The sequence below is a fragment of the Pantherophis guttatus genome, chromosome 1, assembly GCF_059756535.1.
Source record: "Pantherophis guttatus breed Tessera chromosome 1, ASM5975653v1, whole genome shotgun sequence".
NCBI lineage: Eukaryota > Metazoa > Chordata > Lepidosauria > Squamata > Colubridae > Pantherophis > Pantherophis guttatus.
In genome coordinates, this window is record NC_142063.1 from 63,247,490 (window position 1) to 63,391,668 (window position 144,179).

Below are 144,179 nucleotides of genomic sequence, written 5' to 3' on the forward strand. Positions count from 1 at the left end.
ATGATGAGTACAAATGAAAAAAAAAATCATCAAAAAACCCCCAAAAGAAAAACAGCTTCCTTCATTTTACAAAAATATTTTAGGAAAAGCTCTACTTTTAAGAGCCCTCATCTGTCCACTGTTTCTTTTTAAAAATGTTTAAATTGCCAGCCAAATTGAAAAAGTATCTCAATTTCTAAACACACAAGAAACTTGTTAGGTGGGCTGGGAGGAAGGATATTGTGGCAGTGATTTACCATCATGAAAAGACAAAACAAATAAATAGAACATGTTTGAGTTATAATTGTATTTCTTTGTATCCTCCATGGATACCTTAGGAAAAAAAAACAATTGTATCTCCAATGTTCTTTGGTGTATTATGACTTTTGTTGGGACTGAAAATTACTTGAAGCTTCTGTTTTATTATGCTGTCATGCTAGATTCCCTCATGAACAAGAGTTTTGTTTTACATGGCTGTTTATTGGTTACTGACTCTGATTCAGAACTGAACAAAATGCCTTTTGTAATACTATAACATGTTTGTGAATATGGCTCCTTTAGGTGTCACTTCCTGAAATAATAAAATTGAGATGAGTACCACTAAGGCTGCAGTGCATTTGCATAGAAATAATCTGAGAAATTTATTAAACTTCTTTGCAGAATAGAGATGATGCAGCCACAGCTATGTATTTGTGCAATATTATTGGTTTTAGTTGGGATTTAGTCCAAGCCATATGAGTGCAGAAGCATAACTTTTGATATGTACTTCCTACCCTTGCTAAAATACTGTAATGTAACAGTATACAACGTTGGGAATATAAAACCCAGCAGAGATAAGGTTAAAACTAGAGCAGGATCCTTTCAGCTTAGGTTTGAAAAAAAAAGCACAAGTCTTTGAATAGTTGCTACTATGACAGATTGAATTTTATCATAGATTTTATCTGTTATTATTTTATTCTACAATTTTTAATTGTATATTTACTGTGTGTTTTTATTTGTTCTGTCTCTGGTCTATGGCTGTAATAAATTGAATTGACATTTAAATTTTGAAGCCAATAAGTATTCTGAGTAAGTAGAATCTGTTGTATTACTAAAATTTGATCTTACCATATTTCAAAACAAGCAAGTAAATAATGTTGGAAGAAATGTCCATCTGGGTTCAGTTCCAAGTGGGGAGAAAGACACTGGAAATATGGAGACTGCTTGGAAGGATGGTTTTTATGGTGAACAGGACCACATGGATTTGAAGTCCTGGGTAGCTGACCACATGGAAGAGAGAGAGATATTTATACTGTCTCTTGGGCCCTGCCTTAGAGCTTCCTGTTCCTGTGAAGAAATGTTTTCTGATTGGTTGTCAGACTCCCATGAGGCTATGCAGGGGTAACTTTGTAGGTTATCTTGAGTCCCAGGCTTGGTTGAATCTTGCTGGGTGATATAATCTTCCCAGGTGCCATGTGGTAGATGGGTAGAAGGCTAATCCTATTATGTCCTGAGGGTGAAGGTCTTGTGTGTTGTAGATAAGCTGGCCCAGCCTTTTGTCTTGTAGACAGGATGGCCCAGTCTTTCTGGGGCTATTAACAAATGTGGGGGCTGCTTTCCAAGAGCATGTATCTCCTTTTCTCATCCAGGGAGGTATAATATTCTGCCTTTTTTAATACTTCCTAGAATATTTCATTCTTCTAGGAGAGGGGTGGGTGCTAACTTCCTACAATAATATTAAGATAGCCTTGCCTCATCTGCAGGTAGTTCTCCACTTATGACAATGGAGCCCCAAATTCTGTTGCTAATCAAGGCAGCTGTCAAGTGAGTTGTGCCTCATTTTACAACCTTTTTTGCCACAGTTGTTAAATGAATCATTGCATTTAAGTGAATCATGTGCTCATTAAATGAATCTGTTTTCCCCCATTGACTTTGCTTGTTGAAAACTGGCTGGGAAGGTTACAAATGATGAACACATGACTCCGGGACAATGCAGCTATCATGCCAGTTGCCAAGCACCCAAGCTATGATCACATGACCATAAAGATGATGCAATGGTTTTTTTTCAGTGCAGTTGTTAACTTCAAATGGTCACTAAATGGATGGTTATATGTTGATGACTACCTGTATTCTAAATATCAGTAAATCTAGCAAAAAAGAAAAAGTCTCTTGTAATACCGAAATGCCATGCCTTTGAATAAAAGCAAACAACAAAATGGTTAAAGTTGTTCAGCGTGTACAATAATTCTATTTTTGTAATTGTACAAATGATAAGTTAGTAAAGTCAACTCTCTATAAAATCTTGGAAATAATCCTCTTTTTCTCATTACTCAATATTAGTTACATTTTAAGATGTAACATGTAGGCAATATATGAAAAATAATCTTAATTCCTATCTAAATCGTTCTTTATAAGACATATTACTTAGCTTATTAGCTCTTATCTACAAATTACTACATTTTCACTATACGGTAATCTTAAAATGAAAATGTTCCTTTTAATGCTTACAGAAAATACTATCAGTATATAATAACAGTGACACTAATATAAATGGATTATACAAGGTTTCCAAATATTCATATCTTAGTAACATCTGGAGTTGAACTTGATCCCTAGTAAATATGGCAATGTTTTTCAAACTTGGAAACTTTTAAGATGTGTGGACTTCCATTCCCAGAATTCTCCATCCAGCAAGTCTACAGACTTAAAGGTGTTACATAGCATGACCGTGTTCTTAGTTAACCCTATATAGGTAATCCTCAATTTTCGCTGGCAGAGCGCTCGGGGCGCCGCAGGCACCCCCGACACAAATGATGTCAAGCTGGCCATGCCCACCCCAGCCCCCCAAAGTTAAACAGAACACTGATGCGGCCCTCAATGAAATCGAGTTTGACACCCCTGGTCTAAAGCTATAGAGAGTTATCACATTGTTATAGTTTATTGGATGACTACTATATTTAAAAGGATATTCCCCTACATATCTATACTTGCAGAATAGATATCTATAGAATCAGTTTAGTTAGAATCTATAGAATCTAACTAAACTGATTTGCAGAAAGTAAAGTCTTTGAGGTATGGCAGATTTTAGCTGACCCGATTTGGAATCCTAACCATAAATGTGTTCCTTGGAAGTTGAAATTGCTCTAATGTGCAAGCAAGCATTTGTTTTAAAGTTTCCCCAGTCTTTTAACATATTTTACCTCTGTACATCACTTTTATCCTGTCTTGCAGAGGTTCAGTTTCCTCTGCAAGTTGATTTTTACTCCTTTTTAGAATAGTAGCATTTAATGGTGTTTTAATTTTCTCCCGTCATTCATTATATTCATTATGAACTATTATGACCTTCTGAATTATTTCTAGATGTTATTTTTTCTTCGTTTCACTACCTTCATGTGAAATATTTTGTTCTTCAGTTAATTGATTATTTAATAATTTATTTCATATCTCAAAGCCAAGAATACTATTTTCACAAGTTACATTTTTATGAATAAAACATAGATCAGATACGTGAGAATAGAAAAACTACAGCCTCAGTAAGCAGCAAGCATTTGAGAACTGAGCGGGTCTGCATTTCTACTATCACCATTTCCCCGAAAATAAGACATCCCCTGATAATAAGTCCAATCGGACTTTGGAGCGCATAGCAATAAGGCCAAGCACTTATTTCAGGGTTCAAAAAAATATAAGACAGGGTCTTATTTTCGGGGAAACACGGTAGTAAACAATATTTTGAGACTGTAATGTCAAAATTTATTTGACATGCCAAGTAGTGAATGATTAACAAGATCACCAACTGCCTTTAATTTTACTATTGTTGGTTTACATAAGCTTTGTATGTTACACAAACCCGGAACAGCAACTATTATCAGTACCAATCAGAATTTGAAATCGTGCTTAATTGTTAACGGAAATATAAACTAAAAAGTTTTATTTACAGTGAGTGACTTACAAGTACAGGTAGTCCTCGACTTACAACAATTCATTTAGCGACTATTCAAAATTACAACAGCCCTGAAAAAAAGTGACTTATGACCGCTATTCAACTTACAAGCATTGCAGCTTCCTCATGGTGACATGATCAAAATTCAGCTGTCTGGCAACTGATTCGTATTTATGACAGCTGCTGTGTCCCAGGGTCATGTGATCATTTTTTGCGGCCTTCTTACAAGCAGAGTCAATGGGGAAGCCAGATTCACTCAACTGTGTTACTAACTTAACAACTGCAGTGATTCAATTTAATAAGTGTGGCAAGATAAGTCGTAAAATGGGGCAAAATTCACTTAACAAATGTTTCACATAACAACATAAATGTTGGGCTCAACGAGGACTACACTTGTATAAAAAAAAGTCAGGTATTTTTTATTCTTATGCCAGCTGTCCTTTCTTTTCACCTACAATTAAAATTGCCCAACTTCCCCCATTAGAGAAGAATCTTGCTAATCCAGTTACCGGACAGAGTAAGGAACTGCTCCATTTGCAACTCTTTGAAGAGCTTTCTCACCACCTACTCATTACAACACACGCTCCATAGGGAAGGAGTAGTAATTCAAGTAGCCTTGCAGTAGTAGAACTCCAATCTTCACACACCCTTATATTGTTAAGTAAATTAAAGATACATAATGAGACACAAAGCCAGAACTGTAGCATACTCCTACAATTTGAATATGATAATATGCCAAAAGATTCACAAACAATCTAGTGCTCCTCAGGTGGGGCGGACTACAACTTCCCTAATTCCCAGACCTTTGATCACAGACTGGAAATCACATAAATAAGACTACCTGAAGGGGACCCGTTTGAGGACAGCTGTTCCACTTCTTCCCTCCCTTTATTAACCCACCCTACCTTCACTTCCCCTTCCACTTCCCTTCTTGTTCCCAGGGACATTCCCACTCGCGAGGAGAACCAACCACCCGCAACAACTCCGCGGGCATTGCTAACTCATCCCACACCTTCTCCTCACCGCTTCCTCCTCCAGGTCGGTGCCCAAACCTGAACTTAAGCTCTCGAGGTGATCACATGGGACAAGCCAGAAGAAGGGAGGGCAGAGCTAGGAAGGTTTCGCGGCTGCCTCTTTCCATTGGCTCCGCGCAGGCACGTGGCGCTTCTCTTCCCACCGCTGGCTCACAGCTGGGTAGCCCCGCTCGCTGGCGGGGAAAGAGCTGTGAGAGCCGCTCCGGTTAAAGTGCCTTAAAGGAGCGTGGAAGAGGAGGAGGAGGAGGAGGAGGAGGAGGAAGAAGAAGAAGGCGGCAAAGAGTTTTTTCCCCCGCTTGGGCTCATGGGTCTGATTGATTAATTACTGTTTTGCTGGCCGAACCCTTTGCGTGCAGGGTCGTCGTTTTGCTTGGAGCCATAGAAGGCAAGAGTCCGGAGCGGGGCGGCGGGAAGGTAGGTCTCGCTGAAGGTAGTTGCGATGTACGGGGGTTTATTTTATTTTTTTTTCCCCAAAGCGCCAGGGGACTCGGCAATCTCTTCCCCCTTTCTTTCTGCTCTTTTTTTTCCCCGCGCAAGTCGCCCTGAAGTTGGGAGGTTGATTCAGAAAGAACGCAGGCGAGGCTAGTCGAAGAGAATAAGGTGGGTGAGACGTGCCCCGCGCTCCTTCTGCGACTTCTCCGGAGCTCTCTCCGGGGCTGGTTCTCTCGTGGGAGTGGAGACCGATCGCGGGCTGTCGACGCGCGGAGAAAGGGAGGGGAATGTCTTGCGTCTGAAGCCTGGCGCGAAAGCTCGCCCCGTCCAGCCCGCCCGGTTCGCTGAAAGAGATTTGGGATGGCGCGGTGAATATTTTGCCCAATTCTGCCAAGAAGGAGAGCTCTGCACGGGATCCTCTGGAGGAGAGAGAGAGAGAGAGAGAGAGAGATCTAATCGTTTTTCCGAGTTTGCTTATTGTGCTGGTGCATATTATAGATACGCATCGGAATCTGAATACATTTTGCGTTGGGGGAGGAAAAAAAAGTTCATTGGGCTGGCTTACATTCATTAAACAGCTTTCAAGTGATCGGAGAGATGTTCGGTTCCGTACTGCGTAAAATATGAGTTGCATGGCGATGGAGGGGAAGGTAAAAAAAAAAAAAACAAACCCCTCCAGAATTGAAGCTGGAATCGCCTCCATTTTCCTAAGCGCTCGGGGCAAAGTCGGCGAGGCTGCCTTCGGGAAGACTAACTAAACAGAGCGAGCGGCTTCATCTCCGGATTGGAAAACGGGGCAGCTCACGCCCTGAACGCGCCTCTTGGCACTTCGCCTCTTCTCCTTCCCTTCCGACTTCATTTATGCAGAGCGCTGCTGAAATGAGCAGTTTGGCCACGCCAGCTTCATTCAATTGAATGGGAGAAGTTGCATTCCCTTCTGTCTTGTCCGCATGGTTTCTGTCTCTTGCTCTCTTTCCTCCTTCTCCAAAAATCTATTAGTCAGTTTGCTTGATGCTGGACTTGTGGGGTTTAAAAGCCTGTATAGTGGGAAGTGGTCCAAGCGTTCTTATGCAGTCCAGAAATGGATGCTCCTTACACCCACTCGCTCCTCTAGTGGCTAGATTTTTCATTATTGTAATCCTTTACTTTAAGAGATCAAAACACACTTAACTTGATGTAAGCAGTGGAATTTGTTTTGAGGTAATAATGAGGATGGCGTAGAAATCCATTAGTACTTCTAGTACTCCGAAGCCTATGCTTCAATTCTTCGAATGACTGAAATTCTAATTAGTGCTAGGTGATATAGTCTAATGTGTGTTAACTATAAATGTCCATTTTTTGATAACCATCATGGCACAGTTAACAGTCAAGAAGATTAATTTGGCCATAGATTGGACTTCAATACTTTTTCAAAGATTTTAAAATAAAAGCATATATGTTGAAAAGCAGAAAGGCTCTGGTAGTTTTTCTATCAAAACAGAATTTATCATCATGAATCAGTCTTAAGTGTTCAGTTTTTTACAATTTAATTCTTTTACTTCCCTCAGTAACAGGTTCCTGTTATTTCATATTTTTTTATTCAGATGCATGTTTCTTAAAATTTCCCCAAGAATTCTAGTTGAAGTGCAAGAATAATCCTGGGAACATTTCCTGACATCTTTGCTTTAGTATAAAGATTGAACCTCCCTAAAATAATGTGTGTATGTGTATACACACACACATACTTATCAAAGCCTAGTCAGCAACTATAAAAGTAATTTATTTTAATAATATTAAATATATATTTAGATAGAACTTTAGAATACTTAAGATCAACGGACATACGAGAGTTGCAGTGGATATCTTGAAGTTAACAGTAAAAATCATACCCAATAATTTCGATCCATCAATAAAAGGATAACAGATTTAAAGTCTTGAATTTTTTAATGATTTTCTTTTCTTGTCTGACAACTTTCAGATCTATTGCTTTCAGCAATTGATTGCCATTTGATATACCATAATTATCAATTGCTATCATTTTTTTCTATTTTTTTGTGTTTTGTTTTCCACTGCTTAAACAGGCAAATCAGTTTTGTACCCTAATCTATTCCACCCTTATGGTTCTATCTCATATTTCTTAAGTTAGCACCTTAGCTGGGAAACCATTTTTAAAAGAAAGGCTACTATTATTTTTTTAACTTACAAGTTTCTTAAGAAAAAAAAACAAGCACACATTTTAGGAAGGTAGAAGTTGCCTCTGAAAGATCAAAAAAGTTCCAGTTAAAGTACAGGAAAAGGCCTCTTTTCAATGGACTCAATTGTTAACACAATTGGAATTTAGCCTAAACTGTGCAAACCTTTTGCAGGAAAACTTTGTATTTTCCTATTCTCGGGCAATGTTTATTTTAATACAAAAGAAAACCAATCGTTGGTTGAAAGCCTATGGCCTATTATTTCGACGTCAATATTATTTAGTAATTTTAGGAGTCGTAAAGAATATCTATGAATATCTCATGATGTAAACTTTGTGAGTTGCATCCAGTTAGTATTATATCAGTAGGTGTAGGGATAATTTACATTTCCTCATACTATCCAAACCCTGCTGGGGAATCATCCAGAGCACATCTGGGAAATAAAGGAAGGGAAAAGTCCTGCTGCATGGACAGACATCTTTTCCGAATGGTTGGATTTTAGTCTGTGTTTGGTTCTTCAGATAAAATAGTTTGAGTAGTGGAATGTAACTATTGATTTTTCATGTGACTGAGAAACATTTGAATGTTTAAAATATAAGTGAATGCCTAGAAGGCTGTATGCATAAGGTATAGTTGACATTTTTAAAGTGATTTGAATAATGGTGCATTTTCCTTGATCAGTCGTATTCTGAACCTTTAGGAATGCTGTGAGTTTATTCTAGGTAATGTCTGTTCAAGCACAAAAGTTGCATCACTCTTTCTGTTGTGTCTTGTTTATCTTTATCCTCCATTAAAACCAATCCTAACATTGTTGGAAATGTTTTATTGTTGCTTTTATAGAATATTTTTTTTTAAAAAAAGTTTATTTACTTGCATTTCAGTTAATCTGCCTTCTGAAACTAGCCATTTGGCAATATTATTACAGTTTGGCATTACAACTATGCCATGTTCCATATTCAATTCCAAAAATATGTTTTTGAGTGTATGATAATGTGAAGCCAATACCTGTCATAACACTTTTTTAAATAATTACATAACAAGTCTGAAGCAATGCATAGGCCTCTGAAGTCCCATGAGCTGAGCTAACCAAATCAGCACTATAAAATCGCTTGCAGGTACACTATGAGGCAGAGGTATTTGTTACAGTCAATTGATAAGCAACTCTCACACACACACAGAGGGAGAGAAGGAGAGAGAGAGACTTTTTAAAATGTTAACCACCCTAGGGCAAGAACAATAGAAGCACTATTGGGAGGTAGCGAAGAGAAGAATAACATGAACCTGTTTTTAAATATATTTTGTTGTATTCTCCTGGCATGTTTCTCCTTTGTAGTTAGAAAGTCCTAGAGTTCTATACAATTCTAATCTTGAGCATTTCAAGGGTAGGAGCAAACAGGAGCTCCTATAGCTTCCTCCAGTTTTAGTTGGTTCCTGGAATGAATTTAGAGCAGTTCCCCCTCCCCCCCATCCTCTCCCTCCGTCCCTCTAGCTATCTTTCTGTATGTGTGTGAAATATAGTATCATACATACTATATTTCTGGACAGATCAATTTTCCTTTTGAAGTGTTCGATTTGGGAACTGTTTTGTTGCTTGGAAGGAATTATTTGTATGGCGTAGTCTTGTAATGCTTTTTGTGTTAATACGTCTCAAAGCAGTTTACAATATATTAGCCACAACTATAAAAACAAATTGTTTGCCTCTGGAATTTTATGTTGTCAGTTAGTCTGGATTAGTATGTTGTACAAACTTGGCCAAAAACCTTTTATCAAGTTGTACATTTCAACAGCTTTTTTTTTTTGAGAATTTTTTTTTTATTTTAAAACAGCTTTTTTTTATTAGAGAAACTATTTTAATTCATATAAATCATAACATTTAGAGTAAACTGGTATCTTAACAGAGTTTATAACTCTCACTTAATATTATCTAATTTAATTTAACTTGAATATTATTGATAGTAGGTTTATGCTTATAGTAAATCTGCAAATTTATGCAATTTGATCAGAAAAAGAAAAAAGTATTTTTGGATATAAAGCAGTCACCAGTTAAACAGGACAAAATCAGAATAATTTGTGATGTCAGAAGCTCCAACATGATTTATACTGCAGCAGGATAGATGAACACATGATTTCCTGTCCTCAAAGGATTGCAAGGAATGTTAATTACTTTTAATTTCCTTGATTTATAAAATCTCATGGTATTCAGTCACTGTCTCAATATTGCCATCGTGCACTTGAGCAAAAAGAAAAAAAGATTTGTACAGTATTTAATTTGACATTAGCAAATAACTAATTTTTAAATGAAGTCAGGTACTTGATTTGTGCAAGATACAAATTTTTAAATCTTTATTTTGATGTTTTTGTTAACTTTTCTTTTACAGTATGGAATGCCTTCATTCTGAGTTATAGGGGAAAAAACCTTATTGAATGTGCTAATATCTTAGACAGCCAGTAATGTAGAGTCTCTATTCATACCACATGATGGTTACTTTTTAATATTTTTAAAAAATAAAAATATTTTAAAAAAATAAAAATATTTAATTTTCTATGGGATTTCTGATGTGATGCAGGGTCATAGTATACATCATGAATGTAATTGTATTTCAAATTCTTACTTTGCTCTATACTATCAATCTTTTTGTCCATTACCCCGGCTTCATGTAGATGCTAAAAAGGAGTGGAGAAAACACTGAAACCTATGGTGCCACAAAGCAGGGGCCATAGAATGGACCTCTTAGTCCCAATCAAGAGTGATTGAAACTAGCCTCAGAAGAAGGATGTTAACCAGCATAGAACCATGTCTCCCCACCCCCAGCTTCCAAAGCCAAGACAAAAGGATATGGTAAGCAAAAGCTACCAAGAGGTGAAGAAGAACTAGGATGGATGTGTTACCTCCATCCATCCAACTCTTCTCAGAGGTAATTCAAAAGCATCACCAATGCTGTTTTTATCCCATATTCCTGAGTGGAAGGGGTCCAGATAATAGTGTCATCAAAGATCCATTAGAGCAGGGGTCTCCAATCCCTGGCTGTGGCCTTTTTGTAACCAGGCCACAGAAACAGTGGGCAAGTCCACGTGCGTGAAGTACTACTAGCATGAGCAGCAGGCAAGCACGCATGAAGTGCCATTCATGCGAGCAGAGGGTGCACTTGCCTGCAGCTCGCACACATGGAACTGTGCACCAACCTGCCACTCTCACATACCCTCCTCCCCGCATGCCAAGCAGCCAAGCTGGGAAGGTTAGGGACTGCTGCTCTAGAACTGTAGAACAACTACTTTTTATATCACTTCTAGAAAGGGGAGATGAGTGACTGGATGAAAATTATCCAGAACAGTGGAATCCAGAAATGACTTCTTGAGAAGACGGCACACCAATACCTCTTTAAATAGTGCTAGAAATGCCTCCTCCCTCAAGATCAATTGATCATTACTAGGACCCACCCACATACCACTTCCTAGGTAACCGTCACTCTGTCCATATTTCCTTGGGTCCAACAGGACCAAAATGTTCCCAGATAACTGGGTAAGTTCTGCTTTTCAGACACCCTTGAAGGACCTGCAGCATGCTTAGTCTCCAACTAAGAACAGATCTGAGCTATTTTATCTGTTAGATGAATTTAATTGTTGCTCTAGGGTTATTGAAATAAGTACTTTGAAGTTTAAGATACATATTTGACTATACAGTATTCAGTTTTATTTTTCCTTAAAATCAAGAATTCTAGCACTGTATGCATTCATCTAAAGTCCAAGGATCAATAAGTTCAATTCCCAGTAAAGGGTTTGAACCCATAGAATAATATCTGGCTACCCAAATCTGAGAATTCCCAATTCATGCAGTGCTGTCTGGTGGTATAACCCAAAATACTTGTGTAAAATAGAAAAAAACCCATCCCTCCTCAAGAGTGGGGTGCTGGATATCGTATAAAACCCTATATACAAGAAATAACGCAATATTCATATCTCCTTGCTCTGGGGCTATAAGGGAAGGTGGGCTGTATACATCTCATGGATAAAGTTTTAAAGAAATGAATAATATACTTTATAGAAATATAGTGGTAATAGAACCTAGTGCGATTTGAAGCTTTGCAGTAATCAACTGCAAAAAAATTGTCCTGTAATCTGCAACTCCTACACTGCAAAAACATATGATCTACACAACTCGACCAGGGCAAAGCAATAGACACAATGTACATAGACTTCTATAAAGCCTTTGATTCAGTGATACATGACAAACTATTTCTAAAACTAAAATCTTATGGCATTTCCAGATCCCTGCATAAGTGGATAGCTGCTTTCCTGTCAAACAGGCAACAAGTAGTCAAAATAGGGAGCACCCTATCAAACCATGAACCTGTTAACAGCGGTGTCCCCAAAGGCAGCATTTTAGGACAAACACTCTTTATACTTTACATAAATGACCTTTGCAATCATATTATAAGCAACTGCTTTCTCTTTGCTGATGATGTAAAACTATTCAACACCACTGACAATGCTGCTGCCCTACAAAAAGACCTTGATTATGTGTCAGAATGGTCAAACAATTGGCAACTCCAAATCTCAACCAACAAATGGTCTGTCTTACACATTGGTAAAAAAAATCAGAACACCAAATACAAACTGGGCGGATATGACCTCGTAGACAACCCTCACTCTGTCAAGTACCTTGGAGTACTCATCTCTAATGATCTAAGTGCCAGAGCCCACTGTAATAACATTGCCAAAAAGGCATTAAGAGTTGGTAACCTAATCTTGCATAGCTTCTTCTCTGGTAATATTGTACTGCTAAATAGAGCATACAAAACATTTGCTAAACCAATTCTTGAATACAGTTCATCTGTCTGGAATCCGCAGTGTATATCAGACATTAATACAATTGAGCAAGTCCAGAGATATTTCACAAGAAGAGTCCTCCACTACTCTGCTCGCAACAGAATACCTTATGCCACCAGACTTGAAATTTTGGGCTTAGACAACTTAGAACTATGCTGCCTTCGGTCTGACCTGAGTGTAGTACACAAAATTATCTGCTACAACGTCCTACCTGTCAATGACTACTTCAGCTTCAACTGCAACAATACATGAGTGCACAATAGATACAAACTTAAGGTAAACCGCTCCAAACTTAATTGCAGAAAATACGACTTCAGCAACAGAGAGGTCAATGCCTGGAATGCACTACCTGACTCTGTGGTTTCATCCCCAAACCCCCATAACTTTAACTTATACTGTCTACTGTTGACCTCACCCTATTCCTAAGAGGTCTGTAAGGGGCGTGCATAAGCACAACAATGTGCCTACCGTCCCTATCCTACTGTCCCCATTTATTTGTATCCAGTTCCTGTATTCATAATCATGTTTATACTTATATCTGTTATACATGCTTGACAAATAAATAAAATAAAATAAATAAAATAAAACTACTCAAAGTTTCAAGCTTTCACGAGTGTAACTATGGGACTATAAATATGTCAGGCTATTTACTTTTAAATATAAGCTGGTTTTAAGTTCATTGGTGTGATATAGTTCAGTCATTATGATGTTTTTAGAGGTTGATGGTCTGGGCTTTTTGACCAGTTATGATACTGTTGGCCTACTTTAGTCAGGGCTTTAATGTTAATTTTTGTAGGGCAATGATTTGCTAGCTCAGAACTGAAGTTTCAACGTTCACCAGGCCAGAATGGTTATATCGGGATAATTGGAATTGTGACCCATTCATTTATTTTCTAAAGCTAACCAGTTGCTTGTATCTTTGGGCAACTTAGTAGGGATTTAAACATTTGGCCTAGCATGATGTCTGAATATAGTCAAAGGTAGCAGAAACTTTTAACATGCAAACACATGTTCTGTTTTGAGAATCCTGGAAACCAAACAGCATTAATTATCTAGCAGTTCTCTAAAGTTTCACTGTAATATAAGCATAATAATTAAACATTATTGCTTTGTGTTTATGTTTTACTTTGTTCCTATCCAGACTTCTTTTACGGCTCTCACATATTTGCTATTATCTTTTCATGTGGTAGTATATGAAATGAACTATTTGAGTTGCTAAAAATATTCTCCTTTTTGCTTCTGCAGTAATTAGAATTATGATTCAAGGAATAGAAAACAGCCAGCAAGCCATCAAATGGCATTAATATATGTATATATTTGTATATAGATTCACACGTGCACTTTTCCATAATGGAAATTATTGTTACACATTCCGTAACTGCATATTTGGAATGTGCTTCTCACATTCAAAACTTAAACTTAAACACAAACTTAAAAAAATAGATTTGTTTCTTTATTCCCAATTTAGATAATAAAAATATTGCCATAAGGCATGTTTAGGAAAGGAGGAATGCTAAAGTTGTATTACAAAGGTTCAGGTACAATTCATCAGGTGTGTAATACAGCCAATTCTACACTAAGATAAAATTATTTCTTGTTTTAAAATTCCTGTGTTGGGTTTTTGTCTCATCTGAGTTGAAAGGTGGTAGTGTTAGCTTTATGCATGTTGGATCAGCTTGGCTGCTTTTTTGTTCATTTTGTCAAGGTTTATCTTTTAATGAGAAGTAAATGGCAGTTCAATCCTTGGTTCTGAAAGACAGGACTTACTATTATGTAATCAAACCTTTTGACTTATGTTCTTTAATAACACCCATTCACCTTCACGTTGCTTCAACCTATAATTGTTACCTTTTCAGGAATGTTGTTAATAATTTCATACTCCAAACTAAGCTTTCTAATAATCCTAGTTATTTGTGAAGAAATGCTTTTGAGCACAAATATTCTTAAAGAGTAACTGTGGTCTCAAATTTATTTTTATAATTTTTAAAAATACCCTTTGTAACTTTTCAAGCTAAGAAAAGAATCATTTTGTACTGGCAAATGAATTGTATATACTACAGAATCACTATAGTTCTCTTGTATCGTGAACTTCAATAGACCTATGTACTTTTAAATAAACTGAAATTTTCTAGGATTGACATGTAAAACATCCTTTCTTTAGAGCAAGCATGTCCATCTCTCAGCCTGTAGGCTACATGCGCCCCTGGGCAGCAAGTACTGCAACCCCACAAGATCATAATTTTTAACATTAATTTATGATTTAAATACATTAACTATGTATGTGTATGTATGTGTAACTATGTACATTAACTATGTGTGCAGCCCAAAATATTTCCTCTTCATTCAGTGGGGCCCAGGCAAGCCAATGCATTAGAGACTTTATTGTAATAGAATGGAAGCCTTTACCTTCTGCAAGTGCTTAAATTTAGAATAGTGCATTTCTTTCTTCTAGAATGCTAGCACATTCTTAAATCAATATGTGAATCCAGAGATGATATGAAGGTTTTGAAATTCTTTTGGGGACTGGCAGAATCCTTTAGCCTTTCTTTTGGACAATCTAAGTGTTAATTCGAAAAGGCTCTAATAAGTTAAAAAAAAATACTTGCTGCCAACATTATCTTTAAAAAAAAACAAGTTGAACTGATGTTGCATTATTTCCTGGAACATTTTTTTTTATAATATCATCAAATGAACTAGTCGTGGAGAGGAGAGATGGGGGGAATACAAAGATGTTAATTTATGTTTCATCTGAGAGCATGCTTATAGTTTAATGTTTCACCACATGAGGTAAGAAAAACCTAGTATATAATTATTCACAAGATTCTACTTAATTTAATAGCCTACTTTAAGAATAAAACAAAGAACGGAATGGATTCCTCAGTCTTATGGTTTTTTTTTTTCAACAACAACAACTAAGCTGTGTATGTGAAAACAAAAAGAAGAAGTTGCACCAATATTTGGTTCCAATATGTGGAGTATACTTCCTCATCAAAGGAAACCTGTCATTTGGTTCCAATATGTGGAGTATACTTCCTCATCAAAGGAAACCTGTCAAGAAAAACTTGACAATGTTTATTACCGTAATGCAATTGTTTTCCTTCTTTTCTTTCTGCTTAGCTTTCACTGTACAGTTTGCCTTTTGGAAATGGAAAGGAGAGCTGATAGAGAAAACATTCCCTCTTATCAGTTCATATTATACTCAATAATATTAAGAATTATTTTCTGATTTACCTATTGTGCAATATTTTTCTGCAGAAGTAGCTGATCTACAGCAGCCTGCCTCATTTTTCATTTTAACACTTATGTGTGTTAAGATGGGATAGCCAGAAATTGTTTTATTTTTGCAACTGCCTACTATTTAGAATTTGACAGGTGCCTTATATATTGCTTCTAAATAAATATAATTTAATTAGAATGTGACTGTTTTCTGAGACTGAATTTCTGGGCTTAAGTCAGATGAAGTTACCCTTACTGAGAGTAATGGAGAACTGTATAGCAACTTGAATTAGTTTTTCAATCAAGTGGGATACTGAACGTATTTTGAATTGCTTTGCCATTAAGAACTCATTTTCAAAATAAAAAGAAAGATTTGTGTGCATTAACAGGGTTTAGTGATACTGAAAATATACAGTTATTGCATACAGGTATGGCAGTCAGAAAACTGAGAACTTAATGTGCTGTACTGCACAGTTGTTAGAGTATTACATCTGCATCTATTTCTCTTTTTGCAGTTCACACATCCTTCTTTAGAAAACAGAATTATTTAACATGTTGTCTATTTGTTGTTTCAGCTTTAGTGTTTAATTGGTTTTTAAAAACAAGCCTATATTGTATTTAGAGCCGTCTAAGCTGAATGTGAGGAAGCTATATGTCACAGTAGCTGCATCTGATATCTCCATGAAATGTCACAGTGTCTGTATCTGACATCTCCATGAAATGTCACAGTTGGCACATTATTTATGTATTAACCGGATAACTTCCCTGCCGCAATCCAGTGTCTCTCAGTGCCTTGCATAAAGCATAATACCATAATAAAGATCAGTGTAATTTAACAACAAAACAACCCAAAACACATAAGAATACCTTTATAGCTTCAGACAACTCCCAATGAGCAAAGATGTTGAGATTCTTTAATTTTTTATTTGATTCTGTAAACCATTAGATTTCTTCTTTTTTTCCTCTCTCACAGACATATACACAACCAGTACTAGACACCAGTTGGATGTCTTCCAAAGTATGACCTCACTTTAATTCACATGAAGCTTTGGACAATAAAGTATATGTTCCCTAAAGATTCTTTTCAAAATCTATTGTTGCGCACTGAGAAATTGACAATGATTTTTCTGCCTTCTATGGAATTGCTTCTAGATTTCTGTGCCTACTCATTTAACATATATACATCTAGAAGTAAGATAAAAAAGGAATTGAAAACAAAACTTATTTCTTTGCAGTTAGCAAGTCATGTAATGCTTCTGCTCTTCTTTTAGGCATTTGGGAAACATCTTATAGTGGTTATTGTGTTCATGCTCTTATTCAAGATCAGTTGCACATGAGTATTTATTCAAAATCCATATTTTACTTCAGCAGTGTGCAGCCTTTGTGGCTTAGTGGCCCAGCTGGAAGTGGAGAAAGGTAAACTGGGCCACGGGAATGGTGGCCTGGTGTGTGTGCGCAAGCAATTCTTGCACAAGCAGCAGGCCAATGGACAAGCACCCAGTTCAACTTGCACAAGCGGCGGGCCGACATGTACAAATGCCTGCCACCCCACCGCTCATGCAAGTTGAGCTGCACGCACATGTGTGTACACTCCAGCCAGCCACTCACATGGCCCAATTCTGAATAGTCCATGGCCCAGTAGTGGGCAGTGGCCTGGGGGTTGGGTACTCCTGTTATACTTGATGAAAGTAATTATTTGTCATTATGAATAGCCATTATAGTTAGTTCTCAAATTATGACTACTCATTCGGTGACTGTTTAGAATATAGCAGTGATGAATCAGGGATCGCATGATTGATCTGTGAAGTTGAAGCTGTCACAGTCTCCCCACAATCACCTGGTTCTGATCTGGGGTGCTCACAGTGACATTGTAATCACTGTGCTTGTTATTACAATGTCACAGTGAATTTCAATCACATGATTGCCATTTATACCATTGCAACCTTCCTTGTCAGCTTCCCACAAGCAAAGTCAATAAAAGGGTTGACAAGAAGGAAGGTCACAAGACTGCCTCCTGTAAGTCTGTCGCAGAGATCTCATACACTATAGTGTGGACCTGCCCTCAGTACCCCCCACCTGCACTCCATAGTGTACATCCATCCAGCAGCACTCATATAGTATTGCAGCAACCCCTTCACTTGCTCACTTCCCTCCCCAGCCAACCCATTCTTCCCACCAGCCTGTGTGCCTACAGCACCCTCCCATCCCCACCCCCAGCTCCTTAACCTGAGACTTCTGCCTCTTACCATTTAATAATGTGTGTTACAATGGCAGCCAGGACTGCAGGGATTGTCAATTCTAAGTGATGCATTCATATGACATTGTGCTTTATGATCGCATCACTTAGTGACAGCAATCCATGGTCCCAACTGCTGTTGTAACCTGAAGATTATTGTAAACCAATCAAATCTTAGCTTAAAAAAAAAGTGGTATCAAATTTTCTTAGGTCAATTGGCTTCTTGTTTGTTGCAGTTTGCATTCTGAAAGGACCATTTTGAAAAGAGTTTAAGAAGTCAGAGCAAAAGCTGCTTCTGGTAATAAAGCAAGGTGATGGCTTCATGCTTCTAATATTTACTTAATGAATTATGCTCATGTGCTAATATGTCATCATTTATTAATCTTTCTCAATTATTTGTATGAACTATTACTTATGACCTGCTGAATTCAGCTTCTGTGTCATGTATGTGACTTGAGAAATAGCTGGATGCATTGTATCCACATGAAATCATATTCATTACTCATCAAAATATGCTGTAAGCAAAATACGTCTATCTCATGACTGATGCAACAGAATGACTAAATATTCTGAAAACAATTTGTAAGTTAACAGCGGCTAAATCTAAGTATTGTAAGGTTAGGCTTTCATTCCAACTTGATCTTCTTTAGAAAAATGTATTAAAAGCACTGTAGATAAAAGACATTCCGAGCCCTTTATTTAAAAATGAATAAGTTTAATGTCAGTTGATTGCTGTCACTATAAATTCATAGAACGAAATAAGAATATTTTTTTCCTATGCTCATTGGGTTTCTTTATAAACAGTTTCCTACCCTCAACCTTCAAAATAAGGAGATGCTTAAATTCTGAGTTGCAGTTGGGTTTTTTTTCCCCCATGTTTGGCTTCCTGCCATTTCTAGAAACTGAGATATTGGTGTTCTATCTCAGTTTCATGCTTGGGTTGTTGGGAGAAAGCCAAGTAAATGCCATGGCTGTGATGCTTTAGTGGTACCTCACATAGCAGTAATAGAAAAGGTACTTGTTCGTTATTCATTCTGCAGTGAAGAAACTTTCACACCATAGGAATAATATCTGTAATATAAAATGGTCTTTTATTACATGTGAACAAAATTATTCCCTTTTTTGCACATGTTCATTTTAAATAATGGAATGATTTATTGATGACTCTATAAGCCCTATTTTCAGTAACTTTACAGTTATTTCTTTAACTTCTTTCTGGATTTTGCTTGCCATTTATGTCCTGATCCTCTTAGTTTGTCTTGAAATACTTTTATCTGAAACTGAGCTTGAATGTGGCTAGATAGATTCCAAATCTAGACAGCTATTAAAAAAACCCTGCTTCTATCTTTACTCTTGTTACTTCTTTAAATGTATTGGGCTTACAAAACACCCATAAAGGAATAAATAAAAATCCTGATACATGAAAAAAACGCATTTTATTATAGTGTCAGATGATTATCATGAGCCTCATGAAGCAGCTAAAATTACTTTGGCTGTTTATTCCTTACTGCATTGTGTGAAAGAAGTAGTCTAGCTTTCAAAGTAGAGATGGGTATGCATACTTGTTTCAATATTCTTATAGTTGTGTTGCACATTTCATGATATGAATTACATTTCATAAAGTTTCATTGTAGAAGAGTCAAGGTTATATCTGGCCACTATTGACTATCTTAACGAGAGAGATTTCTCATGCCTGAAATAAAATCTGCAAGCAATGTGGAATCTTATTTGCTACATAATTCAATTTCTGATAAATGTAGAATAGTTTTTCTTTAAAGCAAAAATCTTAACACTGTTAATAGTTATTATTGAAACTGCTTTGGAAACTGCTCTTATTGCGCTATGTTTTCCCTTACAAAAATTATTAAAGTTTACTGCAATGTTTTTTCCCACACAAAAATATTAAAGTTTACTGCAAAAGTTATGATGGCCTACTTTGTATGTAATATTAATATAAAATTGAACAATTGACATCTTTCACTAATTGAAAACTAATTTTGCTAAAGCTGTCAACCCAACTACTTATTTTTATTTGTATGTTTGTTTGTTAAATTTACTTCAAGATCAGTTCAGAATATTACCAATTTCATGCTAATGTAGCCACACCTTGAAAGTACATGTCTAGTTTCTTTTTCAGGCTTTCAAAAGGAAAAGTAAGAAACAGGTTGTCTACTGAGACAATCCTGATTTTCTGCCTTCATATTCTACAGCAATGTAAAACAAACCTTTAAATTGCCTTTTCACCAGGAGTTTTGGAGAACTCCAATTCTTTTTTTTTTTTTTTACAATGTTCTTCATGATGAGGAATAAATCTGTAGTTGTCACCTATTGCTAATTCAGTAGAAAGATGCTGCAAATTGGAAATTGGTGACACATATGGCACAAATTCCCTGCCCCTCACAAGACATACAGTAATTACTAGGATTTACTTTGGGGTTTTGTTGTATGAACTGGCTGTTGTAGTTTAGAAATCATGGTTTATGATTTAATTTGACATATGAACTTAATCAGTTATTCAGTTTAGTTAGCAAGCAATGATTAAACTAAATAGCAATATTTGGGGCTTATCCAGCACACTCTGTATTGGCCCTGTTTGCGCTTAAAACATGCTTGTTGCATATCTGCATTGCACTCTGCTTTTTAAAAAAAAAATGTACTATATTTTTCAGAGTATAAGATGCATTGGAGTATAAGACGCAGCTTAGTTTTGGGGGAGGAAAATAGGGGGAAAAAATCTGCCTACCAGGTATTCATCTGGCTAGTGTCCTTAGTCTGGTCAGCTTCAGCACATTAGTTTGCTGGATTTTATCCCCTGCTTGGGGATAAAAAACAGCTTCTGAAGCACAACTGATCTTTGGAAAGAGAAGCAATGAGAAAAGCAGGCAAACCACGGAGATTGCTTCATTCGCTAGTGCCTCATTAGGGCGGAAAAAAAAACTTCACAGTTGAGAGTCAGAGGGAGCAGGCAAAGCACAGAAGATCGCATCACTGAAAAAAAGCTTCTAAAGCACAGCTGAGAGTCGGAGGGCAAAGCACGGAGATGCTTCACTCGCTAGTGCCTCATTAGGCTGAAAAAAAAGCTTTGAAAAAGCTACATTCAGAGTATAAGATGCTCCCAAATTTTCAGCCTCTTTTAGGAGGGAAAAATGTGTCTGAAAAATACGGTATTTAGTAAATTTATATGGCCATTTAACTCACTGGACATGACTCTGGGCAGATGTACAACTAGCAACAATTAAAACAACTATACTGCTGTGTAATTGAAACTATAATGTTCCTTTGAATTGCCTTGTTATCAAACTTTGCAAAACCAACAATGAACTGGCATCTTTGTGACTTTAACATATTGAGAATGTTTATATAAGACAAGAAATTAGTATGTAAATAGGTTTTTGTATGTGAAATACTGATGGAGCTGCTGATGAAACATTTTCCAAGGTTTTAATGGTTCACCTTGCACTGTGAATACTTTTATTTCCTGTTTAAATTCAAAACCATGGATTACAACAACTTTCCCTACATTGTGTTAATGACCTTTCTTTCATAATAATACAAGAGTATCACAATAAATAGTATTTCACCTTTTCCTGTATTTTGTAAGACCAGCTACCCTGTTTTCCCCAAAATAAGATATCCCCTGATAATAAAGCCAATCAGGCTTTTGAGCGCATGGCAATAATGCCAAGCGCTTATTTCAGGGTTTAAAAAAATATAAGACAGGGTCTTATTTTGGAGAAACACAGTAGTTTAAAAATGCAGTTTTATACAGTGGTGAATTATTGCTCTGTATTATGAAAGCTGCAATCTTTGAAACTCTCTTAGCAAATCTATTGTGGCATGTAGGTAAAATAATGGACTATGATCCAGGAGAGTCAGGTTTCAATCCAGCCACTCAGAAATCTTTGTATAAATCAGCATTTTTCAAATATGGCAGCTATAAAATACGTGCACTTGAACTCTATGCTGGCTGGGAAATTCCAAATCTTAAAAGTCCACACATCTTAAAGTTCATAAAACACTAGGATAAACAGTATCTCTCAGCCCTCTACTCTATAGGATGGTTGTTGTGGGAAAATAGGAACGCTATATGTATATAGCTGCCCTTTTGTAGTGCCTGGAAACTGTAGTGATCTAGATGGGGGACAGCAGGCTTCAGCTGAATCCTGGGAAGATAGAGTGGCTATGGGTGCATGGAGTCTCAGGATCTGGAGTTTATCTTTCACTACTTCAGAAAGACCCAGTGTGCAACTTGGGGGGTCCTTCTGGACTCACAACTCCTCCTCAGAGATCAAGTGGCAGTCATGGCTAGGAGGATCTTTGTGGAAATTTGGATTGTAGCCAGTTGCATCCTTTCTTGCATCCTGAAGCCCAGTCATTCATCTTTTACCTTGGTCATCTTCCAGTTGGATTATTGCAGTGTGTCTTATAAAGCTACCTTTGAAGAGTATTTAAAGCTACAACTGGTACAGAATGCTACGGTATGGACAGTATTGGCCACCTCTAGGATGGTACATGTAGCGCCACTGTTATGTGAGCTGCATTGGTTGCCAGTTTGCTTTCAAATCCAATTCAAGTTGTTGGTTATCACCATTAAGGCCCCAGTCTCTGTTGATATTTATTTCTCTTTTATACTTTTGTGGAAATAGTAATTATGAAGGTGGCAACTTCAGGGCATGCTGGGATAGTAATAATGCTGGTCCTGTCCAGCTGAAAGTAGTGCAGCTGGTGATGACAAATTGCGCTCAGTGAACTTTATTCATGCTGCTTTGATCCAGGACTTTACATCCCATGTCACCCATCCAACTTAATCTAGAAACAGTTTATGCCATGGTCAGTTGGACTATGCAAAACCATTCATAAGGCTGCTTTATGAACATGTTATTTAAAGCTTAGAACCTCTGTCTCATAAAGACTTGGCAAAATAGTTTTGAGGGCTTTGTGCATTCTCCAAATATATTTGAATACAGAGATGGCAAAAAGAAGTTCCCAAAGTAGCTGCTCCAAACCTTTGAGAGAATGTGGCTGCTGAATACTTTGATGCTCAGAGAGGTACTTTAGGTAGAAAAAAACCTCCCTCAAAGTTTGTGCACACCTGTAATGACAGGTCCCTGTTGCTATATTGACTAGGATGAGAAAAAGTTGGGAAAAAAATCATGGCCTAAGCACAGACCACAGAACAGCTTAATGGCAGAGTTTGGAACAGTTGGAGTTATTCTTTATTCTGATTTTAATGCTAAATACTTAAAACTCATGTATTTTGTTTCAAGTTTCTTGTTGAAACATTTGTAGAGCCATACAGGTTTCTGGCAGGTAACTGATAACTAGATATTGTTGTCTTAAGGAAAACTAAGTAGGGTCAGACTTGGTTAGTACTTGGAAGGGAGATATTCCTTGGCTGTTACATGTAAGCCAGGTAAAAAGTTAAAATCTGATCCCAGTTCAAATGAGACATTGAGCGATTAAAAGAACCCTAATTTAAACATTGTAGTGAAGACTTTCTGCACATACCATAATTGTTACATTATGTCCCCAAATTCTGGATTACAAAAACTTTAAATGTACTATATACCTGGATTGTTGTATAATTTGTATTTTTCAAAAATTCATAATAGCAACAGCAACATAATAAGAAAAGAAACAGCAATAATAAAATCATCCCACAGTTATAAATTTTAAAAAAAGATCCTGAAGGTATGGCAACCATTTCAGTTTAGTTGCCCAGAAAACTACAGGTACTACTAAGAGCTAAGGGTGACTTCATGTTCTACCTTTCTGTGTCCTATAATTTCTCAGAAGTTAAGAGTTTAATGAAAATTACTTGCAAGTAAGTATATATACAGTATAGGATTGTAACATGAGGCCAACATTTATATGATGTGTTTTATCATAGACTTAGTGAGTAAAACCACACTTTTCATAGATTTAATGCATCTTTTTTTAATTCCCTCCCCTCCTCCCAACCCCCTCAATTGCTGGTCTCTTTGGTACTTATGACATATGTAATGCCTTAAAACATATGTACTTAAGCAATTGTTTCCTGAAATACTTAAAATATCTGGATGTTTACATACCCATGATTTTGAATGCATTGTGTTTACTTTCCAGTGAAAAAAAACTGCTTGGCTGAAATGCAAACATCTGGCCTTTCCTGGAAAGATATCAAAAAATAAGAGAAAAAAAGAGTAATATATTTAAAACCAATTGAATACTTTTTTAATACCACTGGAAGTGTAGCTTACTTCTTGTATATTTGTATGTTTCTTGCTGAGAACTGCCATGTCATATTAAGGTTGCTATTGCAAATAGGTAGGACTATATCTTTTCCATCAGCATGTGATGTACTTGCAAAAAGAGTCATCTGAAACAAGGTGGGTGGTGAATGAATGAATGAATGAATGAATGAATGAATGAATGAATGAATGAATGATGGGAGGACCCTTTTGAGAAGGCCATTCTGGGCAGCAAGTTATTATGTCTTGAATAAGAAGCACCTGAGTAGCAATAAACTGATTTTCTATGCTGCTGTATCAAAAAATAAAACAGATTTATAACGAAATTAGTATAATTAGTATAATATAACTTTCTATAATTTTTTTTCATATTCCCATGGCACTTTACAAGCTTTCTAAAAGCTGTATTTGGTCAACCTAGTTATCTAATAATGCTTATGATTTGGATGCTGGTACATTTCAAGGTGATCAATGGGTCCATTGCTAGGCACATTTATTTAAATGCTGGCAACAAATGAAATAATGACTCAACATATTAGTAATATAGGCAGTGCAGGTTGCTTAGAATGGGAGAGTGACTACAGCTTTGGATCAAATTGAACCTGAGCAGCCTCTCCATGCCCATGGTTCCCATAATTCTTCATGATATGTGAAAAGGCTGAGGAAACTAAAAAGACCCAAGAGATGGTAGAGAGCTACTGGGAAAAGACAGGAGTTGAAGATGATTGAACAGCTGCTAGAACTGCTATTAGAGCCTACCTAAGGGGGCAAAATGTAACTGTCTCTCCACAGATAGTGACTCAATGAATGTTTCAGATGACTCGGTTCCACGTTGGAAGAAGTTACACTGAGATAGGGGGAGTGGGGATGTCTCTCTAAAAATATGCTGTCCATCTGGCAAATAAAGTTGCTCATCTTTGGTCAACTTCAGCCTTGAGGCAGAACCAGTGGAGGTTATAGGAGCTAAGGCTCCCATACTTTGAGAGGAGTTTGATCCTGTTGGACCTGAGGAAATGGACAAGCCGTTGCAACTGCTAGCTCGGCCACACCTGTATTAGATCCCTGCTTTTCCTGGCTGGTTAAGGCTGCCTGCATAATTGGGTCTGGTTAGTGATTAATTATTTCTTGAGGGAGAAAGTGGTCTTACTGGTTCTTAAGAAGGCCTTGGTGAACCCTCTCCTCAAGGAACTTTCACTTGACTTAATCAGGACAGTTTTTATCTGATCTCCAACCTTCCCTTTTTAGAGAAAGTGATCACTTGGTAGCTTCAAAAGACCCTGGATGAAGCAAATTATCTGGACTCTTTCAGTCAGGGTTTAAGATGGATTATGGGAAGATAGCAACATTGATTTCATTTTTAGATTAACTCTGTGGGAGCGGACTAGAAGTAGTGCATCCATCCTTGTTCTTTTTGACCTCTCAGCAACCTTTGATAACATCAGTCATCATATCCTTCTGGATCAGTTCTAGGAGTTAGGGATGGGCAGCACTGTATTCCATTGGTTCTCCTTCTTCCTCAACTATTTATTCATGTTAACAGCTGTACATGTTTCTTGCAGTGCTTGTACATAGAATGAAGTAGTTTACACATTTTTCTCTAGTACCATAGCCCATTACCCCATGCTGGTGATAGCAATTTTGATAATTCCAATTTCTTTTCTTGGTCATAGAAAACAGGACTATTTTCTAAATTACCCCATTCTGAAGCCCTGACTGTAGAAGCAAATTTACTGGAAGGAAACGTTTATGAAAATTTCTGTGATTGATGCTTTGTGCCTTTTAAACTGAGAAAGACCCTGAATTTATTTATTTTTTTCCCCACCAGGGGAGAACATTAAAAAAATAAAATTGTCCTGCCATAATCAACCTCCTCTTCCTGTCAGGAGTTGCTAATTCCAGTTCAAGCCAGCCCTAGAAATTCTCCTCACAGGTGATCTATCTGTATATGGGCAAGAGTAGTGCAAAGAACCTTTGAATATTGAATAGTTGTTCATTAGTTTATTTTATCCCTTATTTTTTTTAAATAATTTTGTAAATAATTCAAAAAATATATTTTCTAGGTATAGAAAATATACCTAATAATCCTTCCTTCAGTTTCCCCCACAACAACAACACTGTGAGGTGAGTGGTAAACAGATTGGCACATATAACCTTATTGAGTCATAATGACCAATTAGTCTTTTTGGTTTAACCTTTTGAAAGCATTAGGAAAGTTAGCACTCTTTCATCATGAATGCTTTTAGTTTAATGTCCATATTTCCTAAATCACGTAGATTAATGCATCATTAAAAATCAATAATTATGGTTTTTGCTAGGTCCCAGATTTGTCATCGCATTGCAGTAGAAAATCAAAGTGTAGTTTCACGAAACCAGTAGTATTTCAAAGTGTACAAATTGTTCTGACAAATTAATACCAAATAACAAAATCCCCGTTTTTAGAGTTCCTTTCATGTATTCAGCTCAACATGAAAGGAACAGGAACACATAGCGGAGAAGAAAAGAAATGTAAACCAACAAAAGTCTCTTGGAAAGAAAGCTGGCTTGAGTGGTTTCACTTTGAACAGGACAGGCAGAAGAGTAATCAAACTCCAGTCCAAAGTTCAGAGTCAGGTTTGTCAGCCAGTCAAAGACCAGAGTTCTGCAAGCACCGTTCACAGGAATGCCACACCCCAAAGCAGGAAATCAGACAGTTGCTTCCAATGAAGAAGCATGGCTCCAGGCTGCCTTTTAAACCAAGCTGCAGCCAGCTGTCTTTAATCAAGAGAGCTACTCCTTTACTTGGCAAGGAGCTTCATTGAATAACTTTGATCTATTCACTGGCTACAAGGATTTGGAGGTCTTACCTCATCATCTGACTGCTCCAGCTGTCCTGATGGTGCCTATGATAGATCAATCTCAAGTGATTCCTGACTTGATATCTCCTGAGGCTGACATTCCACTGGGTTAGTTGGAACAGGGGTTTTTTGGGGAGGGGGGAAAATTTGCATCCCGGGCCATGACACTGGGTCTCATCAGGCTCTTGGATCGTCTTGCTTTCAGTCAATCTCTACTAATGATTGGATCAGAAAAAAAAAATAGGGTAGAGATCAAAAGAGTCCTTGAGCTGGATCTGCAAAAAGACAGATCCAAGGTATGAAATCATTGTTATGAAAGCTTCTGCAGGAACTCTTTCTGGTTTTCCACCATTCTCCACTGATAATCTTGAAGTGCTTTACCTTCAAACATTTTGGAAGGGAGGTTGAGCAGCATGCTATATTTGGAGCACCACTATCCATGCATGGACATGGCTATCAAGACAGGTCTGTCTCTTTTTCTATTCTTCCTTGTAGACATATTTTGCCCTTTGTGCTTTTAATTAATACCTTTACCAAATACACAGAGTAGCCTGAAATGAAATGTGATGCTTTTTATTAGTGGATCAGCCTACTGAGATTTCTATGAAAGTTGCTCAGTTACGATTGTTCAAAGGTATTGCATCTGAATTCACCTTATGTTTAGATACTCTGGGTTTTTTTATGCCATGTGTGAATATTTAACATTTATCGCTAATATCTGGCCCTCTAATTTGCTAATTTCTTATATCATTGTATTGAAAACCCTTATTGCTTCATCTTTGATTGTAAACCATTTATTTAAAAAAAAGCCCAAAAGTCCCTTCCCTTCAATATTAGCCCTCAGTTTTATCCTTTCGTATTGAAGATAATAACCATCCAGACCCAAGTTGTCCAAGCTGACTCTGAGCTCTTTCTGTTGTTCAAAATGGCAGATTATTCTAGATTTGAATAACTTATTTGCTATTTTAGTTGTATGTGTGTATGCAAGTATGTACTTTTATTAGAGGGGAGGGGCAGAAAGCCAGTTTGTTATATAAATATTTCTTCAAAAATGTAATACTTGCTGTACAAATTCATTTTAGGAACATCTTCCATCTGTGTCTGATTTATAATGAGTGCCAAATCTGCTATCAATAAAGAGATTTTTGCACCACATGATGAAAGGATGCTGGGTGCAGTCCAAGTAAAAAGGAGAACGAAGAAAAAGATTCCTTTCCTGGCAACTGGGGGTCAGGGTGAATACTTAACCTACATTTGCTTGTCAGGTATGCTAAATTATTTTGAAATCCAGCTATCCTTTCAGTTTGTTTGTAAAAGTTGATTGATGTTGTCTATAGATAAAAATAATGTGGCATCATGAATTTTAATTAGACAATTAGATGAAAAATCCGACCATAAACTTTCAGTATTCCTATATTTAAATTATAAAGGGAACGTATGTACAGAGTTAAGTCATGTGATGGAGTTAGTAATATACTTATAGACTTTCAAATATTTCTCAATATTTGACCATATTCTTCACAAGATCTATTCTTTCAGGCATTAATGTGGCCTGAAAAGCCCTGGGACCACAGTGGTTAAATGTAGTATTGCAAGCAAACTCTGCCCACAGTCTGAAGTTCAAGGGCTCAAGGTTGACTCAGCCTTCCATCCTTCCAAGATTGGTAAAATGAGGATCCAGATTGTTGGGGGGCAATATGCTATAAAGCACTATGAGACGATATTTAAGGCCAAATGTCATTACTAGTGAAAGAATGGACCTGAATTTTTGGTATTGCATTAAGAAATTTCTGTATGTATATTTCCTATGTTCTTAAAGGAGACATTATCATACATATTTTTAGATCAACCAAGAATTTTGGGTGCCCAAATAGACAAAAAAATTGAGTTCATCTTATCTGCATGTATAGACGGCACAGGTATTTCTCAACCTACGACCGTAATTGAACCCAAAATTTTGGTCATAAGTCACGATGGTAATAAAGTGGGTCATCATGTGACTGGACAGGCATCTCTTTTGTGGCAGTTGTTAAACAAATGCCATTAAGTGAACCCATTGTTTGCTATGGCACATGTTTTGCTGGAAACTGGAAGTAAGGAGCAGTTTTTGGCAAAAATTGTTTTGTAAATTGTGATCATGTGAACCACAGGGCACTGCAAACGCATCAAAAGGAATTGAGTTTGTAGATTGTATACTAGGCAAATGCAAAGGACTCAATGCAGTGTGCTGTTGAGATTTCCAAATTATAAATGGTAAATTCCAACATTGTATTGTTGTTTGTGTGTGTGTTAGTCCACAACCTTTAAGCAACCAGACAATTACAGTATGTTCCAGAGTATATTTAAATACATAGAATACTCTATTGCATTGGTTTTGTTGGCTTGTTGAGCTTTAGTGTGTATGTATTGTGCATGGTTTCTACATGGTCTTGTTTCTTGTTGATAACTGGCCTTTTCTCTTTGCAAGTTAAGAATAGATGGCAATAGATGAAATTATCACTTTTAGAAAAAGCAAAGAAAGAATATTGCTTATCCCAATTCAAAAAGAGTGCAGGCATCTTATTCTGTAGAGATTTTTCCATATATTTCTAAGCTGTGAAGTTTACTGAATTGTCCATATCAAGGATTTTTTCCTGCCTTAAAGATGGAATTTTCTCCTCTGCCCCCTTTGCTGTTGTTGAAATATATATGTATTGCAGTTGTTAAAGCTTTCCAACCTGTAAAACTATAATGGTAAAAGATTCTCTTCTACTTTTCTATACCAGTAATGTTGAAAGTTGTAAAATTTATATCTAAGCATACATTTAGGCAGTTAATAGCATTTCATGTATTTGCTGCTCTGATGAATATCACTTCATTCCATTGCATCAGTGCTTACTTTGCTTGTTAAATTGGTATTTTAAGCCTCATTGCTTTTACCTAATCAATTTGTATTTTATCTTTCAAAAGCTTGGGGCTGCTGAAAGTTTTCTTTTGGAGGAGCTTGGCTCCCAAAGCAAAACAAAATCAAAGTTACCTTATTTATTTGTATACCTGTCAGCTTGACATCATATCAAGTCCTCATATTATTTTTCAGCACTTTTGGAAACTCACGGAGATGGTTGCTTCAATTAAAAAGAGCCAATATGAGTGATCTGCAGACAAATCATGCAGAACCAACTTTATCTTCTTCAGATTGATTTAATCTATCAAGGGAATGACGTAGACAGTGTAACTGCATCTCAGAAAAGTCTTTGAGAAAGTCTCTTGTGATATCACCCTTAGCAAAATAAAAAAAATACATGCTGGATGCTAGATGAACATACAGTTGGCTGAATGACTATTCCCAAATAATACTTGTTAATGGTTTCATTTCAGCATGATGGGACATATCAAGTTGGAGTCATTTTTAGCAACGATCTCGATGAGAGTGTGGAGGAAATATTTAACACATTTGCAGATTATATAAGCAAGACATGGAAAAATCTAGACAAGTTTCAGCAATGGACTGAAATTAACAGGGATAGAATTTAACAAGAAGAAATGTAATGTTCTACATCAGGCAAAGAAGAATATGAGTATAGGATGGAGTTAAAGGATGGAGACGACCTCCCTGGCAGATGTATATGTGAAAGGGACTTTGGAATTCTTGTTGCCCATATATTAAACAAGAGCCAGTATTGATATGCATTAATTGTTCCACTTTACTCTGTCTTCAGGTCAAGCCCTACTTGTAATATTGTGTTCATTTCTAGATGCCACCATTCAAAAAGGAAAATTAGAGAAGTCACTCCCCAAGGTGTGATGGGGAGTCTGGAAACAAAGCGGGTGAGAACCAGTTAAAGGATCTGGTGGATATATCTAACCTACAAAATGTGATAACAGTCTTCAGCTATATAAAGGGCAGTCATATAGAAATGATTTTCTATTGTCTTGGAGGGCATGACTAGAATCAGTGGGTTATAACTACAAGAAGGGTCAGATTAGAGGTCTAAAGGAACTTCTTGGTTGTATGAATTATCAGCCAGTGGAATTGACTTCTGGACAGAGTGGTAGTGAGTTTTTTTTTTGCTGAGGATCTTCAAACAGAAACCGCATGGTCATTTGTTAGATATACTCTGGTAAACTGATATACTGGTATACTGATTGCAGAGTTTAAATAAAAGTAAGGTCATTTCCAGATCTACAATTCTTTGATGAAATCTGCTCTGCTCCGAGAACTCTGGCCCTTGACATACAGTATTTCTCACCCAGCCTCTGTTATGATCTTTTTTTAAATGACACTTCATTTTTATAAACTGCATTGTAGGCGCACTTGAAGAAAAATTTACATTTACCTTAAATGTAAAAAATAATCATAGTATGCTGATTCTTTCAAATTGTATAAATTTATAGATTATGCACCCGGTTCTAAGACAGGAGATTAACCCTAAAAAAGAACAACTTGCCAAAAGTCTCTGTATTTAATGTGTGTGTTTTCCACAAAAATATAGTGGTGCAATCAGTTCCACAAATTCTTTTACTTTATTTTATAGTGCTTATAATCCTTCCCAGTTACGAAGTACTCTGAATGGTATACAGCATCAACAAATAGAAACTCAAAGACATAGTAACAAATAAGGCAGTCAGAATAACCATAGAAACAAAAACAGCAAATATAAAAGCCCAACAAAAGCCAAGATAGATAGCCAGTGATTGCCACTGTTAGCTAGGACTGAAAGTGCTTTTAAATAAAACTATTTCCATGTGTTTCTGGAATTGCAACAAAGTGTGAGCTTGTATTTTCTTCTGGAAAGAGCGGGCTGTTGTACGAAAGGCCTGCCATTTCATTCATGCTCTGGGACCTTAAAGATTGGAGGGGATTTTCAGCAGATGTGCTCTCTCAATGATCAGACTAGACATGCCAATTCAATTCTTCCAAGGCATTGCCTGATGTATCCTGGTGCTGTTCTGTTTAGGGCATTAAAAATAATAGCCAGCACTTGGTCTTAGAAGCCTAGTAGCAAACTAATGCCACAGATTTAATATTAGGTGTGATTCTTTATCTTGTCGCCATATTTTGTATCAGCTGCAGCTTCTAGGTTGTCTCCAAAGACAAGTTGCAATGGTCCAGTTCGGTAGAATTGCTGAATTAGGCTGAAGGAGGATTGCTTGTCCTAACCAGTTTTGGTGACTTTCCAATATTTTAGTTGTAGTTTTTCTAATGGAAAGTAAACAGTAGTGGGATCAAAGGGAGAGATTTTATGATCAAGGTGAAAAAAGTATACGAGGAGGGAGAAAAGTTACTAAGCCATTTGATCATGGCTGATTCTGGAAAAAGATTGGAAAGCTGTGGATCTGCAATTGTGTGATTCTATCACTTCTAGGAAAGAAATTTGGAAAACCAGAGGAGACTAAAACTTTACTTTTTGAGTTACAAGTTCATATTCTGCAGTTGAGCATTTGACTTGTAAAGATTTTTATAAATTATTTTGGACAAAGGAGTTTGAAAGTGGGATTCCTGCTTTAGAAATCTCCACTACACAGTGAAAAAAAATCTTTAGTTTTTGTTTTGCCATCCTGAAATAGGACAGTGCCCACAATTATGTATATATAATTTTTAGTTATCAAGTCAGTGGAATAGCTCTTTTAATGTAAAAATGTAGCTGTTTCTCACCTATTAATTGGTTTCAGTCATAACATGAGTCATGAAAAACTAGCAGTATTCTATTCATGCTGTGAGTTCAATAGAGGTGGACTTAAGAATAGGAAAAAGAGACTGGCTGCTGCTTGGAGGCATGTCAATCAAAACCTGTAGAACTTGCCAAAACATTTTATGTCATCATCATCCACTCTCACAGCTGATTAGCAGCAGGATATTCATTCACTGTTTAAGTATGCCTATTCTTAATTTGTTCTTACTGTGAAATGTAATTTTCTACTTCCCATTTGTCATGCTTGTTAGAGGAAAGGAAATCTACATCTATAAAGATCAGGATCATATAGGGAATGGTTTTTCTTGGGACACTCTAGGGAAGTGAAAGTTGGACTTTGGGAAAAAAAGGACATGAATGAATAGAAAATTCATGAATCATCAATAATTAAGAAAACAAACAGATGGTTCCTAGGACAATTGAATCCAGAGTTCTCAGTCAAGGCACAAAGGCTTTCATTATAACTTTTGGACACGTTTTCCAAAGAACTAGCTCTTTGGAGAAGTCTATGAAGCTGAGAAAACTGGAAAAATTGAACAGAAAGGTGGATATTGGGCAGGAAGGTAGATGTACTTGATTACAACAGCCATGAGTGGACTTGAAAGACCTGAAGGACTGGATATGGGGTTGATCATCCTGGAGAAGGTCTATTATGTGACTGCTAAGAGTCAGAACTGACTTGAGCACATAATCTAAAGAAAATGAAGTTCGAGTTTCAGTTTTGGGACACTGCTGAGTTAGTCATCTTAAAGTCCAGCTGTTTTTATAAGCTAGTTCAGGTAAGTATGAAGCAAATACCTATAAATAATTCTTTATATTTAATACATTTAATAATTGAAGGAACTTGGCCACACCTCTTGACATGGAAGAAAGCAAAGTTTTCATTTGGTAAATATTTTGTTTAATGACTGAGTTGCCTGTCAGAATTGTGATTGCTAAGAGGATTATCTGTACTATAAATAAATCCCCATATTTCCTTCCTTCCTTCCTTCCTTCCTTTCTTTTCAATTTTCCCTCATACTCAGGCCTGTTTCTTCCATTATCACCATTCACTGAAGCATAACATGTAACTTTAACCAGCCTATGGATTCCTATTTTTACACACACCAAGAACAACCTAAGTGACATAGATTAATAACTTCTGACATATAGTTTAGTTATTCATAATTAAATCTACATGTATGTTTTCCACAATTACACTCCTGAAGACCAGACCATTTCCATTCAATGTTATTATATCCTTGTTTTATTTTACCTTCACAATCACAAAATATATCTGGTGTTGTTTTTCTTTCAAACATTCCATTTGTTAATTCATGATCTATACTGTTTACATTTTGTATAGTTCAAGTTTTAGATGTAAAGAAACTGGACCTAGGACTTGGCTTATTCAGCCTCTGTCCTGATATCTATTAATCTTTAAATGAGAAGACATGAAATACTATCCATAAAGTAAAAACTTAGATTTATTGAAAATCTGCTATACAGCCAATCCCAGTTACCTGAGATTATAATTTCTCTCAAATCTCCTTCCCTTTTAAAGTCAAGAATAGTTTGATCTAATTTCTCCAATAGTTTTTATACCAATATTTCTACCAATTATCTAGTTTTCTGTAGCTTATGTCCTTACCAATATTTCTGAGATTATTATACATACCTGTACTTTGTAATAATGGTTTAAGGATGATTGGAATTTTAAGAAGTCAGTACTTGACTCAGCTGTATTAAGCAATCCTGCCTTTAACATTCTGCTTTGTTTTATTTTGTTTTGTTTTGTAAGTTAATAACAATGGTGGTGGGGCTGCAGTTACAAAGGACACTGGATGAAGTGAAATTATTTGGATCCCATCCAATTGGGATTCACACCTGACCATGGGATAGAAACTTCGTTGATCACTTTTCTGCATGCTCTGTGGTTGGAGGTGGTCTTGTTAAGTCTCTTCAGTTCTATCAACAGTAATATCCCTTTTTTAATCACCTGTGATGATCGAGTTTCCTTTTTGGAGTGTTTTTGCTCCTTCTTAAGCAAGCAGTTCCATTCAGTGTTGATAGGATAGTAGACAATAAATCTTTGAGCATTTCATTGTGATGTGCCTGAGGGCTCCTCTTTAACACCTTTATGAAGCTGCTAGGAGAGATGCCATCACATTGGGCTGAAATATCATCAGTATGTTGATGATACCCAATTATATATCATCATCCCAAGCCAAACAGAAGATCTACTGGAAGTCTTTAATATAGGACCTACAAGCTGTGAAAGACTAGATAGTGAGAACTTCTACCTTATTCCAGCAAGTTGGAATTGTTAATGCAGGTGTCCTCAGGTATAAAGTTACATCCAAAACTCTTGCATTTCTCTTAAAGAGCAGGTTTGTTTTTATTTGTCCCAGGATTGATTACTTGATTTTTTTAATGGTCCATGGTACTCATCCTGTGTCAGTTCTGCAGCCATATAAATGTGTTTAATAAATAGTAAATCCTCTTCACTACAAAGGTGACATTTATTGTTGTTTATTACATAATGACTGTCTACTTTCATACAGTTGGCAAAGCTGGTTCTTGAGTCGTTAAATTGGAGACTTCAGTTTCTTTCTTTAACATTTCTGATCTTAATCAGCTTCATGTGAAGCTTTTATCAGCTTTTCTTTTTATGTCCTTCAAGTATTTACTATGCATTGGCTTTTTTAAGTTGACAAATTGGTTTCCTATTGTTCTTTTCAATATGTCATTTTAGTTGTTTTCAAAAGCTTCCCTTAATTGACTTCTTCAATAAGGGTTCTTCACTTATAATAGATAAATTCTCTGACATCTACTTTTTCTGTCTGTCTGTCCATCTGTCTGTCTGTTTGTGTGTGTGTGTGTGTCTCTCTCTTTCTTTCTCTCTCGCTCTGTATGTCTTTTCCACTTCATTGACCACATAGCCCTGCTTCATATTAGTTGGAACGTTAACTGATGCGTCTCCTGCAGGTTTGAACAGTCAATGAATATTTGATTTCAAAGTGCATTCTATAGTTCCTGTATTTTATTCTATAGGAAATACAAAACTACGTTCATGAGATTCTGCAAACCTGAAGGAAACATTTTTGTGGATTGAGGATTGATATCTTTTACTCCGTTATCATCCAGTATATGAGAGCATAGCTCCATATAATTCAGCAAATAGTTCATTTATTCTGAAATTTACTTTGTGATGTGTAAATACCTAAGTTATTACTGTATTTTTTGGTCTATAAGACACACTTCCTCCCCCCCCACAAGATGTCTGTGCATCTTATAGAGCAATTGTTGCCAAAGCCCCACCCAAAAACCCACCCACCAGCCCCCACCCTTCAGCTTCTGCCTCCCAGCAATTTGTCTCCTTGCAGCAAACAGCCTGGTCAGCTTTAGCACAGCCTAATTTAACACAAGCAGTTGATTGGTGGTTGGACTGGCCCCCCAGAATACCACCAATCAGTTGTTCTAGGATACGGGGATTGCCCCTCTGTCGCTGCCTATCGCCACCGCCTATTGCCGCCTCCACGTCCCCCATTTTCAGCCTCCATGCACCCTGTTTTCGGCCCATTCCAGACAGTAGCGATAGGCAGTGGCGATCACCGCTGCCTGGAATGGGCCGAAAATGAAGCGCGCGAAGGAGGCGATAGGTGGCAGCAGTGATTGGTGGTGATGGTGATGGGTGTCAGCGATCCCTGCAGCCTGGAACAGCTGATCGGCGGTATTCCGGGAGGCCGATCCAACTGCCTATCAGCTGTTCGTGCTAACTCAGGCTGTGCTGAAGCTGATCAGGCTGTTTACTGCAAGGAGGCAAATTGCTGGGAAACAGAGGCAGATTTTTTTTTTCTTGTTTTCTTCCCCAAAAGCTAGGTGTTTCTTATAGTCCAAAAAGTATGGTAATTATTGTTGTGTTGAATGCAGAGTAATGTAATGAAAGAGTCACAGAATATGTGGAAAAGGCTTGTGCTTTTATTAAAGGTTATTTTTGGATCCTAGTCAGGGATTTGTAGCAATTTAGAAGGTTGTCATGTTGAAGCCTGTTCACAGAAAGTGATTTGATAAGAGGCAGGGTAAGTGGTGAGTGGGGTGAGAGTTATTCTTTCAGTATTTTAGCTATATCCATTTGAAATGTAGCTTCAAGAGTTCTTGGACTAGTGATTTAGAATCAACAGCTTACATTAGATTTGAATCTGACATTCTTCTTGAATTGCAATAGTGGCAAATATCTGTAGCTCGGTAGGATGAGGATGAAGGTTCTTCTCTGAGCTTGTGGGTTGGTTTCCGAACATGTTACCTAGTCTGGTAATGAAATGTTCAGAAACCAACCCACAACCTTGGAGAACAAACCTTCACGGTCACTCTTCTTGAATGTTCGTTATTATTTGGGAATACATTGGAATAGATCAACCTATGTCTGATAAGACTCAAAATAGAACTCTGTAAGATACCATTTATCAGAAAAATCTCCTGAAGGCTTTCTGCATCAGCAAACGCAAAGTTGTATAATCAATATAAATCTCAGTTTCCTATATATACAGTAGGTGGAAGTTTCGTTAAAACTTAAATGATGAAATACAAAAGTAAAATTGTGAATAATTTCTATAATGATTGTCCTATTTTTTGAAAGATTGATAATTTGTAAAGTGTTACTGGATTCAGAATAGTTTCTATATTCAACATTAAACACATGTCCCCTCATATTTTAAAACTACAATGACTTTTTCCCTCCTTCCTTCGTGCCTGTTTGTTAGATCTTTTACCATACTATAGTTTAAGGCCTTTCAGAAAGAAAATATGGCATATCACACTAGACTCTCATCTAATGTGCCTATTAGTTCTAAGGATATAAAAAGTTTCAACCTGTTTTCTAATTCTGACAAATCAGATTTATAATTTGCTGCCGTGTACGACAGGAAAATTATAGACATTATATTATATAGGTTATAATTATACAGGTACTGAATGTGCTTCAGAGCTTGTGAGATATGTTCCCATAGTCATTTTCAGTTATGGATGTACAGCATTATGTAATCATCCAGGTTTATATCTGTAAAAGTAATTCCACATATAATATATTACACAATGTCTATCAAAATTGAATTAATTAGTATGCATGCACCATGCATATACCCCATATACATTGGGCTTTTTTATCTAATCATTCCCAGATTGACCGAACTGACAGAAACCTCCCATTACAGTATTTCTGTTTTATCAGAATTCTGCTTAAATTTTGCATATGAACACAGTGCCCCCACCCCCAGTCCTGCTCTGCTACTTTATCATGGCAGTAGGAGGTGTTCCTACTGAGCAAAAATCATCAGGAGCCAAGAGTATATATTCCTACCACCCAAGATATTATGGTCATTCCAGCTTTCCAGCTAAATGAAGCAGGCACCTATACTGAGCAGCAGGAATACAGAAAGATAGCAATAGCAATAGCACTTAGTCTTATATACTGCTTTACAGCCCTCTTTAAGCGGTTTACAGTGTCAGCATATTGCCCCTAACAATCTGGGTCCTCATGCTAGAAATATGTTATCACTTTAGTGACAATGACAAAGAGATGAATTCATACTGTACAGGAAAAGGCAATGGTAAACCATTCCTATATTTGTATCAAGAAAACCCTATGGATAAAAAATATAACATGATTGATGATATACTGTTAGATGATGGGAAGGCAGGTCAGATCCTCAGGTTGGATGGCACTCAACATGATGCTGAGGATGAGCTCAGGAATTTTCAGATTACTAATGGTGTTTATGATGTGGCTAGATTAAAATCATCAATGCTGATGCTGCCAGGAAAAGAAAATTTAAAGCTACAAATATAAAATTACAGTAGGAACATGGAAAGTAAGAAGCATGAAAGCGCAACACATTGAAAGATGAAATGAAACAACTACAAATTGGCATCAGCAAATTGAAATGGACTGGATTGGACACTTTCAGTCAGGAGATCACTATGTTTATTACTCAGGACATGAAAAAACAAGAAATGAGGTTATTTTTATAGTTAAGAAGCATATAGGAAGAAGAATACCTGGCTACAATGCTATCTATGACTAAATAATATTGATTAGACTTTGTGGACAACCCTTTAATATGACAATCATTCTAGTTTATGCCCCAAACACCAGTGCAGAAGAAGAGGTTGATGACTTCTATGATCAAGTTCAATTCAAAATCAACAGCACGTGCAAGCAATATGGTATTGTTTGTATTGGTGAGTGGAATGTCATAGTTCCAAATTCAGAATGTGAAAGAAGAAAATGTAGTTGGATTTTAAGAAAACAATATGGAGCAGAAGACCAGTTTATCAGTTTTTACCACTCTAGTGATTTCGTCACTAGAGGAAATATCTAAAATGAAGTCTCTCGATAAAATAAAATTTATTTATTTATTTTACTTGTATGCCATCCATCTCACCTAGAAGTGACTATATTATTGACTATATTATTGCTAAAAGGAGATGGAGCATAATTGTAGCATCAAACAGACGGCAAGTTGCTGATTGTGGTACAGGCCACAAACTGCTGAGATACAAGCTCCAAGTTAAGCTAAAGAAGAAAAAGAAAACCAGTTTCCACAATATGATCTTGAACATAATACCCACCATTTTTGAGGAGAACATCAGGAATTACTTCGAAGTCCTAAGCCTCAATGCTAGACAACCAGAGGATTCATTAAGATGACCAAGACATTAAAAATGAATGTGAAAATAGGCTACCAAAAATAGAAAAGAACGCAAACTAATGTCAGAACGAAGTGTGCAAATTGCAAAGAATTTATAGAAGAATTTATATACCACTTCATAGTGCTTTTACAGCCCTCTCTAAGCGGTTTACAGAGTCAGCATATTGCCCCCAACAATCTGGATCCTCATTTTACCCACGTCGGAAGGATGGAAGGCTGAGTCAACCTTGAGCCGGTGAGATTCGATCTGCTGAACTGCAAATAGCAGTCAGCTGAAGTAGCCTGCAATACTGCACTCTAACCACTGCGACACGTCTTGGCCAAAGCCAAGAAAGACAAAATTCTCAGAAAGCAATGTAACAAAGTGTCAGAGAGCTGTTAAAAGTGATGTATAAGAGCAGTTAAAATCACATTGAGGATGGAAGCAATCATGGAAAAACAAGGAAAGTATTTCAAAAGATCTCTGAACTCAGAAGGAAGTTCCAACCTTGAACTAGACTATTAAATGATGCCAACTGATGGAGAGTAACCAACTCAAAGAAAGATGCAAGGAGTATACTGCAACAATATGCAGTAGAGATGTCAATATCTAGATACCTTAGAAGATATTCCTTACTTATAAGAACCTCTAGTAGTAAAAAATGAAGTTACATCATCACTCCATTGCCAACTTAGAAAACTATAGGAACTGATGGAATACCCACTTATGTATGGCAAGCAAGAGAAGAAAAATCAGTCAAGATTCCAATCAATTTATACCAGCAATTTTGGAGAATGACATAGTAGCCAACTGATTGGAAGTCTACATTGCAACATCAAAAACAAGGATCTTACAGAACGTGCAAACTAACATGGAATATCCTTGCGCAGACTGGCTCTACATTGGCAAAAAAGTGCAAAAAGACTATATACTCTCCCTTTATTTATTCAATTTATACACAGAATATATATTAAGGGAAGTTAGATTAGAAAAAGATAAATATGGTTTTGAAATTGTGGGAAGAATTGTCAATAATTTACACTGTACTGATAACACTACTTGAAAGCTGAAAATGTAAAGGATCTGTAAGCCATAGTACTAAAACTCAGCACAGTGAAAAAATGGAACTAAAATTAAATATAAAGAAATCCATTTTTTTCATTCTAAAATGTGGATTCTGAGCTAAAATTATCTTGCTGCTTTATTCCCCCTGAGTATTGATTCAAGTTCCTAGTAATAAAAATGTCACTTCTTCTGTAGTGTTTTGCAATTTATAGTATTTCTTGCAGCCAATATTAAAACCTACCATAATTTGTCAAAATCCTTCTTAAAAAGCAATGGATTCCAAATAGATGGAAGCTAAAAGAAAGTATAGTTAATGGAGAAACTGTTCACAGTAGAAAAATTTTAGTAGACAACTTAGTAACCTTTAATTTTTGTACAAATGTTTTATTACTTATGGCAATAGCTAAAGAAATAACAATAAAAGCTGTAAATTATGAATTCCAGGGAATTCCAAGGAACTCTAAAGGCGGGGCTGTCTAATTGAATGATTTTAAATTGGGTTTTAACTTTGGGTTTTAAAATTCAGCCAGAACTATTTAATGATTTTAATTAATTTTAACTATGATATTGTATATGTTTTAATTTTGGCTGTACACCGCCCCGAGTCCTTCGGGAGGAGGGCGGTATATAAATAAAATTATTATTATTATTATTATTATTATTATTATTATTATTATTATTATTATTATTATTATTATTATTATTTCTGAGATATAAAGTATGACAATTTATTTGCTGTGGGTTATTTTCAATAAAAAAATTATATGCACTAAATAAAAGCACATTTTACATGTGCTGAATAGATTCTTAATAACTTGGTAAAGCTAAAAATGTATTGTTCTATTTTTCTTTTCAAACTACTGTTTCAAAGCTTTGGGGTTTATAAAAATATGTTATGCATTTGAAATACTCTTAAAACAGAGATTAATACCAAATAATATGGCTTTGTAATTGTAAATAGGTACCCAATGGATAATGCCTAAACCGTAATGAAAGCATTGACAGACCTAATGATTAATTTATGAAGAAATTTCTGTACATCAAAAAATAAATTATGAGTTTGTCATAGGGACACTTATATGCTGAAATGAAACAACAAAAACCCAGAGAGCAAGCAACTAGATATATATAACTTAGAATTGAACCCATAACTTAGAATTAAACCCAGTGAATATTATGTGTGATAAATAGTTTTATTGATTGATTGATGAATTGTACTCTAATGTAATAGATGGGGCAGTAATTATGTGGAATACATAGTATGTCTATAATTAGCAGGCTCAAGCTTCAACACATTGTGCTGCTTATTTCATAAAGAATGGATATTATTCTGTTCCTGTACAAAACTTTGGGGCAGAAAGGTCACTCCATAGCTTAAGTCTTCTATATGTGGGGAAATAATCTCCAGCCCTGTATTCTATCCATTGACATCTCCCTCCCATACATCATTTGAATATTTTTGAATGATAATTTTTTCATCTTGATGGAAAACCACAGGTTGATTTTGGCTTAGTACAATATGTGAATCCAGACATTGTGGTTTATATATAAGATCTAGGGACTGTGCCTGATTCAGTAAATTATGTAAAAGAAATCACAGATTAGATTAATACGTGAACTGAGCCAATAGAACTTTTTCTTCTACATACTTGCTGAAAGTATGTAGATGGGGGATGTAGTGGAGGATGATATTAGACAACCAGTTTGGTTTAGTGATTAAGGCACCAGGCTAGAAAGCAAGAGATTGCGAAGTCCTGCCTTAGCCATGAAATCCAGCCTGGGGATCTTGAGCCAGTCACTCTCTCTCAGCCCAATTTACTCACAAGGTGGTTGTTTCGGAAAAACAGGAAGAGGAAGGTGTGCTGAATATGTTTGTCGCCTTCGGTTATTTGTAAAAATAATAAATTTGGAAAATAAATCAATAAATATTAATAAAGGTTGGAGTAAACATGATATAAATATATAAAAAATTGCTAAGAACCAGCTGATTCCCAAACAAAAGAAGTTTACAATGTTTTAATACTTGTTTCTATGTAGTTAGGCTTTATCTTTTAAACCCCTAGAGTTCGATCCTACATAATGCAAATAGACTATAGATGGTGTTCAGCTTACAACTATTTGTTCAGCAATCGTTCAGAGTTACAGTGGCACTGAAAAAAGTGACTTATTGGTCCTCAGACTTACAACCATTACAGCATCCCCATGGTTACATTATCAAAATTTGGGTGCATGGCAATTAGTATGTACCATATTTTTCGGAGTATAAAACACACTTTTTTCTCCCCTAAAAGAGGGTGAAAATTTGGGTGCATCTTATACACCGGAAGTAGCCCTGCCCCCACCCTTCGGCCTCCACACGTCCTCTCAAATGGAGCTTTTGGAGGCTGCAAACGCAGCCTCTCAAATGGATAACCTCTCAAATAGCCTCCAAAAGCTCCATTTGAGAGGCTGTCTTTGCAGCCTCCAAAAGCTCCATTTGCAAAGGAGCTTCTCTTTGCAAAGGCAGCCTTTGCAACCTCTCAAATGGAGCTTTTGGAGGGTGAAAAGGCAAGGCTCAGAGGCCAAAATGACAACTTGGAACAGCTGTTGCCTTGTTGGACCGGTTCCACACTTCCCCTGCTGTACTCACTGAAGCGCCCTGTGATGATCAGCTGCATTTTTGAAGCCGTGTATCTGCCCCAACGAGGCACGGGCATGCTCACAACCAGAAAACCTGTTGCTAAAGTTCATCTCTGGGAACAGCTGACTGGGGGAATTCTGGAAGACCAATCCACCCGCCAATCAGCTGCTTGTGCTGAATCAGGCCAATGTGCTCAAGCTGACCAGGCTGTTTGCTAAGGATGCTAGCCAGATGAATACCAATGGATGCTGGAAGGCAAAAGCAGAATTTTTGTTTTCTTATTTTCCTCCCCCAAAACTAAGATGCGTCTTATAGTCCGGAGTGTCTTATACTCCGAAAAATACGGTATGTATTATGGCTGCAGCATTCCAGGGTCATGTGATCGCACTTGCAACCTTTCAAACTGAGTTCTGATAAGCAAAGTCTATGGGAGCAGCTGGATTTGCTTAACAACTGGGTGAATTACTTAACAGCTATGGCAAAAAGGTCATAAAATCAGGTGCAACTCATTTAAATACCTTGCTTAGCAATGGAAATTCTGGTACCAAATGTGGTTGTAAGTCAAGGACTACCTGTATTTTTTTTTCTATTACTTGTAATTCTGGAATGCCCCAAAGAGCCTGCAAAGAGCCTCCAGTGAAGTATAGATCTGGGGAACTATAATGCGCTATCCTGTAAAATGAGAATAGCCATATACAGCTCTGGAATTTTACAACATTTATGCCCCATTTTTAAATATAAGAAATAATGGATAAATGAACTTTTATTTAAAATTTGTGCAACAAAAAAATTAGTACCCTTTAGTTTAACCATAACAATTATTGTTCCTATTTCTGTTTGAGATCCTGTGAAAACCAGAATCATATGATCATTAATTATACTTCAGCATTATTTTTAATAGCTTTATTAATGGCCTCTCTGCTTGAAAAGGCTTTTAAATTGTATTTTGTAATAGGACAGCAGGAGAGGACAAAGTTGGCTCTCTTTTAGGAAATTATTGCTGCTCATTTTTTCTGGCATCCTTGTAAAAACATTGACAGTATTTAAGAGAGATTTATTGTTTCCCGGGATGCAAGGACTAATTGAAATTATTTCCCCTTTTTCCCTAATGTGTATCCAGCTAAGTGAAAGTTAATAAAAATACCAAAGCTTAAAGGTGATTATTATGTGACAAAGGATGCTAAAATCTCTCTACCAAAGGTAGAAGATTGTTTTGCCTTTGTTTGTGGACCCACTAATTAAAATAACTTTCATCTGGAACAAAACACCAAATTATATGGACAAAGAAGACTATTTCTTTACTAGAACTTTAACACTGTAATTATTTTAAAATTAAAACAGCAAGGCTTGTGGAAACTAAACCCAGATGGATTGGAATGAAGGGGAATGTTGTTTAGTGAAAAATCAGCCTGTTGTATATATGTGGAATCAAGTGTTAATATTGACAATAAAGACAATATTTCGTCTTTTGAGAAGGTTTGCAGATGATCTTTGTCTGGAACAGATGTTTGATTTAAGATGAAAATTTGTCCAGAAACTTGAGCCTATTCCTTCTGTTTCAGTTATGGGTTTTCAATAAAGTACTAGTTGCTTTATTTGTTGGAATAGTGTTGGATTGGGTTTGAACTCAACAACTTATGACATGTTAGAAAAAATAGTGGCTGTATTTGCAGACCCGTCTGAAACTTTTCTGAAAGAATATTAGTATCACATTTGCAGTCTTATAAGAGATCTAGGAGATCATAAGATTTTCAGTTCAGTAAAGTGCGGAAGATAACTTGTTCTCAATATTAAATGGTAGCATTTTCAGTCCACCTTTCATCCTACAAAGGTCATAGAGTAGTTTACTCATAATTAGGCAGCGGATTTCTCTTAATTTTTCTTCTGAGTTAGTTGCCATAGAATTAAAAAATTCTAACATGAGACTCTACATAACCAAGAACATTCTTGGTGAAGTTTTTGAAATGTGTTAGACCTGAACTCCATTGTGTAGGGTGATGTAGGTAGCAATTGTTGAAGTGCTGAATTAGGGTTGGGGAGATCTAATACTGAGCTTTGACATTCATTGGATGACTTTGGCAAAATTATTAGCTCTCAGCCTTAGAAACTTCAAAAGGCTGTTTTTGAATAAAATGAGACAGAGAATAACTATATATGCTCACAATTCCCGGACAAAAGATTAAATAAAAATAAAAGGTTGAACACTGAAAGCTTCAAGCATCACAGCATAGTACAGGTGCTCCTCAACTTAGTTCACTTAGTGACCATTCAAAGTTACAATGACTCTAAAAAAAAGTGACTTATGAGCGTTTTTCACACTTATAACCATTGCAGCATCCCCATGGTCATGTGATCAAAATTTAGACGCTTGACAACTGACTCGCATTTATGATGGTTGCAGTGTATTGGGGTCACATGATCACCTTTTGTGACCTTATAAAGCAAGGTCAATGGGAAAGGCAGATTCACTTAACAACTGTGTTATTAACTTAACAAGGTGCAGTGACAACCGTGGCAAGAAAGCTGGTAAAATGGGGCAAATTCACTTAACAAATGTTTGCCTTAGCAACAGAAATGTTAGATCTATTATGGTTGTAGGTTGAGGATTACCTATAGTAAGATAACAATGATGTTTTTTGTTGTGATTGGATACATAATGAGACCTCAGTGATTTATAGGTGCTGAATTTTATGTCAGTCATCCTTACATTGGTTATTTGATGGTAAAACATTGCTGAGTATTATCATCAAGCTTGTTTGAACTGCCGTGTTTCTCCAAAAAGACGACTCACCTTGAAAAGAAGCCCTATCACGCTTTTGAGTGTGTGCGATCAAATTAAGCCCCACCTACAAAATTATCCCTAATTAAGACCCTGCCTATCCCGGGATTCAGGGGTTGGGAGAAGGCACAGAAATGTAAAAAATCAGACTAGGGTGGGGATGGGGGTGGTGGAGCTGCCCTACTTACCAGGCCTCGCAGACACCTGCCTCGCCTTCTTCTGCAGCTGCTTCTTCTGCTGCTGCTTGCTGCCACTCACATGCATTGCCCCAGCCTCCATTTTGCCTTTAGATGCCTGCCGGAAGGCATCTGTAGCTGATAACAGAGCTCCGGATCCAGAACAGTGCTCCAGATGTGGCCGCAGATCTGTTGGTGCCACCGTTGGGAGGTGAGTCAATAATTGGAACCCTCCAAAAAGAAGGCCTAGCCATTGGGGGGGGGGCAAAAGAAAATAAGACCCGGCCTCCTTTTTGGAGAAACATGGTATATTTCAGATGTTTAGTGCAATCTGAAAACTATCTAGAGAAGGTTCTTGGAATTTGGTAAAGCATGGAAAGTAAATGATTTGATAGGATGAGTAGGTTTGAAAGACCAGGGTACAGTACATTTTATTTCTGATCACCTAAAATGATCTTTCTTTGTATGTTTGTGTATCTTTTTTTTTTTTTTTTAAAAAGCGTATTTAGGAATGTAGACAACATCTTATCTTGTTTCTTGTTCAAAGGCAGTCCCACCCTCCATACAAGCCAAGTTTTTCTTGTTATAAACTCTTCATTGTAAAACCATACATAATAATTTTAACGAAAATTAAGTCTGCTTCACATTATCCCAGTAGGAAGACTATTTTCTTTAAGTGTTTACTTTTTATATTTTCAATGGACTGAATTATTTAAAAGCTGTTGAACCCCAGTTCCAGCATGTATGTAGAGCACCAGCATTTAAGTATTAGAATACTAAGTAATGCCGGCCAGTTCAGTTTAATAAACGTGACAGTGCTTTGGGGTGAATTCATAATAGCCCAGCTTAGAAAATATACATTACCTAATATTTTTTTTAATTGCACTTTAGTCCTTTAATTTTGTTTAAGTGGGGGGAAAAAGCCTTGGAATAAACTAGCAAGTGGAGGAGGATGCTATTTAAGACTAGAAAGAATTGTGTCAAGCCTCCTTGTCTTGTATTTTTCTTTGCTTGATTTAGAAAAGACAGTTGTGCCACTGCTGCAGCCTTTTGATAGGAAAGAAGCAAATCCCTAGGTCTGATCTCTGTAGAGAGACATGGTATGTAATAGAGATGGGCTGCCCAGCCTAAACTATGACTAACATTAGAAACGGTAAAATAAAACTATAGAACTTCATGATACCATGAACTATAGAACTTCATGATACCATGATTCTGTATTACAATCCCACAGAGCAACTATAGGTATTCCTCAACTTGTGACCACAATGGAGCCCGAAATTTCTGTTGCTGTGAGACATTTGTTAAGTGACTTTTGTCCCGTTTTATGACCTTTTTTGCCACAGTTGTTAAGTGAATCATTGTAGCTGTTCAGTTAGCAACATGATTCCCCATTGACTCTGCTGGTCAGACGGTCACAAAAGGTGATCACATGATCCCAGGACACTGCAACTGTCATAAATACGAGCCAATTGCCAAGTGTCTGAATTTTGATCATCTGACTGTGGAGATGCTGCAGTGGTCATAAGTCTGAAAAACGGTCATAAGTCACATTTTTCAGTGCTGTTGTGACTTTGAATGGTCACTAAATGAACTGTTGTAAGTCAAGGACTACCTGTGTTCTCATCCTCCTGCTTCACATGGCATGAAATGCTGTTTCTCGCCATATATAGAAAATATACTGATGTATGTTTTAAAATTTATTTAAATGTTTTTAAAAAATTGAAGATTGGTAGGAAGAAAACCATATTTTAAATATAATGGTCAATTTTGCTTGACTCAGCAAAATGAAAAGACTTTATTTTAAGCATTGTGCACTATAAACTGAAGCATCTTATATCTTAAAACAGAATAGAATCATGGGGCTGGAAGGGACCTTTGAGGTGTTCTAGTCTAGCCCCATAACCCAAGGCAAGAAACCTTATAACATCCTGGACAAATGGTTGTCCAATATTTTCTTGAAAATCTCCAGCTATGGAGGACCCACAACTCTGGGAGGCAAGCTGTTCCATTGATTAATTATTTTTTTATTTATTTATTTGTTCAACTTGTATGCCGCCTTTCTCCAAAGACTCAAGGCGGCTTACAATGCATTTAAAAACCATATATAAAACATTAAAAGTTAAACCATTAAAAACAATTAAAACCCATTCACACCATTCATGGCCGGATCTCTCCAGATTGCAACAGCGAGATCAATGGCCCCAGGCCTGCCGGAAGAGCCAGGTCTTCACCGCTTTTCGGAAGGCCAATAGGGTGGGGATGGTCCGGACCTCAGGAGGTAACTGGTTCCAGAGAGCTGGGGCAGCCACAGAGAAGGCCCTCCCCGCAGGCCCGCCAGCCAGCATTGTTTAGCTGACGGGACCCTGAGGAGACCAACTCTATTGCTATTGCTATTGACAGGCTTATACTTTTAAATTAAAAAATGTAACAAAGTTCAGATAGTCAGAATTGTTGATGTATGTTATTTTGGCAGTCTCTTACTCAGTTTCCTTTTTCCAAAATAACTACTTTGAGATCTGTAATAGAATGTCCATGAGAATAAAATGTTCTAATATTATTTTATTGTTGTTGTGAATCTTGATGTCAAACTTCCATCCACTCATTCTTTTTTTCTTCTGGATTCTCCATAGGATTAACAGGCCAAACTTTGTACAACATAGGAGCTCCACACTTGCATAGAATGTATAGAAACGACAAATGGCACATATAAAATTCTTATTGTATAATGATTGAAATTTTGAATTGATTTAATAGCAATATTTGTTCAAATGACAGAACATCTGATAAATAAAATACCACAAATAATAGTTAACAATTATTCAAAACAATTACAGCTAAACATTACATTATAAATAGCCAAAATTACAGCAAAGATCTATTTAGCAGTGAAGCTACAGAATACACAAATAAAACAGACAGCACTAATTCTTCCCATAAACCCATCAGTTTAAACATTTTAGTCAAAAGTCTACATGAATTTCTTTGAAAATGAACATCTATTTTCCTATATTGGATATTTTGTCTGAAAAATAAAATTTGAAGAAGCGTGTAAAGTGAGTGACAATTAATTTGAACAATACTTTGGGAGCTGTAAATAAAATTAAACATTAAAATCTTTCTCAAGTCAAGCTCAGCCCCTGATGATTTCTCAGATACTTTCATACAGCTTTCTTGGCAATATACAAACATGGTTTCTAATGCCTTCTTTGGGAAAGTTTTATGGAATAGCCTCCCTGTGGACATTAGATTGTCCCTTATTACAGCTTTCCAAAAAGCATTAAAAAGCTGAACTACTCCAGAGGGTCTTTTGGAACTAAATGTTCTCTTATTGATGCTCTGTTAGCTGTGATCTTCTTGAATATAATAGGGATTATTAATGTTTTATGATACTAAGGTTTTACTTTGTTTGTTTTATTGTACCATGCCATTTTAGTGTCTGTTATTTATCATGGATATTTTAGTTGCAGGATCCAATCTAGATCGGTCACCAGGACCAGAGGTTTTATCTTCCGAGCTTTCGGACTTGTTCTGAAGACCATCTTCAGAGTGTGTCTGCTAGAAGCTAGAGAGAAGTTCTTTTAACAGTGGGCTCTTAAATCCGAAAGCTCAGAAGACAAAATCTCTGGTCCCGGTGACTGACCCAGATTGGATCCTACAATATTATCCCGGGACACGTATATTTGCCTTCATTCATGAATATTTTAGTGGTTTCTCTTTTTTTGGCATAGATGCTTTATTGTTTCATTGTTGCTCATACAGTATATGCTTTAATGCTTTATATTTATTTTAGATTGTTTATTTATTTATTTATTTACTTATTTTATTTTATTTATAAGTTTATTTACTTATTTTAAGTAAATAAATTGGTGGCAAACATTTTTTTAAAATAAATGATTTCCCAGTCTAGCCCCTAGCCCCAGTATTCTTCTAACTACTGATGAGCTCTAATCTTGCTTAGTTTCCAAGTTGAGACAAGATCATCTGAATGATTCTTCTTGAGAAATCATAAATAAGGTAGATGTATAGTAAAAAGCAAACAAAATATTTTTCCCATTTTAATTCAGCCCAATATGTACAGTACGGTCCCAAAAGTAGCATTCATCTTCAGTCCTCTCCACAATTGTGAAATAAAAAATATTTCATATTTCCTCTTTTTCACCACTACCCCACTCTGTTTTTAAAGCAGAAAGAGACTACTTGAGAAAGCCACATGCTGTGGAATACTTCTTTATTAATCATATCATTTTATGGAAAATTGCCGGGCTATACAAATGAAAAATGAATGAAACTTTTCTCTGCACATCATTAAAGTAGACTTGTTTTTCTTCCAGACTGCATAACTTCATAATACGTACCGTACTCTATGCAATAACATTTATCCTCTTGTAATAATTCCTTGTTATCATGTAAACTATCAAATAGATCTTTCCCACTGTTGACATTCTAGTGATATTGGCTGCCTTACATGAAGAAAGCTTTAGATGGGTTTCTCTGGACAAATGATAATAATACTTTAGTTTAAATTAAACTCATTTTGGCCCTTCAGGTGAATAAACACACACACACCCGTGCGCGCGCACACACACATACACACACACACACACACACACACACAGGTGTCCATTGATACACACAGGGATGCATGCATAAAATGTTATATGTATATGCAGACACATACAGATATGTAATTATTATTATTATAAATATAGGTTTTGACTTGAAAAAGAAGCCAAAATCTGTGGTTTAAGTATCCAAACATGACCTCTATAAAAAATAGTTTTTGCAGACCTTAAAGAGATTCGTGTATACTGAGATCTGAATACTGTGGACATAGAAAATAAAGCTTGCATGGGAAGAATAGAAAAGCCAAAGGGCCGATGAGGACAAAGATTAATAGGAGAGTTGTTTTCATCTATTTTGCTGAAGGTTGTTTTTGGCAGACATTCTCAGTATTACATGGCATTTCCTTCCTTCTTTGCTCCTACTACTTTTTAGTACCTTCTACAATTCCACTTTTCCTAAAATAAATAGTGGTTACCGCAGTGGAACAGCTGTATGAAAACATAACACCTTGTTCATTTAAACATTGTATAGTATACTAGAATTTTTATATTAGAATATTTTAGCTCTGAAATGCTGCTGATCTGCTTGATTTTACACTTAACTGAACTCCATTGCTTCTGTTGTGTTTCCTAATTTGAATGTTAGGAATGTACAGAATTTCAGGGTGGGGACTAAAACTTACTGAAGTGGTCATTACATAATTTTTCCCTATCTAAAATGCTTAGCTATTCATTTTCTATTTAACCTCTCATAGGAATGATGATAATTGGCATAGTGTTTTGTATTAAACATTTTCATCAAACTTCATTAGTAGCCACCAAATCAGCAAACGGTCTGAATTAAAGTGGTCTTTATTCACCACAGTGTATTTGGTGAATTTCCAATTTTTATTTAAACAAAACTCTTCCTTATTTAATTATCAATTCTGTGTGTGGGGGGGGTGGATCTTCAGCACATTTACTTCAACAGCAAAGTTTGTCTAATCGTTATTTTCTCATAGGGCTTTGTACAGGCATGGTACTTCTCAGAGTTAAGATTTACTAATAGTATCCAAATTGTTACAAGTAGCTATGCCCAGGGTGGATTTGATTTAAATCTAGTTGATTTAAATCACCATTTAAATCATGATTTAAATCACTAGTAAAAAGGCTTGATTTAAATCAACTCGATTTAAATCATAATTTTTAAAGAGCAACTATCATCTCTGCTACTCCTTTGACCCACTGTTGATTCACCGATAGTCCCAGTGTTGCAGAATATACAGCCTCATGCTACATAACTAAGCTCCATTTCATGCTGAATAAACTAAATTATTTATGTACCTTAAATAGAAAAGTATCTTACAATAGATTTTTACCCCAAAAGTTTTTTATTAAAATAAATTCAATAAAAATCAAAAAAATCCGATTTAAATCAAAAAAATCTATTGTTTTTTTTTATTTATTTTTTAAAAAATCATTGATTTTTATCCACCCTGGCTATGCCTGAGTATTTCTGATGTTATTTTGTCATCTATTAGAATATGAATTTGGAAATTACTGTTTAACTCTTTAATATTGCAACCGGTAAAGAAAAATGATGAAATGCGGGGGCATTCATTTATTAATAAATTGATTTATTAATGTAATTATAGAATTTTGAAAACAAAATGAAAGATGGATATTTCTTGGCATGCTGCTGAAAATGTGAGGGCGGTCCAGTTAACCTTCCAATTTAGCATTGCAAATTTGTTGTTTATACTCTCTAATTATTATTAAAAAGGGAGGCAACAGTTAAAAACTTTAAGCTGCATTTTGGACAAACACAGAATAATGATCAAATATAGGGATTAACTCCCAGGTTCTACCTTCTGATTCAGAACAGGTTTTTCTAAATAAAGCTGTAAATTTAATTAAGGCAAGGGATGAGCAATGGAAAAATAAGGTTTATTGGTTTAATTAATAAATTTGGATAGCAATATATAACACCTTCTGGAACTGAATAAAAATTGGATAAATAAACAGTAATGTACTGGGATTTGAAGGAGGTTTGCAGTCTGTGTTCCCTGTAGTCAGCTTTGATTTGGAATGGCTTTGGGAATTTGAATGTCAAAATTTCAGTCAATGTACTTTCTCAAAGATGCCTCAAAGAAAACTGCAATTATCAGGAGATTAAAACTGCAAATAGATTGATTGATGAATTGATTTACTTGACTTATATTCTTTGGAGGATATAAAAGTGAAACGTATCATGTGAACAGTGAATGTTTGATTTAAAATTTCCTGTATGTCTTTGTTCAAGAGCAGGTGCTGTATTCTCATAACCCAATAGACATCATTAGAGAATGAATGCAACAAACATACTAATATCTATCTTTCCATCCATCCATCCTGAGAATAGCTCAGCAGTTCAGTGAGAATTTACAATGAATAAGAAAGAAAGGTTCAGAAAAGAAAGGAATACATCATCTTACTAGTTTTGTGCAATCTGAACTGCTGATCTATCCTCCTTCAAGGTTTGACTCATGGTGGCGCAGTGGTTAGAGTGCAGTACTGCAGGCTACTTCTGTTGACTGCTGGCTGCCTGCAGCTGGGCAGTTTGAATCTCACAAGGCTCAAGGTTAACTTAGCCTTCCATCCTTGATAAAATGAGGACCCAGATTGTTAGGGGCAATATGCTGTAAACCACTTAAAGAGGGCTGTAAAGCACTGTGAAGCAGTTTATAAGTCTAAGTGCTATTGCTATGATTAGCCACAGAAACCAGTTTGCATTAGGAAAATGGCAAAAGGGATTTCATCCTTTTTCTTCAACTTTATCTCTTTCCATATCTACACATCCAATGACTCCTTCAGCTATGGATCCACTAAATAGCCATTCTAACTGTTCTTATATACAGTATATATGAAAAAGGGGGATCTGCAAGTTGAACAGCTTTGCTCAAACATGTTCTCTTCTAAGATATTCCATTCTGTTCTCTCTCATACACATTTCATACTTTTCTTCATCAACTAATGCATGCCCAAGTAATATCCTTAGCTCTCATCTGGCTGTTTTGAGCCTCTCCATCCCATGTTTTTTTTCTTTTGCATTTCTTATAAATTTTGCAATTATTTGAGCCTGTTGTTTATTCTCTGTCGTATGTAAACAGAGCTCTTCAGATCCAGACTTAAAAAGTAGCTTCAATACAGGTAATCCTCGATTTACAATAATTTTTATAATCACCATTCAAAGTTACGACAACGGTGAAAAAAGTAATTTAAGACCATTCACCCTTACGACATCCCTATGGTCAGATAATCAAAATTCAGATGCCTGGCACCTGATTCATATTTATGACAGTTTAGTGTCCCAGGATCATGTGCTCATCTTTTGTGCCCTTCTAACAAGCAAAGTCAGTGGAGAAGCCAGATTCACTTAACAACTGTGTCACTAACTTAACAACTGCAGTGATTCACTTAACAAATGCGGCAAGAAAGGTCGTAAAATGGGGCAAAATTCACTTAGCAAATGTCTCACTTAGCAATCTAAATTTTGGGATCCATAATGGCCATAAGTCGAGGACTACCTGTAGTATTCTAGAAGTGTTGCCCAGAAATCATATTAGTCAACAGTTTGTGGTTAATACTAAATTGATGCCCTCCAAATATGTTTTCCTTTCTCTTCTTACCTTTTATGGAGATTCTCAGTCATCCAATCATGGTTGTCCCAAAGGTGCTTTTTCAAGAGGCAGCTGGACTTTCTGGAAAATCCAGTTGCCTCTTGAAAAAGCACCTTTGGGACTCTTTTCTTATTGTTTATGCTGGTTGAAATTGATGGCAGTTGAAATGAAAAGCATCTAGAGAACATGGAGTTGCTTATCTTTGTTTTCTACCGAGACTTTTTATGCAGGCATATTCTACTTCACTTTGCAATAGTCTTTAGATGAGATTATTTCAGCCCACAACTATTTTGGTCTAGCATTATATTCATTACACGACCAGGTGAGAGGAATAAAAATTCAACTAAGAAGATATATGTGCTGTCATAATTATAAGGTTTGGTGAGATTCTTAATATAGAAGGCTTTATTATAACCATTTTTCAATGCACTAACGTTTCTCCCATATTCCTCTCATTCTGGTCTTTTCAAATTAAAAAAGATTTAAATAGGCAAAAATATGCTCCCCCCTTTTCAATTTAAGGACGTGCCTTTTTTAGTCACTGCATCACTGTTTAAAAATGCAAAATACAGCATTTTTAAAATGTCTGTCTTGCATGAAGTAATGGAAGCTTTTTTTAAAGATTTAAACTAACATGTATTAGGGTGTTTGCAGTAATGTCGGTATTCAGCTTTTTATGTAAGCAAAGCATTCATGATTTTTCATTCCCTTGATAACCAATAGAGAAAAATAAAAAGCTGAATTTTTCAGTTCAACCTAAAGGTCTTTTGGGGACTAAAATGTAAACAATTATATTCATCATTTCCCTTTTTAACTATTTAGGCATGAAACACTTATGTGCATCAGTTCATTTTTTTGATGCCATCAGCAGTTTATAAATATATAGAAGGCTTTTCTAGGAAAGCAATCAAGCCGTTTGTCAAAAGAGTTATGATGATGAAAAGGGTTTTAAATTTTCTCAATACTATATTGGCTCTTAATTTTTAACAGGCCTTTTATTACAGGTAGTCTTTTGGGGTGGTCCATATGTTGGATTACAGCGCTCACAATTTGCTGCAAGCACCACCCTGGGGAAAGCCCATTCTCAGTAGTGCTAAATATCAATCATCTCAAAATCAAAAGTTTATCAGCTCATGCCTACTATACTAGTTCCAAAGGTCAAATCAGGCTTGTTTTTCTAGCATAAATCATTAGATCAGAGGTCCCCAAGCTTGGCAGCTTTAAGACTTGTGGACTTGAATTCCCAGAATTCCTCAGCCAGCAAAGCTGGCTGAGGAATTCTGGGAGTTGAAGTCCATAAGTCTTAAAGTTGCCAAAGTTGGAAACCCCAGCATTAGATCAATAAATATCAAGGGGTTTTTTATTGGCCAATCAGTGAACCCAAATTCTGTCTGTCATCTTGCTCATCTTCTCCTCTCTGCTAAATTGGCTTGTGTTAATATCTGACCTTCCTTCAAGAAGTATCTGTCTCCCTCCCCCTCCCCCTTCCCCTCCTCTCTCTCACACACACGGTTGACTATGACTTCAGTTGTTTCGTATTTTTCTGATGTGCTTGTTGCAGATGTGATAACTTTGTTTCATATCCCCAACACCAATAATATATAGTTTTTTCTCTGTTCCACCTGAAATCACCAGTAGCTGTTTTCAGATAATCTTGTGTAAGGTATTCAGTTCATGTCTTCTTACATAACACTTGTCCTCACTACTAAAGCAGTCATATCCAGATGGGAAACTCAGTTCAAGCTCTCTGCATCTGATGTGCCTGTTCAAGCATAAAGCATCAAGACATATGAATAAACTCCAATTCCTTGCAATTTGAAGGTATTTCAAGCCTATCTTTCGAATAGATTCTCTTCGTAGTCAGATTGCCAAAGTAATATTGGAAGTTATAAACATAACCTATGAACAAAAAGTCAGCCCAAAGGCCATCCTTCTTTTGCACCTTACATTACAAATATGGCATTGTTGCATCTGTCATTTCATCTTCATCTTAGAAATCCTAATTTCTGGAAGCAGCAACACCCTTTCTAACCAGCTCAGCTATATCAGGTTGAATACCAGTAAGTGGGAGCTCCCTCTTTTAGCAATGATCCTCAACAGATCCCAAGATCTATCTTTTAATATCATACCAACAAATAATGCCTATTTTGTAGCAAGAGTGAGATAAACCATCCATCTCTTAGTGATACTTTCCTTTTTTCTTTTAGTAGACCATTCTCCCCCTGGCTGGTCATTATAAGTCTAACCAGTTCAACACACTTTAGGAGCATCAGTAGCTTTTAGTTTGCCCTATTCTCAGTTTCAATATCCTTTCCATCCATCAGAGAAAAGACTTTTATTCAGACCTTAGAGCTCTTATTATATGTTGGGAGAATTTCACAACTCTTCCAGATTAGGTAGGCTTCTCAGGAATCCTGCACAATGACAAAAAAAACATGAAAATAATTGAGCAAGAGATAACAATTCTTTCACAGTAAGAAGTGAGAATTAGCTCATTCTTACATATTCTTGTTGTGGTCCGCCAGCAGTCTGTGGAGCTGGCAGCAGAGTTGGATAGTGAGGAGTCTGGGGAGGTACATGGGCCAGTCCTGGAGTCTGGGAAAGGTTCGGACAAGGGTTCTGCGTTGGAAGCAGAGATGGGGCCAAGGCCATCTGGGAGTTATGTGTGGACTCCGGAGCTTCCAGAGTCGGACATCAGAGAGGCAGAGGAACAGGGGGAGCCTGTTCCTAGTGTGCACATGTGCAGAGCTGCTAGAAGGCAAGAACAGTTAAAACAAAAGGGACGACTCAGGAGTAAGGCTTGGAGTTGATTGGCCCCTCCCACAAGACATAAAGGAAGAGTGGGCCTTTGCAGGAAGCAACATTGTGGATGGTGTCAGTTTGTACTTTGAAGCTCCGTTTTTGACTGTGTTTCCATGTGGCCTTGCCAAGATAATTGCCAATTAGGTGTTTACCAGCCTTATCCGAAGGACTGTGGCAGACGTCTGTTGGACTATTTATAAACTCTTGGTGATTAAGCATGTGCTTTGAATGAAAGGAATTCACAGCCATTAAAATAATAAAAAAAGAGGGTTTGGGGAGTAATTGTGTGCTTTTTACTATATCAGGAAGCCTAGGTCAGAACAATTCTTTGCAGCATATCTTTTCCTTCTTTTATCAGGATGTACTTCTTTTTCTTCTTACTTACTAATGGAGAATTTTTTAAGAGAGTTTAGTAGAGTTTTATCCCCCTAGTGCCCTTGCTGCTTCTTCCCTTGTTCTTTCTATTAATGCTTTTTGAACCTATGACCGCTTCCCTAATTCACTGCTTATGAAAAGTATCTGATGACTGTGACATAGGAAATTTGTGAGCCTTACAAAGAAATCCTTTATTCCTTTATTTTTTTCATAGGAGTCAAATAATCCCATGCCCAGATATGCCCTTCTTTCCAGAATCAGTTTCAATGTTCTGCTTGAATCAGAACATCATACTGTTTTCCCCAGCCCCTTAACATAATTGAAAACATGGCTTCACTCTTTGGGTGTTTGCTGATCTTGCCAATGTTTCTCCAAATGGATGGTGACAAGCAACAAGTTTTGCTACACGCTGGTCAAACCTTCACACCCACTTCCAATCTGTACTTAAAACACTTGAACAACTACAACTTTAACAAATTTTATCGGGAGTAGTACCCTCTCAGAGCTTTGTCATATAGCAACATGGGCTCAGCCCACGACATTCACAAAGTGCTGCAGCCATTGGCCAGTGCTTCCAAAGAAAGTAACATTTGGAAGGGGTGTCCTTTCTTGTGTCATGTTATGACAAGCAGCCATCCTTGTAAAAGGATAAAGCTCACTATGTACTTGCTTGTGTGTGAGTCAAAGAGACAATAGTGAAGACCTGGTTATTTCCCTGTAATTGCAGTTTTTCAAGGGATAATGTTCACACAACTCATCCTTGTCTTCTTCTTAATCTCAAATGACCTTACTCTTTGTACAATTGTACTTTAGCAAATTTAGGAGTTGAAGGGATTTGACAGGAGACTAATTGAGCTGCCTGGTACAAGTGGAATCTAAGACTTCCTCCAACAATTCTGTATGCATTAGAAAAATCCAATTAAGGTTTTGCACAAAGGCACAATTTTGTGATGTGAACTCACATTTTGCTTTCCAGAGAATTGCAGATGCAGGTAAATAATATAATTGTGTTTTTGTTTTCTTTCTTTGGTTTAGAAATGATAGTTCATTATAGAAGACTCTATAGTGAGGCTCATTAGACATTAGGATTCAGATTTTTAATTTTTTTATTCCCCCTAGGCTTATTAACTTATAGAGGTTAAGAATTAAAGATGTTACTAGCTTTTTTATGAATTTGCGATTAATTGTAAGTTGTTTTAAAATTATAAAGACAATAAATAGCACTTTATAATCCAGGAAATAAAATAGAGTCAAGAATATTTTATATAAACATAATTAGTTTATTCAGATAGAATTGTATTTAATTGTTTAATGTATGCACAAATATAACACTTATACCCAACTTCTATCCATCCCCCAAAATAAAAATTACATTGTTATATTTTTAGCTGCATTTGTCATGATTGACTGAACAGATAAAATGTTGTTTCTATAAACAAGACTATTTTAAGCTTGTGTGCAATTCTCAGAGACATTTGCAAGCTTATATACAATCCTTTTTGTTTTATGTTTGCAGTGACAAACAAGAAACCTGCACAAGCATATATTACAAAAATTAAACAATTTGAAGGTTCTACATCGTTTGTACGAAGGTCACAATGGATGCTTGAACAGCTTCGCCAGGTTAATGGTTTAGATCCTCATCGGGTAAGTATATGATAATAGAGGTGCTTCTCATTTAACAAGGTCCTTTTACTTGTCTGTTGTTTCTTATGATTACTCAGACTGCCTTCACCCTTTCTTTTTTGGGAACAGTTCAATCATTAGTACATGTGGGAGAAGGGCAATTGCTTTGATTTTACTTTTTAAGAAATAGGCGCTATAATAGATATTTTAAGATGATAGCCATAAATCTTCAAGATCCTGAGTAAAGATTCCAGATATTCTTGGTTTCTTTCTAAATCATTGTAGATTTTATCACTTTATTATATCCAGTAAGCAATTAGTCTAATGGACTATTTGGATAGAGGCTAATAATACATATTTGTACTCTTTGCTGTTTTTAACCAGTTAGTAATCCATAAAAGGACACATCCTCTGATCACATGACTGTCCAGTTTACTCAAGATCCTTGTCAAAGAACTTTGAAAAGTTTTTGAATATTCAAGAATGTCTACTTCATTTAATGCCAAATGGCACTAAAAGTACCATATTTTTTGGAATATAAGACACACTTCCCCCCCCAAAAGAGGGTGAAAATTTGGGTGCGTCTTATACACCGAATGTAGCCCCGCCCACCCACCGGCCGTCCCCACCCTTCAGCTTCCATGCGTCCTCTCAAACGGAGTTTTTGGAGGCTGCAAATGCAGCTTCTCAAACATCCTCCAAAAGGTCCATTTGAGAAGGGACATTGGTCTTACCGTGATACGTTCCTTCTCATAGTGTGAAATGGGAGGTGCCAGTCTGGGTATTCCTTACTCTAGCTCTATGTCCTGAGCTGAAAAGTTCTGAAGATCCGCCTCCCTGGTGACGTCTCTTCAGTTTTGCCAGCGAAGCCAAAGCGAATGGTACGCAGTCCAGGCCAAGGTACACAGTCTGAAAGATAGAAACAACATGCTCCACCAGGGGAGCCGGTCCAGGCAGCCACAAGCAGGGTGGGGCTGGCACCTCCCATTTCACACTACAAGAAGGAACGTATCACGGTAAGACCAACGTCCCTTCTCCATAGTGTAGAAATGGGAGGTGCCAGTCTGGGATATACCAAAGACTGGCCAGCCCTAAGGGTGGGAGCTGTCCTGGGCCGACGACCCCGGATCTTCATGAACCCGCTGCAGAATCCTTCTCCCAAAAGCTGCCTCCGCCGAAGCGAAGGAGTCAAGTCTATAGTGACGGATGAAGGGAGTGGGAAAAGTCCATGTGGCCGCCCTACAAATGTCTTCCACTGACGCCTGAGTAGACCAGGCCGCAGTCGTGGCAGCACTGCGGGTGGAGTGGGCTGTTATCCCTTGAGGCACCGGGAGAGCCTGAAGCTCATATGCAGATGAGATGCACATCCTAAGCCAGCGTCCCACCGTGGAAGAGGTCACCCTGTGGCCAAGAGTCGACGGCTGAAAGGAGACAAAGAGTGCCTCCGTCTTCCGGAAAGAAGAGGTTCTAAAAATGTAAATACGGAAGGCCCTCCTCACATCCAAAGTGTGCCAGGTCTGCTCCAAGGCGTGCCTAGGCCGAGGGCAGAAGTCTGGCAGGACCAACTCCTGTGCTCGGTGGAACAAGGAGTTGACCTTAGGAAGGAAGGCAGGGTCCAGCCGCAGAACCACCCTGTTGGGGTGAAAAATACAGAGGTCTTTCCGCACCGATAAAGCCGCCAACTCTGAGATCCGTCGGGCCGACGTGACGGCCACAAGGAAAGCTACCTTACACGATAGGAGACGGAGACTAGTTTCCCTCAAAGGTTCGAAGGGTGCCTTAGTTAAAGCCTGAAGAACCTTAGCGAGTCCCAAGTGGGATAACGGTGAAGAGGCAGCGGTTTCAAATTAACCGCCCCACGCAGAAAGATCTTCATCCTCGGATGGTTAGCGAGGGAGCCCCACTTCCCAAATGTCAAAACAGTGCCTAGCGCAGCCACCTGTCACCGTAGAGTGTTAGTGGAAAGTCCCATGTCCAACCCGTCCTGAAGGAACTCTAGCACCTCCACCACCGATGCTGAAGTCGGGCTCAACTGTCTGGAGGCACACCACCCGGCAAATCTGTTCCATGTTGCCTCATAAATTCGCGTGGTGGAGGGCCGCCTGGCCGCCTGCATAGTCCTGATGACCCTGGTCGGAAAGTTCTCCCGCCTCAAGAGGCCCCGCTCAAACTCCAAGCGGCTAACTGCAGTCTCTGCGGGTCCGGATGCTGAACCGGGCCCTGGCTGAGCGTGACTCTGTCCGGGAGAATCCGCCAGGGTTTGGCGACCGACAGGTCGACCAGGTCGGCGAACCAAGGGCGTCTGGGCCAATGAGGGGCACTAAGACCAGTTCCGCCCCCTCCAGCATCAACTTCCGAATGACGGCCGGGATCAGGGGTAGGGGAGGGAAGGCGTATAGGAGGCCCTTGGGCCATGGGGTCCGCAGAGCGTCCACTCCCGGGGCAGGAAACCGGGAGAAGAAAAGGGGGAGTTGTGTGTTCGCTGGGGAGGCGAAGAGGTCCACTACCGGGTGGCTGAACCGGTCGACTACCTCCGCAAACAAGTTGGGATGGAGCCTCCACTCCGAGGGATCCACAATGGCTCGGCTCAGCCAGTCAGCTTCTACGTTGTCCGTCCTGCGATGTAGTCCGCTGTCAGGGACAAAAGGTGAGTCTCTGCCCAAAGACAGAGGGTCTCCGCCTCTCGCATTAGAGGCCCGGAACGAGTCCCCCCTTGTCTGTTGATATGGGCTTTCGTCGTCGTATTGTCTGTGAGAAGGAGCACATGCTGCTCCCTCACCTGGGGAAGAAAGGACTGAAGAGACAGAGGGGCAGCCCGGAGCTCCAACCAATTGATCTGATGGGATAGATCTTGGCAGGACCAGCGGCCCTGGGCCACCTGAGACCCGCAATGGCCCCCCCCAGCCCATCAGACTGGCATCCGACGTTACTATCACCCTGTGGGGTTCCCTGAAGAAGCACCCCTTCTGGAGGGCCCCTGACATCCACCAGGTCAGAGGTCGTAGGACCCGTGGGGGAACCTGAACCCTCATCTTGGATGAGCTCGTTCCTGCCTTCTGAAAGGGGAGCAAGAACTGTAGTGGTCTCGCATGGAACCTGGCCCAGGGAACTATGTTCATACAAGATATCATTTTTCCCAACAATTGGGATAGCTGGGCTACCTGAACTGTCTGGGACCCTTGAAGAAACTGAATCAGCGCCCTGATACTGTCCTGTCTATCCGGGGACAAGAAGACCTGCCCCGCCAGCGTGTCTATCAGGGCCCCTAGGTGAACTAACCTTGTAGAAGGTACGAGATGACACTTTGCCAGATTCACCGAGAACCCGTGGTCCCTCAATACCTGTATTGTTGTGGCCAAGTCCTGTTCCGCTCGCCGCTGGGAGGACCCTTGTATGAGCAGATCGTCGAGGTAACATTGAATTCTGATGGGAAGAGACCTGAGATACGCCGCCAATGCAGAGAGAATCTTGGTAAACGTCCGGGGGGCGGAGGCCAGCCCGAACGGCAGGGCAAGATATTGGAAGTGACAGCCTGAATAGCAAAACCTCAGGTATTGACGATGCTCCGGGCGAATTGGGATGTGGAGGTAGGCTTCAGTCAAATCTATGGAGGCTAGGAAGTCTCCCTCCCTGATTCCGGCTAAAATGGAATGCAGGGAGTGCATTTTGAACCTCCTGTAGACGATAAACTCGTTGAGGCCCTTCAAATTTAGAATTGCCCTCCACCCCCCCCCCCCCGAGGCCTTTGGGATGACAAATAGGATGGAATAGAACCCGCGCCCCCACTGCCCCCATGGAACCGGCTGAATGGCCCGGATATCCAGCAAATGCTGGATAGCCGATTCCATGAGTTCCCGCCTGAATGGGTCTCCAGAAACGGGGCAGGGGAGGAAACGCCTCGGAGGAGGTGAAAGGAATTTGAGGGAGAGCCCTGCTCTTACTGTCTCCCTCACCCAATTGTCTGTAGTTAGGTCGTCCCAGCGGTCCGCAAACAGGCCGAGCCTGCCCCCAAGAGGGTCCAGTGACGGATAGTCACTTAGATCTCCTGGCCCCTCTGCCACCGGAGCCCCTGAAGGGCTTGTTGGACAACTGTTGGCGACCCCGGGGGAAGGCTGATCTATCTGCCTGATAATTAGGTCTGGAGGAGTGAAAGGGCCGTTGCTGATGGGGAAATCTTGGCCCGGCTCCCCCCTGGCAGAAGGAGGGCCGCCTATAGTAAGGGGATGAACGGAAATCCGTTCGCCTGCTCTGGGATGGGAGGACCTTCCTCTTATCCCTTGTTTCGATAAGTAGGGGATCTAAGGCTTGTCCAAAAAGAAACCCCCCTTCAAAGGGAGCGGAAGCCAACTTCCACTTGTTCTTCCCATCCATTCGCCAATGACCTAGCCAAAGCATACGTCTAGCGGTGACTGACGAAGCCATGGCCTTGGCAGAGAACCTGGCAGCTGCTAAGGTAGCGTCCGCCGTGTATTCAGCTGCAGCTAAAATCTTAGAAAAGTCTTGGTGGGCCCGAACATCATCTGGTGCCAAATGGCCTTGTAGCTGGCGAAGCCATCTGACCGACGCTCTGGTGAGAAAGGATGCTGCCGAAGAAGCTCTTACAGCCCAGGCATCCGCCTGGTGCGCACGACGAAGTGCCGTCTCCTCTCGTCTATCTTCTGCCTTTAAGGCGTCCTCTGCATTAGGTGGTAAAACAGAAGAAGTGAGAGCCGCCACCAGAGCGTCCACCTTTGGAACCTCCAGCAAGGTAAGCATGTCCGCATCCACCGTAAACAACTGGTTGTCCAGCCCTGAGGCCCTGGAGGGTAGAGCTGGGGCCGCCCACTGTCTACAGATCATGTCCAGAAACATTCCCGGAATAGGAATAGTATCTGCCTCCACCACCTGTTCTGTGAAAAGATAATCATCCTGCTCTCCAGTACCCGAGGTACCAGAGAGTGCTGGGTCAGGACCCAATCGAGCAGTGGCCCTGGCCTTAGTCAGAAGTGGCTTCAAAAGAGCAGGATTAAATAAGCCCTTGAAAGCGGGCCTGGGTGGTTGGATCTGATCCCCATCCGAAATCTCTCCCTCCTCCAGATAGTCTTCTGCATAGTCAACTAGTTCAGAAGGGGAAGGGGAGACCTGCCCTTGGTAATCCTCAGAAGGGGCAATATATCCCTGGGACTCCACCTCAGGTCTAAGGGCATACATCTGGGCAAACATCTGTGACTGAAGCTGCATCCCTTCTGCAATGCCCTGCCTAATAGCCTGCTCCACCCAGGACTTCATGGAATTCTGAACATTCAGCTCCCCCACTTCATCCTGGCAAAGGCCAGCTGCAGTGGGGGTATAGGTGGCTTCAGGGCGTTTGGTGGTCCCAGAAGGCCCTGGACGCTGCTGGGGCTCGGCCTGCATCTCTGGAGACCATGCCCTGGACGGCCCAGCCAAGGTGGGAGAATGGACAGTCTGAGGAACAGAATCTTCCACAGTCTGAACTGATAGCTGAAGCGCAGGCACAATGGCTTGAGGAGTGTCAGCAGCCGAAATAATGGCAGCAGCCTTTGCAAATTCTCTGTCCAAGGCACGTTGTCTGACTTGAGCTGTCTTTTCCTCAGCCTTGGAACGCCCAGGGCGAGCTCTAGCCTTGGCCTTAATTTTATTAGCTGCAGCAATGCTTGCAGGTCGTGGCCTAGAGGCCGCCCTGCCCCTATCAGGTGGAGGGGACCAGGAGCCCTCAGCAGAGAAAGATGGTTGCCTGTCAGCATCCCCCATTATGTTAAGTCAGTTGGCAATCACAGGAAACCAAAATCCAAAGACTCTGCAAATAGACAACAAAGGAGAGAAAAATAAACTAAATAAAATTATACTGGCCTTGAAACGAAATACAAAATGGCTCCCGGTTTTCAAAATGGCCGCTCTTCAACTGCCATAGTTTAAATAAAGGCTCTCTTTTATGATCAGAAGCAGTATCAGGTCAGGCCGCCAGGCAAACCCGCAGATAAAAAAAGCGCTGGTCAGAAATCTACACTCTCCTCTGCTTCTCAAGTAAAAATACACCAGCGCTGTGCCCAAAGGTTGCCAGGGGATCACAGCCGCCTGGACAAATTCGTGCCAAAAAATGCGCGGGGACGAAGGCCGCCGCGACTTACAGGCCGCCATTGCCAGCCAGGGTGTAGCGTGGCCCTGCGCCCGGCACACACTCTTCAGCCAAGGCACCTATTTCAACCCACCAGCCAAATCCGGCTGGCACGGCTGCAGCAGAATCAGAAAGGCTCCAAACCGGCAAATAAGGCCAAAAAGCGCTGCTCCGCCTCCCAGCTGACAAGCGGTGATCAAAGGGACGCCGCGGCCCTTCAAAATGGCGCGCGCGGCTCCCGCGGCTGTCTGTGAAGCCTGAGAGGCTTCCGAAGAGTATTTGGAGGGACCTGGGCGAAAGCCAGCTGGCTAGCCCCTCACAGCCGCCCACACGATAGGGGAGATTGAGGGGAGAACAACAGCCACCCCCCCCCACGCTCAATCCAGAAAACCGGAGAGCTCCCCTTTGATCAGTACCTGCAATCAAGCAATGAGGAGAAAGCAGCAGCAATTTCCAAAAGAGAGAAAATAAATAAAAGGAAAAAGAAAGAAATCCAGGGAAAAAAATAGTATCTTTACTGGCTCAAAGCTCAGGAGCTAAAAATTTGCAACCATGAGCTGTGCTGAGCTGAAAAAAACTGGAGAGACGTCACCAGGGAGGCGGATCTTCAGAACTTTTCAGCTCAGGACATAGAGCTAGAGCAAGGAATACCCAGACTGGCACCTCCCATTTCTACACTATGGAGAAGCTGCCTTTGCAGCCTCCAAAAGCTCCGTTGGCAAAGGAGCTGCCCCAACAAGGTGCGTGTGCTCACAACCAGTGAACCTGTTGCTAAAGTTCACCTCTGGAAACAGCTTATTGGGGGTATTCCAGGAGGCCAATCCACTCGCCAATCAGCTGCTCATGCAGAATCAAGCTAATGTGCTGAAGCTGTCCAGGTTGTTTGCTAAGGATGCTAGCCAGATGAATACCGATGGATGCTGGTAGGCAGAGGAAGAATTTTTTTTTCTTATTTTTGTCCCAGGGTTTGCCAGGGTTTTAACCAGGAAGTAATGTTTTTTTTACCTTCTGCGCATGCGCAGAAGGATTTACACATGTGCAGAAGGTGTGCAGGCACATGCGGAGCGAGGTGCACTGCGTGTGCACTACCAAATTAATAAGGAAGGTAAGTAGATTTCACCCTTGATTTTCCTCCAGTATCCAGAGATTTACATATATACAGTATGTGATAGCTTTTTCACAAGCCAGGCAAGCTTCAGGGTCATCTTCATGCTCACAAACTTATATATTTATGTTTTTCATGAAATGATTAATGAATCGCCAGCCACTGCCTCCGAAGGAATATTCTGGAAGCAGAATGAACAAATATGAGTTTATCACCAAAATATCTGATTCCTCTTATCAGAAGAAAGAGTTTAGTGTTGTACTTATGGCATTAGGCTAGAAACTAGGACGCTGTAAGTTCATGTTTCACTTAAGGCATGAAGCCAGCTGGGTGACCTTGGGCTAGTCACTATCAGTCTTAGGAAGAAGGCAATGGCAAATCACTTACAAAAACCTTGCCAAGAAAACTGCAGGAACTAGTCCAGGCAGTCAAGGCACATACAGCATGAACATACACATGCACACCCACACACAGGAAGACAGAGAGAAAAACTTCTTTATGGGAACATCTTTTATCCTTGAAATGATAGCCTCATTTCCCAAAGAGATTCTCCATAACAAGGAATATCTGTTAGTAGGTAGTTAGTAGCAATAGACAGTCAGGGAAACTGACTCCAACATTTTAATTATTTCAGCTATCGTAAGAGAATCTTGAAAGCCAGACTGTTTTGTTTCCTCCCTTTTACACCCCATTGGATTAGGGTAGATCCAGTCTGAGTTTCTTTCTTGTGCTTTCTCCGTTTCTTGGATTTAACATACATTTTTGTTCTGTTCTACAATTCTCTCCTAGGTCATTTCTATGGCTTGCTAAACTAACATTCTGGAAGTGGGAGAAAGCTTTTGCATCTTGTTTACATATTTCTCTGATTTTTAATATCTGCCACCTTAGTTTCAATGGAACAGACTTGATCTGTTAAGAGTTCATTGTACTGAGTATGAACCCCTACCATATACCCAACAAGCAGGTAGTGATATACAATGAAATGGAAAGCAGTTTCTCCCTTACTTTTACCTTTATACTATTCGGCCGAGCTGGTAGCGGTGACGATATGATGTCACCGAACCGGTTCTCTTTGTTCAGGAGCTGGGCCCTCCCGCATTATTCTTACCTTTTATTTGGCCCCACCCCCAATCTATTCGCTGCCTCCCGAGTCCCAGCTGATCAGCTAGAAGGAAAAAAACTGTTTCAACTCTTGCCACGAGGCTTCAAAGGGCCGCCCTACAGCTGATCAATGTTAAAAGGCAGTGTGGTGGTAGACCAGTGCGCTCGAAAAACAAATGGGTAGACCGGTGCCTCCAAAAACAAATGGGTAGACCGGTACAGCTCTACAAGCAGTTAAAAGCCTGGTAAACCAGTATCTCTGCTAAATCCTAAAGAATTGTCACATGACCATCAAACCACGCCCACAAAATAAGCCATGCCCACAGAACCAGTAGTAAAAAAATTTAGAACCCACCCCTGATTCTACTCCCTTGCAAAGCTTTCTGTCCTAGCTCTGGCCATGTCCCAAATGCCTATCTTTTTATAAAGAGGCAAAGAAAACTTCCTTGTTATCTATCCTAAATTTCATAGCAGGAAACATATTTCATTTCAAGAGCAGATTCTTGGAGTTCCAAATGATTAGCGAAAGTAGCACCTACTGTTGACAACCTAAAACTCAAAACTAAAACATTCATCATCACTTGTCAGTATGATCTATGTTTGGAGATTATGGAAACTAATTCAAAAATATTTCGGGGATCCAGAATAATATAAAACTCTTTATCATGCTGTCTTCCAGCAGCGTGACCATGTAATACATTCTGAAATGTATTCTTGTAACTTGACAACAGATTATTTCAGAGCCAGATAGATTCAATGTTTGTTTCCAGGATTACATTGAGAATGGTTGCCTTCTATGTGCTATTGAATTACTTATTTGTCTTCAAATAGCATTTTGTAATAGCATGGAATTAAAACTATTATATAATACTGTTATTGTACAAAAGTTGGTTATGAACTTTTGCGTAATGTTTTAGTGTGCTGTTAAAAGAAAATCTAATATAGCAAGTAAGACTTTGTAATATTAAAGTATTTCCCTGGTAATCTGATCTTTTTCTTTCTAGGATTCCCCAGAATTTGATTTATTGTTTGAAAATGCTTTTGACCAATGGGTGGCGAGTACAGCCTCTGAGAAATGTACATTCTTTCAAATTCTCCATCATACTTGTCAACGGTATCTTACAGACAAAAAGCCAGAATTTATTAATTGCCAGTCTAAAGCTATTGGAGGTAAGTGCTACATGTTTAAATTCCTAAGGGCAGGGGTGAAATGCTCCCAGTTCGGACCAGCTCGGGCAAGTAGGTAGCGATGGTGGCGGGCAGTTTGGAGAACCGGTAGCAAAAATCCCTGCCCCCGCCCCCCACATCCAGCTGATCATCAGAGGCTTTTTTTCTTTTAAATGCCTCTGATGAACCAAGCTCTGACGATCCAAGCTCTGATGATCCCAGCTGAGTTGCCTGATCGTCAGGGTTTTTTAAAAACCCTCTGACGATCAGGCAACTCAGCTGGGATCGTCAGAGCCTTTTGAAAGCATTTTTTTTATATGGTTTTACATGTAAAAAATGGTTTTAAAAGTAAAAAAAAAAATTGGCCACACCCACCCAGTCACATTACCCCACCACCACCAAGCCACGCCCACAGAATCGGTAGTAACAAATTTTAGATTTCACCACTGCCTAAGGGTTTTTGTTTTAGGACATTTCATCAATTATAAATTGAATCTATTTATATTTATTTATAGTTTATTTAAAATCTAGACCAGGTTGGTCTAGTGGTTAAGGCAGTAGGCTGGAAAGTGGAAGTCCATGAGTTCTAATCCTGCCATAGCCATGAAAGCCAGCAGGGTGACTTTGGGCCAGTCACTCTCAGCTCAGCTCAGCTCACCAGGTTGTTGTTGGGAGAAAATAGGAGGACAAAAGTGTGTCATATACAGTATGTTTGCAACCTTGAATTATTTTGAAAAATAATTAAGGCAGGATACAAATAAATAAATAAATAAATAAATAAATAAATAAATAAATACATATATACATACATACATACATACATACATACATACATACATACATACATACATCTACTATTTTTTAAAATTCATCTGGGCTTATTGGTAATATATAAGATTAACTTTGATCCTAATAAAAAGTATTAAAACATTCTTCTAGGCTTTGAAGTGAGATTTATAGACATTCTAATTATTTAACTAAAGCATCATTTAATAAAGCTAGGAGAAGATTTTCCTACATAATCATTTCCTGCCGGGTTTTAATCTATTTTGCTTCACTGCATAAGTATATTCCCCATTGAACATGTGTCACTTTTTAATTCCTTTCTCTATTGTTTTAATTGTTTCCCATTTAGCAATAATTGATTTTACAAGTCTTGCTAAAAGAGAAATTTCTAAACTAGACTGGGAGTTGTTGGACAATAATCACTTCTCTTAATGCACTATTTTATTGTACTAAAACATTTTTTCTTTCTGAATCAGCATCATTGGTATCAGCAGATCTTGCAAATGTTAATGTGCATTAGATCTTTTAAGATAACAAAATTCTTATATGTGGCCCACTCAGGGTTTGTGATTTCTAGGAAGAAATCCTGCAATTATATTTGTTAGGTCTTCAATTACATTAAGTCTTGAGGGCACAATTTTAGAGCTGGTATAAAGTGTGTAGCTTGTATACTGCGGCAACAAATTTGCTGCTTCAAATTCTTTATTCATGGTCACTTGATCTCTATAGAGAAGAGGTCTTGCTCCATAATTTAAAATTGCTTTGAAATCCTGTAATTTAGAACCAGCTTAAGTTCAGAAATTGGCAAATGCTCTGGTGCACTACTTCTCCCTGTAGGTCTAAGTGAAGTAAAGTCTATGTTGGTATTTCAGCAGCAAGAACTAAAATGCCTGACTGAATAATGTTTTATGGTAGCAATACTTTTGAAATAATTAAAGCTTCCATTTTTATCCCCCAAACCCATTAATTGGAGTATCAAAGGGATAATAGATTGATTCCGTACTTATTGCCTATTATTAATATTCATTGTGTGTGCTTGCTGTACTTTTTTCTTTCTGTAGAACTTCTTAATGTCAAAGGGAAAGAAGGAGACTGATGATGACATACTGTAGAGACATAGTCTTTTGTATGTTCCCTTAGTTTCTCTTGGCTCTGACAATGCACTAGATTATAGTAGTCCTCAGCTAAAGGCCATTCATTTAATGACCACTCGAAAGATGTGCTGAAAAAAGTGACTTACAGAGTTACAATTTATAACAAGTTTCAACCATTTCACCAAACCTTGGTATCAGATGATTGTAATTTGGGAGCTGAGCAGTTGGCTTCCTTTTACAATGGTCCTGAGGCCACATGATTCCTATTTGTGACCTTTCCAGCCAGATTCCAATAAGCAAAGCCAATTGGGGAAGCTGGATTTGCTTAATGATGATGTGATTCGCTTAACAACAATGGTAGAAATGATCAACAAATTGGATCTGGTCATGTGATGACTTGCTTAATGACCACATTGCTCAGCAACCAAAATTACAGTCCCAGTTGTGGTCATAAGTCGAAGACTACCTGTAGAATCTATAAATGAAAAGCCTACTACCTGTAGAATCTATAAATGAAAAGCATTCATGTTGGAGCTTCAAGATGTGTTGTAGTGATTAAGATGTTATTCTGGCAGTAGGAGATTTATAGGGTTCACCCTCAGTCATAGAAGCTCACTAGGAGACCTGGGTCAGATGGTCTCTCAGGTGAAGCTACTACAGAAGGCTGTGGTTATGAAGACAAATAAAACAGAGGCTATTATTATGAAGAAAAATATGAGGCTATATGCTAGCTTGAGCCTGTGAATGAAAGGCAAGATAGCTCTTAACATTGTTATTTTGGAATTAAATATTTTATAGTGTTTCATTTTCATTTTTATCGTATTATTGGAATACATAATTCCCATTGAAAGATATTGTATGTCCAATTTCTGAAGGACAGAGTGACTTTACGTGAAAAAGAGTGATCTGTCTGTGGAAATTCTCAATCATCCAGATCATGGTTGTCCTAAAGGTGATTTTTCAAAAAAGCAACTGGTCTTTCTTGTTGTTGTTGTTTTCCTTTGGAAAAAAAAAAAAGCTTCACCCTTCTTCAGTTCTAACTGAGCAGTTCTAACAGATCTAATTAGTTAGGACTGAAGAAGTTTTTTTGGATGAGAAACAAAATCCTTTCAAAGAAAATAACCAAGAAAGTCCAGTTGCCTTTTGGGAACAGCACCTTTGGGACAAAAGAATGATGTGATGAAGAGATTTTTACACTTTATCAGATCACTGAGAAATTGGTGTAGGTAAGAAAATTAGTTGTACATTGGTTGGTTGAGAGGATATTTTTGATTAAATGAATAAGTCTGAACCATAGAATATCAAATATGGATTTGGAAACCAGGTTGCTAAAACTTATAAGAACAGTGAATGAATACTGTAAAACACATATAAGAATTAACAGAATGTGAATAATTCAGCCTTCAGCACAAAATTAAACAAGGATATGTGTTGTTCAAGATATTTACAGACCAATGTTTCTAGTGTTGTTAGAGGTATGATTATATGTACTTTAAGATGTGCCATGTCTTGTTTAAAAACTCAGATGATAAATACAGCAGACCTTGGATTGATCTTATTTCATATTTTTTTTTGTACTTTCCATAATATTTTTCTCCAAAAGGGAATATCACAATGTGCATGCATTCAATATTGTCTAAGTTCTCAAATAGTAATCATTGCCATAAAAGATCAGAATTACCTCAATATCTAATACGCAACAGCAGTTTGTCGCTTCACAGATGTTTAGCTGTCATATAAAAGTCAAAATGCTAAATCTTCCACCTACACTATTCAGGATTAAAGAGGGAGCTAAAAATATAAATGGGAAAGAGATTGATTGTTGATTGATTGATTGATTGATTGACTTTTGAATGTCTTTTGAAATTTGGATCCTGTTAAAGAAATACACATTGACATATTTTTGAAGAACAGATGCTATTATATATGTACAGATTTGATATTTTGTGTAATTTGCACCATGGTAGATTGCAGTCTGATAGAATATTAAGAACTAATTTATAATCTTACAGCTCAATTTGCTATGCATTACATTGAGGGGAGATAATTCATCATATTTTAATGGTTTAGTGGGAAGTTGACAACATATATTTATTAGCCATAACTCCAGGCACCCAACAATATTCATTTATCTAAACAACAACAAAAAAAGGATCACTGAAAAAAATCTTACACTGAACCTATCTTCAGGTCCATCTCTTACAGCCTTTCAAAATCTATGCCTTCCTGATGTATTGGGATTGTGACATATAAGATTCACACTGTGAAATAGATTATAGGAGTAGTATTTTTTAATACATGTGGTTGAGATAAAATATTGTGTGTCAGAGATCAAGGGACATGAGAGCAGTATTCCACGGAGATTACCACAAAGAGGAAGAGGTCAATTTATTTCCAAAACACCTGAGGGCAGGACAAGAAGCAATGGATGGAAACTAATCAAGGAGAGAAGCAACTTGGAATTAAGGAGAAACTTCCTAACAGTGAGGACAATTAACCAGTGGAACAGCTTGCCTTCAGACATTGTGGGGTGCTTCATCGCTGGAAGGTTTTAAGAAGAGCCTGGACAGCCACTTGTCTGAAATAATATAGGATCTCCTGGTTGAACAGGGGCTGGACTAGAAGACATCCAAGATCCCTTCCAGCTCGATTCTGATTCTGATTCAGTCCTTTTCAATTGGAATGCTCATTTGAGAGTTACGTTATTTCAACATAATCTTTTCTCTGACTGTTGCAAATATAAAGAGAGAAATGTATATACAAGCAGTTATCAACTTATAACGACAATTGGGTCCAGAAATTTTATCGCTACGCAAGGTGGCTCTTAAGTGAGTTGCACTTGATTTTACAGCATTTTTGCCATGGCTGTTAAACACATCACTGCAGTTGTTAAATGACTTTCTCTGTCATTAAGCTTCACCCATTGTCTTTGCTTGTCAGAAGTCAGCAGGGAAGGTGACAAATGTCAATCACATGGCCCCTGGATGCCGCAACCATCATAACTACGTACCATTTGCCAAGCACACAAATTTTGATCACATGATTATGAGAATGCTGCAGTGGTCAAAAGTGTGAGGACTGGTCATAAACCACTTTTTTCAGTGCCATTGTAATTTTGAGTGGTCACTAAAACAATGGTTCTAAGTCAAGGGCTACCTGTAAGATGAGGATTACCTCTCTGGACTTTTGAAGAAAGGGAAGTATACAGGTGGCCCTCGACTTATGACCACAATTGAGCCCAACATTTCTTTTGTAAGTCAGATGGTTGTTAAGTGAATTTTGCTCTATTTTACGACCTCTCTTGCCACAGTTGTTAAGCGAATCACTGCAGTTGTGAAATCGGTAACACTGTTGTTAAGTGAATCTGGTTTCCCCATTGACTTTGCTTGACAGAAGATACTCACATGATCCTGGGATAATTCTGAGTCAGTTGCCAAGTGCCTGAATTTGGATCACGTGACCCTGGGGATGCTGCAATGGTTGTAAATGTGAAAAATGGTCATAAGCAAGGATGAAATGCTATTGGTTCGCACCACTTCGGGCGAACCAGTAGTAAAAAAATGCTACCGGTTCATCCGATCTGGTATTTCCGATGATCAGCTGTGCCGTGCGATTTATATTCTCTAGAAAGCAGGAAATCCTGCGCACAAAGCGTGCATTTGGCGCACACTGCATGCATGTGTGCAGCATGCATTTGGTGTGCACTGTGCATGCATCCACAGTGTGCGTTAGATGTGCACCGCGCATGCACACACAGTGAACCAGTGGCAAACATTAGAGGATTTCACCACTGGTCATAAGTCATTTTTTCCAGTGCTGTTCTAACTTTGAATGGTCACTGAATGAACTGTTGTAAACCAAGGATTACCTATACAGACATAGATACATACAGTTAATGTCTGTGCAGCTTACTATTTTAAAATTCAGAAGAAGAGGTCAAATTCTTTTTGATGAACTTATCCAGTGGTAGAAACTTGGAAAAGAACCAATACACAGCCATTGATTTCCTTAGTGTCTTCAGTGAAGCTATAATATTTCAGCCACATGCAGATGTTATGACTGACGCGGTAAATCATTTGATAAACTGAAGTGCTATATAAATACCCAATAGAATGACCATTAAACAGATGGAGCACTGCATGTTGAGAAGCCAAGACATCTCTCCTGATTCCAAGGACATAGGGGTCCACTTCTAATTCTTTGCCATTCAAAGCAAAGTGATCATGGATCAGGGAACAAAAGAGCAAAATCGATACTGTTTTTCAATCAGGGTAGAGCAGCATTTTTATAATGCTTAACACCAAACCTCAGCATGAATGAAGATGTTTCTCAGCTTGAAATGCATTAGAAAATATGAATAGGTAAAGGTAGAGGTTCCCCTCGCACATATGTGCTAGTCGTTCCTGACTCTAGGAGGCGGTGCTCATCTCCGTTTCAAAGCCGAAGAGCCAGCGCTGTCCAAAGACATCTCCATGGTCATGTGGCCGGCATGACTAAATGCCAAAGGCACACAGAACACTGTTACCTTCCCATCAAAGATGTTCCCTATTTTTCTACTTGCATTTTTTACGTGCTTTCGAATTGCTAGGTTGGCAGAAGCTGGGACAAGTACGCCCATTACGCAAGTCAAGTCGACAAGTCACCCCGTTACGCAGCACTAGGGATTCAAACCATTGAACTGCTGACCTTTCAATCAACAAGCTCAGTGTCTTATCCACTGAGCCACCGCATCCCTAGAAAATATGAATAGCTCTCTGCATTAATCCTGAAATAAATTAGAAAAGTGGTTTTGCTGTAGCTCGTTTTGACAGCCAGGAAAACATTTTGTCACATTTCCCTCATAATAAGACCATTCCAAAGGATTTTTTATTTTTTTTTTTGGTCACATTGCCTCATTGTAAATCAAATGGCCGAAAATGGACATTATATCTTAAGAGCAGTGGTGGGATTCAATTTTTTTAACAACCGGTTCTGTGGGCGTGGCTTAGTTGGGGGTGTGGCTAGCTGGTCATGTGACTGGGTGGGTGTGGCTAGCTGGTCATGTGATGGGGTGGGCGTGGCTAGCTGGTCATGTGACCGGTGGGCGTGGCTATCTGCATAGGGACTACAGAGGGCTTAAAAAAGTCATTTCTGACTGGTCCTCGCACTTTTGACCGGTCCTCGCACTTATGACCATCCTCACATTTATGCCCGTTGCGGCATTCTTAACAACCGTGTCACTCATTTCACAACTGCTTCTCTTCATCATGGTGACAAGATAGGGCAAAACCATAAAATGTGAGGACAGTCGTAAGTTCGAGGACTGGTCAAAAGTGTGAGGACCAGTCAAAAATACCTTTTTCAGCTCTCTGAGTAGTCCATATGCACAAAAGGACTACCCAGAGGGCTGAAAAATGTGATTTCTGACAGGTCCTCGCACTTTTGACCGGTCTTCGCACTTATGACTGGTCATCATTTATGCCCATCGTAGCATTCTTAACAACCGTGTCACTCATTTCACAACTGCTTCTCTTCACCATGGTGACAAGATAGGGCAAAAACGTAAAATGTGAGGACAGTCGTAAGTTTGAAGACTGGTTAAAAGTGCGAGGACCAGTCAGAAATAACTTTTCAGCCCTCTGAGTAGTCCATATGCATAAAAGGATACGGCAATAGAGAGGGATGAAGGAAGGGAAAGGAAATTAGAGTAGGAGTGAGGGTAAGAGAGGGAGGAAGAGAGGAGGAGAAGGAGAAAGGAAGAGGAAGTAGGGAGGAGAAGAAGAGGGGGAGGAAGAGAAAGTAAGAAGGAAAGAAAAGAGAGAGGTGGTAGGTTTGAGGAGAAAGATTGCTGTACAATAAAAAAAGATGAAAGGGAAGAAAGCCAACCCCAAACCAATATAAAGATATTAAGATAAAGAATGAATTGTTAAACTTTAAAGAATAAAAGAGAACAAATATGAATAAATAACAATAATTAGAAACACACATACAAACATACAATGTATTTTCTTTGAACAGAGTATTTGGCCGGTTCACAAATTTAAACAGTGTTTAGTCATTTCAATTAAATTTACAACTTCTATATTTCCTTTTTGCCATATTTATTCCTCATCTATTTTTTTTAAAAAAACAGTATTACCCTTCATCCTCATCTCTAATCTTAATCAAATTCAATTTTTCCCTTCTATTCTATATTATACCCCTTCCCATTGTCATCTATTTTTATATCCATCCTCACATTGGTTAATTATGTAATATTACTGTTGTTTAATATAAATTCAACATTTTAATATAAATCAATTAGTTATATAACTACCTTTTTTGTATATTAATCAATATGAACATGAATATTCCAATTATTTCCATGCAATCCAATTTCTTACAAATCAATTAATTATACTTACCAATAATAATAAACCAAATAATTTCCCCCATATATTCCTCCAAACCACAACTTAACCATTTCTGCTTTCAACACAATATACAATTAATAGTATCTCAATTATTACAATTCCCTAGTTAAATAGAGCTTTTTTTTCTTTTGTGTTTTAAAATCTTGAACTCTCCTCTTTTCCCCTAAATTTCCCATTGTTTGCACCTACCTTTTTTGGTGAGGAAAAAGAAAAGAAATCTGCCTGCCTAATTTTCCGAAGTTGCAGCAACAGCAAAGCCAACAGCCTGCTTTACTTTCAGTTTCGTTTTTCAGCATAGCTAGGGGAAAAAAAATCTGCTCCAGCAAGCAGCAGAGCCCTGAGCAAAACAGCTGAGAGCAAATCAGCTGAGAGTCGGGAGCCGATCTAATAAAGGGCTAATTAGCCTATGCTGAAGCTCCGCGGGCCAATAAAATTACAAAAAAACACCGAACCGTTTGTTAAATTGCTGGCTCACCTGCCCCTCGCCCACCACTATTTATTGGCAATAAATAGTGGTGCGGAGGGGCGGGGCAAGGGGCGGGGCAAGCCAGCAATTTAACAAACAGTTCGGCCGAACCCCCTAGAACCGGCAGAATCCCACCACTGCTTAAGAGGATATAACTCACTGCAGATAGTATTAAACTTTACTTTTTCCATTGTTGATTCACCTAGTCCACATTAGCAGACAGTGTGTTGTAAAACTGATGATAGCCCTGGTATCACTTCCCAAGATGGATATTGATTTCTTCTGAAAAGAGACCAATTGTCTCTCTTTTGCTGTTCTAAACATTTTTCTTTTGGCTTTTTATGTGTTCAGGTAATTGAGGAGAATTCTGCAAGATACAAAAGTTAGCTATATGGCCAGCATATATCACATTGCAGTCTTAACTGAAGGATTACCTTTGTGGGGGTTTAAAGCATTTCATTCCATTCTGAGGATTCTGTAGTTTATCCAGTACCAGGACATTTGACTACAGCCACAATAGAAGTTTGCTAAATAAATAAATGGAATATTAAACCATTCAGACTCAGCTTAGGTCACAGTAGATGCAATAAATTATTTTGCTTTATTTCCGTTCTGATTCTGAAAATATCTATCCATTATTATCTATATGATTTATATTTATATTATTTTATATGAGTTCTATGCAGTCTTAAGAATTTGGGCTGATATTAAAACTGGCACATAATCACTGGTAATTTTCCTCTCTCACAGAGGAGAGCTATATAACCTTTCTTTCTGTAAAATATTCTGTAAACCTCTTCTAAAATCAATACTTCACTGTTGGAAATAGTATCATTTTCTTTTTAAAAAAAGAATGAAAAGCCTTTTCTGAAGTTTTTGCTCATGGAAAAATGACTGTTTTTTTAATCTGGAAGCCTCAGGTGTAAGGTATGAGATTTTTCAATATGCATATTTCCAGTGGAAAATTCCTCCATAAAACATTTAGTAAGAAGTCTTGATAAATTCAAGGAGTCTTAGTAAATGTTTATGGAATTTAAGTTACAGTTGTTTATAAAATAATTTTTCCACATCATTCTAGATCAGTTTGTGATTGAGAAAATCTCAAAGTTAATAGCAAATTTTACTGGTGAAAGGGAAATATATATTTGGTAGGAAAATGACACAGGAATGGATCATTTGTGTCCTGATCTAGATCAGACATTGATTTGCTGTTGTTTCTTTAAAAGAAGAAAATCCCAAACAAGGTTATTGATCTAAAAACATATATACTACTGTTATTGGAGTTCCATGTAAATTTAGAAGTTTACAATAATGATAGCATAATAAATTATTGATAAGAATTATTGGTGGCACCTAGAGGTAAAGATTAGGAATTGCAAAGTTTTTTAATATAATAGAAATGAGAAAAAGAACTATTCTCTTCAGACAATACTTGGTCATTCACTGTTATATTCAATCATTTATTTTTCTCCAGCCAAATATTGGTTGAAATGAATAAGATATTATGTAAATATAATAATACGATAATATATAAATATAATAATGACAATTATTATATTTATTATATTATATAATAATAATGACAACACGGATCACATAAAGTAGGAGTTTGGAATAAGATAGAAAATTCATTAAAAATGCTTTAAAGCCCACAAAAAATGTTTTCCTTCTATCTTCATAAAAATATGTAACAGATCTGACCTGAGTGTGGCATTTTGGGTTCTTCTGCTGTAATTTAATAGGCAACACATAAATATAATAAATAGATAAATAAATTAAATCTAAATTCTGTATTTAGGACTATAACCTGAATATAATACCAGCTTGTGAGTGATAGCAGAGTACATAAGCATGAATCCATATTTTGTTTGTTTATTTCTGTGATTTTTTAAAACAAAGAGAGCAGCTCATTTCCTCTTCTGTCTTCGTTGCAGTAGAGATGGATGTGAAAAATAAACTCTGGGTTTCCAGCATAGTTATCTGAAGTAAACCATCTAGCTGACATGGAAGTAAACAAGTGTAAAGCTAGGCCTTCCATGATTGTCTCCCAGCTCTTTCCCAGTCATTAAAATTAGGAAAATGCTACAGAGTAATGCTTATATGGTGAGTAGAACTGTTCTCATATGAATGCAGCTGCTATTATACTAAACTATACTAAGAAACCAAACCAAGCAAAATGATGCATTAATGGGGCTATCTATTAATAGGGATACCTTCTATAAACTGCTGTTGTTTTCTCCTTGCTTTTAAATTACAGGTAGCCCTTGATTTATGACTGGCCGCTTAACAACTGTTTAAAATTATGACAGAGGTAACAAAAGCTACTTACAACCCATCCTCAAAATTGCCACACTTAGCACTTAGGCTTATATACCGCTTCACAGTGCTTTACAGCACTCTAAGAAGTTTACAGAGCCAGCATATTGCTCCCAACAATCAGGGGCCTCATTTTACCGACCTTGGAAGAATGGAAGGCTGATTCAGTCTTGAGCCACTCAGAATCAAACTCCTGGAGTGAGCAATGAGTTAGCCCTGCAGCCACTGTGCCACCACGGCGCTATATACCCCATAATCCCATGATTGCATTTCGGGCTCTTGATAACCAGCTTGCATTTATGATTGTTGCACATCCCACAATCACATAACCACAATTTGCAACATTTTTGCTGCTTTCCAGCAGAAAATGGCAAAAAAAACCAAAACCCATTTGATATGTTGGATTCATTTAATGACCACATGGTTCACTTAACTTGCTCCTCGGCTGTCATAAAAACAGTCATAAAATCAAGTCTCATCATTTGGTGCGTCAACTTAACCACCGCAATGACACATGACTAATTCTCCACTGTGGTCATAAGTCAAGGACTACCTCTAGTACAATATGACCATATGAACTCCTGAAGATTTAATTTCTGTTTATCCAAGTAAGGACATTTTTCTTTCTTAACTCTCTTGAGAATATTACAAGCTTCTAATAATTTCTTGCAGTAAGATTACGTTTAAACCTAGGTTAACATTGTGTGTACGGTATTTTGCTACCGGAGTCCATGATATATCCTTGATGCTGTCTGCTTCCTAATTATACTTGATCATCTTTGTACCTAAATACCACTTTCACAGGAACTGGTGCAGGCTATTTGGGAATTTGGCTATTAACAAATTCTAAATGCTAGAAATTTGCAATTTTTCATACTAGTGGTCTTATTTAAACTAGACTTTAATGCTGCATGCCTGAATCTGGTACCTGCCAGATATACCTCAGGAATGAATGGAAGCTGAAATCCAACATCTGGAGGACATTACATTAGAGAAGATTGCTGTGTATATAAAATTCAGTAGTTGCCTATGTATCTGTGCAGTGCTGAACTTGATATAGTGAGTCATCCTTTCCTGCAAAGAATTAATAGAAGTCTGTGGTGTATTAGATGCATGATGTAAGAGTAAACATTTCCAGCGGATTCCTCATGTATTAAATCACTATGCATTTGCTGACTTGGAAGACTGCTCAGCCTGGACTTTAATAGTAACCAACTCTTTTCTACCATCACAATGCATTTCTGGCTTATAGCTACAAGTGAAGACATGGATAGTGATTGTTTCTCTCCCAGGTAGTTGACAATTTTTGTGACTTGCCATATGTTGATCCTACTTAACATTTCTATCCTCCATAGGAGCCGACAGCATCTTCAGAACAGAGAACTCTCTCTTGAGTCTCTTACACTGCCTGCTTTGTGTGCGTGTGTGTGTGTTTCACCACTTCAGGAGAAGCAGAAGCAAAAAAATGCTGCTGCTGAAGAGAGCCAATTTTCCCTGCTTCCTAATAGGGCTATAATTTCTAATCCCACCCATTACAAATTTAAGAAGTCCCATATGATGACCAGATAATTCTACTGGAATTATCCAGTAGATATTCACATTTTGCAGAGGCTTCTTCTTTGCAGATGTCTGCAAAACAGTCCGCCTGAGAGAAAAAATGTGTTTTGTTTTCCTTAATAGGATATTTGTTTGTAAATATATTTATTTGCTTTAAAATGGTGTGAGGTAAGCACTTTTGACTGCAGAAAGGAATCATTAGGGTCTATTAGGTTCAGACTATTTAGCTCAGTAATGAAATTAAATATAATTGTATGTTCTTCGAGACTCTTGTGTCTGCAGCTAAAGAGGGTAGGCAAAGATGTATAAAAACCATGCCATTATGATACTTAACCTATTATCGTGGTAAATAAAAATGAAATGACCCTGCTCAAGGGCCTCTTTTCCAGAAGCAGACAACCTATCTGTAGGCTACAGTATTTTTGTCATTGAAAGACCATAAGGCAATGGCAGAGGTGATGCAATAAGCCAGCCCTATAGTGATGTGCGAAAGAGAGGTTTACCAAAATAAGAACAATAAGCCTACTAATTGGTTTAATGAAACTGTTTTTCTTCTGTCTTTACCGAATAGAAGTTTATGCTACAGTAGTGGCCAAAATTATGGAAACCTTTTGGGAAAAGTGTATTTTCTAAAACTAGCTAATAGCACTACTTTTTTGGGGGAGTAGTACCATAAAATTATATAATCAATGGAAAGATAATTTAATCAAGAATATAATGCAATAACTTTTATGAAGGATTTGCTATTAGAATAGCAGTTACAGTATAAAGAAGAAAAGTGAAACACTTAGAAAAAACAAGTTATACAAAAATTATCACCATATAAAAAATGAGATATACAAAAATTATCACGTCCATTAATACTTAGTTGGGTAACCTTTACCATGAATTACGGCCTTACAACATCTTCCCATGGAGTGAACCAAGTCTTTTAGTTCTGCAGCTCTTATAATGTGAAACCAAGATTGAATGATTGCTTCTATTAACTGGGTTTTATTGCTGGGTCACTTATGACTAACAAGTTTATTTAGTCGGCTCCATGGATTTTCAGCTGGGTTAAGGCAGTGGTGGGATTCAGCCAGTTCACACCACTTTGGGAGAACCGGTTGTTAACTTTCTGAGCAGTTTGGTGAACTGGTTGTTGGAAGAAATCATTAGGGCAGAAAACCGATTGTTAAATTACTTGAATCCCACCACTGGGTTAAGATCTGGGCTATTCCCAGACCATTCCAGCAGTGGAATGTGATTATCTTGAAACTCCAAAAAAAAAGTAGTGTTATTAGCCATCAAACCTCAAAAATACACTTTTCCCAAAAGGTTTCCACAACCGCAATTTTGGCCACTACTGCAATTTGATACCATATTTAACAGCCTTTAATTGGATTATTGGAATGCAAAACAGGCAGAGGCCATTGATAGAGCACAAGTTGCTTACCCCTACTCTTAAGAGAATGTAAATCAGTTTGACTTAATTTTCTCCGTTTTTATAGTTCCAAATGACTGCATTGTGGAAAGTGTGAGCCCCATCACATGTATATTTTTTAACTTCAAAGTATAGCACTAAAATCTATGACAAAATTAAGGTACAGGGATAAGACTGAGATGCTTGTTAGGCTACGTGAAAGTGAATCGTCCAGTAATGTAATCAGTATCATTTTGCCATGCATGAGAAATCTAAAAACCATGTCCATGTATCATAGAAATTATATTGCTATAATTAGTAAATAACTGACATAATTGATTGAGTTGGAAGGCTACAAAGCATTCGTAGGAAAGCTACAATCAGGTTCTGCAAGAAACTTAGCTTTAGAATCCAGCTAAAATTGAGTGAAATGCATTGGTTCAATTGTTTAGAGCTGAAAGTTCTATCACTTGTCTTAGACAACCATGTGTCAATTCGTGTAAATGAAATAAATGGAAAGAAAGGAATAGAAGCTTATAAGTGTCAGGCACAAGACACCACGAGCCAGGCTAGAGTTCAAAAGCATTGCAAGTTTATTCCATGCAACTTGAGAAACTGAACTCCTAATAGTTAGTGTGAATTAGCACCAGATAAGAGTCAATGGATTTCAAGGGGATCTGGGCTTAGGTAGGGACTCCAGACTAATAATGCATTTGACTATACCCTTGGGCTCAGCCTAGTCATCTCCTACATTCCGTGAGACATAACGTCCGATTTGCTGAAATATTTTTTAGTATTTAAATGAGCACCTTATTCCTTCAATATAGAGCCTTGATAGTACAGTGGTTTAGTGCACCCTGTTATTAACACAGCTGCCTGCAATTTCTGCTGGTTCGAATCTCTCCAAGGCTCAAGGTTGACTCAGCCTTCCATCCTTTCTAAGGTAGATGAAATGAGGACCCAGTTTGTGGGGGCAATAAGCTGACTTTGTATAAAATATACAAAAGAATGAAGGCTATTGCTTAACGCATTGTAAGCCGCCCTGAGTCTCCGGAGAAAGGCGGCATATAAATCAAATTTAAAAAAAAATGGGCACCTGTATAAATTTGATTAATAAATAAAATGATATAACAAATTATGTAATCACAAAACTAATATTTACCTTCAAAAATCCAAAGTAGTGTTACTTTTATTTAGTTAGTAGTAGTAGTAGTTGTTGTTTTTCCTGTTAAAGTGTTGACAGTATAGTTTAGCTGTTAACAATTGGACTGTAGGGAATTCTGTCCTGATGTGTTCTTCCCTCTAATCTAATTTGGAAAAGATTAGTAGAAATTATACTAACAGAAACATTTCAGTTTGCCATAAAGCTATTAAAAACATATTTATTTTTATCAAATTATAGGCTGCCTATCTTACTACCCAAAACTCATGTCAGGCTTTTGTGCTGATCAGTTCCTTGCAATGTTATACCTATTGAAAGGCATTAGTTACTGGAATCATTGATGCACAATATTTTGATCAATTAAAATGTCTACTCAAAGATAAGAACTTAAAAATACCACATATTGAAATATTGTGTTGCAAGATATTTGAATGTGCATTAGTCAACCATATCTACAATTCAACTTCAAATTCCTGTTTAGAATGACTGCATTTCATGCACACACACAGACATACACACAAAGGGGAAATTGTCATCCTTATCCTTAAAGATAAATTGGAGTGAATAGGGTTGAAAATTTCAAAAGTCACTTGTCAAGGAATAAAGAATATTCATTTGATAATAAATGAATGAAACGAGTATCTATCTTTGGCAAAATAGTTTACAATAATTTCTTTGGCAGGAGTATTCTGTGATTTCCTATTGAGAATATACCTAAAAGCAAGATGTCAAGATGGTCAGATAAGAATAGTTTAGTTGATGCTAAAAAAAATAAATAATTATTATTTTCCAAATTAACCATCATGTATACAGTACAATCTTATATTTTTTATTGTATTTTACCTTTATACCAACGGACTACTTTATTTAACTTATCCCCAAATTTAAACATTCTCAAAGTATGTATACAATTTTATCTATTGCCTACCGAAACTAGGCAAATAATATTAATAGCAAATGCCTTCTTCAGATTTGAAAATGCACAGTAAGATAGACTCTAGATCTCCTGCTCAAATCTTGCAGCAGTTGTAAGTAACCATCAAGGAAATGCCTTTGTTGGAAGTACCAGTATGTGTTTCAGTAGAGAATGTTTAGCAGAGACATTGGGTTTACAGAAACTGATTATTACCTGATGTAAAGATTTGATGGCAAATGAATTATATTTTCAGACAAATACAAATAAAATGAAAAAAGACCTCTTTATATATTGTTGAAGCACCTAGCATCGGAAACTGAACCCAGGATCATTTTTCTGGAAATTGCGTCTGTCTACAAAAGTGCATTTTAATCTAAAATGATTAAAATGCAATGTCTCTATTGATGGAGCAGGGAAGATGGAATTTTATTTGATTCCTCATTCACTCCTCATTTCTCTTCTGAAACTGCTTTGGAGAGTTGATGGATCCTACAGAACACTGGAGGAAGTACTATTAAGGACAAAAGAATTAAAATACCTCACTGGCCTCAGTCAGGTCAGCTTCAAGGTTGACAAATAACAGGCAGAACATGATTTTTTTTCTTCATTTTCACAGAGAAGAGTGTTCCATTCTGCTCAGACTATGCTGCCATTAAGCAGTCTAACCTCCAACCCGGCACTTGGAAATTAGAAGCGAATAGTTTGTATAAGAAATAATAATAAAATTAAAACTGTACATACAGTCCTAAGCTCTTTATTCAAAAATAAACATTAAAAGTAAATGAATACTTAAAATGTAAATATTCTGAAGTAGTTTGCATTAGCTTGAAAAAATTGAGATCAAAAAGGGATTTTTTTTCAACACAAACAATGACTCAAAATGTCACTTTACAGATATAAAGATTAGCTCCAATTTATATCCACTTATCTTGGGGCAAATCTTATTTAGCATATTTGGGCTTCTGCATGGAAATTTACTGTGCTAGGGAATTGTATGAAGAAAATTTGAAAAAGAAGTGTTGGAAAATGGAAAATATATAATTATTGGATACAATGCAGTAGTACAATTTAGAAAAGAATAGAGATGTTTTTCTGATATAATCCACAATTCCTCATATGGTTTGGTTTAGTTATTTGGAGGTCAGCCTATATGATTTCATCTTACAGAGTGGGAAAAAACATTCTATCCCTAGATCAGGAGTGTCCAACCTTGGCAACTTTAAGACCCATGGACTTCAACTCCCAGAATTCCCCTCCCAGGTTTTTTAAATCCACAGGTCTTAATGTTGCCAAGGTTGGATACCCTGGCCTTGGAGCCTAAAGCCATCTGTGTTAGAATTACTGCCAACAAAGTCACTTGCATCGGGTGAAGTAAAAAAATATATTTTATTTTCCATCCATAATTCTCACAAAGGTTTTGCTATGTTGCATGTTTCAGAAGATAAGACATTCCATTCCAACCACGTGTGATGTGTTTCAGGAAACAGCATATTACATTCGGCAGCAGACAGCGTTACAAGTGCAGTACAGAAAGCAAGCCAGGCTTTGAATGAGCGCGGTGAAAGATTAAGTCGAACTGAAGAAAAGACAGAGGATATGAAAAACAGTGCTCAGCAGTTTGCAGAAACTGCACACAAGGTATTCCTTTATGTTTTTATTATCATATTTAGGCTTCCTTTCTCTGTTGTGTACAGTCATGAATCAAATAACATTCAATTTAAAACAATACTATTGGTATGAATTGGGTTGCAAAGAGATAACTTAATATGGATATGAAATATTTTCAAATATTGTCTTTATTTTTTTTCTTATAATTTCGGAGAGTGCCAAACAGTTGTATAAAAGAGCTGTGACAGATTTAAGGTCCAACTATTAGCTAAATTGGCACTGAAGGAAATACAACATTGTATTAGATATTGCTCCCTCAGTATTAAGATCAGCTGATGTGGCCCCACATCAAATCAAATTGCTTTTAAGAATTTCCAGCTTGACACAAAATACAATTGAGCCTATGGATTCATTGAATCTATTCTTACATGCAGTTGTCATCTGAAAATGGATGGCTCTTGGATTTAAAGTTGTTTTATTTCAAATGAGAATTTAACCTGAAAGCCATTGGGTATCTCAGCAGCTGTCTGCTCTAAGAAAAACTGATTGCTGTTGAACATGCTTTCCTTTAAGAAAACAGATCCACTCTTGTTTATATGTCATTTAAGTGGCCACTCATATAATCCTGAGATTCCTCGGAGAACAGTTTAAAAGTCACTGCTTCATAATAAATAATAAGAGTCCTAAGGAATGAAGCAATAGTGATAGCCGTTTGTAGACTTTATGAAATACTGAAGAACATTTTTATGGAGTAATTTAAATAGAATAGGTCTGGATTTAAGGGGCTGTTTTATAGCATTCTTCTTCATTTCACTTATTGTTATGTTGTTTTCTATGCTGCATTCAAGTAGAATATTATAAGATACAATTCAGGAACTCCACTGATCAAAGAAAATGTCTTTTATTATTATTTTAGATTGCTCCTTCTTTTAGGATATCCTTGGCATCAGAGGCTGCCACTACAAGATAATTATTTTGGATTACAATCAATTAAAAAACAGCATCTTCCTGCTGTTTTCATTGTCTAATGCTGCTAGACAATTTAATAACCGGTTCTCTGCCCTAATTATTTCTTCCAACAACCAGTTTGCCAAATTACTTAGAAACTTAACAACCAGTTCTCCCGAAGTGGTGCGAACTGGCTGAATCCCACCACTGCCGATAGAGTATTAGAATTATTTAAAGTAATTCTTGCATCTCGTATTATTATAAAGAACGTATCTCACAGTGCTTGCAAATATCAAGCATTTCATTTCACTGCGTTATATTTTCAAAAAATCATAAAGTTGGAAGATAACTCAATGAAAATCTATTTCAATCCCATGCTTAGTGCAGAATCCAGTAAAGCATCTCTCACAATTGACTATCTGTATATGTTTGAAAATTTCTGTAGTTCGCAGATCTTATAGGCAGGACAATCCTTCTGATGGCTAGCTTGAATCTGTTCTCTCATACTTTTAACTCATCAGTCATCTGGGTCAGTACAGAATAAGTCCACTGCCTCCCCTGTGTGATTATTCTTCACATATCTGAAGTTATTATTATATATCATCATTTCTGTAGGTTAAATCTATATGTTGTAGATGCTTTAACTATTCTTCATAGGACTTTGTTTATGATTCATAGTAGCTGCCCTCTGAACTTGTTACAACTGGTCACTGTTCTTTTTGAACCATGCTTGCAGACTTAGACACAATGGATCAACTACAAATGGTGGTATTGCTAGATATTTTCACATGGGGGTCTTACCAGGAGAAAGCAAAATGGAACAATTACTCATGATCTCAATGTCCTTGTTAATAACATTTTCCTTTTTAGCAGCTGCATCATATTACCAACTTATATTTGATTTGCAGCCACCCCAGATACCTGGAGTCCGTTAACACATATTACTACCAAGCCAGGTTTTCCCCATCCTATATTTATGCCTTATATTTTTGCCACTCTGATATATAACATTGCATTTCTACCTTTAAGAATATAAGCAGTGCCACCTGCTGGATCAGATCCCTGGCCAATTTAGTATAGCAATCTGTCTTCACAATAGCCAACTACCTACACAAAAGTACCCAAGTCTCCTCACAAAGGCCATCACACTTCCATCAGGACTAAATAACCATTGATCCCCATGATTTCCATGAATAGATCCAACTCATTTTTGAAGCCAACCAAGCTAGTAGTAAGTGCCACATCTTATAGTACTAAATTCCAAACTTGAATTATATGTTGTGTAAATTTCATCCTAATTCATTCCAACTCACTGTTCAAACCGGTGTAGATTTGTTTGTATCTTTACTTTGTGTTCTAAAGTATTAACTATCCCTTCCAGCATTGTGCCATTGGCATCATTCATTTATCTTCATCATTAGTTATAATATTATAGTACAGAGCCTAGGTCAGAGATGTGTGGTTCTCTGCTTGATATTCCATCCAAGTTGAAGTGAAGGCATTAACAAGCACTTATTGCGGGTAGTCATTCAGCTAACTCTGAGTCATATGACACAAGTATCATCTAACCCATATTTTACATTTTTACTAAGAACGGTATCAGGTGCTCTTTGGAGGCTTTCCTGAGATCCAGGTACACTATTTCTAGGGTAATTTCAGCCAATAATAAAGAAGGACATAAGGTTAATCTGGTACAATTTCTTTGCAACAAGCCTTTGCTGTCTCTTTCTTGACAACTTGTTCAAAGATCTTATGTAGTCTTCAAATCTATAGTTTCCTAATTTCTCCTTTCCCTTTAAAAAAATAAGAATATTTGCTCTCTTCCAGTCTTCTTGGACTATATGAGTCCTCTAGGAACTCTCAAAGACATCAAGAGTCACTCTGATCTGCTAGTTCCTTTAGTATATATTTCTAACATATCCTCAAAACTTTTTTTTTTCCTTTCCTCGATCTTGCATATAAAATTGTTTCTTAGAACAAACATTATTGAAGAGTATACTGGCCTTATAAAACTTCATAAATTGGGATAGTATTAATTAAAATTCCCTGTCCTCAATGATGGGAATATCTCCCTTGGCATCCAAAGCAGTAAAAGAGGAAGTAAAGGAGAAGAAAAAGAGATCCTCAATAAATAAGTGCTGTGCTTTTCTTGAATCTTTAATATTTACAGCCAAGTCTGAATCATAAACATCGCTGATGAGATGACAGCTCCTCAAGCAATATGGCATGTGTTTAGATGGCTAGAGATAGAATTGGCATTCACTGGCAAATGTCAATGTTTTATTAATAGAATTAACATTATGAAAAAGTAGCCAATTTTCAAAGTGTGTCACTTGATATTCTTCAAGCATCTAAAATTACTTGTTATTTCTGTCACAAAATATAGTGGGTAAACTGAATCCTGCTGGAGTGCAAGATGTTGGGACTGTTTTCCCTATATGGCCTGTATGTCCTTATACTTTATATTTCATTGCCTTGTGTCAAGCGCCAGGGAAATCAGGAAATCGAGACAGTTCAAATGAATACAAAGGTTTATTGCAAGCTTAAGCTCTCTACAAGAATCTGAACTATTAACTGTCAAAGCAAATTGGCAGTAGATAAGAGTCTGTGGAATTCAAAATGGGCTGGGCTTAGATCTCTTGTAGACATGAAGAGGCTCAAGATTATGCATTTGATCCCTCCTTCGGGCTCAATCTAGTCATCTCCTACATTCTGTGTTATAAAGCCACCCTTTCAAAGAAGAAAAGACCTATCTATGACTATGTTCTCTAGTTTCTTAGTTTAATTATGAGTCTTCCCACTTTTTATCCCCATAGAATTTTCTTCTTAAGCACTTAGAGTAGAACCCAGCTCTATATTTCCATTAGCAGAAGCAGTTTCAGCTACCAGAATGGGACATAATTTTGCCCTTTCTTCTGCCTTTCATGTTCATTGGGTTGATGGCATTATCTAACATCTTATCCTTTGCCATCTCCTTCTCCTTTTGTCTTCTGTTCTTCTCTGCATCAGGGTCTTTTCTAGTGAGTCTTCTCATGTCATTAGATGGCCAAAGTATTTGAGCTTCAGCATCTGGCATTCCAAAGAACAGTTGGGGTTGATTTCCTTTAGGATTGACTGATAATGATCTCCTTTCAGTCCAAGGGACTCTCGAGAGTTTTCTCCAATACCAATACTTAACCTTCATTATGACCCAACTCTCACAGCCATACATTACTACCAGGAAAACCATAGCTTTGACTATACTGACTTTTGTCAGCAAGGTCTCTGCTTTTTAGTAATCTGTCTAGGATTGCTTTCTTCCCAAGAAACAAGCATCTTTTAATTTCTTGGCTTCAGTCACCGTGTGATGATAATACTGATACAAAATATATTGGCGACTGAAATACACAATTACAAAGCAAGATTGTTGTTTCCAAATAAACACCTATTTGCTTCCTATAATTATATTTCCTATAATTTAGTTATGGGTATGTATTGAAGAAAAATATTCAAAATCTCTTAATATTTTAGAACATTTTTGAGATGCAGATTATTTGAGACACATCACACAATTGATAATTAAAATAACAGAGTTAGGGTTTTCCTAGTTCATTTTACAATCACATAATATAAAAAAGAAGAAGAAAAATCCATTTTAGACCAACTTGATGTCTAACTGGATATGCAGGCTTGTGGCACGGAAACTAGAAGAGAAATACATGTGAACAGGATTCAAACTATGCCTGTATCTTATACTGCCTTAGAGAATTCTATAGGCAAAATTAATAATCATCAGACACAAATGTCAAATAAATTTGTTATTTCTTTCTAAAAAAAAGAAAAAAAGAAATAGAAGTAAGATAATTGTTTTAATACTGTAGTCTATTAAAATGCCTTGCTTCAAAAGAAATGGCAAAAATGCTATGAGACATCCTCAACTCCTAATCGCGCTCTTTAAATGTTGTAATGAGATCTTAGATTGCTTTATACTAGGTGGCTGCATGTCAAATTAATTTTGCAGTTAAGCAGGAGAGATGTGGTGAGAGTTATTTCCTGGCACCTCTCAAGAATAATCTGTGCTGTGTAGATGTAAAATAGCCAGACGATCCCTTGCCAATATAACTCAGGCTGATAATTGAAAGATGCAGCTGTTTACTTGCCATCTACTCTGGTATTTCAAATATTCTCCACATAGAAGAAAAGAAAAGTATTGTGGTAGATGGGAATGGCTCTTCTTTAGCCTACAAATGATCCTGGTTCATTCTCAAACACCTGAAATTGGAGTCAAACAGACGAAAAAGGATTGACTTCACATACAGCAAGTAAATGCAAGAATTAATATCTGATAGTTCCAGGAATTGATGCAAGGATTCTACTTTAAAACATATACCAGACAACACAGCTAATACTGAATTAGATGGGAAAATGTATTGTATACAGTTCTGGTAATTATAAGAAGCATCCCTTCAGCTTTTAGCATTACTTTGAAAAGACTCCAAGCCTATTCTCAAGGCCAAATATTAAAATATGTGAACACTGTGTATTATTTCCATCACTACTGCTTACAAAACTGGCAGCTTTCCTAAGAATCTGTACATGTTTTGGATCCTTTGGGTGACTGCATTCAGAAAATCCTTCAAAGGATAGTTTGGGAAAATGTGATTATGACAAAATGGGTTTTTTTAAATCTTTCCTTGACCCAAAGGATTGAATCTGAATAACAGTTACAGAGTTGGAAGGGACCTTGGAGGTCTTCTAGTCCAATATCCTGTTTAAGCAGGAGACCCTATACCATTTCAGACAAATGGCTGTCCAAACTCTTCTTAAAAACCTCCAGTGATTGAACACCCACAACTTCTGGAGTTAATTGTTCTGTCAGGAAATTTATCCTTAGTTCTAGGTTGGTTCTTTCCTTGATTAGTTTCTATCCATTGCTTCTTGCTCTGCTTTCAGGTGCTTTGGAGAATAGGTTGACTCCCCTCTTCTTAATAGCAGCCCCTTAGTTATTGGAACACTGACATAATGTCATCCCTAGTCCTTCCTTTCGTTAAACTAGACATACTCTCAATTCCTGCAGCCGTTCTTCTTTATTTCTTATGTGAATCAAACTGGTACCCTGAAGCATCCTGATCTTGAAACTATGGTTTGTACTACGTTTGCACCATAGAGTTAGATGTAATTTGCATTAGCTCTGTGCTTGCACAAGAGGGAAGAAAAAGTACTCTTCCTTGCTTCAGTATAGTGTTTCTTTAAGTTAGAATTGGCTGTAAAATATCTAGAAACCAATGTGTTTTTAAACAGCACTTGAGATTGTTATAATTCAGTATTGTTTAGCACTAATAATGTTTCTTTCTTTATCCTATTTAATTTTCAGCATGTTTGAACTGCCTTTCAAACAGAGTACAAGTAGTCCTCGACTGATGACCACAATTGTGCCCAAAATTTATGTTGCTAACTGAAGCGTTTGTTAAGTGAATGTTGCTCCATTTTATGACCTTTCTTGCCACAGTTGTTAAGCAGATGTTCAGTTACTAACTGAACAACTTTGTTAAATGTTAAGTAGTTGTTAAGCGAATCTGGTTTCCCCATTGACTTTGCTTGTCAGAAGGTTACAAAAGGTGATCACATGATCCCAGAACACTGCAACAGTCATAAATATGAGTCAGTTGCCAGGCATCTGAATTTTTATCACGTGACCATGGGGATGCTGCAAAGGTGGTAAGTGTGAAAAATGGTCATAAATTACTTTTTTCAATGATGTTGTAATTGTTGCAAGTCAAGGACTACCTGTAAACCAAACTAGATGCCTTACTTTTATTTCAATGACATCAGCTTTTAATATAATAGGCAATACAGACGTCCCACGACAAGACAAAGTTTAATTTTCATTACAGTTCTGCAGACATGATTCTATTTTGCTTTCTATTTTCAGTATTTTCAAATCGTAAGAAATCAAGAGTTGTGGCTAGAATTGCAGATATCTTAATAGGTTCTCTTCTTTTCCCCCTCTGCAGCTTGCCATGAAACACAAGTGTTGAAAACGACTGTGTGGAGATCTTTCTGAACGGAACTGCAAAAATAGGATTGCCCATTTTTAGTGAAAATGCAAGTCTGTCTCTTTTTTCCAACAATTTGGTAATCAGTTCCAATTATCATGTAGGAAATTAGTATTCCTACTTTTTCTATTGCTAGGCCATTCAGTGTCTGTCTTTTTTTAATATTTAAAATGAGATGGTGTTAATATGTAAATTGGACCAAAGGATATACTAAACTGCACTGAACTGCAAGAATCTATTGTTCCCAATATTGTGTAGGAATACAGTACTGTAGCTGCAAGAAAAGTGATCAAGTGACAGTGAAATCCAGTAATTGTTATAAAATAGTTTCTTGGAGCAAATTTTGAAGTAAACGTATTCATAACTTATATTATGAAGTGTTCATAACTTCTATCACAGGGCAACAAAAATAGGTTGCTATGAAAAACAGCTTGACTTCTCAGTTCTACCATTTTTAGCCAACTTATTTTGCACGTGTCATCACTGGCATGGTGAATTTGAATTTGAATTGTCCATCAAGTTGTCAACACTATTTTTTAAAAAAATCTTTTTTCTTATGGTCTGAGTTTACTTTAATGTTACCAAAAACACACTAGAAATGTTAAGGAAAGGCTGATTAAATTGATAAATACGTCAATATTTTATCTGGAATTTAACTCTTACCTTTGTAAATGGAAAAAAATGTCCTTCTAAATAAACATTATATTGAAACTGTTTCAAGAAATAATACATGCACAAGCACTATTGTAAGTTTTTGGAATTCTTCTATTGATAGGCATGCTTCAATTTTATTACTTAAAGTAAGACTTACTAGAGTTTTCCTTAATAGTGTAATCTGGACCTGTGAAGACCAAAATTCAGTCTATTTGCAGTCACTGGATCATAATCATACATTCATTATAATTAACATTATTTACAATAAAATATACATTTCCACTTTATAAAACCATTTTATAAAACACAAAGTTTTCTTGTTTTGCCAAAATTTGCCAAATTCCCTTAAAACAAATTTTACATGCATTGAAGCCTTCTGGATTATTCCTGGTTTTCATCTTTCCAATGCTAGTCTGGAGAACTGACATTGAACATTCAGTCTAGATGGTTATGTCAGATTTGTCAGCACACAGTAATTGGAGTGGTAATGTAGAACCATTAACTTCCAACTTTGTGGGGGGGGGGAGAGATAAGCTGATTAGGAAGCTTTTTCTCCGGTTAGCACTGAATTTATGTCAGACCTAAGAAGATGAATGCACAAACAATGCTTAAACAGCCCCATAATGAATCTATGCAATTCTGGATAGAATCATGGGCATGCATAGCCTGTTACATTCCCAAAAAACTTTTAAAAGCTTGAAATTTTCAGTGTTTGAAATTCAAATGTCTAGGTCAAAAAAAAAAAAAACCCTTATACCTACAGGGTCTAATATTTTTTCAAGGGGGACAATTAGAATAGCAATATAAGGCAGTCTGGAGGATACTTTGAATAGAGTGGTAAATCTTATGGGAAGGCACTTTTATATTCTCTCATGTTTGTATAATTATGAACCAAGCAGGGGGAAAACAGTTTTAGTATAGGTAAAGAATTAAATCAGTATGGAGAGAAGGCATCCAGTTAACTGCATATTGTATGCCATCATAATGTAAACATTTTATAGGCTCTATTTATCTTTGCCGGTAATTTACTGATTGATAACAGCCCAGATTTGACAACTGCATGGACTTCCATCAGTATGGTCTCTATAGCATATTGTGGGCTACATTCGATTATAAGTTTACATAGAATTTGTTTTTATTTCCTTTGTTAAATCATTTTTAATGTATTGTTATTATTTATTTTGCACATTTTTTAAAAAAAAATCATCTCGGTGATGAAACCGGCTTTTTGTCAATGCAGGAATTTTTTGTTTTTTTACATGCCAAAAAATAAAACTCTCAAGTCATTTCATCAACTTGATACATTCAGAAACTAAAACCTAATTTCTGTTTCTACTATTAAGTAAATTTAAGTTAGGTGTTGTTTTCTTAGGATAATTAGAAGCAAATGTGCTTATACTGAAAATAAATGTGATTGTATTAAAAAATGTCCTCCTGGAAAATTGATGTAGTAGTCAATTATAGTGTTAGATATTTATGTACATAAATTATACAGTAATTCAGGTTAATATTTCATATTAAAATGTATTTGTAAAAAGTAGCAAGATCAATAGTTTCATTATCATCTTTTTAAAGTTCTGCAAAGAATAAAAAATCAGAAGTTATTAGACCTAAGATAGTCATACCTGCAAGATCAGTCTCATTCTGTGGCTAGCAACATGTTGTACATTAATGTGAAAATATTCAACAAAATTGGCTCTCTAAATGAGTGAACCTAAAACACATTTAATTTTAAAATGAAGGTACTTTGCTCCATTGTTATATTTCACAAACATTGTTTTTGTCATTTAAAGTTTTAGCCATTAATTAAAATATACTTTTGTATCAATGATAGACAACCTTAAGGTGGTATATAATTCCCATACCTATTTTTGCAACCATCTAGAAGGACCCCTCCTTTTGAAATTCACTTTTGCTAATCTACCAAGTTAAGTTTTAAAATAAATGTGTTAATGCTTTGGGAGGTTCTTGTACTACTACTGCATTACTTCCTCCCAGGACTACTATCCTCCCCATTTGAAAAAGGGCTGAACATTTCTTCTCACAGACTCTGCTGTTGTCCCTGCACAACTATCACATTCCCTGTGGCCCTCCGATGCCAGAAAACAGATACAGCTCTTAGTGAAAGGGGAAGATAGCTTTAATGAGTTACCGGTATATATGAAAGCATATCTTGAATGCATATGTTAGCTATCATGACTGTTAGGTCTCATTGCCATAATTTACCATAAGATGGCCATTGCAACAATTGACCTTACTGGTTTCAAGTAGCTTCAAACTCATCATAATGCACAAAACTACATGAAGTGTGTGGCTGATTCAGCTTTTTCTTTGCCTTAGATCCAGTAGGGCCAAGATTTCTGCCTGTGGTTACTAAACAAATAGTGTGATTCTGCATCTACATTTCTTATTTAAAGTGGACATGGACCATTTACCTGGACCTCTAAATGATCTCTATGGATTATGTGCAGAAGTGATCCCCTTCTGTTTTTCATGACTTACACTCTGTGCATAGGCTAAAATGTCACCATGATTTTATTTTACCTGCATAGTATATAGAAGGCAAGTTATACGAGGAGGGCTTGCACACACATATTAAATACAAACTGAGGCATAGCTGTACCTCGGCAAACATATCACATGTGCAAATAACCTATGTGTTTTTATGTTGTGCGCGTATATATACTTGCATACCATAGCTTTTCTAAGTTTCATCTGTCCTATTTAGAGATTGCCTCTTGTGGAACCTTAGCTTTAATTCTTCCTTCCTTCCTTCCTTCCTTCCTTCCTTCCTTCCTTCCTTCCTTCCTTCCTTCCTTCCTTCCTTCCTTCCTTCCTTCTTTTCTTTCCTTTCCTTTCCTTCCTTCCTCCCTCCTTCCTTCCCTCCCTTCCTCCCTTCTTTCCTTCCTTCTGGCAGAAGTGCCTAATAAAATATTAACATATTAAAGGCCCATAAGGAATCAGCCATTTAAACGGAAGATTTCATGGCTCAACTTACTGTATATATGCCTTAACAAAATGTTTTACACAATGCTGGCCATGGGTTTTGATCATTACTTCAGAAAGATGACTGACTATGAAGAATGTAATTATATTCTGTGGCCTGATAATGTGTGCAGTTTCTTGTAGAAAAACTTTGTTGTTCAGCGTTGTCATATTTTGCTTTGCTTGGTTCAGAATTATTTTGTTTTTCTTATATCTGTATTGTAAATATTCATTTTGCTAAAAGTATATTTAGCCATATGCTGCAGGCACATTATTAAGTTGTTTCAGCCATATACTCTCTCAAAAGTTAAAAACACTGTAGTTATAATTGTTCCCAGGACCTACATCACATTGCTGAAAGTTGAGAATGCAAATTGCAGTCCCTCTCTTAGCCTAGGACTATCTGGACTCATCGATTGAGATGCTGGTTGTATACAATTTATATTTTGGCAACATTAGAATTTATTATATGCAATATTTTGGTTTTCATTGTACTGTATGTAATTCATATCAAATTGTACAGTTACGATTCAGTTTTCATAATAAATATTTTATTAAATATGTGAATGTTGAATTTTACTTATAAATGTGTGATGAAATTTGTTTAAATTGTAAACTGGATTATTGGGGGAAATGGTAATTATAAATTATACAGTACATTGCAATCATCCACAAAAAACAACTTTCTAGGCTGAAGGTCACCGTTGGCTTTTGAATGTCATGATAAGAGACACATTCCCAAGGATAGTTTGGTAGGATGAAAATATACAGTTAAATATAACATTAAATCAAAATATAGTTTATGTAATTTCTCCAGTATGTTCAATTCCATTAACAATTTTAGTGCAATTAAAAACTTTTGTTAATGCTCTGACATTCCCAAGAAAAGTTTTCAGGGGTTGTTTGTAAACATGGGGGCCTGCAGAGGAATCAAAATGGCTATACCAGCAATCAAAGCCCCATGAGCAGCACACACATTGCACACAAGCAAAGAAGGGAATGGAGCTTCCATTCATCATATGGTCACATGCAACATTCCCTCATTTTTTTGACAGCCTACAGATACCACTGGACATAAAACTTATATTTCTGCCATCCTGAATTAAACTATGTCAGATTATGGGACAGTTTTTTTTTTAAGTATTCAGGATTTTTCTGGACCAGCAACAACCACTTTCAGTCTTTGAGGACTTTTTATATACTTAACTCTGAAGACCATACTCTGTAACAGAATTTATTTTCATTAATTGTTATTTATATGGAAGTTTTTAAACCATGTTTGCTGGCCAGACATTGTGAGATTAGTAACTACATTAATAGAATGCAATACATAAATACATAGGCTTCCATAACATAATTTTCAGTCCCCACAGTCTTTTCATCTAAGTCATTTTCATCTTTCTTAAAATGATAGAATCTATAGGCTAGCTTCTTAGGCCATGGGGGACAGGGGTAGACCACAACTACATATCTGAGTTTTTGTAATAGGGCTTTTGTATTTTGATTGAAAAATACAATTCTAGCAAAATAATCAAATCCCCTCCTCCCCCCAAAAAAGAATTAAGTGAACCCTGACAAGGAGGTTGTTTGACACAGGAACCAGAACATTCTGAGTCCATTATTAAAAGGACCTGATGAATTATTTGCTGGTACAACCCAGAAAACAATATGGCTACTCTGATCCTTCAATGGTCCGAGGCGGTACAGTGGTTAGAGTGCAGTACTGCAGCTTCTTCAGCTGACTGCTAGTTCAGCAGATCAAATCTCACCGGCTCAAGGTTGACTCAGCCTTCCATCCTTCCGAGGTGGGTAAAATGAGGACCCAGATTGTTGGGGGCAATATGTTATTTAGTATACTGTCTTTGGTGAAAGCCACCCAGAGTCCTCGGAGAGTGGGCGGCATAGAAATAATAATAATAATAATAATAATAATAATAATAATAATAATAATAATAATAAACCTGTTGCCAAAGAGTAACAGAACACAGAGAGAAAAAATGTGTGCCTTGACAATTACACATAACTTTTTTTTGTTTCAAGGCAATTCATCCTTTCACAAATTTGTTCATTCTCTTCTGCTGTTTTAGTTGATTTGGAATTTGCACATGAGCAATTTGTGATTTGTTCCACCATCAGGCCCTGGCTATGTTTTTGCTGTTATAATTGAGTTCTTTTGCTTTCTTGTTCCAATTCTGTAGTCAATTTGATTTCTACAGTATATACTTTACCTGATGACATCCATTTATTTAAGCATAATTTTGTTAGAAGACTGTGTTAGCAATTAAGAAATCATTGGACTGGCAGAATTTGATAAGTCATTCTTTATTTCAGCTTCCAAAGCCATAGAATCCAAGTACATTTTCCTCCTTAATATCTCCATTGTTAATATTCCATTCTCTAACCACAAGCAGCACAACTTGTTTGTATGTTCTATCAATTTCATCCTACCCTCCCTGGAAAATACACACTGAGTACTGAAAATTAGAAAACAGTTGTATGCTTCCTTCTAACTCAAATTTCTCCAGCATCCATGAAAATAGTATAACCAGCAAAGCAGCAGCCAGCAGGGCCATTTCTGCTTAAGATGAACCTTGTCCCAAATTCTGGGTTGTTCAGATTTGTAAGATGTGTATCTCTCTGCTGCTTTGTGCTGCCATAATACTTCTGCAAATAGTAGTTCTGGTGTTGGGAGCCAGTTAAATGTCCCGAATAATGAGCCTTTAGCTCTCTGATGACAAAATCATGTGGTTTCAAAATTAATGCCATCCCCTGTGAAACTGGCAATCTGAACAAACAAGAACTACTTGGATTTCTGGAAAAGACTTGCTAGGAGTGTAACAATCTTAAAAGCCTTCTAAAGCAATTTTTCAGATCATCTTATATATAGCGTAGCTAAAGTGGAGTTATTCTACATCTCTTTGTCACCCTTCACCCTTTGTCTGGGTTGAGGTGTCTGTTTTGCAGTGACACTGTTATGTTCCCCATGTTTGACATTCCAATGACAGTTGCCTCTCTTCACAAGAAACCATTTGCTGCATAGTTCTTCTGGTAATGTGCCAAAGTGGAAGCTGCCCTTCAAACTCCATACCGTATATTAGCAGGAGCTGATTTTGATGGCTTTTAGCAGAGTTGCTCATTCAAAAGAAAAGTGAGATGACTAATGCCTGTTATGAGTCTATAATATATGCATTAACAGAAGAAGCTCAGTGGGCCATATGGAGGGATTATACAATATTTCTGTGCTTTTGTGCCTCAGAGATAACCAAGAACTTCCTGCTTTATTCAGGCAATCCATCTATAGTAGTAGCTGCTTTGTAATCTCACTTGCATTGTTTAATTGATGAACTCCATGAAGAAACCCTTTTAGTTTGTACAAGAAGACACAGAGCCAAGCACATTAAAAGAAAAACCCTGAGGGTATTTCCAGCCAGGTCTTTTCATCATGCAACTATAATGCTGTCCAGATGTCATCTTCCATTGTTACCTATAATGTATTTGCCCTTCTTCCTTTCTGCAAAATACATACATATAAATATACATACATACATACATACATACATACATACATACATACATACAATGTGTTATGGGAAGAACATGGAATTGTCATATAACGCCTTAATTTGTTGTACTAGACTTTTCCATCTAGAAACATCGCATCATTCTATTACATAGAATCTGTTCTTCTTAATTAGAAATACATGTCTAAGTGCAATGTGAAATGTTTAATGTGACATGTTCCCCAGCGAACAAAGATATATATCTTGCTTTTAAACACTATGGATCTTTCATTAATGTGCCATTCTTTCCAAGTGTAAATAAAATTACATAATTATTCTTTAAAGTATGGGCTGAAACTTCAGGAATTAGGAAGTCAGTGACATGCAAGTGAAATGGGCAATAGCAGTGGCCCTTAGACCTATTTACTACTTCATAGTGCTTTATAGTCCTCTCTTAGCGGGTTACAGAATCAGCATTTGCCCCCAACAATCTGGGTCCTCATTTTACGGACCTCGGAAGGATGGAAGGCTGATTCAGTCAGGATCAAATTCATTACAGCAGTAAATTAGCCTGCAATACTGTATTCTAACCACTGTGCCACTGTGGCTCATAAATTCAGCTACATAAATTCAACTTTTGAGTCCATATGTATGTGTGTGTGTGTGTGTGTGTGTGTGTGTGTGTGTGTATGATTGAGGCCTTGCATTGCAATACATGTTTACTCAAAAGAAGCCAGCCTTATTTACTTCATTTGGACTTATTAGGTAAGTGGAAGTACAATTTCAGCCTTAATTATATTGAAGCAAGAAATAAATTAATCCCACAGTGCTAAATTAACTCCATGCCGCTAGCTAGCACAACCATTTTTTTTCTTGTCTTGTAAAAATTCCATCTACCTTCAAATGAGACTTTCTACTGAAGCTGTAAAAAAAAGTTGGGTTATCACCTTTCCCTTTTAAACCCATTTTTTAAATTCACAGATCTGTTCTCCACTGAAGTTCTGTGAAAATATGGCACAGTAATTTTAATTGCTGTAAATGGCTCCTGAAACTAGCGCAGTATAAAAAACTGCTGTCAGGAAAGTCAAGTAAGTTTTCCTGACCCAAAATGCAATTTATAGCTGAACTATAAACATTTAGACACAAGGAACTTTGGGGTACCAAGAGCTGGGAACAGTTCTAGGAAGCAAGGCTATTGGGAGATAATACTTATGGAAAATAGTATGTTAGTATTAACTCTTATTCAGAGAACATAACCTCTCTGTAATTCAGTCAGCTATTTTCTCCATAGTGCCAAACTTACTTCATTATTTTTATCTCATCACCAAGCATATCCAATCAAGCTATGTTGCTATAACCATTACTACATATATATAGTATGTATTGCTATGTATATTACAATCAGCGAAAGTCTGTGTAACAGCATTCCATCTCTGCCTTTAGGTTTAGCTTCTGCTCCCTCTGGTGCCATAATAAACAATTTGTGCTTCAAAGCAGGTATATGCTGATCTCCCAATATAAACTGACGAGTTATGGAGGAAGTGTGTGAGAAATTTCTCCTACATTATTTTCATTAGTGATAGGGCTGCATCACCCTACTATCTCACTTGACTTTGCTTCTGCACCAAATTCAATATCAATTTTTCATGAAAGAAACAGACAGTGCTATCAAAACTCAGAAGTGAGAGGTTTTCCCTGCAGACTCATTTATTCAGAATGGATTTTTGCTTGAGAAAAGAATATATGAAAAGACTAGCTGTAGAATATAAACAACACGTGCGGTATACAGTATATCCATGAAACTTTGAAAGTATGCTAACATTAGAGAGAATATCGAATTCCTTCATCTGTGTTTTATCATTTTTATTATTCCCTTGTTGAAATATGGAATATTTGTTTGCAAAACATACATTGCTAAGGAAATGGAGAATTCAGTAACTAAAATACTTAGGAGTTGTAGCCAAAACATCAAAATGACACCAGATTGGGAAAGACTGCGGTATAGTTATTCCTCAGTTTAAAAACAGATGAAGCCAAGGATCAGAATGAAAAGTTGTACCGCTGTTACCAACCCAGTAACTATCAAGCGAGTTCACAAGTTTCAAAGTTTTTCAGTTCTGAAACTGATTTTGTCACAAGTAAAATGCCCTGTCCCATTTACATGTGAAACAAATACATTTATTTTGATCCCCAAACCTGATTCTAACCATGCTTTAACACCTTGTCACATTTATCTTTTTCATTTCCTCCCTGCTTGGGCCCTGACTCCACTCAGTTAGTGGCTGTTCCATCTACAACTTTCTGTTCTTCCTTGCGAGCTAAATTCTTCTATGAAGGTCCTAAGAGTGGGCAATCTTTTCACTCTGATCCTAAATCTGACTATTTACTCTTGCCTTAGGGCATCTCTGACCTGGAACTATCCCAGGTACAGAATATCATTCATCCTGATCAACTACAGAAGATTTGTTCTTTATCTTCTTCCCAATGACTGTTTAGACCAATTCAAGTGTTGCTCTGTCTAGCAGGAGATAATACCTGATCAGGTAGCTGACCAGGTATTAGCAATTAAAGCTATTACATCCTTTTAATGATCTCACCATATTCTCATGAAACATTGCTGTATGGGATTCAAAGCAAACAAGCTGATTTCCTTGGAGTTTTGCCCCAATTAGTTGTTTGTTTTCAGGAGACATGAATGCTCGAATAGTGGTCCCCAACCCCTGAACCGCAGACCGCTACCGGGCTGCAGACCATTGGGAAACTGAACCACCAAAGCTTTAGGCAAGTGTGCAAAGCATCCATTTGTGCATGCACAGGATTTAGGTTGTGTGCACAAAAACATTCCTCCACAGCCACTGAAACTGCCGAAGCTGCCGCCGCTGGTCCATGGAATCAAAAAGGTTGGGGACCCCTGTGCTAGAGGAATGTTCAATGCCTTCCTACTCCTGTGCAAACTAGAGGTAGCATACCCAAAGAAGGGGCTTGATATATTTAGAGCTTTCAATTTGCACATTGCTTTTTAATATATTAACTCTCTGATTAAAACTCTCCAAAATGTTGACACCCAAGTGGCCAAACTAACTGACACTACCTCCCAATCCTACTTTATGCAGAAGATGCAATTCTTCTCTCCCTCTCTTATGTAGCACTCTTAAAAAAAACCGGCACCCTACTTTAAAGAGGAACAGTTGGTTATTAATTACAATAAAACAAAACTTTTAATTTTCTCTAACAAAAGTCATAAGTGGAATTAAGTCTCAAAAACTATGGCAAATAAAATATTTTAAATATTTGGGCACAATCTTTCAGGATTCTGGGAAATTCAAGGAAATTAACCATTCAGATTAATTCTGACACTTCTGCTACCCAAAAGATTGCTTTAGCTACTATTAAATTTTATAGACCTCGGGCAAATTACATTCTGTAAACTGTTTATGGCTGTTGCTCAACTATTACAACCCTAAGGGCATATAAAATCATTCAATCCAGCTTCCTTAGGACTCTGTCACTTTTCCAAAATATGTCCCTAACGTAGTTTTGAAGCTTGAAGCTCCTGTTTAAGGCTTGGGCTTGGACCCAGATTTAAACATTATGGCTCAGAATCAAATTTGAACCTATGGAGCTGTAGTCTCTACTGTTGAGAGACAGCTCTCAATCCCATTGGTATTAAACTTGTATGGAGGAATTATATAGTCTTAGCTTTCTCAGTAGTCCTCAATTTAACAATTGGTTGTTTAGCGATTCTTCATAGTTATGAGAGACTTTTAAAAAGCTACTTACCATCTCAAAGTTACAACTGTTGCCCCCACTCTGCAGTCATGTTATTGCATTTTGAGTACTTGACAACCAGATTGCATTTACAACCAGTTTCAGCATCCCACAATCCCACAATCATATGACCACAATTTGCAATGTTTTTGTCAGTTTCTAGCCTTTTTGCTTTTTTCTAGGGTGCCCATTTAAAAGAATGGGTTCACTTAACAATCATGGTGACTCACTTTAAGAGCATTATAAAAACAACAACAGCAATGACTTGTAACAAAAATTTGAATCTCAATTGTAGTCACAAGACAAGAACTACTTATAGGCTAATTAACCTTTATGGAGGCCAAGTCAGTGATAAAATAATCAATTAGGAACATTCATTTTCTGAATGATCTCACCGGCTCCTGAACATTATTCACAAATTTTAAATTGCCACAGCTTAAACTGCTGCTGGATATTTACATAATCTAATTCTGAATAAATATAGATGGATTTTTTTTCTGGAACCCATCTTAACGTTCTTCCTTCTATACATTGATGAATAGGTTTCATGAGTCTCCCTTATCCTCAGAGACTTTGCCATCATAGATTTAGGGAAGTAAACAATCTTTCCCACATTTTTTTTACAGTGATTCTTATAAGATATCCCAAGATGCACATGGTTCTCAATTATTTCCATTTCAAGGTCATATCATTAAATGCTGAATCTATGGCACCCTACAATGAACTTCTCTTTCTGCATGATTATTGGCTAGAATTGCTTACTTGGGAAACATCCTTAAATGGTGTTCTCGGTCTCCAACCAACCCTAATCTGAATATATTATTGAGATGGTATTAATTACACATATAGGTTTGGAGGCCCACAGATTCTGAAGATCATCTTTATTTCTGAAAGGGGCTGCATTGGCCCAATCAGAAGTGGAAATCTGGGATCTCCCTGGACTCTAGGTTCTTTTTTGAGAAGCAGATGAAATCATACATAGAAAGGTCTTTATATAAATACAAGTATACCACTTTTTCCCATTCCTGGATTGGGAGGTCCTGCTCACAGAATTCATGCATTTGTCACTTCCTGATCATATTATTGCAATGTGCTCTGTATGAATACCACTTAGAAACTGTACCTAATTCAGAATGCAGTTATGGCTCTTCTCACTGCTGCTGTTCTGGTTGTCTACTCATGGCCCTCAAGTCTTTAAATAGCCTCCACATATTTTCTCTTTTCTTACCACATGATCTTTGATGGTGGACAACTTGACAGTAGATTTTTGCCCCAGGAAATCATGGCACTGCAAGAAATAGTCTCCACCTTTTCTCCGGTAGGTGGCCTCCATTTCTGCTACACAACCACAAACTATTCATTCTTCTCTTGTACCTTCAGTTGGAATCTTTATCTCTCTTCTAGACTCACCTTTTCTTCTTTTCTTTCTGTCTGTCCCTTCTCTTACAATCCCAGGCCAATAACATCCCCTGATATCCAATTCCACTTCTCCATAAACAGCTGAAATGTATCACATCTATTAGATACTGTTTTAATAAAGATATATTTTCAAATGGTTCCCAAATAATTTAATTAAAATAAGTTATAAGAAAAACAAATAACAGAAATAATCTTTAGTCTCTTTTTCTTAGTCACATATCTAATAAGAATATTTTTGTGCAAGAGTTTGGATACATACTGTAACATCATTTTAAAAAAAAGAATAATACAAAAAGCATCCTGCTTCTCTTTGAATATAAAGTCAAATGGTTTTTTTATGGCTTGCTAGATATGCAGTCTATAAATCTGAAAAATGTATGAGTCAGATCAAAGATGATGCACAGAATCTGTATGAGCCAGATCAAGAATTAGGCAAAGAATCTGGCATTTATTAACATCTCAGCTTCTAAATGTTTACTCTGTTTCTGTAAATGCATTTTATAAGCTTTTGGTGTTTTATACTTATGAACCTTTTTGAATGTCTGTGGTCCTACTATTTTTAATTTTCACAATATCTAGGACAATGATTTGAAAGGTGAATAGTGCACAAAAGATGCTTCCTCACACCAGGAGGCCCAGTGTCTGCTCAGCATTTAATATTCTTTTGTCTGAATTTTAAGAAAGCACAAAGAGAAGTTATTTTTCCCTACACCAGTGTTTCTCAATTTCAACATCTTTAAGATGTTTAGACTTCAACTATCTTTGGTGGAGTGTGTGGTTGAGGAAGCCTCTGGAACATACTTACTGAGGTGAGAAAGAAGAAAATATAAGTGTTTTTACCTCACATTGGTTCTCAGTTTGAAAAAGGAGTGAAGGATTGTTCCTAGATTATTCCATTGTTGTTTTTTTAAATTCTATTGTGCCTCTGCCTCTGCCAACAGTATTTGATTTTGAATGACTGGGTCCCTAAATATATATTGACTTCACTTATGATATCAGGCAAGAAAACATGTGATAATTCTCCCAGTAACACACTGTGTCTAAATTACAGAGTTCACACATGGAGAATAATCTATTTAAAAGTGTTGACATGTGTTCTCAAAAGGATAAAATAAAGTAAATTGCATAGTTCATGCAAAAGAAGATAATTTTGATATGGGTTATATGGGACTCATTGCTGATTACATTTCCTGTTGACCCATCAGTTCGAAAGTGGGCAACCACGAGTAGATAGATGAGTACCACTTTGGCACATTCAGCTGTCAAGAGTTTTTAATAAATTTAAACACAAGAGTTTTAAGACTGAAGAAATACTAAAAAACAGTGGAATACAGATAGGTGTTCAGATATAGCTCTGGACATATCCACTCTTACTTAGACCAGATTTGCTTTCCCACTTGTCTTACTCCCATGAGGTTCCCTACCCCAAATTGGACCTGTCATCATAAAATTAGTTACTTTATATCAATACACTGTATATGCTCACTAGCTAGGTGAAGCTGGGCTTAGGAGGCCCAAATGAATTCCTTGAAATGATATTTACTCCATGCTTGTCTACTAGTAGGGACACACTTCCTGTTCATATGTCAAGTTTTTGGTGGACATTGCAGGTGCCATGTTACTGGTTTCTTAAAGGAAAAAATCTGGAAAAATTCAGAAAGACAACTTCAGGAAAGTTTATTATTTAGTTTGTTTATTATTTGTGGGTTTAAATAACATTCATTTTAAAGTTCTGATTTCACTAACTTTGTGGGTGACTTTGAATTATTTATAAGCAGAACACGAGGATAATTTAAATAATTAAAAGGAATACAGTTGAAGTACATTATTTGCAGAAAAGAGAAATGGAGATCTCTCACCCTCATAAAATTGTTTTATGATCAATTTGTCACATATAAAATGTCTGGGATGTGATTGCAAGGAGTACAACAGTAGCTTGTACAGTTTAGAGAGTTTCAAAAGGAGATTTCTCTTGGCCTCCTGAGTTTTTAAAAGCAATTTATATGAAAATCACTTACAAACTAGAAGTGCATTTTGGGATGAAACCTGACAAATATACAGTAAGAAAGATAGCTGCACAAGCTACAGAGATTTAATGAATGAAATGCAGTTGAGCCTTTTGTTCTACTTTCTTCCTTACTGAGTGTTATTTATATGACATCATTTATGCCACATCGCAGAAACTGTAGTGCACAATTGATTAGATAAGGGTTGATGCAGCAGAAGCTAAGGGATTTCCAGATCCAGTATTCAAAGACAAGACACAAAAACTCAGAATACTCAATTTATATAAAAATACAATGTATATAACTACAGGCAAAATTGGAATGATGGCACTAGGGGAATAAAGAATGTGATGTGGCCTGGGTCTACCTAATATCCAGGATTGATTTTAATTAACTATAATAAGAATAGTTACATAAAAACAGTAACATTGTATACGGAGATTCTGTTATCTAGGTCATGGTTGTCCCAAAGATGCTTTTTCAAAAGGAACTGAAGAAGTTTCTTGGATGAGAAGCAAAACGTTTTCAAGGAAAAATTTTTAAAAAGCCCAGTTTTGTCTTTTGAAAAAAGCATCTTTAGGAGTAACAATTGTAGATTGTAAATAATTGAGGAAAAATTTTATAATGGAGAAGTATGGATATTAAGAGCCAGTTTGGGGTTGTGGTTAAGGTATTAGACTAGAAACTGGGAGACTGTGAATTCTAGTCCTGCCTTAGGCACAAAGCCATCTGGGTGACCTCGGGCCAGTCTCTCTCAACCCCAGGAAGGAAGCAATGGGAAACCACTTTTGAAACCCTTGCCAAGAAATCTGAAAGATTTATCCAGGCAGTCTCCAAGAACAGAAGAAAAGGTCTAGATATTAAAAATAATACACAAACCAAAAAGGAACCTTACAGATTCCACTCAAATAGTTAGCATTCCTGTTCTTTGTAGGGGGGGGGAAACAAATAGTGCTGATTATTACAATAAACCTGAGAGGTATTATTTAAATTTCCAAAACTCTAGTAAATAGAGGATTCTAGGAAAGTCATATCCTATCATTAGAAGCCAGAACAATTAATTACAGAAATTCCATCCTCTCTAATTTAAAACTGACTGCAGGAGAAAGACTGGAAGATGTTAATTCTAAGTAAATCTTAGTGTGTGGCTTATTTTCTAATAAAGGTCTTTATAACTTCTGCCTGAAAAAGTGATTTTATCAGCTAATCTAAAGAATGTAATTGGCTATTGCATTTTTGTGACAAATAATATTTTGCACTGTCATTGAATTTCAACCAATATTTGAAATCTAGTAGAATTAAAAGAAATACAGAAGTATTCATTGTTTATTGTTTCCCTGGTTCTTCATCTGAAGACCTAAGATAATGAGTCTGAAAGGGTGAGCAATGGACTGAATTACTTTCTCTGCCTATATTCAGTAATATTTGTGTCCTGTCAGATATAGTAAGCTACCTTTTTCTTTCCTCCAGTGAGATTACTGCATAGCAAAGCAGAATATAATCAAGATGCCATTTCCAGCCTTGCAATCAATTCTGGTTGTTTCCCACATGCTATTCCTCAGCCTTTCAGACAAGCTGCAAACAGGTCTGTTAAAAGCTATAACACTCTTAGTGCTTTTGACAGCTACTATTCTTCACCATGGCCATGAACAATTGTGAAGCTGCTGGTGTCTGACTGAAATAATAGCTATACATACAAGATCATTTGTAAGACAGATGGCTCAGGCAGGTACCATTTATGAGCCAGCAGTTCTTTCATCACTTAAAGCCTCCTCAATGAGAAGAAAGAGTTACAGAAACATTTAATCTCACTAATTCGTACAAAACATTGTTGTAGGGTTCAGGTTCTTAGAAATAGCTCACAGGTTCCAAAACTTACAGATTTGCAAAGTCTAAATCTAAACTTGGATTTTTGATGACAAAGAACACCTGTGGTAAAATAAGTTTTAATTCACAACTCTTCTCATTCATATTGATAGAATGTTTGTTTAAAACTTAACAAGTACATGAAGTGAACATTGATTACATGATGATCTCTCTCTCCTGAGATATAATAGGTGCCACTGATACTAAAATTAGATATTAGGAACTCTGAGATGCTAATAAAAATAATCCTGACTCTTCCATCTTCCATTATCTGCTTGGTGATATGAAGTTATACATTAAAAATTCTTTCCCAGCTGCTTCTTTCCCAATGCTTCATTTCACTGGCTGCTCTTGGAAAGCCACAAGTTATCACAATGGATGTTTCTGCTACTAGGTTTTAGTGAGGAGAGAAGGGGCCAAGTCATTATGTTTTAATTTCAGGTTATTCCTGGCATCTTTTCACAGAGCAAAACAGGGGCATCTGCCAGGGTGACAGGGAGAGTGGGAAGGTCAACAAAGTCAAAATGATGCCATGATTATACGATCACAGTCCCTCCCCTTCTTTTACATACAGACATTCCTGCAACAAAAGAAAAAAAAAATAATTCCACTCAGCCTAGAAATGCTGAGGCCAATTCTTTACACATATGGTGCCATTTTTTTCTGGGACACTCCTATATTTTCTATCTCATCTAGTGAAACGTGATTTTTTTTTAATGCCTTTCCATCTCATCTAGTGAAATGTGTCTATTTTTTAATACCTTCCCTCTAAGACACATTTAGATAAAAGCTATGAATAATTTCCAAAGGTCTGATGATGCCAGCTGTAAAGTCTGTTAGTATAAACAGGAACTATAATCTCTCCTGAACCATTAGGCATTAAATGATGCTTTCAGATGTTATTGTGTGGCTTTTTTCTCCACTGTCATCCTTGATGTTGAAGTCTCCAATACTTGTAAGCAGACTACAGAAGATAGAATATTTATCTTGGGAAAATCAACTCATTTCATTAGTGCTCCCCCTGCGCCACACTGAAAAGCTACATTGACAAATAATTCTTTATTGAAGTTAGCTGTAGTTAACCTGATGCTAAATGATATGAATGGAGATTTGGGTGTTCTACACACATTATTATACTTTAAGAAATGAGCTAGCTTGTCTTCCCTGCTGTGATGTGCCATTCCACAGCCCCATGTGTTTTCTCCACAAATGTTTTAATATGTCCCTAATTACTTTTTAATTGCAGCAGCTGTTTTTGATGTGCACTGGGCACATGAGATAAATCTCCCTTATACGTGCTTCTTTTCCCTTATGTTCCGCAGATTCTGCCACATCTCATTACCATTCTGCTCTGTTGGAAACCAGAAACATTGGCTGACACTTGATTATATCTTCCAGAGTATCCATGTGAGCCAACAGTTTGGAAAACTAAGTGGGAGGAATATTAAAATAGCATTTTTGTGCTATTAGCAGTCCTGTGGCATCTAAAAAAAAACCTGTGGCCTGTGATTCATGGAAATCCTGTAATCCTGTACTCCGTAGAATTGCATTGTCCAACAATGCAACCTTAAGCATGTTCACTCATAAGGAAGTGTTGCAAAATCCACAAAATTCATACAAAATTATGGTAATGAAGAAATTAAACTTACCTTTCCTAGGTGCAGAGGCAGAACCAACTCAGGAGTTCCTGGCCAACCAGGGACCCAAACCAGAGCACTGAGAACCCAGCACACATAAAAATCTAGCTTTTGTCTTGGGCCACTACTTATGTAATTGTTTGGAGAGAATATTAATATCTGCCCTTTGTTGTAGTTGGATCACTTTCTGATTTCAATGGAATTCTCTCATTCTAACTCCCTAGCACAGGGTAGTCCATCTACCTATTGGACCTATTGTATGGTTTGGTCTAAAACCCAGATGGACTCCACTGGGTTTCAAGAGTGATGTACCTTAGATTTGATTGTGTCCATGCAGCCTCTTCTTGTTCATGAAACCTAGAGAGTACAGAACAGACTCCTGGAGTACTGGTAGAATAAAACTATAAACAAACTAACCAAACATTAGCGATATTAATAATTATAGTGCATCATAATAATTTTTTTCAGTTCTTACTGAAAAGTAAGTAAGTAAATAAGTAAACCTAGAGAGTTGTCTATTGGGGATTTCAAGAAAATGACAGAACAGACTCCTGGAGTACTGGTAGAAGAAAACTATAAACAAACTAACCAAACATTAGCGATATTAATAATTATAGTGCATCATAATAATTTTTTTTCAGTTCTTACTGCAGCTGCAGATTGTTGCTTGGTGACCTAGAAAGAAAAGTTGGAGAAACATCTTAGGGGCCTCTGTGAGGACTATTCCAAACACCTGATGGATAAAGTTGCATATCCACTTGGGTTGAGCCCTGGTTATGCAGGTCTTATTAAAGTGACCTCAGGCATGGCTACCTGGGAAGAAACTGAGCATATGACTTTAGAGCCATTGAACAGGATCCTTTGAATGTGACCACCTGTGCATTAGACCCAGTTGGTTAAAGCATCCTTGGAAACAATATGTAGTTGAAGTAAAGCTGTGGTAAATTCATTGCTGAGTCAGGGGATGATTGTGTCAGTTTGGAGGAGGCAGTGGTCCAACCAACCCTTAAGAAACCATTGCTGGGTAGCATCTCTACAAGGTCCCAATGGCTTGGAGTCTGCTGGACTTTACAAAGTTTCTAAAGATTTGGTTCTTTCCACAGAAACTGGGAGAGAATATTGCTGAGCCATCATTATGTACTAATATGAGGTAAATTTTGTTTTTGGCACTATTTATTTATTTATTTATTTGTTTGTTTGTTTGTTTGTTTGTTTGTTTATTTGTTTTAATTTGTATACCGCCCTTTTCCAACAGGACTCAGGGCAGTGAACAGCCAGAATAAAACAGAACATACAAAATTTAAAAAACAGTTTAAAAATAATTAAATATTTTTGGCCACAATTTAAAACAAACCCAATTAAAATCAATTTAAAATTAACCAAAACTATGGGATCAAGCCAGCCCGGCTAGGTGAAATAAATAAGTTTTCAGGGCCCGACGAAAAGTCCGGAGGTCTGGTATTATACGTATCTCTGGGGGGAGGTTGTTCCAGAGGGCGGGCGCCGCCACAGAGAAGGCTCTCCCCCTGGGGGTCACCAGCCGACACTGTTTGGCTGACGGCACCCTGAGGAGGCCCTCTCTGTGCATATATAAACACTATATATGTTTATATGGTTTTTTTATGTTATTTGTTTTTCTTTGGGAGATTTTTATTACTAGCATTTTTAAAATGTTGCTTGACATCCAGAGCTATACTAATTTTTATACAAAGGCTTTTGAGTGTGCAGTCTACAACTAATTGGAAATTTTAATGCAGCATTTGAAAGAAACTACTGTAGCCCTCCTCCTCCTCCTCCTCCTCCTCCTCCTTTTTCTCAAAAGCTAAATGAAAACATATTGAAATTGTTTAAGAATCTCAGGAATAACATTTTTCCTACTCAGGGGCGTTGCTTATAATATGTGTGATTGGAGAGCATTACCAAACTGACACCATTCTCTTAAAAATGCAAAGCTCTAGTTGTTACAATGAAGTTCATTATTATATACTCCATAACTATAGGACCTTCAACATATAAATGAAGGAAAATAAGAAAAGTCTTGATGAAAATAAGGAGACCGGATAGGCTCAGCATTCTCCCAGTACGTTTTTCCTGCTTTAATGAGATGCATTATCGTCTTTTTAAATAGACAATAATATTTTTTTTCCAAATTAGCCTTGCGTTATACAAAAAAAGTTAAGAAAGACAAATGATATGTAACTGAAAACCTTCTTTTTTACCTCATTTTCATTTGCACACAAGTGCAAAAAGAAAGCTACTTGATATAGGTCAGGCACATATTGTATATAAGGATGGAATATATATGCAGGCCTCTGCCCACCAATGAAACAATATAGTTCCTACCAACTCTTCTATTTATAGTGTGCTCCGGCTGCTCTAAAGATTCACGCCTTTTAGCACAGCAGAACAAGAACTATTGTGAGTTCTCTGACTGACAGGCCAATCTGGAGGCCTACTCATATTATGGCCTCTATTTTCTCAGTCATTTGCATGAAATAATCTTATGTGATCATACCATGCTTTATACTTCCGGATGACTCATTCTCCCAATTTCAAATCATACTTCTCTAAAGTCTGTAGCTCATGCAGTAGAGAAGGAATTCAACTTGCAGGATGCATTAAATCTGAAATACATTGTGTAGTTTATTCTTTTGTTGTTTATAGGCAGCACCATTGTATAGTTAACAGAGAAAGAGTTGACATTCAGAAGGCAAAAATGGTTGAGCATTCAAGCCTATTTGTTACATCTTCTATATGGTTGTTGTTCTGAGCTCCGAGCTTGGCAGTTTGGTGGCAAACGTTTCATCACCATTCGAGGAGACATCGTCAGTGCGCCTTGAATTGTGTTCATCTGTCAGAACACTGGCCTTTAAATACCATTTATGTGATGCAAATTGGTGTGGATGTTGTTTGGCTACTTCTGAGTCATGGTCTGATTTCAGACTGTTTGATTGGCTGGCTATTGTTACCGGAGCATGGTCTTTGGTTTTAAGTACCATCTGTGTGGTGTAAAGTAGTGTTGTTTGTACAGATACTTCTGAGTCATGGTCTGGTTTCGAATTGTTTGATTGGCTGATGTTATTGTTACTGAGACATGGTCTAATTTCATGTGAGATGATGGGTTATGATTTTTGTTGTTGCATAGTGGGATGCCTGTTTGTTCTTTTTAATTGCTATTTTTGGGATCACGGTTGATGCAGTTCTTTCATTCTCAGTGATTGGTAGACTGGATCAACATCAATATGTCTGTTTATTGACTTATTCGTGGAAAACCAAGCTCAAAGAGTAAGATTGGCCCAAAATCACCCCATGAGCTTTTGTGACTGAAGGTAGACAAGAATCTGGATCTCTTCTGCTTGTAGGTAAGCACTCAGCTCTCATGATGAGATCACAATCACTATGATCTCAGTCACTGTCCTCTCCTTATGTTTAAACCAAGCAAACATCCTTGCTTTCAAAATCAATAATTAAATGCACTAAAATTAATATACATGAGACTTGTAATTTATTGTTTTTAATGGTTTTATTTATTGGTGGTTGTAAGCTGCCCATAGTTGCTTTAGATGAGCCACTATAAATCTTTTAAATAAGTAAATAAAACAATAAAGGTTCTGCACTGCTAAATCAATAATAACCAATTCATTCTACTCAAGTGAGCATATGTATGTGTGAACCACACAAATGACAAAGTGCATACTCAGAACCTTCCCACAGGCCTCATTCGGCACATGCTTGCTTGTTCCTATTGTGGGAAGCCACCCAACACCTAGAAGAATTAAATATTTTGAGAAATATTAAAAAAGGCAGGATAAAATATTTCCTCTAAAAGAGAAATAAAAATCTTAAAGGAGACAGAAACTCAGAGCCCTAGCTCCCTGCCCCCATATTTTGGATGGATATTTTGTGTCCATTAAGAAAGACTGGGCCATCCTATCTACAAAACAAAAGACCTTCAGCTCCAGGATGATGGGATTAAGACATGACCCTTCAGGACATAATAGGATTAACCGACTACCATTTAGCAGCAGAAGTCACTACATTGTACAATCTCCTAAGGACATTGTATCACCCTGCAAACTTCAATCAAACTTAGCACAGACAAACATGACCCCTATATGGCCCCATGGGAGTCTGACAACAGTCAATAGAATACATGTTCTTGCACAGGAAAAGGAAGCTCAAGTTCAAAGCCCAAGAGAAGGTATAAAAACCCCTCACTCTCAACTCCATGTAATCAGCTGTTCAGAATCACATGTGCTTGGTGGTTCTGCATTATCAATAAATGGACCCCTCTTTCCAATCAGCCTCCAGCCTCCATTTTGTCTCCAGTGCCTTTCTCTCAGCTTGGAACTGAACCAAATGGGTATTTCTTCCAACACTAAGCTGGTGGGCCTGTGCTTTTCCAAGCTCCATTCCTCTTCCCATCTTTACCAGGTGGCTGGCTTTCTCCTGTCACATCAGTTAAAGCACAACTAAATAGGAGGCAATTTCACTACGTTGTGCTATTATTAGAATGCAATTACCATCTGGTGTTGAGCTGCTGGAAAGTGCTATTTGTCTGTGTCATCAAACAAAAAGTGCCGCAATTTCGTGAATGTACAAGGGAGGTTAATGCTCAAAAGCAGGGAAACTGTTGCAGGGATATGGTCTCAGGCCAAAAATACTTGCAGGAATGCAGAATCCCTGGCAAGGAAAGATAATTGAGTATCTGAAGGTTTGTCGTGTGTGTGTGTGTGTGTGTGTGTGTGTGTGTGTGTGTGTGTGTGTCTCTGTGTGTGTGTGTGTGTGTGTGTGTGTGTGTGTGTGTGTGTGTGTGGTATTTCCCTGGTAAAATAAAAGCCAAAGAGGTTTCTGGTATGCACACATTGTGATTTATAGCCTATAGTTTTCTTGCATAGAGATTTCTTCATATATTTGACCCTGAATTTGTTCTTCACTGTATGAGTGTATTTTAACTGTTCTCTGAACTAAAAATTCCATATAAACAAATAAACCAATAAATATGTTTTAACTGAGATTTGTAAGCCTCAACCTGCTTTCCTGGAAGGCATAGCAGGGATAGTAATTGATTCTCTCATGACACTTATCCAAACAGCATATTGTACATTTCTGTAGCCAAATCTGCTTTGGCAGGCTTTTAAATTTCTTTTTGCATCCAATTCAAAATATATACCCCATAAGGATCTGTTTAAACCAGTAATCAAATAATCTCTGGTTTTCAAGGTAATCAGAATAGCTTCCAAAAGGCGAAAACATTTTTCTGATTGTTGAAGCCGCACCCAGAGGTAGTATTCAGCAGGTTTTGACCAGTTCTGGAGAACCGGTAGCGAAAATTTTGAGTAGTTAAGAGAACCGGTAAATACCACCTCTGACTGGCCCCGCCCCCATCTATTCTCTGCCTCCGAGTCACAGCTGATCATGAGTTTTTTTTTTTAACCCTTCCCCGTGGATGTCTCTAGTTTCTTTGGTTGCAGTGATGCTTCTTTGCTTTTTCTTCTTCAGCACCAAACTGATTATATTAAAGTAACTTGCAACATAAATAAGTTTCTCCACAAACCTGATGAGAAGAAAGCACATCACAACAACTTTGGTAGAGAAGATAAATCCCTGGAAAGGAAGAGTAGAGAGAAAGGTTGAGGAAGAAAGTATCTGGTTAAACTTGAAAAGGCAAAGTTCAGTTGAATCTAATTAGTTCTTGAAGAAGAGTCAAGGTATATAGGCTTGTCTGGGAATTTGAAGAGGGAGGGAGGGAAAGAGGGAGGGAGAGAAGGAAGGAAGGAAGGAAGGAAGGAAGGAAGGAAGGAAGGAAGGAAGGAAGGAAGGAAGGAAGGAAGGGAGTTTCATATTTTTTGCCAGGAAAACTATAAGCATATTTCCCTATATCCCATTCATGAGCCGAATGGGAGTAGTCTCCTCCTTTTCCTCTTCCTCCTCTACTAATATAACATATGAATTATGAAGCAGTTATACATCACAGCAGCCATGCTGACTGGAGAATTCTGGGAGTTGAAGTCTACATGCCTTAAAGTTGCTAAGGTTCAGAAACTCTGCTTCACAGTATAGGTACTTCAGAGGTTTGCAGAAAGAGAACTCATTTTCTTGTTCTAAAGGGAAATATAGAACTGAAATGAAATGTTAAGGACCACTGTTCTCCAGCCAATATTTTTCAAAGAAATTCTATATTAAAAGGGAAGAGTGAGAACCTTTCAGGACATTTTATATTAAAAAAAGAAGAGCGAGAACACCCTCAGGAAAGCATGACATTAAAACAAGAATTACAGTTGTACACTCAATCGACTGTTTGACATTTTGCCTGCCTTGATTTTAATCCATAGTTGCTATTTCCTGCTTCCTGCTCAATTCCAACCCTTATCCATGAATATGAGAAAGTGTTCATTTGTGCTGATTAACCCTTTCTTGGTTATATTGCTATGGCTGGAGCTGGCATTATAAATAAACTGAAATAATTGCTGTTCATTAAATACATCCCAATTTTTTCCATCAGTCCTGTTAGAATCAGCAAATCATAAAGCTAAAAGTGACACCCATAAATCAATGGAAAATTCCCATGAGACCATGAAACTCACTACTACACCTGTATTTTTAATGGAAATCTTATATATGGTTAGAAAATAAAACTAGCACCTAGCTACAGCCTGCTATTGTGTTTGAAAGTGTACCCATTTGCTCAGAAACAAATAATAATGGGAGGGGAGCTAGAGCAGATTGTGCATAGCATTGGGGATAGGAATATCATGGGATTGGTTCCCCTCACCTTAGATATTACAACATATTCTCCAAATTCCAAAGTTGTTTTCAGTGGGCCTTTGCTATAGTCCCATGATGGCGAACCTATGGCATGCGTGCCACAGGTGGCATGCAGTGCTCTCTCTGTGGGCACGCGAGCCATCACCCCTGTTCAGCTTTGCCATGCATGCTCACATGCCTCCCGCTGGCCAGCTGATCGTTGGGTCTCTGTTGCGCATGCGAAGGGGCGGGGCATGTGCGTGGGTGCTGCGAGCGCATATGCCAGGGGGCGGGGTGTGTGCGGGGGTGCTGTGTGTGCACGTGCAGGGGTCGGGGTGCATGCGTTGGCAGGGCGCATGCATGGGGCTGCACACACATTGCATTTTGGGGGTTAGGATGTGTGTGCATGCGCAAGCGCTTTGGGCACTCGGTCCGGAAAAGGTTAGCCTGCTATAGTCCAATCCTTGTTCAAAGCAGAATATTTTCAGGTAGAGCAACTCTAAAGAAGGCTTCTCAAACCTGGCTTGAAACTTTCTGATGAAGGACAATTCATTTTCTATTTAGGTAATTGGTTCCAGCTTCAATCTGATTTTATCATTAATACCTTTTCTTAACTAAAACATATTTTCTGTATCTTAAGTGTGTTTGTTCCTCGTCTGTTGTGTATAACAACCCTCCTGGCACTTTTATCAATTTTCTTCTCCATAGTAAACTCTGATTGCTATTTCCAGTTTCTAGTTCTAGTTTCTTAGATCTTTTGTGTAATTGATTATTGTGACTGCTATTGTCCAAGAGTTAAGAGAGAGCATAGTCCTCTCTATGACCAAATTTCATTCTTGGTCTATATGGAACTAGATAGGTAGGATTTACACAGTGAAGACAGGAAACCATGGAAGCTCCCTGGTGACACTGAAAACAGATTCAGGATTAAGTGCCATATTATGAATGAGTGTTTTTTTATTTGCTCGTCATCCTTTTTTTCTATTATGTAATTCCCATTAGATTTCAAATTTAGGGTCCATAGACGGCACAGTGTTTAGTTCGTGGTGATAGCATGTTTGTTTTTTAGTTTTTCTATAGTGCCTTGAAAATGTTAGGTGTTAACTTCAACAGCTTTATGAACCATGACTCATATTAAACATTAGTAAATTTACTTCAAACTGATATTTAATACTATGCTTTTTCCCATGGAATTATTACCTTCTATCACTTATGAGATTAAGATTTTCAGTTGAGGATTAGATGTATTTGCACTGCAGCACACTCTTAAAAAGTGTCCGGATTCTATTTTTCAATAGCCCTTGTCTTTGTAAAGGAATATTTTCCCAGCTGAATTCCTTAAAAAAAATCTTAACACTAAAGCAATGTGATGTTCTGCAAATTATACATCATATTTAAAGCAAAGAGCAATACAGAGTACATTTCATAGACTCTCTTAACATTTTCACCACTCTAGCAAACAAATCATTGAATTTCATTGCTATTAAGAGATAATAAATATAGCACTCAGAGAGAACAGAGTGGGTCCTGACGAAGTATTTTTATTACTAGTATTCCTAGTATGAATTGATTGCTTATTGTACCATATGACTGTCACTGGGTGTTGTGCCTTGTGATTCTTGACGAGTGTATCTTTTTATGTACACTAAGAGCATATGTACCAAAGACAAATTCCTTTGTGTCCAATTTGTGATTGGACAAATTGTCCAATCACACTTGGCCAATAAAGTAATCTATCTATCTATCTATCTATCTATCTATCTATCTATCTATCTATCTATCTATCTATCTATGCAATATTGGTTTACTGACGTCAATATCTTGTCTTTTTTAATGACCTTCATAATTCCATGCTGACTTCTCTCTCTGAAATATGAATTACATATTTCTCAGCCTGGGCCTATACATTTGTTAATTGTTTTAAGAACCTTTTCAAAACATATTACATCATTTGTAATTTGCTGCATTTATATGCATTGCTTGTCAACTTCTGTCTCCTTTTCTTTTTTTCACCCTCCTTAGTCCCAACTGAGTTGTAAACTCCTTGGAGCAGAGATTTCATTTATAGTATACTGTAAGTACAAGTCATACTGGCATTCCCAGCTATATAATAAAGCCACTAAGACTGTTTTTATTGTCTGCTTATTGCAGTTGACTAAAGTTGCTTTCTAAACATACTGTTTAGGGAATGAGCTCTATTAGATTCATTGGGACCTCCTTGTGTTAACATGTATTAGATTCCACAGGGACTAATTTCTAAAATATATAAAAAAAGTACCTTGACTGATCTGCCCTTTGACAAAAATCTAAGTATATCTCTGAATGAGCAAATCTTTTCCGAGGTTGATTTTTCACTGCAGCTAGAGGTACAAAATATTCTGCTAACAGCTGTTTAGTTTGATATATGGTACTGATAGAGGAGAATATTCGTAGTTCAGTGTTGAAATGAGGGTCCCTTGGTTCCTTGATATCTTCATTCACAGAGACAGTGATAGAAACACAAGTCTACTGAAAAACCTCCCACACAAACCAAGTACTCCACTACCAAAGTAACAACTCAACCCCCTGAAAGGAAACTGTAAAAACACTATTCAGATGACCACAAACACACTGCAGCAATCCTGAACATCAGAAATGTTGCTAAATTCTTGATAAGCTGGTGGTAGATCAACACTCCTGTTGGTTGACAAGGGGCCCATTTCCCAGGATTCCATTGGCTCCTAAGCCTCGATTTAGGAGCTGAAGACTTGGCAGCACAAGGAAACAACAGCCAATGACTTACTAACTGGCCCTCAACACCCCAATGAACAATTAGAAAGCCACACATAACCCAGCACCACATAAATACTATGAATAGAAATAGAATAGGTCAAAGCAAAGAAAATGGTGATAGAGAAGTTCCCTGAGGATGGACTCCAGCATAAGTCTGAAAGTTTGGAAGACTAAATTTCTGGTCCTGGTGATTGGATCCTGCAACATTATCCTGGGACACATACATGTGCCTTCATTCCAGAGGTGGGTTTCAGCAAGTTCTGACCAGTTCTGGAGAACTGGTAGCAGAAATTTTGAGTAGTTCAGCGAACCAGTAATAAAAATTCTGACTGGCCCCGCCCCCATCTATTCTCTGCCTCCCAAGTCCCAGCTGATCAGGAGGAAATGGTGATTTTGCAGTAACCTTCCCCTGGAGTGGAGTTGGAATGGAGATTTTACAGTATCCTTCCCCTGCCATGCCCACCAAGCCATGCCCACCAAGCCATGCCATGCTCACCAAGCTACACCTACAGAACTGATAGTAAAAATTTTTGAAACCCACCACTGGGTCATTTGTAAGCTCAAGTACAGTATTACCAATTCAGATACTAAGTTTAATAAACATCTTATCTGACCTTTGTAGGCCCTGCACACTGATGAAAACAGTGTTAGAACATTTTATAGAATATAGTATTATGTTTTTTAATTAGAGCATTTATAATTTCACTAAGATTCTGAAACCGTGTTTTATTATAGAATAGAATAGAATAGAATAACAGAATTGAAGGGACCTTGGAGGTCTTCTTGTCCAACCCCCTGCTTAGGCAGGAAATCCTACACCACTTCAGACAAATGATTATCTAATCTGTTCTTAAACCTTCTTGTAAGGTTTTGTTGGCCTTTTTACTCTCCAATGTTCACAGGAGTTAAATGTGGTCTACCCAGGGAAGTGAGATAAAGTATACAGATCAAAGATAGCTTCACTTTAGATAGCTAGAAATGAACATGGAATAAAAATTCCAACAACCAAGGCAAGTTGCCAATTCTTCTGCAGTTTTTCAAACTAGTATAAATTTAACAGGTAGGCCTAATAACATAGCATCATTCCAGTGAGCCAAATAAACAACTAACCAGCCATGCTTCTTTCCAGGGTCTCCCATTTTATCCCTCTTTTTACTCAGTTTGCTCAAAAGTTGGCAATATCATTTTCAGATTCTTTCTTAAAATAAGGATGGGCAAGGGAGCGCAAGACTTCTGGAAGGTAAAATAATGAATTTTGGAGTCTTTTTAAAGTCTGGGCAGCCATAACAAATCTAATAAATAAATAGAAATGAAATGAAATGAAATGCTGAAACACTGAAGTTCAAGCTTCACTGGTTACAGTAATATAGGAGTATTATATAATTTTCAGCACTATTGCTTCATGCCAGGTCCAGTAATTTTAAAATATTTTATCATCACTGAATTGAGTTCACACAGCTTGCTTATTTATGTGTCCATTCATTTTTCTCCAAGAGCTCAAAGGCTCTTTTTCCCCTCCCCCCTTTCTTTCCTTCCTTCCATTTATACTATAGAGCAGGGGTCTCCAAACTTTAAGATTTTAAAACAAAACTTTAAGCACAGCAGGCTGAGGAATTCTGAAAGTTAAAGTCCCCAAGTCCTAAAGTTGCCACCAAGTTGTTCTACCCCTGCTGTAGAACCTACATGAGGCTCACCATTGATATTAATTCCACCGTGTGAGCTAAGTTAATTTGATGGCCCAAAGAAACCCTATGAGTTTTCTTGACTGACAGTGGACTTTATTTTTATTTATTTATTTTATTTTGTCGAGTACATATTAGATAATATATATAAGTATAAGCATGAATTGAATACATAAAATGAATACAATTAAAGGGAACATTAGGATAGGGACGGTAGGCACGCTCATGCTTTTATTCAGGCCCCTTACAGACTTCTTAGGAATGGGGTGAGGTCAACAGTAGACAGTTTTAGGTTAAAGTTTTGGGGGTTTTGGGATGAGACCACAGAGTCTGGTAGTGCATTCCAGGCATTAACAACTCTGTTACCGAAGTCATATTTTTTGCAATCAAGTCTGGAGCGGTTCACTTTAAGTTTGTGTCTATTGTGTGCTCGTGTATTGTTGTGGTTGAAGCTGAAGTAGTCATTGATAGGTAGGACATTGTAGCAGATGATTTTAAGAGCTATGTGTTGAAGCGTGAATCAGCCTCGTTTCCCCCAGGGAAAACTAGCTAACTACATCTTACTGGCAGTCTTATCACACAGACGGACAAAGGAAGTAAGAAAAGAAAGAATGTAGACATGCTCAATGTCTCACAAGACCAGCCTTATCTCCAGTACTACAGATAAGGTTCTCTGGCCAGGCTACCATACTGCTCAGAATGGAAGCTCAGCTGGCAAACACTCAATGCAGTGATACTATGCTTAGGTCATACCGAAGGCGGCGTAATTCTAAATTTTCTAAACCTAGAATTTCAAGTCTGATGGCATAGGGTATTTTGTTACGAGCAGTTTAAGTTTACTTAAACCTGACTCTTCCCAGTCTTAGCCCAGTATATCAACCACTCCACCACACTGATTGTAAACAAAAAGTTGCTACTTCACCATTCAATGAAAATGTATCGAATTTTGAATGTTAAGAAGAAAAGGTCACCTTTAAAAAAAACCAACAAATTAAGGACCAAACATATTCTTTGTGAAAATTGCTGTCAGAAAAAGGGCAATTTATCGGAAATGTTGTAAAATAATGTTTCTGAAACAGAGCTACAGAGAAAGGTATCTAATAATTAGACAATATGATTTATCTTTGTTGTTGTTCAGTCATGTAATCATTTCTGGTTCTTTGTGACTTCATTAACATAATTTTGCTAGGAATATCTGTTATTAACTGCTTCTTTGAGTTCTTGTAAGCTCATGCTGTATCATCAGTAATTGCATCTACCCACCTTGTCTTCTATTGCCCTTTTTCAATTGTTTCTGACTTTTTTACCCCAAGGAGCAGGTACTTCTCAATGATTGTTGCCTTCACATTATTATGCCTAAACCATTTCAGCTATCTGAGACTCATCATTCAATCCCCACCCCCAGAAATCAGGAAAGGGGACAAGTTAAAGGCTGCAATTTGAGATGCTGCAGGTATTTTGCTACATCACCTGACCAGCATATACTGCAGGAAACAGTTGTCTCATTCTACCCAATGATAGAGCTGGTCCTACCATTAAAACTAAACTGCTGTACAAATTATTGTTAAAGTATTAATTGCCACAACTACCACTCCCACAACTGGGAGTTTTATTTGCATTTAAATTTATCTTCCACCCTTCTTCCAGACATTCATGCTTCTTTATCCTCCAGATATTTGTCCTTGTAAAGACAGGTGGGTTAAATGCGAGTGACTGGCCCAAAGTCACTTACTGCATGAGTATTGCCAAGGGTGGATTTGAATGATTCTAAATCAATAACCTAACTCCTTAACTTAAAATAAACTCAACATTAGTTTAAACATAAAACTGGAGGCTTAATCTTCATTGATCCAGGTGTACCACAATTGATCTGCCTGCTTTATAACTAGTCTGATATGCTAAATCACTTTTACATATTTTTGTACAATGCAAATGTCCTGAATAAAACAAATAACAAGATAAATGATCCTTTTAATCCTCATTTGTTAAAAGGAGTTAGATGTTAACTGCTCATTAATATGATCGGTGCAATTCAATGTAAAACTCTATAACTTGCAGATAATTTCTGGAAACAATTTGTAACCTCTGGTTATTCCTCCCCAACCATCACCAGTACCATCCTAGGATATACAGTACCAGTATGCTAAAAATAATTGTACAGGTTTCAGCATATCCTATCAAAAAACATATACACTTTCCTTAATTCACAAAAAAAATAAAAAATGACCTGGAATAAATTAGACTTGGCATAACCATGACTGCTTCTTTAAAATCAAATAATCTGGACTAGGACCATAGTTCAACTACTATTCTTGAAGAATCATGTCGAAGTGCATTATGCAAGCTGGTGGCTGAGGTGGCATATCTGCTATCTCTACTCAGCAGGTACATTTGCACATTCATGAGTTCCTTTTTGAAATTCATGAGCTACCTTCTGCTTTGCCATTTCATCATAATTCTCACAAAAGTAAAAGCTCCAGAAGACTCCGCTATCATTTCAGTTCTTCCTAAAGCATGGTTAGGAACAAATAATACTAATAGATTCAATAGCGACTTCCTCTTTCCCTTCCCAGTTTTCCAATAACTGGATTTTCATGATTAAGCTAAAATGCATTTAGTTATTTTAGAGTTCAATGCATCATAGGAGCCCATGAAATTGAGTTCATTAAGATAGCTGTGGGCAAGCTATCGTATAGTCATTTTCTGTGATACTTGAACAATCATTAATCTACAAAAGATCACTTTCACTACCGTGTTTTCCCAAAAATAAGACCCTGTCTTATATTTTTTTGAACTCTGAAATAAGAGCTTGGCCTTATTGCCATGCACTCAAAAGCCTGATTGGGCTTATTAACAGGGGATGTCTTATTTTGTGGGAAACAGGGTAACATCTCATAGCCAATTGGCTACTATTATTTTTCATGGGATGTTCTTTCCAGTTTAGCCTGATATGAAGCCTGTTGGAATTTTCATCTGCTGGTCACTTAGCCTATTTCTGATTTTGAATAGGTGTTTTCTTTTTGGAGGGTGGGGGTCTTTTTTCACAATCAGCCCACAGAAAGAATGCATATACAAAACCACATAATTACAACTGCAATCCAAACTGTCAAACACTGCATGGTTTTCATCACAAAGGAAAGCTTCTCAGCATACTATAAACAGGCTTATCCTATAGGTCAGGGGTATCAAATTGGTGGCCCGTGGGCTGGATGCGTCACGCACAGCCCACACCTACCTTGGCTCCATGAATGGGAAAAACGTCACAAAATGTCACATGATGGCAATGTGACATGGCGAGTTTGACACCCGTGCTGTAGGTGATCTTGACTGACCTACAATCATTCCAAGCTAAACCTATGTCAAGGCCATCATAATCACAAGACTAGATCCTCTGGTCTTATTTATCAGATTTATTGAGAGGAATAAGGAAGTTGGTTTACATAATCTTGGAAGCAAGGTATGTTTATCTTTGCATCCCTTTTATCAACGTGTTCATTAGTGCAGGGATTGTGTGATCCCTTGCTGACCATACTTGAGCATTGAGAAGGCTCCTACTGATCTCCCTGGTACCAGAGAAATGTGCAGTTGTTCAGGCCCTTTAATAATTTGCAAAGTGATGTTCTCTTTTCTATGCTCTAAAAAGTCAGTTAAACTTAAGTAGTAAGTAGTATTCCTTGTCAGAGTGTAAACATTTTTGTATGTTCGGTTTCCAGTCCTCAGATTAATATGGTCCTCTCTAAACCAGTAAAATTCATTAGATATAAATCCCATCTTTTTTTCCAGAGCTTAAGGCAAGGTGGGATTTATATCTAATGAATTGTGCTGGTTTAGAGATTTTCCAGAGCTTAAGGTATGTAAAGGTCTTCTTCAATTTTATATCTAAAACAACTGAGAAGTATACTGAGTTGAACAGAACTCTTGAGAATAGAAACTAGGAAGGGGTGCTGAAAAGGACATTTTGGAATTTTAAAGACAAATCACTAGCTCTAAGCATCTATATACATACATTAAATGTCAAGTTATTTTGCATTAAAAAAAATATCCTCCAGGTAAATTATAAGCTCATTCAACCAGAAAGAGCCAATATTGTTTATTGGATAGCTTTGTCACTGAAATAGGCAAATATTTCTGCTTCAAATGATCAACTATTATGGATGTATAATGACAGCTGAATTTAATAATGAAACTGCATAACTGTTTCAGGATAATTGGTAGGGTTTTCAGTATTCACACGGAGTTAATGAACCCGCACCATCCACAACTATGAGATAATAGACAAATTTCTAATTTTAAATTTTCATTTTGGTCACTAGAAGTAAGAAATAAGCAGAAGAAAAAATAAAATAAAACCAGGGATAGATAAGTAGAGGCATTTTAGAGGTTGTTGAACTACAACTCCTAGTAACCTTCACATTGACCTTGCTTCCTGAAGAGGCTGGTGATTGTAGTTCAGCAACATCAGGAGGGATACACATTACATATCATTTATCAAAAACAATATAGTTGATCACAATTTTTTCCAACGTAGTGACATGTGATGGGCTTACCGCAGTCAGAACTCCCAGCTAGCATGCATCGAATTGGGTTGGGATGGGAACATTATCTTACTTGGTTAGACTATTTATCCATCAACCTCTGCAATATTGTCTACTATGTCTGGCAGAGACACTCCAGGATCTCTGCATTTTTCCCATCCCATGCTGCTAGAGATATTCTTGATTTATGATAGGTCCTTACTTTACCAGTGATAGCCAAACTCCAAGTTTGATATGTGCAAGATTCACATTTTTTTACATATCTGATTACCGAAAGTTCTCTAGGGCTGCTAAACGACACTATAAACTCAGAATGAGAAGTTAAAAGAATAGTCTAAGGATGTGCTGGTGAATGCTGTTGAAGTGGAAACTGGGAGAAAAAGCCAGCTGTGCAAGCAGCTGAGGAGTAGGATAATGATCTCCTTGCAAGATGCTTAAGAGATGTACTCAGTTCAAAATAGATTGTTGCTTGTATTGTGCTAGATTGTTCACCCCGAGGACATTCACACTGATCAGAAAGAAAACAGAGTCTGTGGTACCTTAAAGACTAACACATTTGCGATTCTATCAGCTTCATGGGAATAGAAAAAGAAGTCAGTATCTGCTTTGTTGATTATAAAAATAAACTTTGATTATGTCAACCATGTCCAAGCTGTGGAAAATGCTTAGGAAATGGGAATCCAAGAACATCTCACTGTTTTCAAGAATTGCAGAACTGCAGGAATTTATAAAAGAGGAAAAAAGCTACAGTACAGATAAATGTGGTGAAAGAGACTCCAGCAGACATGGTGGATTCACTCCTGGTAAGGAATAACACCAGGCTCTATGCTTTTTCCTTAAAAAATATATCTATTATATCGAGAACTATATGTATATATAGAGATATAGAAGTGTATATTGTAGATTCTATCTCCAACAGAATATATATGTAACGCCCCATGTAACACCTCTCCTGCGCGAGCTGCACTGGCTCCCGGTGGTCTTCTGAGTGCGCTTCAAGGTTTTGGTTATCACCTTCAGAGCGCTCCATGGCTTAGGACCTGGCTATTTACGGGACCGCCTGCTGCCACCAATAGCCTCCCACCGACCAGTACGCACCCATAGAGAGGGGCTCCTCCGGGTGCCGTCAGCCAAACAATGTCGACTGGCGGCCCCCAGGGGGAGAGCCTTCTCTGTGGGGGCACCTACGATCTGGAACGAGCTCCCCCCGGAGATACGGAGGATTCCGGATCTGCGTACCTTCCGTCGCGCGCTTAAGACATTCTTATTCCATCAAGCTGGCCTGACCTAAACTTTTCCTCTTTTTAAATGGAATTTTAAATTTGGTTTTAATTTATTGGGGTTTTAAAATGGTTCAGCCAAATTTATTTAATTAGTTTTATCTCTGTTTTAAATTTTGTATCTATATGTTTTATTTTATGGCTGTTCACCGCCCTGAGTCCTTCAGGAGTAGGGCGGTATACAAATTTAATAAAATGAAATGAAATGAAAATGAAATGAAAAATGAATATATTGAGTGACGCTGAAATCAGTTCCCCTCAATATATATCATAGTGGTCATACATATACATATACATATACATATACATATACACATACACATACACATACACATACACATACACATACACATACACATACACATACATATACAGCAATCCATATTGGTGTTATGGAAATGTTTGTCTTGTGATAGTTGTACTCAATAGAATAGTAGAAATGAATTATGTAAAGAGGCTCAGAATTCTATTATAACTCTCTCAAAGCTGAACAGAATAAGATCAAAATTGGTGTTTGAGGATGCTGAAGCCAGCAAAAGAAAGACTGTGTTCAAAATGGGCTATGGAGAAAAATCCCTAAACATCCCACCAAAGGATCCCTTAGAAGCGAATCAGTGGGCAGTGCTCAGAGTATTAGTTCAGTCTAAGCTCCCCCCCACCCCAGCTTCCCTCCTGCCACTTGACCCAGAATGGAATATTTATTTTATTTATTTTTATTTAACAAGTATTTATATGCCGCCCTTCTCCCGAAGGAGAATCTCCACAATTAAGCACATATTTGTCCTCGTGTTTCATTAACTTTTTATAGGAAAGCAATTTTCTGTAGAAAAATTAAGACAATATTTACACACATACATACACATACCTATACACGCACAGAAACTACTCTTGGGCTATGACTGATTTTGTGTAGATTTGAAGATGTCAGAAGATGCTGTGCTGCCAAAAGACCTGCAAATATTTTGTTTTGTTAAGGTTTTGAAATTTTACTGAATTATTATTTGTGTACAATTTCTTAGAGACCATCTTGGTTTATGTTATACAAAGAAGGAAGTCTTCGGCAGGATAGGAATTTCTCCTGTACTGCTGTTGTCTGAAGGTGACTTTGAAGTGCAAAAGCCGGTGCATGCTACTGAATCAATTGATGTCACTATTAAATATTGACCACAGCTTGCAGCAATGTTACCCTGTTGTCATTTGTGTAAAAGGTATTCTTTCCTTTCCAGTCACTACCAAAGTTGCAGATAATGAAAAGCATTTGAAATGCCAGGAATCTTGTTCTTAATTTCATCACTTCCCAAGACTCTTAAAATTGGCTAAATGAGCAGATTTATATCATTTGTGGGATGTTACCTGCACAGCATCTGTTTTGTAGAAAATCTTTTGTTGCTATTCTTCTATTAACCTTTTCATTTAAAAAAAAAAAATCAAACAGATATGTTTTTCCCTGTGAGATACTGCCCTCTTGTGTATCTGTTGTACAGATCTCAGACTTAAGCCTATGGCTGCAATAGATAAGCAAAGCAGATGTCCTCTGTGAAACAATGAATGTAAAGGAGATTCAAATAGAAGCTATATTGTATGAAGAAGGATGTATATAGAATCTAATAAATATGCAGCATAAAATTATTGCAACTAATCAACCAGTCAATCCATCAACTTTAGGGGGGGGATCATAAACAATGTTTAAAATCCTGTATCCATCTAAATTATATAAAAACAATTGATTATACTAACATGGCTAAAACAAGCAAAGGTTAAGCCATGATCACCAACCATAAAACCATAGTTCTGGCTAATTTTTCCCTTCTCTTACATTGCCAAGGTTTCCCGTGTTGTAAAGTATCATAGTAGAATAATTAAGTTTATCAAAATAATTCCAATACTATTTTCAGTCAAAGAAATATGGTTGTTTCATACTTTGTACTTCAAAATCTCCACATTCAGTCTACATTTGAGAATTAAGTTCTATATACACAGTATCAAAATATTACATTTAGATAGTTCTACTACTGTAAGAACACTGCAGCCTCAAATATGTTTTCTCCTCTATTGCATCCAAAATATGCTATTGAAATAAGGGCTGGTGTAATTAATTGCTCATGTTTATTTGCAGAAGTTGCCATGAGTTTGAGCTTCAATAAACATGAATAATTATAGCATAGCTTACTTTCTGTCATGTTTTCCTGCCTAATTAATGTTGACTTATGTTCTTTCTAAGGTGTCATAAAGAAGACTCAGAGGTCCACATTAGCACTCTACTTCACCAATGATACATATAAGAGCAATAAGCTTGTACTGGATTAAAATTATGGGGATTTTATTCAGAAATTAAGACTCTATATCTGGTATGTTTCTTGTAAAGCCTTTTCAGAGAAGACAAGAAGAGACATATTACAGCTTTGAAAATGCACCATCTGAAATTCTCTAGCAGTCAGGCTACAAATTGCACAGAATCCCTGGAGTAAAAAATGCAGCCAATCTTTGTCAATAAATAACTTAGAGAAGGTGGAAAGATAAGAGCATAGTTAATAAATACTTTCTTAGCCTTTCACTTTCTCTAAGCATGATATGACTCTCTCTGTGTTTATTCATATTCCCCATTTTATCCTTATAGCCCTCCTGCAAGTTTGGTGGACTTGCTAGGACCGTGATGGCGAACCTATGGTACGCGTGCCACAGGTGGCACACAGAGCCATATCTGTGGCACATGAACATTGCCCTAGCTCAGCTCCAGCGTGCATGCGTGCGCCGGCCAGCTAATTTTCGGGCCTTCCAGACCCACCAGAATTCGGGAAACAGGCCATTTCCAGCCTCCAGAGAGCCTCCAGGGGGGAGTGAGAAAGGGCGTTTTCACCCTCCCCAAGCTCCAAGAAAGCCTCTGGAGCCTGGGGAGGGTGAAAAATGGGCCTACCAGGCCCACCGTGCCATTGCGTGCCAAAAGCTGGGGTCTCATGGGCGGGTCGTGTGTGTATGCACAGGGGGCAGGGGGCATTTGAATTATGGGTGTGGGCACATGCATGTGCAACCCTGCTGCACTCCCCCCGCTTTGGCATGCAACGGCAAAAAGATTAGCCATCACTTTGCTAGGACATTCATTTATAATCTAGGGTCTCTTCTGCACACTATACAACATTGAAGAAATCATATACTTGCATCTTGTTGTGAAACTGTGGAACTTGCAGAGGTCTTCACAAGCTTAACTTCTGCCTCCACGGATGCTCCTGAGGAAATGTTGTAGATCTGGTTTCATAGAATTTCTTCTGCATCTAAAGGACAGAAGACTGTTTCTCATCACCAAGAACTCCTGCCTAAACCTCCTGATGCCTCCTAATACTCAGAGGTTCTCCTTTTTCCTGAAGTTACCATATTGTGCCTTTTTGTCATCCCTCTTCTCCTTCTCAGTTGATTTGAGGTGCAACTAGGCCACTGCTCTACAAGGTAGAGGACAGGTCTTTTCCCTTAATCATAAAAACAAGCATAGCAGAAAAAGCAGTAGACCTCTGGTTCAGTCTTTTTTGGATTTTTTTTTGTTCTATTTTTGATCAACTTCATAGAATATTGGTCTACTCAAAGAATTTGCATGGCTCCCCAAAAAAGGGGAAAAATATCATAGTATAATTCGGAGCATTTGGGAGCAAAAATTTTGGCTGTGTAGAAGTGTTCCAAATACAGCATCACAAAGTACACTGCAACTTTAGTTACTGGAAAGCAGGATGGAACTGTTTGGAATGATAAGTTTTTGTTTTTTTTTTTCATTTCAATGGTTCTTCTTCAGCCTTTGGTATCTCTACAGAACAGATCCTTCCCCTCCTGTCTGCATATATGTTAATATAAATATACAATTTTTATATTATATATTTTGCAAATCAGACAACCAAGCATTTTTAACCATTCTTCATAGGACTTGGTTCCATACTCCTTATCATATGATCTGCTCTGAAGCTTCCCTCTCAACTTTGTCATACCCTTTTAAATTGGGAGATCTAGAATTGGACATAGTCATTCAAATAGAGCATAACATAAAATTACTTACTATGATTGCGTGGAATGCTTCTGTCAAGGTGGCCCAAGATTGGGAGTCATTATTAAATTTGATTCATATGCCACCCTTTTCCGAAGACTCAGGGCGGCTTACAATGCGTTAAGCAATAGCCTTCATACTTTTGTATATTTTATACAAAGTCAGCTTATTGCCCCCACAATCTGGGTCCTCATTTTACCTACCTTAGAAAGGATGGAAGGCTGAGTCAACCTTGAGCCTGATGAGATTTGAACTTGCAGTAATTGCAGGCAGCTGATGTTAATAACAGTGCTTTAGTCTGCTGCGCTACCAGGGCTCTTCCATCCATTATTTCTTGCCTGGCCTTCAGATGCTTTGGAAAACAGTTTGATCCCCTCCTCTCTGTGGCAGCCCCTCAAGTATTGGAAGATGGCTATCATGTCTCCCCTGGTCCTTCTCTTCACTAGACTAGCCACACCCAGTTCATGTAACCGTTCTTCATATGTTTTAGTCTCCAATCCCTTAATCATTCTGGTTGTTCTCCTCTGAACTTTTTCTAGAGTCTCAACATCTTTTTTATAGTGTGGTGACCAAAACTGGATTCTAAATTGATGTTCTGTGAATCATAGGAGACATTATAGCTGAAAAGGCAGCTGGACAATGGAACTGGATTGCTGAAAAAAATTTCTGGGTCAAGAAGAAATCTTGAGATTATTCATATGTACTCTGGACAGATGTTTTTTGTAAGATGGCAGAAACTGATGTGATCAGCTGGGAGTCACAGTATTCCATCATGCTCTGAGACATTAATGTAACCTTGTATGGACTCAAAATTTGTTCAAACTTCATGTTTTTAATTACTTTGGAGTTTATTTTTTCTCTTTTTGTTTGTTGAAGATTGAAAAACCTTCAAAACTGCAAATCTGATATTCACTGGGTGAATTCATTTAAAAGAGGGAAACTTATGTGTTTAAAGTTTTGTAAGAATTTTCATTTTTGCAATATACATCAAAAGGTTAATTATACTGCTGATTTTAGAAAGCTTTTGAATGGATATAGGGTTCAGATGAATTTGAATTAAAGAAAGACTTTGAAGTTAATTAAATGGATGCTCTCTTGTGGAACAAGTTCTTCTGCTTATATTTCAAGCTGTTAATAAAACTTTGAAGATTGGACACCAGAGGGCACCCGATGGCTACTTTAAAGGAAATGTTTGAAGTTTGGGTTCAAAAGGTTCTTGAGCTATTTAACTCTCTAATGGAATAAAAAAGGTATTATTGAAGAAGAACAAGTTCTAATGAATAAAATCGAAATGGACTTTAAGATGGATTTAAAAATTACAACTCACAAGAAAGAGATGGTAATATAGAGTTTACAAATGGAATTGGATGTTGACCTAAGCATTCAAAAAGACAATAAGCCAAAAGAGTAATATGGATTACCTTCTTTTATTGGAATATAAGGAATTCCCTGGAGTGATTACACTGGAGTTACAAGAGGTATTTGATAAAGATAAGTGAAAATCTTCACTCAAAATTTTTCTTGCTACATTTGTTAAGAGAATCACTACAGTTGTTAAGTTAGTAGCATGGTTAAGTGAATCTGGCTTCCCCATTGATTTTGTTTGTCAGAAAGTCAAAAAAGTTGATCACATGACCCCAGGACACTGCAACCATCATAAATATGAACCAGTTGCAAAACATCTGAATTTTCACACTTACCAGTTGTAAGTGTGAAAAATGGTCATAACTCACTTTTTTTAGTGCCGTTGTAACTTTGAATGTCCATTAAATGAACTGCTGATAGTCGAGGACTACCTGTATACATGAGGTGAACATCACTGGGAAAAGTAAGAAATACAAAATTGATTTATTTGATCAGTGTTAAAATAATGGTTTGCTAGTTCTGGTGATGTCTAATCACCAGCAAAACCATTGCAAATTGTGGTCACATGACCACAGAATGCCACAGTTGATCATAAAGCTGATCCATCTGATGTGCAGTCATGTGACTATGAGGAAGGCACAACCATTTACATTGGCTGGGGGTTAGGGTTAATGTTAGAGTTAAGCCATAAAGCACCTATTCCATGGCCATTTTAAGTTCAAATGGTTGTAAATGGTTGTAAACTTACTTATTTTTAATCAAGGACAATCTGATTTCATCCTATTAAATTCATGTAGCATATTCTATAGCATATGAGTAGACTCATGTAAATGGTAGTAACAGAGGACTCATGTAAATGGTAGAGAGGACAATGTGATAGTTTCATACTTTTGGAAGAAAAAATTTAACTAGATATGTTTGTGTATAAGTATGTATACATTATGTATACACATATAAGTATGTACACATAAACTTCCCAAGTTAAGTTTACTACACATATTGTTACTACACATATTTGATAGTCAAAAAACAAATTTCAAACTCATCAAATTTCTACTTTGTAACAAATTAATGGTCCAACTGTCTGCTGGAGAATTTGGAACTATTTGTAACCAGTTCTAAATTGAAGGCATTCATTAAATATCCTACTAAAAATATTTTTAAGGCTTAGAGCTGGAATAGTTTGCATTTGCATGGAGTCTACAACAGAGGGCACTAATGGAACATGCAAAGAGCTCTGAAAAGAACTGGTCATTTTTTTAAAAAATAGGACAGTCTACAGTATGTCTTTAACTCAACCTTTGTTTATTCACATCTGTTTGTCCAGGAAACTGATGAATGTGTTGTGACAATAGCTACATTTATGTTGTGTCCATAATTTTAAGATAACTAAAACAAAAGCAAAGTGATATTTTAGAACATGTATAGAAATTACCCACAGCCCTATGTTTACATCAGATATATAGTATAATGATTGTTTATGTTAACTTCATTTAATTTTTAGATTATGTAAATCCTTAGGAAACTGTATATCTTGTGTATTTTACATATATTTACAGTATAGTTAGTACAGTATAGTACAGTACAGTACAGTACAGTATAGTATACAATTTATTAGTACATTGATTTTTTTTTTGTTTTAAGGTATTTCCTTAAATACTGACCAAATTATTTATGTTTTCCATAGGTTTCTTCTTTAATTTATTTTTCTGTATTATTTGGGAAAAGAAACATATATAAACATTAAAAAGAATGATGGAAGAATAAGTATAAATATTCATTACTCATTATTCACTTCATCTTAGTTAGGCAATTTATTTGTTTGCATTTAAATCAGTTTGCCTAACTTAAAAAATAGATACATATAATTTAAACATGCAAGGTTGTATACACATACCAAAGTTCTCTCAGCCAACTATAGAATCTTGCTCAAATATAGAAAAAGCTCTTCTTACCTTTTTGTAATTAGTAGAAAATAGATTTCTGTCCGATTTTATAGTTGTCCATATCATTAATCTATCATCAAAAGAATATGAGCATTTACACAACCTAGCATGACTTCCAAAACAGAATTTATATGAGATAACCACTAACCAAAATAAAAACATTAAGACAAAACACATAATGTTGTCTTGTGTATCTGTTTTCCAGGACTTAAATGAACTTTTCAATTTTTTCTTGAAAATTTATCCTAGTACAATTTGATAGCTTATTAGTAACCTTGACTATCACTAAGTGTTGTATCTTTTAATTCTTGATGAATGTATTTTATTCTCCTTATGTACACTGAGAGCATATACACCTAAGACAAATTCCTTGTGTGTCCAATCACACTTGGCCAATAAAGAATTCTATTCTATTCTATTCTATTCTATTCTATTCTATTCTATTCTATTCTATTCTATTCTATTCTATTCTATTCTATTCTACTCTACTCTACTCTACTCTACTCTACTCTACTCTACTCTACTCTACTCTACTCTACTCTACATGCCATAAAGTCAGTGTCAACTCTTAGTGACCACATAAATATTCTCCAAGCCAACCAGCCCCATCCTGTCCTTTATGCATCTATTGCCACTGTAACTGAATCCATCCCTCTTGCTATTGATCATGTTCTTTTTCCTCTTTTCTTTCATGTTTCCCAGCATTATAGGCTTGTGGAGTCCTTGGTACTCTCTGAGCTTAGTTGTTTGCTTGCAGACATTTCACTACCTAACTAGGTAACATCATCAGTGCATTATAGATTTCTCCATAGAGCTAGGTCTTCACATACTATGTTTGAAGGATGATATATTTAGTCTTGCCATTTGTGCTTTGATTGAGAACTTTGATTTGATTTGTTGATTATTCATTTGTTTGTTTTCTTGTTTATCCACAGTATTTCCAGGAGTCTTTTCCAATAACCTCGTTCAAAACAGTCAGTACTCTTCTTATCTTACCTGACTAGGTGGCTCAGTGGCTAAGACACTGAGCTTGTCGATCAGAAAGGTTGGCAGTTTGGCGGTTCGAATCCCTAGTACAGGTCTCCTGCGTGAGCAGGGGGTTGGACTAGATAACCCCCAAGGTCCCTTCCAACTCTGTTACTGTTATCCTGCCTCTTCAAATTCAAAGTTTCACTTCCTAGAGTATCACAAGAAAACCATTGTCTTCATGATTTTGATCTTTGTAGGTATAGACAGATCCCAGCATCTGAATTCTGCCTGGTTACCCTTTAAAACTGAATGTGCACAAATCTGTGTTCCTAGCCTTTGAGCTGGACTCTCCCCCTTGTCCCTTAAGCTTTCTTCTCTTTTTCCTTCTGGGTATCAGTCACAAGAACTTTAGGGGTTCTGTCAGTGGATATTCCCTCCTTTTGACCATTTATATTGGCAACTGTGAAAATATCCCATTTTCCATTATTAATACCGTGTTTCCCCAAAAATAAGACAAGATAATAAGGACTTGGCCTTATTATCAGGGGGTCTTATTATTTTGGTGATGAAGGAGGTGGCGAGCATGGGATTTGCTGTCCTGTTGCTGCTGTCACCTCCCCTCCCTGTTCTTCGTGCTGGCCGAGCGGCCCAACATGTCCCACCCCACCTCAATGGCAACAGCCCTTCCCCACTGTCTCTTTATTGAGAGGGGTTGCAGGTGGGGTGGGGGAGAAGCGAGACACATGGAGCGAGACGTGGCTCCCCTTGCCATCTCTTCTCCCCCCCCATCAACGGGCATGACAGGGCTCCTGCCCCTTGCTTAGCCACCCACCCCCTTCAGGGATGCAATTTGGGGGTGGCAGGTAGGGCGGTGAGAAGCAGGACGCATGTCTTACCTTTCCAACTCCATCGCATTCCTCACCGTTGTGTCCAGGGAAACACGCTGTAAAAGAAAACCTTCTCACGAGTTCAATCAAACTTCTCGAACATATCTTATTTTCGGGGAAACACAGGGGTTCAGCAGTTTTTGTCCATCCATTCTGCATGCTTATTCAGACCTTAAGATGTATAATTTAAACATGCTGGATTCTGATTCAAACTATTGAATAATCTATGGAAGTATATTCCTTTGTCCTTTCTCCAGAATGATCTTGATCCAGAATGTTGGAGGATGCATTATTCTGGACCTCCCTCATTTTTTTTCTATTCTTTCTATCTTTCTATCTCAGAGCTTTATTAGGAACAAAGCCCAGTTCAAGCTCTTAGTGCTGCTTTTTAAAGTCCTGTATTTAGACATTCCTCTGGATCCTAGATCTTGGCTTGGTATGATCCTACTTATATGACACAATAAAAAGGGCCTTTTTCCCATTCCCCTTTTGTGTACCTTATGGAGTTCTCCCAGTATTCCGGTTCCACCCATCCTTGGATGCAGTTAAAAATAGTTGAAAAACTATTTTATTCCATCAGGTAGACTGCTTGGTGGAATGACTGTGAGCAGATGCTGAAAATGGCAATAGGGCTGTTTTACTGTAAAACATTTAAGTAAAGTGAGACAGTAGGTAGGTTAGGTCTTTATAATTGTATAATATTCTTTCATGGTGATTATAAATGCATCACGAGATATTCCTTTTTTATTCTTTACGTATAATTTTAACTATTTCTTAATTTTTCTCTGATTGGGCCAAAATTTGTGGTTTGGTTTTATTTGTACATACCAAATGTGGCCTGCTGACATTCAATATAAATGAGAGTAAGGTGATTTAGGAAGAATAATCATGATAAAATCATGACCTACGCCGACTTCAGTCTGACCTAAGCATAATACAAAAAATTATCTGCCACAATGTCCTTCCTGTCAATGACTACTTCAGCTTCAACCACAATACACGAGCAAATAATAGATACAAACTCAAAGTAAACCTCTCCAAACTCGATTGCAGAAAATATGACTTCAGTAATAGAGTGGTCAATGCCTGGAATGCACTATCTGACTCTGTAGTTTCTTCCCCAAACCCCCAAAACTTTAACTTTAACCTGTCTACTGTTGATCTTATCCCATTCCTAAGAAGTCTGTAAGGGGCGTGCATAAGCGCACCAACGTGCCTTCCATCCCTGTCCTAATATTCCTTTTTACTTACTCTTTTCATGTATTCAAATTATGTTTATATTTTTACCTGTTATCTTATATATGCTTGACAAAATAAACTTATGATTATGATTATAAATGTGCTACTGAAGGAGAGAGAAAGAGTAGGCTGATCATTTGGGATTCACAGGAGGGAGAGCTAATGCCCTCAGGTCCTACTTAATGGTTTTCTCAGAGGCATCTGGTAGTCCACTGGGGAAAAAAGATCCTGAAATAGACAAGTTTTCCTGCTGACCTAAATGCATTCTTACGTTTTTATCTGTGAATCCTCTTGTTTGCGTTAAATATTAATTTATGCTATTTTGTTAATAACTGAGGAATGTGAGTACACTATTTTTCCCCTATCATTGAGGTGTATGGAGATGTTGGATTCTTATATATTTTGATTTATTTACAAAATGTGCTCATATTCTTATAAAAGGGATCTTCGCTCAGCCATTTTATAGTGCTATCAATACAATTTATAGCATTTGATATTGTAATAGTTGGTTAGCAATGGAATCATCCTCTCTAAAGTTAAATGCTTACATTGTTCTTGTTTTGTTTCTCAGAATCATCATTGTTTCCATATCATTGACAGATTTGGTTCATATTCCCATAAATAGAGTGGAAAAAGTATCATTTTCTGCAAATTAAAAATGTTTTCCAAATGCCATTTGTTTTTTTACCTCACTGCAGAGATTCTTTATTGGTGTATATTCAGGGGGAAAACCAGTTTCTTTATAAAACTCTATTCCTTGATTGTGTCATCATTAAAAATAAAAACTCTTTACCATTTTTTTTAAAGAAAATAGAAATCTAAGATTTTTACACATGATGTTTAAATTTGTTTAGATGCTCTTTTAATTGCTTTATTATAGCAATGCAGAAAAAGAAAAAGAGCATTTTTGCCACTGTGGATATAATAGCTATTTCTACATGAGTCCTTTCTAGCATCTTATGGAGTAAAAGAGCCATTTATGTGCCAATAGAACAGGCTTTATATTTTCTCAAAAAGGTAAGATGTTGCTAAACAATGCTATGAATAACTATGGGGAAAGGATATAAAGCTTTAAACCTTGTGTGTAAGTAATTCCCAGGTCTCATTCTGATGTTTGGTGGTTCCCAGAGCATTGAGCATAACAATTGATGCTGATCAGATCAAATCAGTCAACTAGAAAATTAAGGCTTCTTCACTGAAGATCATAGACTATATTCTACTTAGTAGAATGTCAAACTTAGGCTAGGTTTGATAGAAAGCAACTGACTCAAAGTCACCCAACTGAATTCTATACCTGAAGGACAACTAGGGTTCCCCCTTCCAAGTCCAGCCCTAAATTGTTCTGGCCTAGAAACCAGAAGTCTGTGAATTCTAGTCCTGCCTTAGAAATGAAAACCTATCTGGATTACTTTGGGCCTGTCACCCCCTCTCAGGCCCATTCGCCTTGCAGGGTTATTGTTGTGGGGAAAAAGAAAGAGAAAGGCATATTGGTATGTTTGCTGCCTTAAACTGTATATGCGGGGGGAGAGGTTGGAGAGACAGAAATTTTGGTCCAATGATGTTTTCTCTTTTTAACAATCTAAGAAAAGAAAACATCATTGAACCAAAATCTCTCTCTCTCTCTCTCTCTCTCTCTCTCTCTCTCTCTCCTTCTCTCCTTCCCTCCCTCCCTCCTTCCTGAACCCTTCGATTAAATCTTGTTTAACCAGAAAACAGGTTCAGAGCACAGCCAGCAGTTTCTATTATCATGATCTGAAGAAAAATCAGTGAGAATGCAGTCAGGTATCTTGCATATACAGTATGAAGATGTAAAGAATGGGATAAAATAAATATAATAAATAAACAGACAATACATCAGAAAGGCATCAAGCAATTTTCTTATATTTTTGGAATGTGCCTGTAATAGTGGCAGAATAGTATTTTGGAAATGTTTTTTTTTTAAATTACATATTAAAAGGGAAATACTAAAATCTTCATCATACAACAACAAAACCAATGTAGTTTTTAATGAACTTTTTATTTCTCTGTATGTTCCATCTTGTTTATTGTTTTTTTAGTATTTATTAATAGCTTAGTGCCAGTTAAGCAAGATTCATGATACACAAAAATGCATAGGCCTATGTATGCATGCATACATACATACATATATACATACATACATATATACACACATACATATGACTGGTGGTATACAAATACTACATATACCAAATAATCCTATATATAACACATAAAATGCTGGACAAGAAATTGTGCAAAGGTAGACATCTTTCTGAGCTACAGTACTTTCAGAAATTAGAAACTGAGCCTGAAATTTTAATTCCAGTTCAGCAAGGATCAAACAGATGTTTCTGGATAATTGTGGGTACAAAATGCACTCTCTGGTGGGCACTAACCTTCTTATACAGTGTTTAGCAAGTAGATTGAAAGTGGTTTGCCTGTTAACCTCAGTCAATTATTTATTTAACACCTTGGGTGCATTACACTGGAAAGTCTTTTCCCTGGCTGGATTTAATGCTCTGCCATCCATACTAACTGAAGGGAGATAAACAACACTGTACCAGTATCTCAGTGTAAGGTGACTCATGTCCTTCTCTGTTGGGGGACATTGAATTAGATATGTGTGTTTTATTGTGATTCCTGTATTATGCAATCTAGTATTCAGTTCTAATAATTTTATTGTTTTCCAAATTTCGTGACAGGTCTTAAAAATAGAATACTCATTTTTATTTAATAACACACCATCAGGTATTCCCAGAAAGATTGCTAAATTGTACTGTATAGCTATTGTAGGTACACACACATCAGTATAGTCAGTCTTGGACAATTTTGTGCACTTTCAGGTGTGCACAATACTTCCTTGTCCTGAGTCCAGCAAGTAGGTTAAGGATGGACGGTAGAGAACATACGGAGCACAGTCTGCATCAGTTATACTTTGGCATCAAAAATTATGTCATCAAAATTCAACAGCACATTATTTCAGGTAAATGTAACATAGGTTGTCCTTAGTTAACAATGGTAATTGGGACTGGAATCTGTATTGTTAAGTGATGTGGTCGTAAAATATGACATCATGTAATTGAATTGCTAAGCAACAGCAATCCCGGCATTTCCTATTGCCATCATTAAGTGAGGATCACAGGTTGTTAAGTGAGTCCTGCAGGCAAGGGTGACTCCTGTCAGGTGAGGGAGGATGTGCAAGTGATCTGCAGGGTGTGGTGGGGTCAGGGGTGTCTACTGCCAGGGAAGGGAGGAGGTAAGTGACTTACTGGAGTGACTTGCAATCTTCCCTGACAATTTCTCCTCTAATTTTGCTTGTGGAAAGCTAGCAGGGAAATTGCAGATAGAAATCACATGACCATGAGATGTTGCAACTACTGTAAATGTGAGCTGGTTGCCAAATGCCCAGATTGTGATCAAGTGATTGCAGGGGTGCTGGGATGGCTAGAATTTTGAGAGCCATTTGTAAGTATAGGTAGTCCTCGACTTACAACGATTCATTTAGTGACCATTCAAAGTAACAACATCACTGTAAAAAGTGACTTATGACCATTGTTCACGCTTATGACCGTTGCAGCATCCCCATGGCCACGGGATTGAAATTCAGACTGTTGGCAACTGCCTCACATTTATGACGATTGCAGTGTGACCTTCTGACAAACGAAGTCAATGGAGAAAGCAGATTCACTCAACAACCGTGTTACTAACTTAACAACTGCAATGATTCACTTAACAACTGTGTCAAGAAAGGTCGTAAAATGCGGCAAAACTCACTTAACAAATGTCTTGTTCAGCAACATAAATTTGGGCTGAATTGTGGTCGTAAATCAAGTCATTCATTTGAACTATGATTCATGGGAAGTTTGATAGATCAGAATATATGCTCGTAAAACAATGGGAAAATGCATTCAGTTGCTTCAGTTTTATAAAGTCTCAAAATATCCGACGCTTGAATATAAAAACTTACTTATTAGCTGCTGCAAAGTTTGTACTATATTGATGCTTGAACACATAAATATTTCCGTCTCTTTCTGACAGCATATTGGAAATTTCAAGTAATAAGAACAGGCAACTTCCTGTCAAAATAGGACTATGTGATTGCCACATACTCAGTCTCAGGATAAAAACAAAGTATGTGACTAGAAATTATGCCATGAATTGTCAAAATAAAAGTCTTATGTTTTTACCAAAACAAAGCAGATGCGTTTAGAAATGAGGCCATTGTCCATGTCAAAAAGGATGCAGGTACCCTATGTCCAGAGCCTTAGAAGGTAATAAATTATTGAAAGAATCTGTTTTTGGTTGCTTCTTCTATGTGTCAGAGGAAACTTTCATCACAAAACTTCATTATTTTTTCAAAATGCTTAAAGGATCTTGCAGATTTCCCACTTTTGATCAGACTTAAGACTTGGCCCATGTTTTGTGAAGTCAAGATAAAACTTTTCAGTAGTAAAAATGTGCAATACAACTAGGAAATGGATTTTTTGTACTATTACATTTTGTTTTTTTTGTTAGTTGCGAAGTCATGTCTGACCCATCGCGACCCCATGGACAACATTCCTCCAGGCCTTCCTGTCCTCTGCCATCCTCTGGAGTCCATTTAAGTTCACGCCGACTGCTTCAGTGACTCCATCCAGTCACCTCATTCTCTGTCGTCCCCTTCTTCTTTTGCCCTCTATCTTTCCCAGCATTAGGCTCTTCTCCAGTGAGTCCTTCCTTCTCATTAGGTGGCCAAAATATTTGAGTTTCATCTTTAGGATCTGGCCTTCTAAAGAGCAGTCAGGGTTGATCTCCTCTAGGACTGACCGGTTTGATTGCCTTGCAGTCCAAGGGACTCGCAGGAATCTTCTCTAGCACCATAGTTCAAAGGCCTCAATTCTTTGGTGCTCAGCCTTTCTTATAGTCCAGCTATAACTCTTAGTTTCCTATTAATGTTATTTGGAAGAGCTAGATTCAAGTAGCACATGCAGTACCACTAGCAAAAAAAGTCCAGCTTTAGGCTTCAGAATACAATAAATAGATGTTCTGTCCATATATGGTTGCAAGAGACATTTTCAGTAAAACATATTATGCTCCATCAGTTTCTGCTTCCTGATTTCTTAATGTAACCTGGTTCAACTGGAAAATTGTTAACTACAGATAATCCTCGTTTAATGACTGGTCAATTAGCCACCATATGAAGTTATAATGGACCTCTTCAGAGCTACTTACAACCTGATTTCTAAGTTTCAACAGCTGCACACACATACACACCCATTTGCAACATCCTTTTGTCTAATGACCACTATTTTTGGCATTTTTTAGCTGTTTTACAACTTTTATTTCCAGTTTTCAGCAAAAACTGCCCATTGGGGATAATGGATTCAATTAACAGCCATTGTGTTTGCTTAGCAACCATAGTATTGCTTAACAACCACTGTTAAAAGGTCACAAAATTGGGCACGGTCACCCTAATGACTGCCACAACTGTAATTCCAGGTTCAGTTACAGTTGTAAGTCAAGGACTAACTATATTTAGCATCCTGAAATATTTTAAAAAAACATTGGGGGGAAAAACCTATAAATACCTTCTACCCATACTCACAAACAACTCCATCTTGTTATGTCACAGTTGGGAAAGCTGATTGCCTTGTTCAATTGAATTCTTGGTATGAAGATACTACCAAGTGATATAAAATCCTGTTCAATGAATTGGGACTCACAACTGATAGTTTATGGTCTTTATGGTATCCTGAGGGTTTACCCAGAAGTGAAATATGGTCTGCATTTATAAAAAAATAGAAAAGCATTGGATAATTTATGTTTATCAATTGATATTTTGGGCATAGTCCAAGATAGAATTGACTCTACTGTAGCGTTATCT

The 144,179-nt window shown here is 37.4% G+C and overlaps 1 protein-coding gene across 2 annotated transcripts; it reads left to right on the forward strand.

The window, feature by feature from the left end:
* The first annotated feature begins 4,825 nt into the window (after positions 1–4,825).
* On the forward strand, positions 4,826–97,253 carry STXBP6 (syntaxin binding protein 6). 2 transcript variants are annotated; one of them, XM_034417942.2, is made up of 6 exons: positions 4,826–5,346; positions 27,961–28,143; positions 58,756–58,886; positions 68,191–68,356; positions 85,925–86,082; positions 92,994–97,253. In XM_034417942.2, the coding sequence occupies exons 2-6, from the start codon at positions 27,990–27,992 to the stop codon at positions 93,015–93,017; spliced, it is 633 nt and encodes a 210-aa protein (XP_034273833.1). In that variant the 5' UTR covers positions 4,826–5,346; positions 27,961–27,989; the 3' UTR covers positions 93,018–97,253. The 2 variants fall into 2 exon arrangements, with proteins under 2 accessions (XP_034273833.1, XP_060543435.1); XM_060687452.2 differs by lacking the exon at positions 27,961–28,143 and having other exon boundaries at positions 5,067–5,346.
* Positions 97,254–144,179: the final 46,926 nt, after the last annotated feature.

What these genes read in the sequence shown, in the direction of transcription:
- STXBP6 (XM_034417942.2), top strand. Translation starts at nt 27,990, where the DNA reads ATGAGTGCCAAATCTGCTATCAATAAAGAGATTTTTGCACCACATGAT. An exon ending in AACCTACATTTGCTTGTCAG is followed by an intron (nt 28,144 to 58,755) that starts GTATGCTAAATT and finishes TTATGTTTGCAG; the next exon opens with TGACAAACAAGAAACCTGCA. An exon ending in ATGGTTTAGATCCTCATCGG is followed by an intron (nt 58,887 to 68,190) that starts GTAAGTATATGA and finishes TTTTCTTTCTAG; the next exon opens with GATTCCCCAGAATTTGATTT.